Source organism: Carassius auratus, unplaced genomic scaffold, assembly GCF_003368295.1.
Source record: "Carassius auratus strain Wakin unplaced genomic scaffold, ASM336829v1 scaf_tig00215575, whole genome shotgun sequence".
Taxonomy (NCBI): domain Eukaryota; kingdom Metazoa; phylum Chordata; class Actinopteri; order Cypriniformes; family Cyprinidae; genus Carassius; species Carassius auratus.
In genome coordinates, this window is record NW_020528145.1 from 171376 (window position 1) to 293271 (window position 121896).

At 40.9% G+C, this 121896-nt stretch overlaps 1 protein-coding gene across 1 annotated transcript; it reads left to right on the forward strand.

Moving 5' to 3' along the window:
- Positions 1-50725: 50725 nt before the first annotated feature.
- LOC113095044 (kin of IRRE-like protein 1) lies at positions 50726-121406 on the forward strand. Its single transcript, XM_026260666.1, has 15 exons — positions 50726-50822; positions 107472-107624; positions 108365-108514; positions 110404-110561; positions 112191-112341; positions 112841-112946; positions 113185-113333; positions 113741-113868; positions 115393-115519; positions 115845-115945; positions 117244-117442; positions 119286-119393; positions 119600-119709; positions 120108-120197; positions 120461-121406. Exons 1-15 carry the CDS (start codon positions 50726-50728, stop codon positions 120956-120958), a joined length of 2325 nt encoding a protein of 774 aa, XP_026116451.1. The 3' UTR covers positions 120959-121406.
- Positions 121407-121896: the final 490 nt, after the last annotated feature.

Sequence of the window (121896 nt, forward strand, 5' to 3'; positions counted from 1 at the left end):
CAGTTGTCATGAAGGGCAAAATTAGCTATATAGACCAAAATAATTTTTTTGAACCAGGCTGTAAACGTTTTTTTTTCTGCTGTAAAGTTTTTTTTAAAGGCATTGTAACATAAGGAGTCTATCAATCAATCAGTCACCTTTATTTATATAGTGCTTTAAACAAAATACATTGCGTCAAAGCACTGAACAACATTCATTTGGAAAACAGTGTCTCAATAATGCAAAATGATAGTTAAAGGCAGTTCATCATTGAATTCAGTCTATGGAATTGACTCCCTTTTGCAGCCAGCCTCAAGTGGCCAGTTGATGAATTGCAGTCTTAGTCACTTCCTTGTTGGCTTCACGAGAGTGAGTGGGAGGTTGTCGCTCGTTCGAGTTACAGTCATTGTCAGGGCTGTTCGGGCAGGAGACACTGGTCCGGTGTGGTCCAGCTGTTCTCTTGCACTGCACGGTTTAATCAGGTAACTTATGGCACATTCACACTGCGTGGTACAAGCATAGACTGTATATATACCATATACTCTCTTACACATCACATTTGGTAATGGTATGGTTTAGTCTGAACCTCAACTGATGTGATACAAAAAAAAAGGACCAGGTACTGTTACCAGTGGAAAACCCCCCAAAAGTGAACCGTACCAAGCTGTACTATGCCTTACCATGTAGTGTAAAAGAACCATTATTGCAGTTTCATCACTTGGCCTTTTTGTGTTTTGTTTTCCCATGTGCTACAGTAGAACCAAGGCAATAAAAATACCCACAAATCTAGTGTAAATGAGTACAAAGACACTTTTTATCATTCATATATTTTGGACTGAAATAGCACAGACACTGATAGATGAGACCGGGAGGGAGTTATGTGCATATTCTACCATGGTTAATCTGGAACTCCAAGACGACGGTTCAGCAGATGCCACACTGCGCAAGACCCTCTCCAAATCCTGGTTAGTAGCTCAGCCTGCCCTTTAGTCTGTGGGTGATAACCAAAGGATAAGCTTGTAGTCACACCCAGTTTATGATAGAATTCTGTCCAAAACTTAGACACAAACTGGGGAGGGCTGTCAGAAACCATGTTAACCGGGAGGCCATGAATATGGAAAACGTGGTCTAAGACAACTTTTGCTGTCTGTTTCGCAGACCTCTGTTCACCCCGTGGGAATAGCAGCATTGCTTAACGCCGCATGGACCCTGGATTCCACCACCCAAACGACCGCTGCCACAACCCTTTTGGGAGGCAGAATCGGCACGGGAGTATGGGACTAGACTCAGCCTCAAAGATTCAATTAAATTTTTTAATTCAAGTTATATAGTGCTTTTTATGATACAAAATCATTGCAAAGCAACTTTACAGAAAATTACATTTCTACAATATTTAGTAGTAGCTTATCAATGGTGAATGTCAGTTTATTGTATGTGCATATGACCACATTTTCAGAAACATTTATACAAGACGTAATAAACCAGACAACGAACACTATTAACAGCAATTATTTTATGATGCATTCACACTTGTAGCAATATTTGTTAGTTCTGATTGTTGTTTCAGGGTTAGCATCATCTGAAGTCCTCTTCATCTCTTCTCAGGTGTTCTGGATCTAGACTGGAGCTTGTGTAAATCCTAGCAAAACAGAGAAACAAATAGAGACATAATTAGAGACATAATTAGAGACATTTGATCAGATACAACTTCAGTGACAAATTATAAGATGCATTATTTGAATGATTGGCGAAAAATATTTGTTTTTAATCTAGATTTAAACAGAGAGAGTGTGACTGAACCCTGAACATTATCAGGAAGGGAGTGTGACTGAACCCCGATCATTATCAGGAAGGCTATTCCAGATTTTGGGAGCCAAATGCAAAAAAGCTCTACCTCCTTTAGTGGACTTTGCTATCCTAGGAACTACCATATGTCCAGTGTTTTGTGACCTTAGGGAGTGTGTTATTGGTCATCCAATCTTTTAAATCTGTTAGCTTAGATAATTTAGAAGTTTCATCTGGTCTCGTTGAGATATATAGTTGAGTATCATCAGTATAACAGTGGAAACTAATCCTGTATATTCTAAAATTATTACCAATGGGTAATATGTATATTGAAAATAGCAGAGGACCTAGGACAGACCCTTGTGGCACTCCATATTTTACTGGTGATAAATGAGATGATTCCACATTTAAATAAACAATATTGTAACAATCTGACAGGTAGAATCTAAACCATCTTAGAGCCTGCCCTTGAATACCTGTATAGTTTTGTAATCAATCTACAGTATGTCATGATCTATGGTGTCAAACGCAGCACCAAGATCAAATAAAACAAGCACTGAAATGCAGGCTTGATCTGACACAAGAAGCAAGTTTGAAATTTTAACAAGTGCAGTTTCTGTGCTATGGTGGGGCCTAAAACCTGACTAAAATTAATCATACAGATCTTTCTTTTTTGCAGGAAGGAACACAGTTGAGCAGACACAACTTTTTCTAAAATTTTAGACACAAATGGAAGATTTGAAATGGGCCTATAATCTACCAGTTCACTAGGATCTACTTGTGGTTTCTTAATAAGAGGCTTAATTAACTGCCAACTTGAATGGTTTTGGGATGTGACCTAAAGATTACGACGAGTTCATAATATTGAGAAGTGGTTCTTCGGGTACAGGTAACAACTCTTTCAGTAATTTAGTGGCTACAGGATCTAATAAACATGTTGATGGTTTAGATGCAGTGATAAGTTTATTTAGCTCTTCCTGTTCTATAGTTGTAAAGCACTGCAGTTTGTCTTTGGGTGTGATGGATGAAACTGAAGTATTAGAAACTGTAGAATCTACATTTGTTATTGTATTTGATATTATCTATTTTATCAGTGAAGAAATTAATAAAGTCATTACTATTAAATGTTGATGGAATATGTGTGTAATGAGTCATCACCAGACGGGGAATCCATCTTGCAAGCTTTATTAAACAACTCGTGGTCGTACAGACAGGGGTCAAAACCAGCAAACACAACAGTGGAGATAATCAGAATCGTCGTCAAACACAGGCAATGGATCGGGGTCACAGGCAATATACAGAGTCCAATAAACAGTCCAAGGTAAAGAGGCGGGCAGCAATGGTTCAAGAAACGGTAAACAAACAGAACTGGTAACCGGGAAACCAAACACGGGAAATAACGCTTGGAAATGTCAGCCGGAGCAAAACAAGACTTCGCGTTAAACTGATGTAGTTGTGCAGCTTATATAGCAGTACAAATAAGCTGCACCTGTGTGGTGATCAGAGTCCAAGGCACGGGGTAGATGGGTAGTGTAGTTGTGAATCAGTTTAAGTGAGTGTGTGGGTGCGTGAGTGTCAATATTCAGGAGATGGAGCCCTCTGCTGGACAGTAGAGGGAATCACGGGTTTCGTCTCCGTGACAGAGCCCCCTCCCTGCGAGCGACTCCTGGCGCGAGATGGTAGACGACGTCGGGGTCTACCGCGTGGTCGAGGGGCCGGTCTCTCCGGATGTAAACGATGAAACTCAGTGATGAGGTTGGGGTCTAGTATGTCGTCAGCATTGACCCAGGATTGTTTCTCCGGACCGTAACCCTCCCAGTCGACCAGATACTGCAGGATGCGTCCACGACGTCTGGAGTTAAGAAGTTCTCGCACCTGGTAAGTTTCCTCACTCTCAATCTGGACGGGCTGGGGACTCTGCTCACGGGACCTCCCCTCTTCCTCCTCTCCGGGGGCAGCAGCGGGCTTGAGCAGAGATACATGAAAAGTGGGAGAAATGCGATAGGTGTCAGGTAATGCAAGACGGAATGAAACAGGAGTGATCTGACGTGTAATTTTGAATGGACCCACGTACCTTGTACTCAACTTCTTGCAGGGTAGTCGAAGGCGGAGATCTCGGGTAGAGAGCCACACCCATTGTCCTGGTTGGTATACAGGCCCAGGACACCGACGGTGGTCAGCATGTTCCTTTTGATGGCAGATGGCTCGTTGAAGATCTACATGAGCTTGGTTCCAGGTCTACTCACTGCGTTGCAACCAGTCCGTGACGGCGGGCACGTCGGTGGGTTCCCCGGACCAGGGAAACATGGGAGGCGGATAGCCTAGGATGCATTTAAAGGGGGTGATACCAGTAGCTGGCTTGACCAGGGAGTTCTGTGCGTACTCAGCCCAAAGGAGGTACCGGGCCCAATCTTCTTGGTTGGAACTACAGTATGATCTCAGGAACCGGGTGAGTTCCTGATTGAGTCTTTCGACCTGACCATTAGATTGAGAGTGGTAACCGGAGGTCAGGCTCACGTTTACATAGAGGGCTTGGAAGAAGGCTTTCCAGAGACGAGTTGTGAACTGAGGGCCTCTATCGGAGACAATATCTTCAGGTAGTCCGTAGAGATGGAAGACCCAGTTACAGAGTAGTTCAGCAGTTTTTAGAGCAGTAGGCAGTTTGGGCAGAGGAATAAGGCGGCAGGCTTTGGAGAATCGATCAATCACAGTAAGAACGACAGTGTTACCTTGAGAGACAGGTAGGTCAGTGATAAAGTCTATTGCAATGTGGGACCAAGGTCGTTGTGGGATAGGGAGTGGTTGGAATAATCCGGCTGGCAATTGGCGTGGAGTCTTGTGCGCATTATAGGTTTGGCATTGTTGGATGAAGGTAGTGGTGTCTTGGGGTAATGATTCCCACCAGAACCAGTTCTGAAGCAGATGAATGGTAGCCGTGATACCTGGATGGCCGGATGCGGGCAGACAGTGCGTGTGGTTGAGTATTTGATCGCGTAGAGTGGGTGGTACGTAAACTTTATCAGGAGGGCAAGTTGTTGGAGGTGCATGTTGAGAGTTGTGTTGCTGTATAAGCGTCATGATGTCCCATTGTACGGGTGCAATGATTACCTTGAAAGGGAGTATTGATTCAGGTTCGGATGAGATCTGTTCATCTTCGTGAATACGGGATAGCGCATCTGCCTTTGCGTTGTTGGAGCCCGGACGGTAGGTAATTGAAAAGTCGAATCGGGAGAAAAACAATGACCATCTTGCCTGTCGTGGATTGAGGCGCTTGGCTGAGCGCAAATACTCAAGGTTTTTATGATCTGTTAGTACAGTGAAAGGAAAGTTGGCCCCCTCCAACCAGTGTCTCCACTCCTCGAAGGCCGCCTTCATGGCGAGGAGTTCACGGTCCCCTACGTCGTAGTTGCGTTCAGCAGCATTGAGTTTGCAGGAGTAAAAGGCACATGGGTGGAGTTTAGCGGTAGAACTCTGGCGTTGAGAGAGAATAGCCCCGATACCAGTGTTGGAGGCATCCACTTCGGCGAGAAACGGAAGAGATGGGTCAGGATGGTGGAGTATGGGTGCAGTCACAAACCGTCTCTTTAGTTCTTGGAATGCTTGGAGAGCAGCCTCTGACCAGTGTAGCCGATGGGTTCCCTTTTTGACCATTGACGTGAGGGGACTGACCACAGAGCTGAAGTTTCTGATGAAACGGCGGTAGACATTAGCAAACCCCAGAAAGCGTTGGAGTTCCTTTAGTGTTTTGGGTTCGGGCCATTTGAGAACGGCGTTGACTTTGCTCTCATCCATGGCGACCCCCTCTGGACTGATGACGTACCCCAGGAAGGTGGTAGAGGTGGTATGGAATTCACACTTCTCCGCCTTGGCATAGAGTAGGTGTTCAATGAGTCGCTGCAGCACGGCCCTGACATGTTGGATATGTTCCTCCAGGGTATCTGAATAGATCAAGATATCGTCAATGTACACGATAACAGTCTTGTTTAACATGTCTCTGAAGATGTCATTGACAAATGATTGGAAAACCGAAGGACTATTGACCAGTCCGAACGGCATAACCCAGTATTCGTAGTGCCCAATGGTGGTTGAGAAAGCCGTTTTCCACTCGTCCCCCTCCCTAATGCGGATGAGAGGTCCTCACACCAGGTACCACAAACACAGGATACCAGAAAATGCTGTTTTGACTACCTGCCTTCGCAGCGAGCTACAAAAGACCGGTCCTAACCACCCATCGATCGTCACACCTGCCCTGATGCCAACATTCCTGGGCAGCCTTGTAGAAAAGGAGGTGGGCCGAAAAGGAGTGAGCATGGAAGACCTGATCGACACAGGATCAAACCAATCAATCAATCAATCACCTTTATTTATATAGTGCTTTAAACAAAATACATTGCGCCAAAGCACTGAACAACATTCATTTGGAAAACAGTGTCTCAAACCTGACGGTGATCTCATCTCACCTTTTCAAAAGACTCCAATTTGAAGCTAAGTGACAAGATCGAACTCTTACCCCTCAAACTTGTGAACTGAATGTACAGTCGTACAGCCAGAATGACATCCGGTTTGAACAGGTTGTTTCCATTGACCTGACAATCAGTCTGATGAGTCTAGTACATCCCATTTATGTCTCACCAATGAACACTCATATGTTTCTCATCGGCAAAGACCTGCTAGACCACTTTGACCCTTTACTGAACTTCAAACAGCTAAAAGACTTTGCTCAAGTGCGAGAACCTCTTTCCCTCCAGCCACACAGGTTGCCAGAGCCAGACTGTCAGGTCACAGAGGTCACGGGAACCCCAGCAGCCAGCCGTGGCTCAAGTTCAAATTCGAGCCTCTGCACCTTAGTCAACGAAAAGGGTACGGTGGTACCAGCTTACACCAAAGGGGTTGCTGTTCAGCTCAACCTGCAGTGTGGTCAAACCTTAAACCACACGCAGGGTTTCTTCCAATCCTCACCTGAATGTGTGGAATTCGAACTCACACTTGAAGCCACACCCCTCACTGAAATGTCATCTTGTATAGTCTAAATCCTGTGCAACAACAGCACGGCAACTGACATCAACATTCCCAAGGCCTACCGGCTGGGATGGCTAGTGAGCCATGACTTTAATGACTTTGAACTTGTACTACCTGTCATTGAGCCCATTCCACCTGCACTGATATCCGAAGAGAGTACAAACAACACATTGTTCACTGCACCCTTCAAATTTGTCACCATCACATCTGTCATGTCGGTGAGCTATAACCAGGTGTGCAGAATCGATCTGACAGATGACCAACACCTCGCAGTATACAAAGTCTCCCACCAGAACGTCAGTAAGACTGATGAAGCTGCTACACCCCTCAATACCAAACTGACTGATGACACACCGACGGAGGAGCCTTACACAGGTTTTCAACCTCAAGTGCAGCAAATTCTACGAGATGCTCATGCACTTCAGATCGCCAAAAACAATTTGTTTATAAGCTCAAAGAATCCTGTGCCAAAGACTTTTTAGACTGTGGTCTTACCAACCTACACACGGTGCGCATACCTACGCACCCTGATGCTCCTCCCACTTCTGTCAAACAGTACAAGATTCCCATTGCCTCACACAAACCAGTGCAGTAGATCATCAAATCTATACTGGAGAAAGGTGTCATCCATCCATGCAACAGCACCTATTCAGCCCTCAAAACTAACTGCGAGTGGCGACCCACTAGTGACTACAGGAATCAACAGGTGCCGCTGTCACAATGGCACAAGACCCAGCTGGAACAAGAAATGCCCCGAATCAGAGGAGCCACAATCCTCTCTTCACTTGACGTGGCCTCTGGATTCTGGACCATTCTGGTGCACCCGGAAAACCAACACAAACTGGCATTAACACTTGGCGACCTTCAGTTCACCTTCGACAGGTGTCTGTTCGACTATGCCAACTCACCAGCTGAATTCAACATCTCTTTGAACAAAGCCTAACTATGCTAGACTCAGTTTCGTGAGCCATCTTCCATGCTGTAAACAGAATGGTTTCAAAACTGCAAACAAAAAGCCAGTCAAACACCAACACCAGTTCCACTAACGTGATAACATCACAAAAACACACAATGTGACCGTGTACTGGAAGAAGGTAAAAGGACACTGGAAGCTACCAAGTCTAGACAAGGACTTAAAAGATCAAACTGACACCCTTGCCAAAACTGGCGCACTAAACAACATTCTGTGTTCACTCCCAACCCACCCACCAACATTCAAGGGTGAAGTGATTACACACAGCATAAGAACTTTCCTAGCTAAACTGCCTACCTCAGAATCGCTTGCATTGGCTCCGTTGTCTACACAGACCAACATAGCGGATATGCGGGCTTCTGAAACCTCCATAATGACTTTGCTTTACCACCTCTCAGACCCCTCCATCCATCCTGGCAACCAGTCTACAGTCACTGACAACCAACGCCCCAGACCACTGCATGATACAAAAAACATGCTGCGTGCACAGAACAACATTGTGGGTCATGCACGTCTGACATCACAATGCCAGGGCTTGTAATGCCACAGAGCAAAAGGGGGATAATGCCAATATATTTCCATGACGCAGCATGTGCTGCACCACGCAGCACCAGAGCCACTGACAAAACACTGAAGCAAGCGTCATGCCAGCAGCAAGATGTGGCAAAACAGGGGCCAGGGCGAGCTAAATCCAGTCGCCGCCCACGAAGCAAAGAGACTGCCCTGTCCAACCAAAGACAGCCCTCGCTTGTTTCTTTTTCCCCTTTCTCTCTCTCTCTCCCTATTATCTGTACTAGGATACTGCTGTGGTTTGCCGTGCTGTGCTGTCAGCCAAAGAGAGGACAACTGCCACCGAGGGAACCACTGAGACTCCTGATCACCGACGACAGGGCACACTGCCCCAGCACTGTAACCGAATACAGCTGTACAGGGATCAGATGGAGAGAGGATTCCCTCACTCACACTGAGGCCGATGTCAAACACATGTTAAGCCAACATGAGAAAGTGACTGTTACACAAATGGAGTTAAGTGGACACCACCACCGCTCCAAACAGTTCCCGGGAGCTTTTCTCAGAGCCGCTGCTGCCATCAGAATGTTTAACATTGGTATGTCCAGTGTCAATGCAGCGAACCAGACTGTAAACTCCATGAAACCACTGTTTACTGTTTTCCAGAATTACTTTACCCAGACTCAGCTGTTTACAGTGTTAACAACAGACATGCTGTAGGAGGTTAGCTCCTCCCATGACAGCCTAACCACGGATAAAACCCCACCATACGTGATACCCTTAAGCCTTGTGCTAACTGTGCTGGCTTACACCATCACCACGCCAGTTGACCTGCTACAAATAAACCTGGCCAACTCTCTGGATAGTGCCATCCTACTGCACGTCAACCCCAAACAGAGAGAAGTGAATGTGCTCCTGAACCAACCCATCAGCGAGTCAAGCCAAGTCTACAGACTTAAAGACATTGTCAGTGTCAGGTTGTGGAAAAGCAACACCCACACCAAGACACACATTCCAGATGTGGTGGCCTACCACGACAGCGACACACAGCTGTACCTGGCACCAAACCTGCACATGTGTACTTTGACCAAAGACATTCATTATCTCTGCCTTAACAAACCCTTCCTCAGACACAACGCTGAAGGAATCTGCGGGTTGCAACCCCTGGTCAGCGACACATGCTGCCCTGCCGAAGACAAGCCTCGTACACAAGTCACAGAAACGCAAGCAGAGATTGTAGGTGACAGATGGCTCGTCAACACTACTGTGCACACAGCTACACTGACCTATGACCAGCATGACACTGCCACCCATGTCAACCTGCTTGACCCAGTACTTAAAGGTGCCACCCAACACATTGACATTACTCCCGTCGACACAGCCCTCCAAGCACTGTCTCGACAGCACTGCACGGCGCATCTCCACTGCCATTGGTCCTGCCCTGACCCTTGGCATGACCTTCATCCTATACAGGAGACTCAACAAGATGCAAACCTCTACAGCCAAACTCACGACAACCGTGGCTGGAGGTCTCCGATGGAATCATGATCCACCTGCTACATGACCATCATGATTCACCTGTCATCTCCCCATCCTGATGATTGCCGTCCGATGATGTCCACACAGGGACTTCATCCGACGAAAAGGGGGAGATGTAACAGATATGCAGATCATCGATTCATGGGTTGAATTCAGGCATATAAAATGAAACCTTTCTAAACTAAATGCCTGGCCTGGCGCCAGCCTGGCTGGATTTAAATTATTTACGACAAGAAATTCCAGAGTCACGTGGGCAGCCTCAAAGGAGACACGAAACCCCCACATTCCACAACACACACACACACACATAAGCACACACACACAAACAAACCTTTCTTAACATTCGTAACCTTCGTCATTTTATTAATAAGATGTTTTTTGAATATGTTTGTGTACTGCATAAAATGGTTAATCCTTGTTATGCGAGAATTATAATTTTGCTGACTTGTAAATTGGAAATGTTTCTCCTCATTTTAAGGTTCTCAGATAGAGTCATGATTCTGTAACCCTACTCCTGACCAGGTCGTAAAACTTTATGACCTAACAAACAGGACAGGAAAGCTAACTTTTAGGAAAGAGAACAGTAAAATCTACTCAAATGTATTCTCAATGTATTAAGTATTGCTTTTTGGTGCATTAGATGTTTCCCCATATAAATTGGAGTATCTGCAGTTTATATTGTGTGTTAATCAAACTTTAAATGTGTGTAATTCTGCATTTGAATGTAACTTCATGTTTTGATCATTTATATATGTTATTTTTGATATCTTTTTAATCGTCATGCTTTGACGGACTCACGTATATGAAGGAAACTAATGAAAAAGATATTAATCTGGAATTATGAACTTGCTAGAATATCAATACTGAAATGCTATAGGCCAGAGTGGGTGTTTACACAGAGACAAAGGAACTTTTTCCCGCTTCAGATCGCGGACGGTCATTGGTTGTTCATGCGAACAGAGGCGTGAACCATTTCAAGCCATAAGAGCTGACCCAGGAAGTTCCTCCCTCTCTTCGCTCTTGCTGTTTTTCTCTGACCCTGCACGTCCTTCTGTGCGGCCTCGGCCCGCGCTCCTATCGCCGTCCCTCTCAGCACGGCGACTGAGAGGACAGCCGTTCTCATGGCTCCTTCGGGAGCTTTCATTTCCGTTGTTTTTGTTTCTTTTCATTACTAAGTTTATTCACCTATTCGCCTCTCCACACGAGGAAGACGAATTCTGAAACAGTGCTTTGTTAAACCTTTCAAATACCGCGCGATTCTGCAGGAACCCCTGAAAGATGAACGAACACTCCTTGCCACAAAGGACCACGCTGCTCCAGCACACGCACGCTGGTTTCAAAAGACCACGCACAAAGCATCACAAGAGACACCTGCAAGTATCATTTTCTATGGAGATTTAAATGCTGTTTAAAGTTTGCCTATGATTTGATTCGTTGTTGTCTTTCAAGGGTTACTGTCTGTGAGTTTGCATAACTGAGCTCATTCTGTGATCACGCTCTCTCTCTCACTTCCCTTCTCTCTCATTCATTCTCTCTCTTTCTCTCTCTCTCTCTCTCTCTCTCTTTCTCTCCCTTATTTGGATTCCGTTATGTCTTGTACAAAGTTTACTTTCTGTATTGTCGTACGCGTATTTACTCTGTGTGATTTGTAGTTTGATGTATTATTAGTTCAATTATTAAAAAACCAATATATATTCATGATTGCCTCTGAACCGCTCACATTACGAGTCAATGAAGTGTCTGATCTTTAGCTACACGCTGTTTACTTTGAGCAACTAAATTCATCATAATGATAGGATAATTTTTTCATGGCCAGGGAATATTTTTCCTTGAATTATAAGTGATATCTTTATTGAAAATTGATAAGTTAATCTTACAGCCGTTTGCTGGACAAACCACTGTTTGATTTGCGGTAATTTACAGTAAGAGATATCACCATAATTGATATGAAGAATGGAATATTGACATATTAACGAGTAAACTAAATTACAGTGCCCTGTAATGAGTTATTGATATATGCAATTGAGCTATTTTTCATCTTCAATAAAATTTAGTGTAACTGTCATATGAGATATATATTAATCATATTCCTGATTAATTATTCAAATTCCCTATATATCATTTGAGTTAATAATTATGTACAACCCAGTGCGGCTACAATCCTTAAACCAGGTACTGGTAGCTTTGGCACTGTGTGCAAGTGCCAAGTCCTGTTGGAAAATGAAATCTGCATCTCCATAAAGTTGATCACCAGTAGGAAGCATGAAATGCTCTAAAACTTCTTGGTATACGGTAGTGTTGACCTTGGACCTCAGAAAACACAGTAGACCAACACCAGCAGATGACATGGCTCCCCAAACCATCACTGACTGTGGAAACTTTACACTGGACTTTAAAGGAACACTCTGACTTTTTGGGACTTTAGCTTATTCACAGTATCCCCCAGAGTTAGATAAGTCCATACATACCTTTTTCATTTCTGTGCGTTCTGTAAGTGTTATTTGAGGCACCCACCACTAGCCTAGCTTAGCACAAAGACTGGATGTAAATGGATACTGTTAGCATAGTAATCCCAATAAGTGACAACATAATGCAAACATTTTCCTATTTACATGTTGTGATCTGTAAAGTCACAGCGTGTACAAATAACAAGGCTATATGAGACAGAGACCATTTTTCATCGTATAAATACTGGGAACTATATTCTCACTAGGCGTAGGAGCACAGCTAACGTTACTTGGGCGGAGTGGCTGCTTGGGCGGAGTGATAAGCGCAGCACACGAGACGCGCTCAGAGTTGGAGTAATAGAGTCAGCAATTACTAGATAGTACATTTATAGTGTACAATCATGGGTGTTTGCTGTATTGTAAAGAGCTGCGACAAGAAACAGTGGAGACCAGGTAATACTATGATGTTTCATAGAATTCCAACCCAAAACGCTGACCTGATGAATCGATGGCTACTTGCTCTGGAAAGAGATCAAAACACACCTATAGCACCATCACGAAGTATTTTGTTTGCTCTGAACATTTTACTGTAGATGACTATTTTGAAAAAATGCAAGTTGCCACACGGACCATGAAACGTGTGCTAAAGGATACAGCCATCCCATCGATAATAAAGACAGGACAAATTGGATCACCTGTTGCTGCGGTAAGTGTTCCGTTATGTTTTGAGATGACTAACATTAGCTATACTGTAACAGTGCCATAGTACCTTAGTAGTGACACTAGTACGTGAATAGGGGCTCCGTGTATCCCCTTTATTGTTATTATTGTGTTGTCATGAACACACTGCTCGTGATCATTATAACAAAATCACTTACTTGGTGGACAGCTGACCATTAGGTTCACTTGGTATATGGGGCGTTTCTTCCAGTTGATCTTGTCACAATGGCGAAAAAAAGCGACAACTGCCGGGTGTATTTAGGGCAGAGAACTCTTCCGTGGTAGTGACGCAAATATTTTGATTGTCATCAAGCCTTGACATTGATGGCAATACCCGGTCCCATTCATTACAACAAAGGCACTCGTTTCTGTCGGAATAGGTTGGCATGTTCCACATTTACAGCACCAGTCTGTGTTCGTTCTGATTCTCCCTTCGACATCTTGTCTTACAGCTTCCAAAGTTTGTAACTCCTCGTCTGTGTATTCTGGCTCAAAACTATATGGTTCTGGATCTTGGTTTGATACACAGTAAAATTCTTCTGAGTCTGACAATTCCTCAAAGTCAGCCATTATCATGAGTCACATCTAGCTAGTCACTTGTTTTGTTTACGGAACCATCAACAGCGCGTCTCGTGTGCTGCGCTAATCACTCCGCCCAAGTAGCCACTCCGCTCAAGTAACATTAGCTGTGCTCCTACGCCTAGTGAGAATATAGTTCCCAGTGTTTATACGATTAAAAATGGCCTCTGTCTCATATAGCCTTGTTATTTGTACAAGATGTGACTATACAGATCACAACATGTAAATAGGAAAATGTTTGCATTATTTTGTCACTTATTGGGATTACTATGCTAACAGTATCCATTTACATCCAGTCTTTGTGCTAAGCTAGGCTAGCGGTGGGTCTGTCAAATAACACTTACAGAACGCACAGAAATGAAAAAGGTATGTATGGACTTCTCTAACTCTGGAGGATACTGTGAATAAGCTAAAGTCCCAAAAAGTCGGAGTGTTCCTTTAAGCAACGTGGATTATGTGTCTCCTTCTCTTCCTCCAGACTCTGGGCCCCTGATTTCCAAAGGAAATGCAAAATTTACTTTCATCAGAGAACATAACTTTGGACCACTCAGCAGCAGTCCAGTCCTTTTTGAAGCGAGACGCTTCTGATGCTGTCTGTTGTTCAAGAGTGACTTGACACAAGGAATGTAACAGCTAAAACCCAAGTCTAGCATACATCTGTGCGTAGTGGTTCTTGAAGCACTGACTCCAGCTGCAGTCCACTCTTTGTGAATCTCCCCCACATTTTTGAATGAGTTTTGTTTCACAATCCTCTCCAGGGTGTGGTAATCCCTATTGCTTGTACACTTTTTTCTACCACATCTTTTCCTTCCCTTTACTTCTCTATTAATGTGCTTGGACACAGAGCTCTGTCAACAGCCATCCTCTTTTGCAATGACCTTTTGTGTCTTGCCCTCCTTGTGCATGGTGTCAATTGTTGTCTTCTGAACAACTGTCAAGTCAGCAGTCTTCCCCATGATTGTGTAGCCTACAGAACTAGACTGAGAGATCATTTAAAGGCCTTTGCAAGTGTTTTGTATTAATTAGCTGATAAAGAGTGTGGCACCAGGTGTCTTCAAAATTGAACCTTTTCACAATATTCTAATTTTCTTAGATACTGAATTTGGGATTTTCCTTAGTTGTCAGTTATAAATATCAAAATTAAAAGAAATAAACATTTGAACTATATCAGTCTGTGTGTAATGAATTACTTTAATATACAAGTTTCCCTTTTTGAATGGAATTAGTGAAAGAAATCAACGCTTTGATGATATTCTAATTATATGACCAGCACCTGTATGTGAGCAAGATGGATTGAAATGTTTGCATTTTTTTGAAAAAAATATTGTAAAAAAATAATAATGCATGGCTAGTAATTTTTTTGTTTGTTTGTTTGTTGTTGTTGTTGTTTGTTTGTTTGTTTTTGTTTGTTTTTTTGGGGAGGGGGGGGGCATTATTTTGAAATAAGGCCATAAAAACCATACAGAATAGTTATGAATAAGACTTTTGAGTAATCAGTCTCGTAGGCTAGAATATTTACTTCAAAATTATGTTAAAATCATATTGCTCACTCATTCATGGAAAACAATATATTGATTGTTGAACATTTAACCCAACCACTGGGTTAAAACAACCCAATTGCTGGGTTTGTTCATATTTCACCCAGCACTGGGTTGTATTTAATCCAGCAATTTACACCTGATAGAAAAAGGGCCCTCCCCAATGGCCCATCAGTGTGACTGTGAGGCAGGTAAAAGAATGTAAAATAATGATTATTTATATTTTATGTACAACACAGTATAATCAATTTAATTATACATAATTAAGGTCAAAGACACCTTACTGAGCACATTGGTCTAAACACAGAGACGTAAACAGACTTTAAGTCATTCCTGAAAGCAAAGTGAAACAAGTAAACCATATCTGATATTTCCACTGCTGTTCCTTTCCATGTATTACACAAATAAATAAATAAATCATCATTACTCAAGGAGCTTATTTTACCATATTTTGTAGAATATCAGTTTAGTTGAACAACTGATATTGGCTGTGGCACAATGCCCTTCCCCATCTCTGTATGCTTTTAGGTGTCTGAAATACTTTTAGGTCATAGGATGAATTGTTTTTAGGTGTCATATTTTATCATATTTTTAGATTTATTTATTTTTTATTAAAAATTTGGGGCACCAGAGAGAGTACAAGTGTACTTACTATCTTAGATCATAGGTCAGTGCAACACTGGTGACTCTAGTGCAGACAGAGTGATTCAGCTGTACTAAAAGGTCCCGTTTTTTGTGCTTTTTTGAAGCTTTGATTGTGTTTACAGTGTGCAATATAACATGTGTTCATGTTTCGCTTGTAAAAAAAACAGTATACCACTGTTTTCACTGTCATAAAAATGGGCTGATGACTTCCTTGTTCTATAAAGTCCCTCCTTCAGAAATATGTGACGAGTTCTGATTGTGCGTTTTTACTGACGAGATGTGCATGAAAATCGCATTCGATTTTTTTGTACAGCCCTAACATCTAGTTAACAAAGCTAAATCAGCATTGCCCTTTGTGTAATAAGTTACAGAAACTGTTAAACGCACCAATTTAAATAATAAAATACACTTACCGGTTGTGGTCCATAAACAACGCTTTCTCCAGACAAAGAGGGAACTGCTCCATCTTTCAGGAATAGTCTTTGTGCGAATCCGGCATTAAACTGATTGAGATTGAGAAAGCTGTCCTCAGCAAAATGTGCTGCACATAGCTTTAAATGTGGATTATAATTTTCGGGAACCGAGTTAAACATAAATTGTAACCATTCATCTCCAAGTACAGCATCCCTGGGAAGCCCAAACAAAGGTGATTGGATCTCTTGTCTCCTGTGTTTCCCTGGGTCTCCAATTGTAACAGAAGGACTCCATCCATGTCGAGATCCAGCGGTGCGGGACTTCATTCCCGCTCCCCAGCCAGTATGGTGGACAGAGTGCGAAATTCTTAAAAATTAACCACCCACGCCAAGAGGGGATTGAGGTGGGTGCTATGGCACAAATGTTCTAAACCCTAGCTGATGGTATGGGATATACTGATGCGGCCCTAAAGGACACTTTCAACACCGGGCTGGATGACCAAGTTCCAAGAAATGAAATGGAGCAGTTGGACGCTTTAATTTCTGGGAGTTTGTGTTCCAGCTACAACATCGGTCTCCGTGGAATACCCCAGCCACACCTGTCGCTCCTGGTGGGATGTCGTCGCTTGTCCAGTGCCTCTGCACAAGATGACAGCCACAGTTGACCCTCCAGAGTCGAGTCAGGTTCCCGTTGACCCTCCAGAGTCGATTTAGGTTCGCGTTGGCCTTCCAGAGTCGAGTCAGATTCCTGTTGACCCTCCAGAGTTGAGTCAGGTTCCCGTTGACCCTCCAGAGTCGAGACAGGTCACCGTTGACACTCCAGAGTCGGGTCAGGTCACCGTCGACACTCCAGAGTCGGGTCAGGTCATCATTGACACTCCAGAGTCGGGTCAAGTCACCGTTGACACTCCGGAGTCAGGGAAAGATACCGTTGACACTCCGGAGTCAGGGCAAGTCACCGTTGACACTCCGGAGTCAGGGAAAGATACCGTTGACACTCCGGAGTCAGGGCAAGTCACCGTTGACACTCCGGAGTCAGGGCAAGTCACCATTGACACTCCGGAGTCAAGTCAAGTCACCGGTGATCTTCATGGGCAAAGTCAAGTCACCATTGATATTCATGGACAAAGTCAAGTCACCATTGATATTCATAGACAAAGGCAAGTCACCTTTGATCTTCATAAACAAATGCAAGTAACCAATGATCTTCATGAGCAGAGTCAAGTCACCAATGATCTTCATGAGCAGAGTCAAGTCATCATTGATCTTCCTGAATCCAGTCTAAACACCACTGAATTACCAGAGTCTCTTCATGCCTCTGTGGAATTACCAGAGCTTCCCCACGTCTCTGCTGAATTACCAGAGCCTCTCCACGTCTCTGCTGAACTACTAGAGCCTCTCCTCATCTCTGCTGAACTACTAGAGCCTCTCCTCGTCTCGACTGAACTACCAGAGCCTCTCCTCGTTTCTGAGAAATTTCCAGAGCCTCGTCACGTCTCAGCCGAACTCTCTGAGCGCTCGACTGATCCTGTCGTGGCCACAGAGGCCACCCTTAACTTGTTCATGTTCTCTGTTTCAGACTTGCCTAACCAGAATTGCTATGGGCTTCTGTGCCACCCTGGTGGGCTTCTGTCTCGACCGCATGGCTCCAATTCCACCTTGCTCCTCTCTGGATTCCTACCCTGTCGGTTCGGCCCTGGGACACTGAACGTCATGTCCTTCCTGTACTAGTGTTTTGTTGTTGTTTCGTTTTTTTTTTACACTTCTTCTCTCTGTTTCCATCTTTGGACCTGGCCCTCTGTCCCTCCCCCTGATCCTCCGCCGGTCCACCTCCCTCCTGGGATCCTTGTTTTTGTTTTCTCTCTGTTTCCCTCTATGGACCTGGTCCTCTGTCCCTCCCCCTGATCCTCCGCCGGTCCACCTCCCTCCTGGGCTCCTTGTTATTGTTTTTTTTTGCACTTATTTTCTCTGTTTCCCCATTTTACCTGGTCCTCCATCCCTCCCCCTGGTCCCCTGCCGCTCCACCTCCCTTCTGGTCTCTGTGTTCCTTGGTTTCTTCTTGTGTTCAGGTGGAGCATCCGTTACCCAGTTTCCTCGCCTTCCGAGTTCCTCATCTTCCGAGTTCCTGTTCCCGTTCCTGTTCCTTCCCTGTTTGGTTATTGTTGGTTGGATTTATGGTTTTGACCCCTGCTTGTTGATTTCTGATTTGGATTACCCATTAAAACCCACACTGCGATTGGATCTCTTGTCTCCTGTGTTTTCCTGGGTCTCCGATCGTAACACACGCCCCCCTGTTTATGTATTCATGTGGGCGGAGGTAAGTAAAAAAAAAATGTTTTAGTGACATCATTACTGCAGGAACTAGAGGGATGTAGTCCAAACAGTTTGTTCGTTGTAGGCGAATTATGTTAAATAAAATATCTCGCTTGGCATTGAACTTTGAGCTTTAGAATTTTACAGATATTATTTATACTCTAACAACGAAGATCACGAAGAACGGGACCTTTAAGCAGTTTGTGTTCTGCAATTGCACTTGTCTGACACCGATCTCTGTGAGTTGTAGTTGCAGGATAAGAGGTCTCTGTCTCCCCCTCTGACCCGGTGTGCTTCCTGTCAGTATAGACCTTCCGTTGTCATATGACATGCCTCTGATACTTACATGCACACAGACACAAAAATCATATAAACTTGGACACAAGGCTTAAGGCCACTTGTATATCATAATATCCCCAACCACCCCCTACCCCATTCTTCTGTTGCCAGCCCCAGCATTTTGTCTCCATACATCATGGCAAAATTAACCAAGCCCTTGTCTCCCCACCCTCCCTTCTGTGGCTCAGGGCCACAGCAAGTCAGTGGAGCCTCCCTCACTGTTTTAATCAGCTTGTTAGTTTTGGTTGGTCACCACAACACACAGATGCCTGATCAACAAATATCATGGGCATAGGTTTGGTCTCAGCTTTGGTGGGTACTATCACACACCACCCGCTCGCTGCTAGTGCAAGCACAAAAGTAGTCCCGGCCCGCGCGTGTAGCCTGTCAGATACCCCGCCGCCAATCAAATTACGGCGTTTCTTGTACTTTCGTCATCCTGGCCGTTAGAATCGATCCAAATAGCAGTGCAAAGATCCAAATAGCAGTTCAAAGGAGCTTGCTAAATATTGGTGGGGACAAATTTGTCAATCTCAAAATATTGATAGGGACTAGTACCTAGCGTCCCCCCCTAAACCTACGCCCATGTAGAGAAGAGAGATTGGTTGAATGAGAGCAGGTGGAATTACGTCTTGCCTGCCGCTAGGGGGCACTTTGGTTTGATGCTGTGGTGGAGAATTCCCGTGACGTCACGTGTGACGGAGAGTAGAGTTGCTGGAAGTGCTGGGGGCTCAAAGTTTGTCATGACAGAAGTTTAATTGAACTAAATATAGTTGAAATAACTGTTTGTTATCTGCACGATTGAACTGGATACCTGGATTTAAGAGCGTGTTGAAGGCGACCCGTGGTTCAGTTGACCTCAGCTCTGGATTCTAGAAGACGTGCAATGAGAGCGCTGAGGAAGCATGAGAGAGTGGCCGCGACGGGAGCGGGAATTCAGTTCCGCGGATGGAGAGCAAGGAGGTTGGGCTCAGAATCCACCTGAGATGAGTCTCTGAGTGGGCGCTCGAGGCCCAGAATGTGGACAATCGAACGTGAACGCTCTGAAAGAGACTGTGATCAGAATGATGAGAGGTGATTGTCGAGTGTCGTCAGTGACAATGAATCAAACAGCGCGCCGTTCGGACAGTACACCTGTCCTTCGAGAGAACGAGACTAGCAGAGCGGTATGAGGTGGCCCGGTATATATGGAGGTTTGGAAGTCAGGTGATTGTTTGAGGCGTGGCCCTGCTCCCGTACTTTAGTTAACCTCACTTAACTCCATATATTTTGTGATGCAATTACATAAATTGCCTGTTTTTGCTAATCCGTTTGTATTAGAATAACAAATGCATGACAAAGGAACTGTTTTTAATAACAGTTAAATCAACTATTAATGTCATTTGAATTTTAGACCTATGATTTATGAGACATAGACTGGAAATGCATTGTATGACAAAAAAATTACATAGTAAATTTAGCATTTTCTTTTTCTAAGTGTTCATGATGTGGAAGATTTTTATTGGTCAATATGTAAATTAATCAGGCATAATCAATGTGAATCTAGCCATTTATGTATCAAGTTATTCTACTGTTATAATCATGCATTTGACTGTATGTAGAGGCCTGCGTGAGAATGGAATGTGCAGAGAGTGCCGGGGTATAGTATATGGTGCAGCTGCACACTCTATTTGGACATATGACAAAATATATGATCAGACCTCCTTGGTGCAGACTTTACCAAAATATAGCATGTAGTAAAGTTGGACACCCTGTTTTGACATAAGACAAAATATAGGATAAGGCCTCCTCGTTTCACTTAAAATAAATTCTACATCCTAAAAGCAAGCTGGAGACAGCCATAAAAGGTAAAAGAGTTGATAAACAGAACCTTATGTATGAAATGTATTGAACATGGGCACGCCTTCAGAAGCACTGTATAAAATAGAGAACCGACACAGACTCGACAGACTGTTCTGCAGAACTCTCTTGGTTTTATTTTCTCTTGAAAATAAAATGTTTCTTATGGAAACAAAACCCTGAGATAGTGTGATTCTTCAGATCCATGGAAGACGAAAATACACTACATTTGGCACCCCAGATGGGACTGGAAAGGAGCAGAGTGGACGACTGCTTTTGAGCTGACTGATGAGCAACACACACACACACAGTGTTGGCCACCATAGAATAAGGTAAGCATTTTTGCTTATATAATTAGTGTGTGTTGTTGACTGGTCAGTTCTGAGTGTTAAGGTCACTTAAAATCTGCTCTTCCAAATTTAGAAACTAATTAAATAAAAATGAGGGGTTTTGTTTCCAAAAGAAAAACTGCATACACATATTTGGTTTACTGAAAGGTCTTTTGGAAAAGGCCTGATTTTAATCTGGATAGCGTAGGCAGAAATACATTGCATGCAATGGTCTGTGTTCATTGTGGGCTGGGCCTATAAGGGACAGCAATACAAGTGAGCCAGGTGTACTGTAGTATGGAAAGCGTGGAAAAGGCCTTTGGATACCGCTCTGTATATATAAGATACAGAGGTCTGAATGGAAAGGTGGAAAAGTCCTTTGGATACCGCTCTGTATATATAAGATACAGAGGTCTGAACGGAAAGGCAGGTCACTCAAGAGGAGTGTGGAGTACTCTGTATTTAATTACGTTTTAATGTAAGTGTCTGTGTGACTGGCTCTGTTTGTGTGAGAAAATAGATTCAATATCTAGTGGAGCAAGAGGTGCTCTTCCCTCCTGGACCATCACTTGAGTGTGATTAGGTTACAGAGACGGTCGTGGCTGGTGTTGAGAAAGGATAAGTGTAGGAGCCCTAAAAACAATAAAGTTAACTGTATGAAGGTTGTTTTAGAGAAAAATAAATAAAAATGTTCCAAGAAATGGACTAATATAGAGATGGCAGATATGGTGGAATATAGAAATAATAATAAATTAATTAAAATAAGATATGCATTTATTATTTAATAAGTTGTCTTTAATAGATGAATTTAAAAGATGCACGTGCTTAAAACTTAATATCTAATATGTGAAGACATCTAAAATTTGTATCTTGTTATCCCTGGGACACAGTATGAAAGTTAATCCATCACAGAGTTTCAGAGTTTTGGCTTGAGTTATAAAAAATAAATAAATAAGAATAACTTGTGTAGTGCATTGCGGAATGAGAGCAAGATTGGGTAACCAAGTTAATAGGAATTTTGATTCAAAAGCCATAGGCATTTTACAACAGGAAGGGAACTAGTTGCTTAAATATTTAAATTAAATTATTTTATTTACAATAATAGTAATTATTTCATGTTGGTTAGGAAACATTAATTCACCAATGCCAGATTATTCTGAATCATGTATGTAAATTTAGAAGAAAAATTATGATTGAAATCTTTATTTTACCATATAAATGTCATTTTGTTATAAAAGGGTTTATTTTGTTTTATTGCAGTATACTTAGATAATAAAGATAGCTGATTTCTGCATTTTGCAAAGAAGAAAAAATGCTTGCTATTTTCCTGCAATGAAGAACTTGCTTTACTAACATAGAATAAGAGAACTGCTGTTTTCAACCAGATCATTTTGTTTTTATTAAGGGACCACTGAAAGAGGAGGTTGAAAAGTGAAAATTAGAAAAAGAGCTGACTGCTCAGAAACACTTTGGTCAGAAGCTACATAGATACATTTTATTAATGCAGTCTCTGAGTGTTCAAATTTCAGATGACTTCTGGAACAGTGCCTTGACAAAGGAAAGCAATGAACTGGAGTCTGTAAAGTGGCAAAGCAGCAGACACAGCAGCGGAGAGAAGAAGAGGGGGGGCTGATGGATGTTCACCTCCCCTCCTGAAAAAGAAGAACACACTTCAGCAAGGAGAAAGACTGAATTAAAGCAGGAAAAGGTGAATCTTTCACTTGAGACTTTTCCTGAGGGTGAAAAGAACATTATGAAATGCAAAACTCTGACAGAATGCAAACAAAAGCCAGACTGAGAAGAAGCAGAGAAACAATGGAGACCGTACGCCACAATATCAGGTCTTTGAGTGCCATCACAGACTGACGACCCAGTACAACAGCCCAGGTGGATGATCTAACCAAAAGGACTTCCATCCCTTCAGTGCACAGGTCCTGCAGATTCAATGAACACATAGAGACTGCTTCAAATGTTATTTTATTTCATTATCTTATTTACTATGTTTCAATCTTGATTATTCACTGGTCTCACAGCACTTCTTTAAATTATGTGTTTTAACTAACTTTCTCAATCTGCTTTCCAATAGGTACCAGTCCAGCCTTATGTCTTAAAAGAAAAAACTTAAAAATAATAATTTTGACAGACAGAAGTGAGTACTTGACTCACCAATCAGATAAACACGGAGTTGGATTTGGCATAGTAAGGCTGTTTCATTGAACAACTAGGGGAAAATGCACAACTGAATACTTGACAACAATGCTGAGCTCTTTGGAAAAAAACAAAAAAACAAAAACAAAAAGGGTATCTAAATGCACAATAGGAAAAATATATATTGTTGAAAAAATAGAAATATTGGTCACTCCATTTTGTCATTTTCTAAGGTAAAACTGAATAAAATAATAATGAATAAAAAATTATTCCAAAGATCCAAAATCATGAAATCAAATATGTTGTAATCCCTGGGGATAACAAGATGGAAATGTTGATGGTCATGGATCCCAGATTATGCAGAGATCTCCAATCCGGTTCTCAGAGTTGCTCATGAGCAATAACAAAAAAGTATTTGACTAAACTATAAATTAGACAAACAAGAGACATTTGAGAAATTATAATTGGCTCTCTCAAATGCCCAATGCCTAGGCCTAATATTCTAAACAAATTAATCTATTAGATTTTGGAAAAAGAAATGGAAAAAAATAAATAAAAAATAATTTTTTGGCCAAAAAGGGTGTGTGAAAGTGTGTGAAAAAGTATGAATGATGGTGTTGTATGGCATGAAAGGAAGTGTCTGACGAGACACTGAGGCAATTCAATTAATTTGCCAAAACAGCTGTATACAAATATGAATGTGGGCCCACAGGGCAAACTTATGCCCAGTAAAATAATGACCATTGATGAATTTGGTTAAGTTTCCTGGTCAATACCTAGGTCTTTGTTGTGGCAGAAAGAAAAACAGTGCCACACATGCGCAGCGTATAACATGGGAAGGCAGAGCAAAGCAAGCTTGCTCTGTCTACCCAACATTTAACTTTCTTTTCAGCATATCATGATGGAGCTGATTGTGTCAAAAGGATGAAATATTATCTTTCTGACTGTTAAAATAAAGTGGGTTGAGTGTTTTCCAGGTCAAAAGGCCTATGCTACTGAGCAAGATAGGCTTAGATAAATTATCCAGTAATATAGTGGAATTCAGTTTACAAAACAAAGAGATAACTAAATAAGCAAATTGTTCAGAATAAAATTTAAATTAATTAAAAAATAGTAAGGATGCCGAAAATGGGGTAAAACCAAATTCTTTGTTATATTATAAAAAATGGGTATTCACCCTTTTCTTATTGTAAAGACAGGACTGGAATTGTGAAAACTCAAAAAGGGGCCAAGACAGCCCTCAACCCACATTACATTTCCACAGGTCACACCAAGAAGGACGACTAGCAAGATGAACAAATTAACATGCTTGATAACACTAACAAAAAAAAAAAAAAAAAAAACTCTGAAGTTTTCCATTTACAGGTGACAGCAGTTCTAGTAAAGCCAAGGAATGCTTTGCTCCATCAAAGAGAACCAGTGAGGGTGCAGTTATGATCTCAATAGAGCCTTGCATTAATCAGCAAAACGGTTACAGAGTGACACCTGAGTTCACATCTCTAACCTTAAAATATGCCAACCAGCTTCAACAACTCCACACAGCATGAAGTGAGGGATGAAGGGCGTGCTAGTAACGACCCACCCTTGCCAACGAGGGAAAGACCATTGCAACGACTCGCAAAGAGTCTCCCTGGTGAAGATGGAATGAGAGAGTGATGGGACTGCTACTGAGATCAAAACACTTGGGAGCAGATGTGAACCAACAAATGAAAGAAAAAGTAGAAAGATAATGTCAAGTAATGGCAGATGAAGAATTTGAAGGTTATGAGAAGGGAAATAGGGATGTAGGAAGATTTGAAGGGAAATAGAGCAATTGAATGCAACAAATAGAATGAAAGGAGCAAAATAGAAAAGCTTGAGATTTGTTAACTGAAGAAGGAAAAGTATGTGTTATGTTTGGGGGACAATGCTGTATTTATATACCAAATAATTCTGCTCCAGAAGGACTATTTAGTGAAGTAATGATCAAATTGAAAAGGCTAAGAATGGTAGAAAGTTAGGAGTATGGGGAGCATAATAAATAACCAAATTGGGAATGTTTTTAGGAATTGCATTACTGACAGGAGGATTACTATTTTACTGTGTACTTCCTATATTGAGGCCACTCGTCAAAGCCACAGCTAAGCAAATTAAATTCAAAGATATCAAGATGATGGGAAATTGATTTTTGAGAGTAACCAAAAAGGCCTCTACAGTGCACAAAACATATCAGAATCAGAATCAGAAATATTAACAATATTAACAAATATTTTCAACTATGCTATTTTTTGTGATGTTACATTCTTTATGTTGTGATGTTTATTCCTCTTGGATTCTACATGTGTGCTGAAGTGCTGAACATTCTTTTATCTTTAATGAGGGGTTAGGGAGACTGGATCTTTTACTCACTCCTTGTCAAATTAGGAGAGAGATGTTTGGTCCAGTAATCCCTCAGAGTGGAATTTCATAATCTAGTCACTGGTGATAATACAATGTGACTTATTTAGTCAATAGGTAGTGTAACTAATATGACTGGATTATGGAGTAGCACTCTGGATAAAAATGATCAAATGTGAGACTTACTAAGTCTCAAAGGGGAGAATGTGGAAGATTTTTATTGGTCAATATGTAAATTAATCAGGCATAATCAATGTGAATCTAGCCATTTATGTATCAAGTTATTCTACTGTTATAATCATGCATTTGACTGTATGTAGAGGCCTGCGTGAGAATGGAATGTGCAGAGAGTGCAGGGGTATAGTAAATGGTGCAGCTGCACACTCTATTTGGACATATGACAAAATATATGATCAGACCTCCTTGGTGCAGACATTACCAAAATACAGCATATAGTAAAGTTGGACACCCTGTTTTGACATAAGACAAAATATAGGATAAGGCCTCCTCGTTTCACTTAAAATAAATTCTACATCCTAAAAGCAAGCTGGAGACAGCCATAAAAGGTAAAAGAGTTGATAAACAGAACCTTATGTATGAAATATATTGAACATGGGCACGCCTTCAGAAGCACTGTATAAAATAGAGAACCGACACAGACTCGAACAGACTGTTCTGCAGAACTCTCTCGGTTTTATTTTCTCTTGAAAATAAAATCTTTCTTATGCAAACAAAACCCTGAGATAGTGTGATTCCTCAGATCCATGGAAGACGAAAATACACTACAATGAGCAGATGTCTGAGATGTTTATGTTCATAACCCCACTAATACATGCGACACAATAAGTTAGATTAAGTTATATTGAGTTGTTTTTTAGTGAAAAACATACCTGATATCCAAAGATCTATCTTGTATTTTCAGGGTCGTGCTATTTATTGCTTTATGCACATTTTGTAGGACAGTTGCTGTGACGGCAGTAGGTTATTTTGTTTAGTTGATTCTTGTTTTGTTTTGTTTTTAATCTTTTTTATTATTATTATTATTTTTATTTTTATTTTTATAAAATAGCAATAAAATGATTCTTTAATTACAGATGCGGAATAATAAAAAAATATTGTCCTATTTAAAGCTTAAAAAAGTCACCTACAGGATTAAATTTGCGCTTCTGACTGACCTATGCCATGCAAATTGTATTCTTTATTAGAAGTGTCATATTCGTATAATTGTTTGTGACGTAATTTGCTTCAGGATATTCCGATTAAAAGTCAGAAGCGCAGAGGAAATGATGGAGAGTGGTCATCACGGTAAGCCTTGTCGTGTGGGTTTTGCTCTCCTTATGTTCTCCCTCTTGGCTGAAAGGCCGTTTCCCTAGAGAGGGGGCAGGTGTTACTCCAGATGAGCCAAAACGACCAAATTACTGGCCGTCTGGCACCTCCCGTGGGAAACAAGGAGAGAGAGAGAGAGAGAGAGAGAGAGAGGTGTGTGTGTGTGTGTGTGCAGTGATGGCCAAAATTATTAGAACACTTTTATTTTCACTAGCTAAAAATGGTTTTAAGTAAGTTATTTTTGTTTTGCTGTAGTGTGTCAGTAGAAAATATGAATTTACATTTCCAAACATTCATTTTGCCATTAATTGTAATAATCCAGTGAGATTTTTGTTTGCTCAAGAAGTCTGACAGCAGCCAGTGCTCCACACAGAAATATGATCTCACCAGTTTAAAACAGCTTTTGCCCTATGTGTACTTCCACATAGTTTTTCTTTTGCAGGAAGGTCAACATCTTGTAGATGTTGCCACAGTTCTTCTGGATTTAGTCTGCCTCAGTTTGTTCTGTTTCTGTTATTCCAGACAGACTGGATGATGGTGAGATCAGATCTCAGAATCTCAGAAATTTCTGCTGGAAAAATACAAGTGTTCTAATAATTTTGGCCACCACTGTACAAAATGTAAAAAATATTAGATTTACATAACACTTAATACCATATACTGTACTTAATATTATATGTACTTAAAAGTAAAAACAAGCAAGGGTGAAAAAACATAACATTTAAGCAATTACACTGTAAAAAGTGACCTGCAAGTGTTACCTTTAAAGAGCTATTTCTACCAGATTTGCATTAAAAACTTTTTTTTTTTTTTTGAATAAATTAATGGATTTAGCTGTTTGACTTCAGTAAAACCAGATAATATATAAAAATTTTTTAGCTTGCCATTTTTTTATTCAGTGTTACACAGAGGTTCACTTACTTTAACATTAATATGAGTTCCCCTAGCCTGTATATGGTCCCCAAGTTTCTAGAAATTTGAATCGGTGTAAATTGAGATTTTTCTATCTTTCTCTGCCTTTGAGAAAATGGAAGCTCAAATGGGTTGATCTTTAATCTCCTCGTTGTGACGTTGTAACGAGAATTGTTACCTCCCCTTTCTCTGCTTTGCCCGCCCAAATATTTACAAATAATTCAGTCGCAATGTCAGCACAGGCGTTTCAAACAGACTTTTATGATATGGATTCGACAGCACCGCCACAAACAGTGAGTAACAGTGTTCATTAATGCCTGATCTGTGATCAGTGATTTCTGATGTGTAGCTAATCATTCAAGTTCACACAGACTTTCTTTCTAAATCATTTAATACTGTTTATGCATCAGTAAATCAAGCCAATGACTAAACGATCAACTTCACGTTGTTTCTCTTAGTAGCATGAAACAAATCTGTTATTTAATTTGTGATTTAACTACAGAGAGCGATCAAAGAACGCACGCTTTTTTTACAGAGCTGTTACACATCGCGAGTATATCTGCACACTTGCCCAAACTGCCTTTACAATGAATGACGCTGTTATGCTGCACTCTTACTGCTCTTACTGCATCCAAGCGACAAACAGATTCTCATCACTGCAGCCTTTCATGTGATGGGAAAAGCCAGAGGGCTAATGTCAGGATATAAAATGCTTTTTATTTCTAAATTTTAAGTGTAAAAATCATACTAACAATATAAATGCACCTAAGGACACATTAAAAAGCATTTAAAGAAAAGGAAATAATCCATGTCATAGGACCTTTAATAAAATACCTAATTTAAACAATGCAGAAATTTTGATATTTTCAAAGAGTTCACAAACTTATTCTTGACACTATATATAAACAAAGTAACTGATTTCTTACATCCAGAAGGAATCAGCAAGCTAATAGTTGCCTACAGTATATCTCTAGCAATCGTCTCGGGTTACTTGACTGTAACCCTGTTCCCTGAAAAAGCGGGAACGAGATGCTGCGCTCAATAGCGCTAATGAGAACATTCTTTGTTCGACCGGTTGTGAAGAATGTGTGTCAAACACGCCAATAATTGGCTTTAAATAACCTCGGCAGGTGACGTCACTGATAATGTGCACCTGCAGGTTGTAAATAGACGTGAAACGGAAACATCCTCAGGTTACCCCTTTGTCTGAAGAGAGGTCCGGACACGTCGACAGTGCGGCATTGAGGCGCAGCATCTCGTTCCCGCTTTTTCAGGGAACAGGGTTACAGTCAAGTAACCTGAGACGTTCCCTTTCAAAAGCTACACTCGATGCTGCGCTCAATAGCGCTAATGGGAACGAGAATACCAACGCCGCTGCACTGTAAGTGTCTGGACCCCCAAGGTTGTGTAGTGTGTGCGCACAAACATCGAAGAGGTCTCAGACATGACCCATGTGGATGTGGACTCAAGGGCATGTGAGCCCGGAGTACCATCGACATCCAAACTATAGAATCTGACAAATGTGTGCGGAAAGGACCAACCTGCCGCATCACACACTTGCTGCAAGGGCGCCCCTCTTGCTCAAGCCATTGAAGATGCAACCCAACCGGTGAAATGGGCACTAACTCCTAGAGGCGAAGTGTGACCACGCACCTCGTAGGCTAGGGCAATATCAACCCTCAACCAATGTGAAACTGTTTGCCTGGTGGCAGCCGCACCCTTGACTGCCGCTCCCATGGCATATGAAAAGCTGCTCTGACTTACGCCACTGGCTAGTGCGGTGGAAGTAAATCTGAAGAGCACATACTGGACACAGTAAGTGAAGTCTCTTCTGCTCCGGTGTTGTAGGTGGCGGAGGACTAGGACAATAGCAACCCTCACCCAATGTAAAACTGTTTGCCTGGAGGCAGCCACCCCCCCTTCCCCCTGAAGCGGGCGACTGGAGGGTGCTTTCCCACATAAATCCCATCAATCAGACCGTGGCAAGCCAAAATAGCGGCCACATAGGTTCTGAGAGTACTAGGGCCTGTGCCTCAGGACAGTTTCTCTTGCAGAAACTCCAGTACTGAAACCATTTGGCAGTGAGCTGGATCTGCATGCTGTGTCATGCACGAGCCCTCAAAAACACTCCATATAAGGGCATAAGTTCTTCTAGTGGAGGGAGTCCTAGCACTTAGAATAGTCTCTATTACTGTGGCTGGAAGGCCAGCATCTCTAGTTGGTCCCCCTCAGGGGCCAGACGTGAAGGTTCCAGGGCTCAGGCTGGGGATGAAGTACTGTCCCCTGTGCTTGAGAGAAGATCTCTCCTGACTGGAATCGCCCATGGCGAGCCATCAAGCAGGGATATTAGATCTGAGAACCAAACTCTGGTTGGCCAACGGGGCGCTATCAGTAAGAGGCGAGACCCCTGTCGGCGGACCTTGGCCAGGACTCCTGGGAGCAGAGGAATTTGGAGGAAAGGCGTAAAGACGCAGTCTGGGCCACGCATGGGCCATAGCGTCCAGACTCAGGGGAGCTGGATGAGTCAGAGATGTAGAGGGGACATTGTGTGAGGTCAACTTCAGCTACTTGAAATCTTTCTCAGATTTGACTACTTAGGGGTGGAGTTTCCATTTCCCATGTTTCACAGCTTGTCTGGACAGCAAGTCTGCTCCCACATTCATATGCCCAGGAATGTAAGTCACCCTGAGGGACAGGAACTTTTTCTGTGCCCAAAGCAGAAACTGGAGCGCTAACTCGTTCGAGCGGCACGACTGCAGTCCGCCCTGGCGATTTATGTAAGAGACCACAAATGTGTTGTCCACCCGCACTAGGACATGGTTGCCTCTCAGCTGCTGGAGGAAGTATTTCAGGGCCAGAAATACAGTCTTCATTCCGAGGCAATTGATGTGCCAATTCGAGAAGATGACCTCTCCAGATCCCTTGGGCTGGACAGCCAACTAAGGCCGCTCCCCATCCCATGAGGGAAGCGTTTGTCATTAGCATCTTGCGATGACAACACGGACCTAGAGTGGGACCCAAAGTCAGAAACCGGGGTCTGAACCACATAGATAGGGTACGAAGCCCCTGGCGCGTAACCCTTAATTGCCACTGGGGATTGGCCCTTGGATGAAATCCCCTGGCTCTGAGCCACAACTGAAACGGTCTCATGTGCAGGAGGCCCAAAGGTATCACCGTGGATGCAGCTGCCATGAGACCTAAAAACCTTCTTAAAGTGATAAACAGTGACTTTCTGGCCTAGCTTGATGTTCTTTAGGGTGTTTAGAATGGATTTGATGCATGCAGGAGACAGTTGTGCCTGCGTTATGATCGAATCCCATACCACACCCAAATACGTTGTCCTCTGAGCCGGAGAGAGAACGCTTTTCTTGGCGTTGAGTCTCAACCACAGAGATTCGAGATGAGCTAGGACGACATGCTGATGTCGAAGAGGCTCTTGAGACTGGGTCAAATTCAGCCAGTCGTTTATATACATTTTAAATGTGGATGCCCTGGAGTCGTAGAGGAGCCAGAGCTGCATCCATGAATTTCGTATAAGTGCGGGATAACAAAGCTAGGCCGAATGGAAGAACCTGACACCGGTAAGCTTCGCCCCCGAAAGCGAACCTCAGGAACCTCCTGAGTTGTGGCAATATTTCGAAATTAAAATACACGTCCATAGGTCTATGATTGGACGCAGCCCCCCGTCTTTCTTGGGAATCAAGAAATACAGACTGTAGTAGCCTGACTCTCTGAATGGCAGGGGAACACATTCTATGGCCCCCTTGACCAGCAGAGTCTGTGATTCCTGTGTCAACAGATATGCACATGCCAGTTTCACAGAGGTGGAGACCACGCTGTTGAAACGCAGAAGACGATGTGCAAACTGAATCCTGTAGCCCTTACTACAGTTCTTTCGACTCATGGGGAGATATTTGGCAGTAGCCTCCACGCTGCCAGCTTCTCCAAAAAGGGCACTAATTGTGACACTTTGTTTTTTTTTGGGGGGGGGGTGGGGGTTAAGACGTCTGGTGTCCTGAAACATGGCAGAAAGCAACAGAGCATGTAACATTTCACTGGTGGCCACTGCCCCCCGAAACACCGGTGGTGGCGGAGGTTGTTCAGTGATCCCCTAAGGGTGCCAGGGAAGAGCCTTATACTTCTGATGGAATTTTCCAGGGCCCTCCGTGAGGGGACACACCCTTTGTCCTGGGCACAGCTTAAGGCCCTTGCTTTGGTCGTGATGACTGTACTTCAGGCCAGCTCCATCCGCGGCTGCCAAGTGTTACAAGCTGCTCCCCAGTCTTATGAGGGGGTGCACAACTCGCCACACTCTCCGTTTGAACCTCCTACCCCAGAGGAGCTGGATCGGGTCGGGACTGTTTATTTATTTATTTATTTTTTAATCAGCCTGATACGCCTGCAGAACCTATGGTGTGCAGGGCAGTACTAGTCTGACCCACAGCATGAAATGCGTTCCATCCAAGTGCAGATGCTGCTGCAGTACGTGGCTTGGCATGAAACAATTGCTGTCTTTTCATATATATATATATATATATATATATATATATATATATATATATATATATATATATATATATATATATATATATATTATTATTCATCATCATAATCATCATCATTTATTTATATTTTTATTTAAATGACGTTGCTCCAATAGGGGAGAGATAGCAGCTAGCGTCTCTCTGACCTATGAAATCATAATGTACAAAATTTAATTTTAAGGCTTTAATCTGGTCACTGCATGAGTCACCACCTAGTAACTCCTCATGTGCTTATAATCGCGAGAGGAGCGCTAGGAGAGAGCACTCTCAATGTCCATTTCAACAGAAGCTAGAGATACAGCAGCCTCTGCCCAATCCGAAGAAGTGCCTGGGCACGCTTCGGAGGTGGGGCGCGAGAACCGTTCGATCTTCCAGATCGGAGCGCGATCTTAATGAGCGGGAAGCAGCTCGTTCCTCATGAGAGCAAAGAGCATAACGCGGATAGGAAGTGAATCGCGTTGCTTACAACTGCCACTCTAGAACGCGAAAGCAGCCTTTTTTTCTTTTTTTTTTAAACAATAAACATGCGATTTCTCTTCAGAGATCGGCCATGGAGAGCGAGGCACACATCTCATATATAATCAGCAAGAAAAGTTAGAACTTCCTATCTCCTTCTTTTTCTTTTTATAGCTCTCAACATACTTCCTTTTAAACTAATACTTTCATCAGCGTTACACACACACACGCACGCACACACACACACACACACACACACACACACACACACACACACACACACACACACACACACACACACACACACACACACACACACACACACACACACACACACACACACACACACACACACACACACACACACACACACACACACACACACACACACACACACACACACACACACACACACACACACACACACACACACAAAAAATGCGGTCTCTGAAGACAAAGAAACCTGAGGATGTTTCCGTTTCACGTCTATTTATAACCTGCAGGTGCACATTATCAGTGACGTCACCTGCCGAGGTTATTTAAAGCCAATTATTGGCGTGTTTGACACACATGCTTCACAACCGGTCGAACAAAGAATGTTCTCATTAGCGCTATTGAGCGCAGCATCGAGTGTAGCTTTTGAAAGGGAACTACTGTGCATGTTTGATTATCACTCATTCAAAACCTCAGTTGTCTCTGACCACAGTGATTTTACCATTATATGTTCACAGTCAGTGGTTTTAAAAGAACCACTTTCCTTGATCAAATATTTTTATTTAATATATGCTTGATTAGAATTTCTCTTCACTTACCAAAAGAACATTTTATACTTAAACAACCGCACACAAATTCAAACACTGGCTCAGTGATTGAATGATAATGGATAATACAACTCTGTAATCTCTTGAGACAGAATGGATTTGAAAGAGCTTCTCTTGTAATCCAGTGCTTAACATGCTTTTCTAGATGATAATCAACTTTGTGCCTATTATAGGATTTGTCAGTAGCCTACAAGTTGTAGTGCATTATAACATAAATACTGTTTCGTATACAAACAAAACTCCAGGTTCAGTATAATCATGTAAAGAGTAGTATTTTTTTTTCTTTTATCATTGTCTTGCGATTTCCTGTTCCCTGTACTGTTCCTTGGAATCTGCTGGAATGTTACTGTGGGGATTGCTGATGAGGAACCCTGCAATCCTCCAGTGCCCACAACACCAGAGCTTTTCCACGTCCAGAGCTTTTCCACGTCCTGATCTTCATGTCATGATTTATTCATGCTACGACCGGCAGGCACATTAGAGCCTGTTCACGTCATGCCTGCCAAATACAAGACTGCTCACGTCATGCCTTCCAAGCCAAAGCCTTTTCACATCATGGCATCCATGCCTGAGTAATTAGCCAAGATGACCACCATGCCAGGACTTAGTCATATCATGGCCGATGCTGCTTCAAGGTCCATGCCATGATCCAGGTCCTGTTCCTCTTCACAGACCTGGCCCTCCATCCCTCTATCCCTCCCCCTGTTCCACCTTCACTCCACTGTTTTGGTTTGTTCTGTTTATGTCTATTAATACAAATTAACTTGGGTACTCAAAATGATCATCTTCAGTGGACTCATCATTACAACAGCATATTTGTTGTTGATTTCAGAAGCAAATAATGTAAAGTGTCATCGTACATCATTTTCTGTCAAAATTATTGTTAAAGCTGCGCTAGGTAACTTTTGACACTCTAGCGGTTAATAAACAGAACTGCTTGCGTCTTGTGGAAGAACATCGTAGCCGGAACTTTTTCTCTCTGTTTATGTCTATGAAGAAACACAAAGGTACTGGGTTACTCCACCGCGGTACCCCCGAAGCAATCTAAAATAGTCCGAATATAAACACTTATTATAGGTGCACCCTAGTGATTCAGGACAAGCTAAAAACACGGTTTGGAAAATGGATTCATGGTGTACTCGCTTATTATATAAATTTTTCTACACAAACAAAGTTATGGACCGCAGCTCTGATTGGTTGTTTTCTTACCGGGAGCGGTCAGTAACTGCAAATGGCAATAGGACCACTGTGAGAAGCCAGAGGAGCTTGATTTTTTCACAGATTATCTGTCTCATATTCTCCTGTCAGGACATAATGACAGGCTGCCAGCTGAAGTACTGTTTTGAGTGAGTAACTTACAATGAATGCAGCCAGCATGTGTGTTTGTGTATACGAAAAAGCCATATTGCCTCTCTGTTCACCATGGATTATGTAATGGCAAAGACCTACAAGTGACCATGTGTCAGGAAATGTTCAGACAGCCCAGAATCCTACTCACTATTGTCCTGTTTGTGGGTTCTACCGACATCATCATTCAGGTACACCTTTCTAGAATCCAAAATTGGACAATATAGGTAGGAGCACATTCCAAATGGAGCTTTTGGATTTTCTGAGTAGAGAAACACAAGAAAATGCAGCCATATGTCCACAGCACTTACACAGCATTTAAAAGGCAGAAGGGAATGGTTGCATCTTTACTCTCCTTCCATTACAATTGTGCTCATCTTCAATGCCTAGAGCCAATCCTTTTGCACCTTCAATCTACCCCTTTCACTCATTCCCTGGAATACCATCAAAGGTGTGTGTTGTAGAGTGAGTGTTGCCCTAGCAGTGAGGTAAAAATGCAGATCCATGTGTTGAAATGTGGCCCCTGGGATGGGCCACATTATGCTTGCCCACTTCACCAGCAGGGACCCAGGCTGGAGCAGATTCATGGCCCTTTGTCTCCAAACAGATGGAAATACACCAGAACAGAGAGAATGGGCGAAAAGGAGTGAAAAGTAGAAAGGGGATACAGAATAAAGAAGTCAATCTGTTCTCATTGCCTCACATATTGAGACACGCTCACAATACATCAGTGTCGTATAGGCTCCGTCTTATTCAAGCTCGTGCTCAGGCCAACTGTACACAGTAGTCAATTTCCTTTATTTAAGTACCTCACAAGCTTTATTGCTATTTCACTAAATCTGAATGAATTGACCATTTTAAAAGTATGCTTACTGTGTATGTCTGTTAGTACTGTTTGTAGTTTTTTGTAGAGGTTTATTGTAATTAAAAAAAAAAAAAAAAAAATCAGCACAGAGCAATATATTAAATTAAGAGATTTAAAGTCTAACACATTTTCACTAAACAGTATACAACTTGTTAACACAAGCCATCTATCCATCAGACTGCAAACTAAATGATTTCAGGGGCCCAAAGGGGTGTGCTGAATAGCGACCATCTGCACCATCTGACTTCTTAAAACTGGAAAGACACATATGTTTTAGACCCCATGCATGTCCTTTCAGACAAACAAAGAGATGTTGTTTACATCCAATGTTATTCAAACGTTATTCTTACAGTATATTTATATATTTGTCACTTCAAGGATCTAAGGAAATAAATTATCAAGACATAGATCTTACTGAAATTTCATCGCCCTCTGTCGGTTATTTTTAGTTATTTGCATATTCAAGCTATATGCTCTGAAATTAGACGTGCACTACATTACTTTGTCCACTAGATGGTGATCTTTGCTTATGAAAACGAGAGACGTTTCTTCATATAATGTGATAGGTGTGTATTGACCAATAATTCTAAAAGGTTTACAAACAAATACACTGATGCTTGAACGTTGTTTTCAGAAGAAAAATAAAATAATAATAATTAAATTAACATGAATAGCTGACACTGCTGTAACTCTGCTTCAATTAAGTTACCATTCATAGAGTTCTTTACATTCATAATTTGCCATTCAATAGCTTCAAGAAGTTTGCCAGAGACTTGGCAATAGCTGTAAAATGCAACTGGTCTGGCCATGTTTGTGTAGACCGAGCCGGAAAAAAGGTCTAAGTCAAAGACCATGAATGTAGCATGATCCCATGACCTTCTTAAATCTTTAGTGTTATGCATTAAATTAGTAAAAAATGGCACTGAGTAAAAGAATCTGAATGTTACCGTCAGCTGACTTACATCATAATATAAATGTGACTACAAGCTTTTAGTGTTATCATTAAAATAATTATTTGTTGTATTTGTCATATGTTGATTTATGTCTACAGTGAAATCAAATCAAGTCACCCTTATTTCTAAAGCAATTTATAACCTACAGATTGTTTCAAAGCAGCTTCACAGAAATAAACAGGAAATAGCAGAAGCAATAATGAAAACTCCTCTTTATATGGAGACAGTTCGGCTATATAACAGCTCTAAAGTGGCATTCTTGTCTTAGGTTATTGCAGATTATAACATTGTGCAGTTAATCTATCAGATAAAGGTAGTTCTACAATAGGCAGCAATGTTATTATTCAGTTTGAGTCAGTTCAATTTTGATTCAGTTCAATATCAGTGTTGATGTTGCAATATGTGTTTTACCTATAAAGCAGCTGTACTACATTGAAGGTATTTATTTATTTTTACTTTTTTTCTCTTAGTTTTGTCTCTTTGCTACCTTTATTTTATTTTACATCTAGAATCATCAGGAATCATGTATGCTGATGTAGGCTATATCATTTTTGTACATTGTTTTTGTTCGTTTTATAACTAATTCTATTCTATTCTATTCTATTCTATTCTATTCTATTCTATTCTATTATTCCCAGTTACCTACAGTAGGCGTTATTAATATAGTCGGCCACTGTTGCTCCCCTAGCGCGTGATGTTGGTACTGCACTTTTGTCTCACTTCTGTAGGAAGCACTGCCCCAAGGAAATCCCATTGTAGCGATCTGATTCTACTGGTCACTGTATCTAGGACGTATCCACGGATTATATATAAACCAATTCGTTGTTCCATGCTCTCCATCTGAGTACAACGATTCGGTAAAGGTGAGTTGTTATATAGACGGACTTCGATAAAGCATTCTCTGCCTTTGTGAGCTTATTGCTTGCAATAGTACTGCTGTCACAACCTTACATTGTTTCAGTGTCTTCCCTTCAACTATCAAGTCTTTTCCGTATTGTTTTATTTATAGTCACCCTGTGGGTATATACAGCATTCATTTTGACAGTTGTCTCATTATGTTGGCCACAAGCTAGACAGCTGATACCCACCTACGCTGTATAGTGATTTTTACTGGACTGAAAATTACTAAAAATTACTTCATTTGTAGCAAGCTATATATTGTAATTTAAGGTTAATGGAGTAAGGCAAGACGCTTGAGGCCTTAAACAGACCGGGGTTTTTCCTGAAAGCGTGCGCCAAGTTGCGGGAGTCTACAGGTACAATTGGAAGTTGGCAAACAAATAACTTAGTTAAGGGGTTTTCGACAATAAATAAAACAAAGTCTTCACTTGACCATTGCAAACAGTACTTCAATAAAAAGCCAATGTTCAAACTGAACTTGCAGTTTGGGGGAAAATTAGATCAATTGATGGTTAGGAATCCTGTAAATGCTCAGGTACAACACGTCAGAACACTTTCTCATGAATCCATCTTCCCTAAGATAAATTTGAGCGAACTTTTAATTAAGTAATTATTATTATTTTTTGTAATATCTTTTGTGTCATTTTTCATAAACTTGATGCCTGTATGGTTTATCTGCAGAATAATCATTCTGTAATCTTTGTCAGCCCTTTATCTCTGACTATCCAAAACATTCTAGTAGTCATTTCCTGAAGATTAATTCTTTGTAGCTTGTCATACAGAAAAATGCTGAGTGATGATGTGTCTTTTTTTGTTATAAAACATGCACAACCTGCTACCAAAGAGAAAGCCATTTAGCAACATGGAGATTCCCACCATCCTATGAACTATTCAACATATAGATTGCATCTGTGATTGAACCTCTGATGGCTGGAAAATTCACGATTAATATCTGTACAGTTTACACAGGATTGCAGAGGACCATGAAAGTGTCTGTTACATAACTGTTATACAGCTACAATTTCAAAGCAGTTTAATAAGACAGCAATGAAATGGCTCGTTTGAACTGTAGGTTGGCCTCCCTCTCATAGTTGTTGAAATTAAGGTGTGGTTGATGTCATGCTGTACATTGTTATTCAGCCTCAAAAAAATAAATAAAAAAATCCACAGATTTGAGTCTGAGCCCTCTAAGGTCTTGTGATATAAAAGAGAGATATGTTGGTTTTACTGTTTAATCAAATACAATAGATGTTTTTTTTTTCTGTTTGTTTATTTATTTATTTTTTTTGGAAAGGTCGGTTACTTCCTATTGATATTTCCACCTGTGTGTGTTCTAGACAGGCTGTCAGTAAGTGCAGTTAGATTGTAGCTTCACAAAGAGGCAGCAAGGGACTGTCTTTGAGTGAGTCTTTACAGGTCATATATATTACACCTTTCTGGAGTTTTATTTAAGGTTTTGATGTCTTTAAGAATACATTTGTGGTATAAGTACCAAAAACCATCTCAGTATATTTTTACAGCTCCTCTCTGAGGAGCTCTGCTAAGAACAGGACGATTTTGGCCTAATTACTATTCATGAGCCCTTCTTCTGATTGGCCTTTTGTTTTCTGAGTGACTCACGGCCAGGCCAACCACAGATAATTAGGGTCATGTATGCTGTAGCTTGCTGTGGCTTGGTGATACTCACAAGTAAGGTAAATAGAAACACCAGTAATGATGGTCCCTGTTGAGGTAAATGTTGTCCAGCCTAACATGTTTGAGCCGAACTCAGACCCCGAATCGGCGATGACCGGAGACAACAAACCACCTCCTCATATGTGCTAACAACAGGATGTTTCAGAATGGTAATGTTGATTAATGTTTATTTATGTTATTTTTTTTTATTCTGAATGCAGTAAGCTACCTTACTACTGCGTATTTAAGTTTATTTAAGGGTTGCGGATTTGAGGTTAGACCCAACAATGTGGGAACTGCAGCATCTTTGATGAGTAGCTTCTTTGAAAAAGTGGCATTGAAACGATGACAAAATAATGTGCAGGACAGATGGTTATGTTCTAACTAAATTGCTGTGGTATTTCAGAATAAATGAACAACTTAACAGCATTTTCTCAACATGTTTTGGTGTTGTTGTTGCTCTACAATGGCATGGATGCGATGTTGTCTCGGGGTTTGGCAAAATGAGGGTGGGACCGTGGCCAGTGCTCGGGGTGGTGATAGATGTAGGTAGTTCTGATGTCACATTTTTACGGAAGTCACAACGGCTCATGAAAAGGCACAGCTACTTTATACAGGCTGCAGAAAGCCAGGAAATTTAAGTTTTGAAAATATGGGACCTTTAATGACTGTTGTCATTGCCTTGTTTCTTGCTTTATCACCTTATTGTTATACACTGTAGAGACAACCAGGGAAAGTTTGCCATTGTGAGAGGGTCTAATGAGGGAATGTGTCAACTGTGACAGGTGTAATGTAATGTATGAGTAGTAAGGCATAGGAGGAGATCATTTAAGCTCATGATATGGATTCTATTAGATAGAACGAAAAAGCTCAGGTAATTCTGTCAGCTGTAGTTCTGAGGGTCTGTGTCTGGCATTAGTAAGTGTTTTGGTGATTTGGGGTAAATGTTCATTGTGAAGCTCAGAGTTTATTTTTGCTTCCAATTCACACCATCACTCTCAGCCCTAGCATAACCAGACAGATTACGACTACTCTACCATTAGTTCTTTGACCAGAATCCATGGTGGCAAGCTTCCTGCAACACTGCTTAAAAGAAAGCATTGTGAAATTTTCCCAACAAACACATTTGGGTTTATTTTCCCAGTTTTCTTCTCCTCATGAAAGCTGTTATATTCTCAGAGGAGCCTGCCTGATTCCCATCAAATAAGAAAAAGTGAGTTTAATATTTTTTTTTTTTTTAGTAGTGTCTTTTAAAGGAGGACACAGTTATCAAATAATTGAAATCCAGCTTCTAGCATGTTTAAATGCTGCTGCAGGATCCTCTGAAATTTTACATTTATATTTATGCATGTGGCAGACACTTTTATCCATATCAACTAAAGTGACCTGGCATTGCTTCTGCCGGTAAACATTGTTTGAGCTACAAGAAGGCGAGTGTGGGAGGGCATTCACACAGACAGCACAAACCAAGTGACCTTGTAACATTCATTTTAAGTTAGAGTTACTGAATTCCTACAATAAGAGCAACAGTCAGCAATCATTGACAATTCAAAATAGTTAAGCTGAGCTCTGTAAATAACATGATCCAGATGCTGGTTCTTAGTACTGCAATGGAGCAAATGCTTCTCTTTTGGTTCATGTATCTACACCCAACAAACCCACAAATTCGCTCTCACACCTATGTGTTTAGACAAGGCTCAGCTTGTCACTCTATGTTCAAAACATGTTATTGTGCACTTTAGTTTTCATCAACCCAGCTTTAGAGATTGTATTGAAAAAAAAACACGTCTGTCTGAAGAAGTGTCTCCAATAGACTTACGACCATAATTAAAAACACACACCATGCATAGATTACAGAAATACATTTTTGTTACTTTAGGCCACAGAACTGTATTGGTGATTTTTTTTCTTCTAACAAACAATAGTGAAATAATATATAGCTTATACACTGTATCATTTTTAGCAAATTCTCAGAACTTTGATGCCATTATTGATATTAAGTTTTGATAATAACTTTTCCAGTTATCTGCAATGATATACTGGCTGATATATCTAGCATGTCTATCTGATTGACAGGTGTGTTGGCAGATGGTTGTCAAGGATGCAAACAAGATATGTTGTGCAGTCTAGAAAGCTATATTGGTTGTTAAAGGGTGTAATGTAATATGTTATATAAATCCAGGTGTCCCCGGGATTTTTGTCTCTAATGTTTCAGCTCAAAATACTCAACCGATTATTTGTCATTATACTGTAAATGCATCTCTTGTGTAGAAACAAAAGCATGCCGTTTTCATGTATCCCTTTAAATGCAAATGAGCTGCTGGTCCCTGCCCCCCTTTTCAGAAGAGGACCATGCCAATACAACTTGTGCTTTGGATATTGCAAAATAACCAATATGACTGACCTATATGAATCAGAGTCAAAGAGACTCTGGAAGAAGTAACTACCGTGAGAATGAACTATGACAAATCTTTCAGCCATTTTGGAACAATGGATAAGCAATACACACACACAAAAATACTGTATTATTGACAGTCAGTATGCCTTATAACGAGACATGATGACATTTTTGTCTTATATTTTCAATAAACATACACCGTTCATAAAAAGACAGTCATCAAACTGTACTGTGCATATTAAAACTGAGACCATGAATTATACAGACAATTGGCATTTTCAGGTTAAAAATAAGAATGACGTCAGTTCTAATCTATGTTAATACAATAATAAACAATGGTAACTTTAGCTGCATTAGCTGTGAAACTTGCTAACAAACAAATTTGGGCAGGTGATTTGAAAACATTCACAAAATATAAAGTGCAATGTATTCTGGATGTGAAGATGGGTCCTCCACAGCTCACTCAGGGGACGATATATGCTGATAGTGAAAATGCAGACGACTCATTTTGAGACACAATTTATGATTTACGAGGAGTGTAACGAAAGTAATAGGTGGATTTTTACCATGGTAGTGTAGTTGTACACACTTTGCTGAAACAAATTTATGTTCAAACACCATGTAAATGTGAATTTTGCATAATGGGTCCCCTTTAATGGAAGTTCTGGCAAGAGTACAGAACTGTAAGTAACAACTTCAGTGATTATAATGGAAGCATTTTTTCTCTTCACATAAAATTCTAGCATTTCTTTAAAAAGAAAACCTTCTGCAAATAAAGGGCTGAGCATTTCATGTTTTGGTAAAGCCATAATGATGGTGGTGATATTTTGTGTTAAAGTACATCATCCTGTGCAGATACATTGACTAGATTGCATTATACAACTCTGCTGTTTGGGACTTACCTCCCAGAATGTTTTAGATGTCTCACTATTCAACACACGAAGAAACTGATGAGCTGATTTAGTGAAACATCAAAAACATCCTGACAGAAGGGTTCCCGGGACTTGAGTTAAGAAACACTTGTTTAGATAGCATCTTGATTGAGTAGCTTTATGTAGTTTGATTTGATAAATCAGATCAAAAAACATTTTTGAAGCCTGTTTACGCCTGTATTTAATGTGGTCCAGTTTTAAGCAGATCACAGAGACGCACCCATTTAGACACCAGAAACAGGAAATCAGATAGGAATCTGGGAAATAAAAAGAGATCCCTTGACAGGAAACAAGAGTTGCAACTGTATTCTGCTGCTCTTAAGGGAAGGCTCTTTTGACTTTTTTTAGTCCCACAACTAAAAATCGAACTCTTTGTCTTTTCAGAATGAACTTTGCCGGTGTAGAGACCCCAGGCACACGTCCAGGATTGAGAGCTGACACATTACTTTCGTTGTTCTTTTGCTGACCTTCAGATAAGACTTCGCAAAAACCTCTGCCTGCCCTCCATCCTGTCAACATCCAAAAAGCCCTCAGCTATTTGCTGAGGCAAAACAGCATTGCCATGGATACAGAGTCCAACTACTCTGGCTACTCGTACTACTCCGGCCGGTCGAGGGGATCTCACAGACATGGGTAAGAGATTTCATCAGGGTCTCTTTCTCTTTCTGCTTACTTTTTGCCTGTCAGTTGTTGAGTGGCAAATTTTAAAGAGGCTACTGTGTGATATGCAGCAGGTCACTGGATACTGTCTCCGATCTGTCTGCCTGTCTCATCTTATGAGATCATTGTCTCTCTTTTCTGTTTGCCCTCACTTTCATCTTCCCTTACCCTTCTTATTTATCAGATGGACTGACATCTGGTTACTTAGGGTCACTCAAGGTTTTCTATACCCTATTAGGGATGCTCATTTTGACCGTTTAACCGTTAACTGAAAGTAAAAACTTTGACAGATTAATACTATCAGTTAAACGGTTTAAAACCTTTTTTTTAAGGTTCTTGTTTTTTTAGTTTGCTGCATGGTTTAAAAATAAAATAGCCTACTATATAGCTTATATTATAGCTGCACGTGTGTGATTCAGCATGAAGCAGACCGACACACAGAGCGCCTGGACCGAACTGATTCTGTGCTAATGTTATGAGCGCGGGTAAACCGAAGGCTTGAATCAAGGGCAATCATCGCAAATGACACCATTACGTCGAGCGCAAAAGAACCGGTGAACCGTTTTCTTCAACCGGTTTATTGAATCGAACTGTCCGAAAGAACTACTGGTGATCCGAAAACCGATGCAACCGGTTCTTGACTCGTGAACGAGTCAGTCTATTGTTTGTTATCTGGCTCGGCTCAGTGTTCATCTTCAAGTTCTCTCTTCACAACAGTTCAGTCAGTGTACTGTTTGAGTACATGCATTACTCCGGGATATTGGTTTGTTTGAACTCAGAGGGAGTGTCAGCCACATTAAAAAAGTTAACAGCTTAAGTCATTTGTGGATTAATGCGTATTAGAGATGCAAACCGTTTAAAACGATTCAGTTTGATTTGATGAATTGAATGATTCGTTTGCAAACCGGATATCCAGACTGCTTTGTTTTGAACTCTCTCTCACAACAGACATGGAAGAGAAGACAATGCTGAATAAAGTCGTAGTTTTTGCTATTTTTGGACCAAAATGTATTTTCGATGCTTCACAAAAATTCTAACCGACCCTCTAATGTCACATGGACTACTTTGATGATGTTTTTCTTACCATTCTGGACATGGACAGTATATATGAGGTTATTGCACTCAAAGCATGGTGTGCTGATAACAATCTCTCTCTAAACGTCAAGAAGATCAAGGAGATGATTGTGGACTACAGGAAGTCACAGAGAGAAGGTCACGTTCCCATTCACATCAACGGAGAGATAGTAGAGACAGTTAAGAGCTACAAGTTCCTTGGCATTAACATCTCTGAGGATCTTCCCTGGAGCCTACACTCAGAGGCCATAGCGAGAAAAGCCCGTCAGCGTCTCTACCTCCTGCGGAGACTGAAGAGGTTTGGCATCTCCTCTAACATCATGTCAAACTTCTACCGCTGCACTATAGAGAGCATTCTGACCAGCTGCATCACTGTATGGTACGGCAACTGCTCTTCCTTGGACCGCAAAGCTCTTCAGCGAGTGGTGAGAACAGCAGAGCTCATCATTGGACACAAACTCCCAGCCTTACAGGACATCTATCAGACTCGCTGCTTGAGAAAGGCTCGCAGCATCATCAAGGACCGCACTCACCCTGCTCATCACCTGTTTGCCACACTACCATCTGGCAGACGTTTCCGATCCATCCGTTCACGGATAACCAGACTTAAGAACAGCTTCTATCTTCAAGCCATAAGACTACTTAATAATCAGCTGTCCTCCATCTAAAAAAAAAAAAAAAAAAACACTGCTGCTCTTATGTTTTCTTTCATTGTACTTGCACTGCCACTTTTTTTAATATTCCTTCATGTTACTCTGTGACACTCTGTAATGACTTTTGGACATTGCTCTACTCAGGAATGCATCTTAATGTGTGCTGCTCTTAAGTTTATTTATTGCATCTGCACTGCCACTTTAATTTTCCTCCATGTAGCTCTACGTCACTCTACAAAGACATTTTAGACACCGTTCTACCGCAGTAATCACAATATTACCTCAGGACTTCTTATGTACACCAGACTCTAAACACTGACTGATTACCTTTATTGTACCTGTTACTTCCACTTATTTGTATATAATGCTCCGTCCATGTCTTTCTGTCTATGGGCACTGTAGGCACTCAAACTCACGTAGCTATTAAAATATATCCGAATATCAGGCAATGATATCCGATATCCATTCGAATTAGATTTTTCTCAAAAGTGACAGTCCTACGGTACACTGGTTAAGTGCAATTTGTGGTTCGGTGTGCTTAGCTGTAAACAGAGAAGAAGTGCATGCTGCTGCATATCATGAAGTGCACTGTTAATCTATAGGCCATACTAGGTTAGGTGAGAGTAGAAGTGCATTGCATTTAAAATATGAAACTGGTTTTCCAGGTTTTAACTTCGTCATCCTTCCAAGCTTTGATTTAAGGTCACAAGCATCTGGAGAAACCTTTCATCTGGAAAAAAAGCAAACACATACACGCTCAGTTACAAACACTGCACATGTGCAATGCAACACAGTAAGAATTATTGACTGGCTCCGCTTATATTGTTGCATTAAATATTTTCAGATGGAAGGAGGTTTCGACTAAGCAGGATTACATTAAATCATAACCAACCAATTAATCAGCTGTTGAGTAATTATTCTAGATAAATTACCTTGGCTTTTAGATGGGTGGATTTAACTTGTTTATGTCAGGGATATGCAGGATTCAGCTGAGGTAACAAAAGAGTTTATTTAGCCCTCACTGGGCAAACAGGAAAAACAAAAAATTACCACTCCACAGAGCAAAAGAAACCTCTCAGCGGGGACCAGTCCAAGCGTCTTCTGTGACGCAAATCACATCAACCAGAGCGTCATTGGGGACGCAATGTCAAAGTCACACTGAGCTGAGAATCCTTGGGACACAACAATCCAAAATCCCTGAATGAAAGGACAGAGTGCAGAGAGGAGCTGGGGTCAGGTCTCGGAAGATCCCAACAGAAAGGTGATGCAGGGACCGGAGGCAGAACCAGTCTAGGCTGACAGGAACAGTTCCAGAGGGAAAAAACACACTTGGAGCCTAAAACATGACAAGGCAGGACTAGGCAGACTGGACAAGACGATCACACGCGAAGCACTAAACAATCACAATGGTCTGACAAAAGACTGAGCACGAGAGGAACTAAAATAGAGGAGAGCTAATGAGGAAAGAGTGGCTACAGGTGTGACGGAACACAGGGAATTCAGGGTAATGAGAGGGAGGGGGAAGAAACACTGACAGCAGAACACATGAGCTGTCAAAACAAAACCCATGTGTTCTGAGACTAGACACACAGACAACAAGACAAAAATACAGCAACACAGACCTAAGTCATGACAGTACCCCCCCCCCCCCCCTCCAGCAGCGCCACCAGGCGCAACCAGGAGGGGCTCACCTCGTCGCCGGCAGAAGTCCTCAGAGTCTGGTCCAGAATATCCCGAGCCGGAATCCAACTCCACAGGCTTAACCCTGGACACAAGAAAGACAGGGTGAACCCGACCAAGCATGGGAGGAAGCTTGAGCTGCACTGCCACCGGACTCAGGACCTTGGTGATGCGACATGGCCCAATAAACCTGGGTGCCAGCTTACGAGAAGGCACCCGGAGAGGCAGGTCCTTGGTGGAAAGCCATACCTTCTGACCGCAAACGTACTGGGTAGCCGGAGTCCGGTGACGGTCAGCCTCCATTTTGATCCGTCTGGAAGCCCGGGCCAAGGCCTCCTCAGTCCTCCTCCAGGTGCGCCGACACCTACGGACAAAGGCCAAGGCAGACGGGACCGCAGCTTCGGGTTCCTGTGCAGGGAAAAGGGGTGGTTGATAGCCAACAGAACATTGAAAAGGAGACATACGTGTAGACGCCACCGGGAGGAAATTGTGGGCACATTCAACCCACGACAACTGCTGACTCCAGGAGTTCGGATTCTGTGATGCTAGGCAGCGGAGAGCACGCTCGAGATCCTGGTTGGCTCGCTCGGCCTGCCCATTGGTCTGGGGGTGGAAACCTGAAGACAGACTCGTAGAGGCCCCGATCTGTCTACAGAACTCTCTCCAAAACCGGGAGACGAATTGTGGTCGTCTGTCGGAGACCACATCAACCGAAAGACCATGGATCCGGAAGACGTGGTCCACAACCACCTGAGCGGTCTCCTTGGCGGAGGGGAGTTTGGGTAAGGGGATAAAATGGCCCGCCTTGTAGAAGCGGTCCACCACCGTCAGAATAACGGTGTTACCTCTCGACGGGGGAAGGCCAGTGACGAAATCAAGGGCCAGATGGCACCATGGACGAGAGGGAATGGGTAGAGGCTGTAACAGACAAACAGGAGACTGGTTAGAATTCTTATTCTGAGCACAAACTAAGCAAGCCAACACAAACCCCTGGATGACAGGAAACTCTGGACTCATGACCCCACCGAAGGACCTCAGGACGCAGCGCAGCCGGTACAAACAACCGACCCCCCGGACACTCCCTTGGGACCTCCCCCTCCCGCACGGCCTCCCTTACCCGTCGCTCGACATCCCAAGAAAGGGACCCCACCATCACCTCTCTGGAGAGAATAGTACTGGGGCTCACCTCCTCACCGGGATTCTCGAACAAACGAGAAAGGGCATCAGGTTTAACATTCTTTGATCCTGGCCGATACGAGAGGGAGAAATTAAACCACCCAAAAAAAAGTGCCCAGTGGGCCTGGCGAGCATTCAACCTCTTGGCCGAACGGATATACTCCAAATTCTTGTGATCCGTCCAGACCAAGAAGGGCAACGCTGCGCCCTCCAACCAGTGGCGCCACTCCCCCAAGGCCAGCCTGACTGCAAGCAGCTCCCTGTTACCTATGTCATAGTTTCATTCGGCCAGGCTCAGACGGTGAGAAAAGAAGGCGCAAGGATGCACCTTCCCATCCTTGGGGGACCGCTGGGACAGGACCGCGCCTACCCCGATATCAGAAGCATCCACCTCAACAATGAATTGCCGTTCCGGATCTGGGAGACAAAGAACAGGAGCAGAGATGAAACGTGACTTGAAAGCACCAAAGGCCTCCTGAGCTTGTACATTCCATATGAACGATACCTTAGGAGAGGTGAGTGCAGTTAAGGGTGCAGCAACCAGGCTAAAGTTCCTGATGAATCGCCTATAGAAGTTGGCGAACCCCAAGAACCGCTGCAACGCCTTCCCTGAGTCAGGGGTTGGCCACTCGGCCACGGCCCTTACCTTAGCGGGATCGGCCTTGATCCCCTCCATCGAGATAATATGCCCCAGGAACGAAACCGACTTGGCATGGAACACGCACTTCTCCGCCTTGACGTACAGCTGGTTCTCCAGCAGCCGTTGTAGAACCTGACGGACATGTTGAGTGTGGACCTGCAATGAGGGAGAGAAGATAAGAATATCATCAAGGTACACAAAGACAAATCTGTTCACCATGTCTCTCAACACATCGTTCACCAGGGCCTGGAAGACAGCTGGGGCATTAGTAAGCCCAAAGGGTAGGACCCGGTATTCAAAGTGTCCCGTCGGGGTGTTAAATGCTGTCTTCCACTCATCCCCCTCACGTATACGGATCAAGTGGTAGGCATTATGGAGGTCTAGCTTGGTAAAGACCTTGGCTCCCTGTAACAACTCAAAGGCTGACGACATCAAAGGCAGAGGATACCTGTTTCTTACAGTGATGTCATTGAGGCCACGGTAGTCAATGCAGGGTCGCAGGGAGCCATCCTTCTTCTTAACAAAGAAGAACCCAGCCCCAGCAGGTGAGGAAGAGGGCCGGATGAGGCCGGCATTTAAGGAGTCCTGAATATACTTAATAATAAGATCACCCTCCTCAACCTGAAAAAGAGGAGACAGAGCCAGGAGACAAAGCAGAACCAAGACAATACGCAAGACATGACTGACTCCAAGAGAACACAGAATTGCCTGACCAATCCACATGAGGGTTGTGCTGCACCAGCCATGGGTGCCCAAGGACAACAGGAGCACCCAGGGAATCTAGGAGGTAAAATTCAATTACCTCACGGTGATTGCCGGACACAGTTAAACTTGCAGGGGTAGTGGAATGGGTGATGGAAGAGATGAGGAAACCATTTAGGGAGTGAACAGAAATAGGAGAAGGAAGAGGAATGGTAGGAATACCCCACTGTGCCGCAACAGAGGCATCCAGGAAATTGCCTTCGGCACCAGAGTCAACAAGTGCAGAACAGGAATGAAAGGAGTCCTTGTGATGAATTGAGACCTTCAACAGGGTACGAGAGATGGGGGAGTCGACATGAGGAGTAGCACCCACCAGGATCCCCCAGACTACTGATGGTGCTCTGGCTTTTAACGGGCACTGGATAGCTCGATGGCCCGGCTTCCCGCAGTACAGAATCAGACGATCCTGCTTCTCTTTGGGGGTAAGGCGAAGACGCCCCACTTGCATAGGCTCAGGGTCTGCTGACTGTGACAAGGAGGTGAAAGCACTACTAGGGGCGCCCTCCACCAGCATCCAGGAGGACTGAGCAGCACGCCGCTGATGTCTACACTGAAGGTCCCCCTCCACACGGAGGGCCAGATCCACGAGGGTGTCAAGACTCTGAGGTATCTCGTGAGTAGCAATCTTATCCCAGATGCCATCATCCAAACCTTCCCGAAACCTTGCACGCAAAGCTGCCTCATTCCATTCACAGGAGGCTGCCAGAGTTCTGAACTGGATGGAGTAATCGGTGACTGATCGCCTGCCCTGGCTCAACCGCGCTAACTGGGCAGCTGCCTCATCGCCCTGAGCAGAGCGGTCAAACAGTTTGATCATCTCTGCTCTGAAGTCTTGGAAAGTGGCACAGAATGGAGCACGGGCGTCCCACACAGCTGTTGCCCAGTCCCGGGCCTTTCCTTTCAAGAGGGTGATTACGAATGCAACTTGGGACTCTTCAGTAACATAGCGCCGAGGCTGGAGGGTGAAGACCAGAGAGCATTGGGACAGAAAGGCACGGCAGGAGTTAGGGTCCCCATCATATGGCGGTGGACTATTGGCATGGGGTTCAGGCTCAGCACGAGTAGTAACTGATCTGCTGGCCAAGGCTTCAAGCTGGAGCTTCTGAATCTGGAGATTGAGGTCCGCTACTTTGGCTGTGAGGCACTCAACCTCCCTAGAGGTGGTGGTCAACTGGCTGGAATGCTGACCCAGAAGAATGCCTTGTTGGCTGACTGCGACTCTTACTTGGTCTGCACCTGCTGAATCCATCGTGGTCAGACCGTTCTGTCAGGGATACGCAGGATTCAGTTTATTTAGCCCTCACTGGGCAAACAGGAAAAACAAAAAATTACCACTCCACAGAGCAAAAGAAACCTCTCAGCGGGGACCAGTCCAAGCGTCTTCTGTGACGCAACATCAAATCACATCAACCAGAGCGTCATTGGGGACGGAACGTCAAAGTCACACTGAGCTGAGAATCCATGGGACACAACATCGAAGGCTCACCAAAATCCCTGAATGAAAGGACAGAGTGCAGAGAGGAGCTGGGGTCAGGTCTCGGAAGATCCCAACAGAAAGGTCATGCAGGGACCGGAGGCAGAACCAGTCTAGGCTGACAGGAACAGTTCCAGAGGGAAAAAACACAAATAAAAAAAACACACTTGGAGCCTAAAACATGACAAGGCAGGACAAGACAATCACACGCGAAACACTAAACAATCACAATGGTCTGACAAAAGACTGAGCACGAGAGGAACTAAAATAGAGGAGAGCTAATGAGGAAAGAGTGGCTACAGGTGTGACGGAACACAGGGAATTAAGGTTAATGAGACTAAGGGGGAAGAAACACTGACAGCAGAACACATGAGCAGTCAAAACAAAACCCATGTGTTCTGAGACTAGACACAGACAACAAGACAAAAATACAGCAACACAGACCTAAGTCATGACAGTTTATTTGCTTGTTGGGCAGTTTTCCAGAAATCAGACCTCATAGCATGTTGCAACTGATTTGATACATATATATATATATATATATATATATATATATATATATATATATATATATATATATATATATATATATATATATATATATATATATTTGTGTGTGTAATTTTTTTTTAAAGGATTACATTCCTTGAGATCTAGATCTTACATTAAGCCTCACTCATGTAGAAAATTGAGCTGTTTGATTCAGCTAATTATAATTATATGGTACATCACACTGACAATGATTTAGGCAACTGAATTAAATTCAATTCAGTTCTCATCCGCAGTACACAGTACAGTATCGTTTCCCATGTTAATTTGGATAAGGACCGGTTTCCGAAGGCTTTCAAAGGCAGACTGCATTTTTGAGTGTATTTCCACGGCTTTCCTGTAATATGTGTGATTATCTTTTGTCAACAGTAGCCGTGCTATCAACTGGTAAGCCAGTATTTGCAAACAATTAGATGATAACTGTTTGTCACCTTTAGTTTAGCTTCTTGTTCCCATGAGAGCAGGTAATGTGCAGGACACATAGAAGCAGATGAGAATGGGAGGCGTTTAACCTCCTGTGCTTGTTTTGACAGGATTGAGCCTGTTTTCAGTGAGAGCATTGTTGTTTAGAATTAACCTCTACAGTATTTTGCACTGACTTGGATAAAACAGCTGTTGTATTTCTTAATCTGTTGTAGTGTTGTCAAAAGACCTGGTACTTCGGTACCTATTTGGTAATAAAAATATTAAAATAATTATATATAAGATAAATATATTTTTTTAGTACCGGTGGTACAGAGTACCCGGTCAACCCGGTTCTTGATTTGCTATGCGAAAGGTGCGCAGATGCGCTCTCTTCATAAAAGCACTGAGACATGACGACATCAAAAGGAGGAAACACACCAAACTAACAAAACACTTTAAAGACAGACGCCTAGAGAAGAGTTCATGTAGGTGATGCTGGGTACGCAGTAGTCTAATGAGAAAACGAGGCAAAACACTTACAAACTGCTGTCCTTATCTGTTGCTGACTGTTTCTTGTTCTTCTTCCTGTTTTTTATAATTGTTGTTCTCAGTTCTCTCTTGGAAAAGAGATCTTATTCTCTTTGAAATTGCTTTATTAAATAAACTTTAAATAATTGTTATAAGATCTTACACCACTCTTTAAGAACGTGATCATCTCACTTTCTGACTGGATATTGTTTAATTTCATGTGATAATCTCAGAGCGTGCGCGCATTTGTCTTTGGGGTTCCCCCCACACATCAGGATTTCTGATCGTAAATATTCAACATGTTGAATATTTACGATTCGCGATTGCGGCAATCCGACCTTTGTCCGATCAGGTTCGGAAACTCTTAAAATACCTCACACCAAGGGAAAATCTGACAAAATAATCTGTAGGACCATCAAGATAATCTGGGCATAGCTAGGATTGTCGGAAGGGGGGAAATCGTAACATTCAGAATGTATATTTCAACCAACTTTTGCGGCTTAACATTTACAGATACTGGTCCATGTGGAGATTTGATTTGAATAATTTATGCTAACTTTGACAAATTCCGTGACTCTCCATATTAAAATATAAGTTACATTTTTATGACTGGATTTTGAGATTCCGGCCACGTTTTCAGCTTCCCGGAAATCATAGTGCTGTATGCATCAAGAACCGGGTTGACTGGGCACTTGGTACCACCGGTACTTAAAACCCCTTTGCGTGCAAACATCGCTGACGGCCCCAGTTTATTATTGTTTCACTTTCACAGCACATTAAACATCACTGTCTTACTTCATCTGGACAAACTGTGCCTCAATGGAAAGTTTAAAGACTCAAGCTTCGATATTTGACCAATATTTTGATAAAACATTGTTGCAGTGACAGATATTTAGTGATTTATGTCAGGAGTGCAAAATAATAAATCCATATTATGCCACATTTTGAATAGAAATTCACAACTCACTCATATTCAGTCACGTCAAGAGCGGTTTATTTGTGTTCACATAGACTCACTGAACAGCGTCAATAAGGATTTACAGACCAAAGATGCATATCTGCGGAGATATATGGATATATTTACTGATGTTTACTTCATATTTCTTCAGACAGAATCGTCATTTCTATTCATTTTCCACGGATTTACGCGATCAGATGATGAACAGCCTCTCCCTGCGATCTGTGTGTGCGTGCAGTAGTCACAGCTCGTGCGGTGTGTGACTCAGACTCTGATTGGGTCTTTCAAACGTCAATCTTAAAGTTTCATATCTGGACACCGCCCCATCGTGTCACATGCTTCCTGCACACTTCCTGGTAGTTATCTGGCCAAAACAACACTGAAACACCTCTGTACACACAAAATATCCGAATAATAAACCCGCGATTACGATAGTAAAGCTTGGTATGAGAATTTCTTGAGATCTGGGGCGTTTTTATAAAAAAAATCGAAAATGTACATCGGAAATGCTAACTTGTGCAGCGATGAAAAAGGCTACAAATAACATATTTTTACAACAGTAAACGACCAAATTCCACCCCTGATCGCTAAAGGAAGTTATTATAAACACTCGATCGGGGTTTAAAGTGAGTTTTGAGTAAAAGTGTACTAATAATTTCATAAATTGTCAGATGTAGCTTGATGCTAACGTTAGCACCAATGCTACTAATAGCAGGTGCTTTTCTTCTTCATAATGCATTTTTGTCTCAATAATTCACGTAAGGTCGTAAGAAAATGTTTTGTTGTATTTTTATAGTAAGACTTTTGATAAATAAGGGCTAAATGCAAAGAGAGACTGAAGTGAGATCGCTGCTTTGTTGCTTTGTAAAGCCTGAAAAACCACAATCAAGGCTAATAAAGGTGGAATAAAAACAAAAGAATAATGATAAAAGAATAATGCGGATAATGTGTCATACTTGGCGGACGTGTGAAAGAACCGTTTGGTGAGAACAATACAATCATGATTCGGGCAGTTTTCAACAGTGAAACATATTCAAAGAGCACAGCAGTGTTTACATGTGAGATCTTACAGAGATGACAAGGGCCATAAATCAATCTGATTAGCCTTCTCTAAAAACACACATGACATGGCCTTAGAAAATATTTCATAAAATTCACAGTTTTACAGATTCGATTATGAAATTTTTTATGAAGTCTTGGAAGACTTGTGGCCTTAGCTACACTGTGTTTTCAAACTCATTTCCTACATCAACATTTTTTTAAATACATTTAAAACATATGTTTTTAATATTTTTATTTTTGTTTTTATGTTTGAGCTTATATATCTCTATTATCATAACAGTCTGAGTGATTCTGATTCCTGAACAGTAAACTTTAAAGTGTCAGCTTTGTGAACAAAGGTTGATTATGTATCTAGTCAGAAAGAATCATGAGCAGAAACCTTTTTATTTTGGGTATGTAATTTCGGTCTCCATGCCAAAAAAGGGGGGTTACTAGTAAGGGGTTAAAGAAACCTGGTACCGTGATATTTACATTTTTTTAGTACCGACTTTGTACCGAAGTACTGGGTCTTTTGACAACACTAACCGCCACAAAAAAAGGCTTTGATTTCATTTAATAAACAAGAGGCACTGCACGTGTCAAAGTCGAAACCCAGTCTGGGTGTTTCACTGTATTTCTAAAGAAAACCGGATGTCTTCAGAAACACTGATACAGTACATTCGGCCAGATATGTCTGCTGTAGGATACTTTCCAAGACGGGCATTTTGACATCATTTTTGTATGAATTTGTCCATTCAAACACAATACTTCAGAGAGAGCTTAATATTTGCGCTGAGAGCTGAGATGCGGGTTTGCATGCTTCGGATGAGCGCATTCACAAATCTTCTCATTGAGAGCTTGAGCTTCCGTCCTCTGGTTCTTAAATGTTTAAACTGGCAAAGCTTAAATGAGTTTAGTTTAAACACAGATATCAACGTGTTCCAGGTCTCATCTGTGTGTGGGCTATCAGCACCCGGGTGATGAATGACTGCTCGTATTCCAGCATATGGCATTCGCATTGAGTGAATGGTTTGTCCAGGGTTTTTTTTCATTGCTGTTGTTGTAATGTACTGGGAAGCCAGAATAAGTATCCATCAACAGAAACATATATTAGCCAAACATTTGTTTTCTTTTTACATGTTATTCATAAGAAAAAGATGCGTATGTCAGATTACAGATGCGTTGTCAGATTTAAGCTGAGCGTGTGCCGGACCGTGTGTGGAGAACCGTACGTTTAGATTTTTTTCCACAAACCATCCCACCCCTAATTTAAAGGGATCGTATGATGCAATTAAAATTTTTCCTTTCTCTTTAGAGTGTTACAAGCTCTCTGTGACTAAAGTCTCAAATCCAAAGAGATATTCTTTATCAATCGAGGTTGTGACTACATTAAAAGGTTAGTTCGCCCAAAAATGAAAATTATGTCATTAATAACTCACCCTTATGCTGTTCCAAACATGTAAGACCTCCTTTTATCTTCTGAACACAGTTTAAGATATTTTAGATTTAGTCCGAGAGCTCTCAGTCCCTCCATTGAAGCTGTGTGTACGGTATACTGTCCATGTCCAGACATCATCAAAGTAGTCCATGTGACATCAGAGGGTCAGCTAGAATTTTTTGAAGCATCGAAAATACATTTTGGTCCAAAAATAGCAAAAACGACGACTTTATTCAGCATTGCCTTCTCTTCCGTGTCTGTGTGAGAGAGAGTTCAAATCAAAGCAGTCTGGATATCCGGTTCGCGAACGAATCATTCAGTTCACCAAATCGAACTGAATCGTTTTAAACGGTTCGCATCTCTAATACGCATTAATCCACAAATGACTTAAGCTGTTAACTTTTTTAATGTGGCTGACACTCCCTCTAAGTTCAAACAAACCAATATCCCGGAGTAATGCATGCACTCAAACAGTACACTGACTGAACTGATGTGAAGAGAGAACTGAAGATGAACACCGAGCCGAGCCAGATAATGAACAAAACACTGACTCGTTCACGAGTCAAGAATCGTTTCTGTCAGACGCGTCTGATTCGTGAACCGAGAAAGCTGATGATACTGCGCATGTGTGATTCAGCGTGAAGCAGACCGACACACAGAGCATCTGAACTAAACTGATTCTTTTGGTTAAAGATTCTGAACTGATTCTGTGCTAGTCTTATGAGCGCGGGTAAACCGAAGGCTTGAATCAAGGGCAATCATTGCAAATGACGCCATTACGTCGAGCTCAAAAGAACCGGTGAACCGTTTTCTTCAACCGGTTTATTGAATCGAACTGTCCGAAAGAACCTCTGGTGATCCGAACACCGATGCAAGCGGTTCTTCACTCATGAACGAGTCAGTCTATTGTTTGTTATCTGGCTCGGCTCGGTGTTCATCTTCACAGCAGTTCAGTCAATGTACTGTTTGAGTGCATGCATTACTCCGGGATATTGGTTTGTTTTAACTCAGAGGGAGTGTCAGTCACATTAAAAAAAGTTAACATCTTAAGTCATTTGTGGATTAATTCGTATTGGAGATGTGAACCGTTTAAAACGATTCAGTTCGATTTGGTGAACTGAATGATTTGTTCGCGAACCGGAAATCCAGCTGCTTTGATTTGAAATCTCTCTCACAACAGACACGGAAGAGAAGACAATGCTAAATAAAGTCGTCGTTTTTGCTATTTTTGGACAAAAATGTATTTTCAATGCTTCAAAAAATTCCAACGGACCCTCTGATGTCACATGGACTACTTTGATGATGTTTTTCTTACCTTTCTGGACATGGACAGTATACCGTACACACAGCTTCAATGGAGGGACTGAGAGCTCTCGGACTAAATCTAAAATATCTTAAACTGTGTTCCGAAGATAAAAGGAGGTCTTACATGTTTGGAACAGCATAAGGGTGAGTTATTAATGACATAATTTCAGGGCTCCAGACTGCGACCAATTGGTCGCATTTTGCGACCAAATTTTGAGAGTGTGCGACTGAATTTTACATCCAGTTGCACATGTGCGACCAGTAGATTTGCACACGCACGCACGCAAACACACACACACACTTGCACACATACTAATGAGACGCGAGCACATTGAACACATTGAGTGATGCCTGTCTGTGAAGCGGCAAATGCGTGTGAGAAGAATAGGGAATGGCCACTGTAAGTGGCTAAAATGTGTGGAGGGGGAGGGGCCTAGAGATAATTCAGCGCGCGTAAACATCTGTGGGAAGGAAACAGAGACAAATATCTTCACAACCTGATATGTGAGTGCGTCTGAGCTATGAGCAAGCGAACTATTGATTCGTTCTTCCGACCTGCGGCTAGTGTACCAGTGCCAGAGTCTACAGTGTCACCGTCAGATGATGATTCAGAGTCAGAGGTTGGTGTGACGAAAAAAGTCTGCACCCGCAAATGCTAAGGGCGCCACTCATCCATAGGGGTGCCAGAATGAGTGAACTAGTGAATTTTTTTTATTTACATATTTTTTTTTTATAATAGGCTACTATTTAAAAAACATTAATTCGAAATACTTCCAAATAAAGCAAAAAAACAAAAAAAAAACAAAAAAAAAATCTGGCTCTTCAATCTTCCCCCGCCCATCGAGTGCTTGAAGTGCGTCAGAAACAGAGCGCGCGCACGATCAGTTGTTGGTAATTTGTTGTGTAGCGTGCCCGACGCCACATCCAATGTAGACAGCACTGCTTTTGTTAACAAAAAGCTCGTAGAAACGGGCCTGGCAGCTCACGCCAGTTCTAGACACGGTGAAAGTTTCCTGATTGTGACGGAAGGCCGAATTTACATGACACATTATAAATGAGCATAGTCTGCGATAGATACAGTGCCAAAAAGAAGAGAAGAGGATAAAGACAGAGGTAAAGAGATGTAGTGAAAGAACAATTTATTGCATAGGAGTAAGATACTATAATTTCATGGCAGTTATTTTTACCTTAAACTTAATGTTAGCAGTTGATCTGAGTCCCCAGACTGTGATTTTGTACAATCATGTCATTTTTAAGACATATTTTTTATTATCACTTTTTTATTAATGTTTTACTCTACATTTGTGCAGTTTTGGGGGGATACAGTACAGGCCAAAAGTTTGGAAACATTACTATTTTTAATGTTTTTGAAAGAAGTTTCTTCTGCTCATCAAGCCTGCATTTATTTGATCAAAAATGCAGAAAAAATGTAATATTGTGATATATTATTACAATTTAAAATAATTTGTTTTCAATTTATTATACTTTAAATTATAATTTATATCTGTGATGCAAAGCTGAATTTTCAGCATCATTACTCCATTCTTCAGTGTCACATGTGACATCCAATCTATCACATGATCCTCTAGAAATCATTCTAATATGATGATTTATTATGAGTGTTGGAAACAGTTCTGCTGTAATGTGTGTGTGTGTGTGTGTGTGTGTGTGTGTGTGTGTGTATATATATATATATATATATATATGCTAAAGCATGAACACAATGACAGGGTGAAATGGGCTGTGATGCATGGGGCGCCAGGTAAAATCTTGCCTAGGGCAGCAAATTGGTTAGGGCCGGCCCTGGTCCACACTCACCATTTTCGAGAAGACTGGCTGTAAGAATTCAGATGGCTGAGGTACTACAAGCATTAGAACTACCTTTCACCAAATACAAAAGCCAGCTCGACCTTCAAAGGAAGAATGGCTTAAAACTTAACGAAACATACAACAACGATACAGCATGCACACAAACTTTTTTACTAAGCACATTTTTTATTCTGAGTGTATGGAATTTTGTTTACTATTTGTACTGTCATGACAGCGATGGTGCTGTCAGTTTATCTTGTTGTTGCATCTTCAAAAGTGCAGAATAAAATGTGACACTGAATTTGAAACAGCACATTGTAATTTCTGCATCTATTATTAAAGTATTTATTAGTAATACAGTGGAAATTAGTAGATTTGGTTAGCATGTTGATTTACGGTGTGCGCCCCTAAATTTTCTGGTTGTGCCCCTAAAATTTTCAGTTGGGGGCCACTGTGCTCCTAGTGAAAAAAGTTAGTCTGGAGCCCTGAATTTTCATTTTTGGGCGAACTAACCCTTTAAGCTACAACTGAAAATTTTCCAAGCATGCTTTGAAAAGTTAAAAAAAATTAAATAAATTTTTCATGTTCTTTTTGTAACAGGTTATGAAGAAAATTAATGTTTTACATCAGTTGGTGTATAAGAACAATTATAAACATGGAAGCTACATAAAAGGGAAGCAGGATATGTACTTTTTTAGGGTAGGTTTAACATTTTTTAAACATTATCTGGAAAATACATTTTACACTAAATGCCAAGTAGTGTTTCAAGACCAGGCAATGAGCTATAACTGAAATGAAAACACTTTTTGTATCTATGACATGAAGCTTACATCAACCCACGAATGCATCTGTGAAGGCTTTGGGGAATTTTTTAAATTTTCCTATAAAAGTACAGTTTCTAAAAAAAAATTTAATTGCAAACTAAAGTAAAAAAAAGTTTAAATTAAGTGGCATCTAAAACAAAAACACACTGATATTGTACAGTATTGTACAGTATTAGTGGAGTCAGCTGTCTTTACTGTCTGTCGCTTGTGTAGTGCAAACACATACAAGCTTCATCACTGTGTCTGACACACCACTCTGTTCCCCTTTCGACTTGAAATGATGGTAAAATTAAGGACATTATTAACTGCTTTTACATTTATTCTGAAAGATGAAGTTCGTGATTATGGAAAGGGGTGTTACATTACCGACGAGGGCTCCCGATGTTCGGCCAATTTCAGTGCACTGTGTTAGTTGACCAATCAGAGCAGACTTTGCTTGTCAGAAGGAAGGTCTTTGTTGAAAATTATGCGTTTGAGAGAGGCGGGGCATTAGAGGACCTACAATAATGTACAGAAGTTGAAAAATTATGTGTTTTTTGAACATTAAAGCATGTCAACATATTCTGTTACATCAAATACACAAAATAATGATCTTTAAAAAAGCATCATATGACCTTTCATTTATTTTTGTTTTAATGGTCTTAGGATTTTTGAAGGCTTGATTGCATTTGGACTGATTTATAAACTGCTACTGTAAACAACAGACCAATTCAAGAATTTTTCATTTGAATTGAATAGCAACTTAATTACAAACGTTTGGGTTATAAACCAAGTGATTTGGGTTAAAAAGTAATGAACTAACAGGGAACTACACTGCGACCAAAATGGTTGCATATGCAACCTTTTGAAATGCCTTGCGACCCTAATTTTTATGGGGTCGCTAATGTATCACTGATTATTTTTGTACATACTTATGTGTTATGCTATGATTTAATATGAGAATTTATTAAAACAGAAATGTGTATTTTAAGAATACGTTTTATAACATGCTCCGAGCATTCAACACATCAAGTTGACATGCCAGTTTAAACATTCAAAAGAGTTTAAAGCATTCAAACACAAGAGGCGGTAAAGCTGAACTGAGTAGCTGTTTACTCGCGCGCTGTGTTTGGTGCGCAAGAGAGAGCCGCATCTCACGGACAGCAACACTGAACCGAGCTCTCCTTCAGGACGTTTGTGTCCTCCTGCACCAGAACGAACAAATACAAATCGCAGTTTTGTAGAACAGAAAAGAGTGAAAAACGAAAGAGCTCAATTCAGCACCGTGGTGTTCTAGTGTTAAGGGCGCACGCAGAGACGTGCTTCAAAGTCTTCTTGCTTTTGTACCGACAACAGATACATACAAGATATGTCAAAATACCCTTCTTGGAAAGTGTGTTCTAAAAAGACTGGTATTTCTTAAGTGAAAGTAAAGAGTTGAGAAAGAAATCGGATGTGTATCATTGGATGCTTTCGTTGTATCTTAAAGTGACCGCGTAAATTACTAGCTCTGCTGTCAGTGTCTTTAATGTATGAAAATGAAAGTAAATCACTCACTGCTCTTGACTGAATTACTTTGTAGTTTTAACAAGAATCTATCCACAGTTAATCCAAAAATCAACCTAATGCAACCTTTTCACACCAAAGACTGAACAAAATTAAGCTTTGCTTGCTTGGTAACTGTTAAACAAACATTGGTAGTTAAATATTGTAAATATTGTCATACTGACAGTTGTCTGAAGTTTTGGTTGATTCCATTACATATCTTTCTATTAAAGTCATCTGACATTATCAAGAGGAATTTGTTCTGATGCAGTTTAACTCTGAGTTCTTGTCATATTTTATTACCCATATCTAAACTATAGCAAATAAACTGTGATAATTTGAGAAATGTTGAAGGTGTCTGAATAAATTTTGGTTTGACTGTGTATTTTATTTTACAGTGAAAACTATGCAGTGCTATTTTAAATTAACAAAAACAAACTTAAAAAACATAACCATTTTGCAAATAGCACAAATAAATAAATAGAATGAACATACAGTACAAATTAAACAATTTCAAACAGGGCCCACTGTACAGCCTGCACCAGGGCCCCTCTAACCCCAGCTACGGCCCTGGGTTAAGGTACCAAGACGGATTGCTCCGTGTGTACAGTGCACTGTGTGTACTGCATGTGGTTTATTTTTATAGTGGCTTACTATAAATAATTTGTGCGACCAAATCATGTTTTGCGCCAGTAACTGAAAAAGTTAGTAGCCCAAGTTCCACCAGTGGAAAAGGTTAGTGTAGTTCCCTGACTAAATTTGATTTAATTGTTTAATAATAGACTTTTCATTTTATTGTTGTTGAAATTATGATTAATTAACCTTTGCCATGTAAACCTTTCTCTTGAATTAACTTTTGAATTGGAATTTAGTATTTTAATTTCTGGGTTATTTTTTAAATAGATTTTTATTTTATTTTTAACTTCTTAACAATCTTTGCACTGATTAAACTGTATTTTGCTATAAAATGAAAAACTGTTTTCTTGAATGATTTCTTGCTGTTGCTTAATTTATTGCTCCAAACTTAATAGGTTTCCACTCCATTAAATTATATTTCTTACTTGAACTGAGTTAGTTGGTCCCTAGACATGAAAAATCAGAGAGGTGCTCGTCCGCTGTAGTGCCACGAATTACGTAATGGTCAAATCAAATATGGCCGTCCTCGGATGATGATGAAAATCCAACTTCTTTGTTTCTGAATGTATATACACATGTAATACCTATATTTAGACTTATTATGGTATGTGGAATTAATTTCTGATATTGTTATCTGACTTTTTATCTTAACCTGTTAACTGTCACTCACGTTTTTGAAGATAGACATGAATGTGCATGATACAAACATAAATTTGTATAATTCATGACTGAAAACATTTTGTAACATGATTTTGATGTGCCATTTACATGGTAATGCAATGTCTGATTTTAAAATGGGTTTTGAAGGATGAATTTTGAGATTTTATGTTTTCAAGTGATATATAACTTCTGATGATTTCTAAAATGTGATAGAGAAAAAGGCAAAGAGGAATTATTTTTTTTAAACAAAGGTCAAAGCTCTTTTTGTAATGTAGATTTCTGAGGGTGCACTCTTGTCATAAATTCATCTATTACTTTTCCTACATAATTTATAACAAAAAATATTGGTAAAATATATATTTGGGAGTCTTAGACCTTTCCAACGAGATATAGTTTGTCAAGATTAGATTAGATTTGATTGTAATATAGTATAGACAACGTAAACTCTGCGCACGCGGAACAGCTGCGGGATCTCGGTCTGCTACGGAGGCCTACACTATCACCGACCCCCACTACTGCATCTTGCTCACAGTGGAGGCACCACAAGCGGTGTGAATGGAAGCAGAAGAGGGGTAAGCACGGGCTAGGCTAACGGCTAACCCATAAAAGCCATCTATCCCTTCCATAGTACTGGCTAACGTACGCTCGATGGACAATAAACTGGACTACATTCGATTGCTACGTTCAACTCAGAGGACTGTAAGAGACTGTTGTGTTTTTGTGTTCACTGAAACATGGCTCAGCAACAGCATTTGAGACCGTGCTATTCAGCTCGACCAGCTGACGTGTTATCGAGCAGACAGAGCTCTCTTCGCGGGAGGAAAAACCTGCGGCGGCGGGCTTTGTGTTTACATCAATGACGTGTGGTGCCGTGATGCTGTTGTGATCTGCAAACACTGCTGACCCCTGGTGGAGCTTATGATTATTAAGTGCCGACCCTTCTATCTGCCCTTCTATCTATAGCAGGGAATATACTGCTATACTGCTCATTTCGGTTAACATTCCCCCGATCAACAGCAACAGGAATGACCCACTTAATGAACTGTACCAGCACATCAGTGAGCAGCAGACAGCACACCCCGATGCTTTTCTCATCATAGCTGGGGATTTCAATCATGCTGACTTAAACAACGTGTTTCCAAAAATACACCAACACATTAACTTTCCAACACGAGGTAATAACATTTTGGACTTTGTTTACACCACACAGAGAGGAGCTTACAAAGCCCTCCCCCACCTTGGAGCCTCATACCACATCACTGTCATGCTAATGCCTGCATACAGACCGCTCATTAAAGTCACCAAACCAGTTCACAAACAGATTAAAGTGTGGGCAGAAGGATCATTAGAGGTTCTTCAAGACTGCTTCAACACAACTGACTGGGACATGTTTAAGCAGGCTGCCAGATGCAATAACACCACTGAACTCCAGGAGTACTCAGAGACTGTCACTGCCTACATCAACAAGTGTATTGATGATGTAACAGTCACAAAAACCATCACTGTCCGGGCCAATCAGAAGCCGTGGATGACAGGGGAGGTCTACAGACTCCTGAAGATTCGGAATGCTGCCTTCAGAGCTGGAGATGAGGTGGGCCTGAAAACAGCCAGGGCTAACCTGTCCCGCGGCATCAGAGAGGCTAAGAGACAGCACTCCAGGAGGATAGCCCATCAATTCAGCGACAGCAGAGACACTAGGAACCTGTGACATGGGATACAGACCATTAAGGACTACAAGCCCCCACCACGGACCTGTGACAGCAACATCTCTCTGCTGAACGAGCTGAACACCTTCTTCGCTTGCTTTGAGCAACAAAACAGCACCACTGCACAGGAGACTCCACCTCCTCCCGGCGACCAGGTGATAAGGCTGAACCCAGACAGCGTGAGGAGATCCTTCAGCAGGATCAATGCACATGAAGCTCCAGGTCCTGACAACATCCCTGGTCGTGTACTGAGAGACTGTGCAGCAGAACTCACTGATGTCTTCACAGACATTTTCAACATCTCACTGAGTCAGGCTGTTGTTCCCACATGTTTCAAAACTACCACCATCATTCCAGTTCCGAAGAAGCCATCTCCATCCTGCTTCAATGACTACCGTCCTGTTGCACTTACTCCCATCCTCATGAAGTGCTTTGAACGGCTAGTCATGCACCACATCAAGTCTGCCCTCCCCCCCCTCGCTGGACCCCTTCCAGTTTGCATATCGGTCCAACCGGTCGACCGATGATGCCATCTCGACTGCCGTCCACTCAGCACTCACACATCTGGACAAAAAGGATTCATATGTCAGAATGCTGTTCATAGACTTCAGTTCAGCATTCAACACAATTATCCCTCAACAGCTCATTTACAAACTGGTCCAGCTGGGGCTCAACACTTCGCTGTGCAACTGTCTGTTGGACTCGGCAGCAACTGTGGAGACTGTGGAGAGAGTGAGCAGCACCAAGTGGGTGTGCACATCACAGAGGACCTCTCCTGGACTGAAAACACAGAAGCACTGGCCACGAAATCACAACAGCGTCTCTACTTCTTCCGCAAACTGAGGAGAGCCAGAGAGCCACCCCTCTATCAAGTACACCTTCTACAGAGGCACCATCGAGAGCATCCTGTCGAGCTGCATCACTGTGTCGTATTGCGCCTTCAATGCGTCCTGCCGAAAGACTCTGCAACGCATAGTGAGAGCAGCTGAGAAGATCCTTGGTGTCTCTCTCCCCTCCCTCCAGCACATTTACGGAACCCGTCACCCTTGCAAAGCCCTCTGCATCGTAGGTGATCCCACCCACCCGTCACACAGCTTATTCAGCCTGCTGCCATCAGGGAGGAGATTGCGGAGTCTCCAGGCAAGGACCAGCAGACTTAAGGACAGCTTCATCCACCAGGCTGTCAGGAAGCTGAACTCCCTCTCAAACTTGCCCCCCCCCCCTTCTGCCCCAGGCACCACTGAACTATGAACCCCCCAAAGATCCCACATCCCCAAGTCCCCCCCCACTAATATACGATGACATACACCAGTCACTTTGTGCAGCATTGATCTGCTCACTACCTCATTCAGCATGGAACTGACGTCATTCCACTACCTCATCAATCAGTTAAATAAAATAACTGCTCTTGAGCCCTTTGTCACTTTAATCAGACTAAATAAGCTTTTTGTTTGCACTAAAAATCTCATCTGCACTGTTGTTCACTTCATTGATTTGCACTCTATCTGCCATGTGCCTTATTTAACTTTATTTTTAATTTTATTATATGTGTTTTATACATTCCTTTATTGTATAGTTGTATCTACATTTTATGTTTGATCTAGATTTTTAGGCTCTACTGTTAATGTTATCTGTATATACCGGGGGTCTGAGAGTAATGCAATTTCGATTCTTTGTATGTATGTACTTTACATGTGGAAGAATTGACAATAAAGCAGACTTGACTTGACTTGACTTGACTTGACTTGAAGTCTACCACAACATGAGTGGCATAAGTAGACTCAGGACTCCATTGGTTGAGATCAAGTCGAGGCTCAATCTCACTGACAAGTTTTGACTTGTAGACATGAGCTTTGATTTGAACTTCTGCTCCTTCAAAATGATTGTCGGTGTCTTTGCTTGTTCGCTGAACTGAGGTAGTTTTCTCTTTGATACAGTTGTGCTAATTTTCTTGGTCTTCTCAACTAACCTCTCCTGCCTGTACAAGCAGTAGACATGCTTCCCATTGTGACAGTTGAGCAAGCGAAGAGTGACACCTCCGTCAACAGCCTGCTTGGTGAGCAGATTGTGTAGTGGAACAGGCACATTGACTGTCACAGAATATGGATTCTGCCGCTCTAGCACAACGTCCAGCAGCTTTGAAACATTTTTGTTGAATGTAAAGTGGCTAGTGGTGCTCAGTGCATGTTGGAGATGGCATTCTGTCTGTTTCAAAGTGTGGTTGTTGGTAAGAAAGTTCATGGTATCAGTGATCATCCCAATCTCATGGATCAAGAGCTCAAACTCTGCTACAGTATTTGCAGTGTGTGGCTTCTACTACATAGTGACCTCCAAGACCCTTTGACACTCACTGAATGGTCTGCTCAACTTTCATGTCGCCTGCCACAGCACAGAACAAACCAGGGCCTATTGAGAAGTGCCAGTAGAGCTCAGTTTTTTTTTACTACCAAGCTCTAGCACCTTGATTTGTTCAAGATACCCATGATGAAGGTAGTTTATGCAGTCATATTCTGCAAAGATTGGCATAGAATCCTCTATAGCAGTGTTAATTTTGGCACAAAATTTTAATTTAGTTTTAGTCTTAGTCTTTTGACTATAATTCTTTTTAGTTTTAGTCAAGTTTTAGTCATCTGATTTGTTTTAATTTTAGTCTTATTTTAGTCGACTAAAATTGCTTGGTATTTTAGTCGACTAAAATTGCTTGGTATTTTAGTCGACTAAAATAAGACTAAAATCAATAACAGATTTACTAGACAATTTTTTACAGCTGGTATAGGAAACAAACTTAACCAAAATATATAAAACACAAATTCAACTTTATTTCAACACAACTGTGTCTTTATTTAGATTCAAAAGCTTTTATGCAGCAACAAACACGGTCATGATAATGTAAACAATAACTAGCTGCCAATTGACCATCAATAAAAGAAAAATAAAGTTAGGTCCAGGACCTTAAAGCTTACAGCTGAGCTGAACAATAAGTGCATACATTTAAAGTAAATATTTAATAAGTTGGCAGCTAGGTGGATAAAAAAAGTAACAAGATTTTATAAGGTATTCATTTGTCTAGCAATATTGTATGTTTTAAATACTACAATATTGCTAGATTTGTATGTATAATGATAGGATGTGAACAGTCACGTTTTACATGACTAATATAGAAACATTTGTGATATTGTCAACAAGTAGAACATTATAAAATATACTAAACATTAGTATTAATCAAATGTATGTATCATAATATTACGTATTAGTATTGTGCTCTCATCTAACTTGAAGAAGGGGCTATTTTACAGTACTTTTCAGTTCGTAATATTTAATGCTACAACATCTACGCACTGCACTATTCCAATTTTGCTTAGCTCAATAAACAAAAGAACATCGTTGTAAAATTACATTTGAGAAAATGTCCGGGTGGCTCGTCTGTAAATGTCTTTTCAAATTGGTTGTGTTCTTGCCACGAATGAGCGCTCCGCGTGCTTTACACTTTGTTTTGTTTTGTTCGTCATCAAACATGAAGTGAGCTGTGGACATTTTGTCGCTCTTTTAGACAGTAGGGACTTTAAGCAACAGCTGCAAATGGAACGGCTACAGCGACCGGAAGTTTGCCGTCACACCGCTGTAGCCAAGAAGGTAAAAGTCACTAAGCAACGGTAAAACAGAACAGCGCAACGCAGCATTAATTCATTTATTGAGATCCAAAAAAATATGTAATTTAAAAAAGCAAGAGAAGGATTGCTTTTGGCGTTAAATGACAATCTTTTGTCAGAAGAGGAGTTTTTAATATTGTATGATGTAAATAAGTCTAAAAACATAACATTTATTTACCTAACCTCTCACGTTGTAGCGACTCCGGCAAATCAGCTGTTCTCCCATAGTAGACCGTTAAATTAGAACGTCACAAAGTAGCAGTTAAATTCGCGCAGGCGCAATACAACGCCAGAATGGCGTTGCCGTCCACCAGAGGCTGTTGCTTAAAGTCCCTATCACCTCTTCGAATGCCGTCTTCCCGGGAGCTCATAAAAACTGAAAACCTTCGCTTCACGTCTCAATAAGTCAGGCTCTGATTGGTTCTCTTCTCTCATGCAGTCTGTTCTGTTTTGCCGGTTCTTTTGTTCATTCCTCGCATCTCTCCCGTCTGCTGATTTGATTTTCGTCACAGTCTATTTTCGTCTCGTCCTTTATTCGTTGACGATAATGTCAATCAATTTAGTCATAGTTTTAGTCTCCATCAGTGCCTTCTATTTTAGTTTTCGTTTCGTTTTCGTCGGCAAAAATATATTCGTGACGAAAATAATGACAAAAATATTTAGTCAACGAAATTAACACTGCTCTATAGTAGCCACGTGTAGGTTCCAGTTTCCTTCTCTTTCAGAGACTTAAGCATTTTAGTCTCAAGTAGTGGGATCAGAGGCCACATCCAACAAGGATTTTTTTCTGGCTCATACGGCATGCCACTTGCTTGCAACAACCAAGGACGCAAAAGCAAGACTAGAACATGGATGGAAGGAGCACTTTGGCACACTCCTGCCATCAAAATGTCTGAAGACCTTACCACCAAGTCTGCTCACATGGAAAAATTGAAAAATTATCCTGTAAAAACCCATCCCACTAACATGCATGCACACATACAGTACACTTTGAGAGAAATCAGACTATATGGTGCACTTTTAGTTAATTTGGTATGATGTAATTTGTATCACTTTTATTGCTAAATAGTTTTATTTGCACCCAATTGTTTTATTTTATATAATTTTACTAAAAACCAATGATAATTAATGTTAAAAAACAATATTAGCAATTAATTTTAAATGTCACATTTAGTAGAATTAGACTTATTGCATCTGCTTTTTATTCCTAATAATGGCCAAGTTATGGCCAAGATCTTAAGAATATTAAAATTACCATGACCATGACATTTTAAGGTAAAAGTCAGCCAATATGGCCATAACAATATCAGAAATTAATTCCACATACCATAATAAGTCTAAATAGAGGTATTACATGTGTATATACATTCAGAAACAAATAAGTTGGATTTTCATCATCATCCAAGGATGGCCATATTTGATTTGACCATTACGTAATTCGTGGCACTATGGTGGACGAGCACCTCTGTGATTTTTCATGTCTAGGGACCAAATAACCCCAACACTAAATTACGAAGGGGTCTACAGGCCAGGTCCAGAACTATATAGTCAGTGAAAGCCCCGCCCATTTTTGATGCTCTCTGTCCTATTGACTTGTTCTGTGTCTCGTCGTAGTTGTGTGGGCGGAGTCAGCGTGGTTGATAACAGTCCTTTCCCCCTCATTGGAAAAGCATTTTCACAAATTTTTCATTTTCACAAATACATGCCATAAAATAAATATATAACATTAACATTTTATAGAAAATATGAAAAAAAAACATGGTTAACCTGTTAGCCAGCACCCCAACGCCCTCATCCTGAAAGCCCCTAAACTCGCACATGTCAGTGTTTATGAATAGATTAAATGAAATGGGACAAATTTAATCTTGACAAACTATGTATCATTATAAATATCTAAGTCTCAAGCATCGACGACAGATCGCTGTTTTTCAATGGAAATCTTATAAAGACTGTATTTGCTACATTTGTGTAAGCAGTACACAAAAAAAAAACATGAGCAATGAAAACTCTGTACATACCAGATCCGTTGTAATAACGAGTCATGAACACATCCACAGCTGTAAATCCCGGTTTAGTTAGAAAGGTAAGGGTCCACTGAACGACATCTCATGGAGCACGTTTAGTCCAACGAAGCAATAACATTGTAACATGGATCATAATTCCTTTGTTTACGTTTCAGTTCTTCAGTAGTGAAAAAACAGCATGGTTTTGCAGCGTTACAGTGTCACAAACAGAATGAGACAATCCACCGGAAAAAAGAATGAATGAAAGATAGGCAAAAGATAGTATATTTGAATTTTGGTGCTCCCTTGTGAGGGCTTGTGACGCGTTCTGACGCACCTGTCAGCTGATGAAGGCGGAACTTATAGCGATCGCTTTTTTCTTTGTTTCTTTTATTTTTCAACAGTTTTTATATATGTGAGAGTGTGTTTTATGTTGAATTCGAATGTATCTGCATGATTACCATCTGTTTGAGTGCAAATCAGCCCAAATCAGCTCGCTATTACTGTATGATCACGGCTATTAAAGTGAACGGGTCTATATGAATAGAGAGAGTGGATTATTTACTTTTGGGTGCATTTGTGTTATTACCATCTGTATAATCGGCCATCAGCACATCAGCACTTATTTGCATCGTAATTCATAGTAAATGCTGCATTTCTAGCAATCTCAGGATTTTCTGTAACTGGCAAACAAAGTTAAATCTTTTTTTTTTTCTTGTTCTTATTTTTCTTACTCAAATATTCTTATTGTATTTTTCTAGTGCTCAAATAAATCACTTATTGTCACACACCTGGACTCATTTAGTGTGTTTTTGCCCGTGACCCAGTTTCTGTCTTTCCGTGTTTGATTAGTTCCCAGGTGTGTCCATTATCTTCCTCATGTGTTCCATGTCCCTGTTAATTTAATGATTCCATCCACCTGTGTTTCCCCAATTATCTGTTGTACTTAAGCCTTGTCCTTTCAGTTCTGTGTTGTCGGGTCTTCATTACCATTTGCTACTTACGTGTGTCTACCTCTGTGCTCCATGTTGGATATCCCCTGTGTTGGATATATTAAAAACCTTATTCCGTTTATCCTCGACTCCGTATTTCTTCAGGCAGCGTAAAACCGTGACAGAAGACCCGACCTAAAGGAGAAAATAGAAAACTGCGTGTTCTTCCCTCCGTTTTGCTTTTGTTTTTTCACAGTCTTTTCGTTTCTTAGTGTCTATGGATCCCCTCTATCGTCCCGAATTCCTCATCCTCCTGCTGAAGCAGGAAGGACGTTCTCTCGAGGACCATACCAGACAGTTTTCCTATTAGCTAATGCCACCAGCTACCCGGACGGCGCGCTCTGCACCTTCTACAACACCAGCCTGAACTCCAAATGCAGAGCGTTGTCGTCCGAAGATGGTCCTCGAGAGGATTTCGCCGCATACGTGGAGTGGACTCTGGCGAGAAATGGGTCGCCTCTCACCGTCTGCCCCATAGAGGACCTCGCCAGCCCCACTCCCGACCCAGAGACCAGCCAGCCACCATCACGCCGCACGGAGCCAGAGCCCACCGCAGCCGCAGAGCCCGAGCCATCCACTGACAGGGAGCCGGAACTCGAGAGCGCGACTGACCAGGTGTGTGAGCCGGCAACACCGTGCATCGTGGGAGTCCTCGTGGAGATCGAGGGCGTGGAGGAAAGCCCTGCCCACACTCCTGCGACTGAGGGTGAGCTGTATACAGTCTCTGAAGGTCATAAGGAGCAAGCTCTGGATCTGATGGACTGGTCTATGGAGGTAATCCCTAATTTTCCTGTTTCCCCGCTGGTTCCGTCCAGCCCTGATTCCCCTGTATACCCTCTCAGTCTCCCACTCCTACCTCCTCCAGTCATTTCCTCTGCTCCATTTCCGCTGGTTCCGCCCAGCCCTGAGTTTTCTGTTTCTCCGCTGGTTACGCCCAGCCCTGAGTTTTCTGTTTCTCCGCTGGTTACGCCCAGCCCTGAGTTTTCTGTTTCTCCGCTGGTTACGCCCAGCCCTGAGTTTTCTATTTCTCCGCTGGTTCCGCCCAGCCCTGAGTTTCCTGTATCTCCGCTGGCTCCGCCCAGCTCAGAATCTTCTGTTTCTCCGCTGGCTCCGCCCAGCTCAGAATCTTCTGTTTCTCCGCTGGTTCCGCCCAGCTCTGAATCTTCTGTGTCTCCGCTGGTTCCGCCCAGCCCTGAATCTTCTGTTTCTCCGCTGGTTCCGCCCAGCCCTGAATCTTCTGTGTCTCCGCTGGTTCCGCCCAGCCCTGAATCTTCTGTGTCTCCGCTGGTTCCGCCCAGCTCTGAATCTTCTGTGTCTCCGCTGGTTCCGCCCAGCCCTGAATCTTCTGTGTCTCCTGTATTCCCTCCCAGCCTCCCTCTCCCGCCTCCTCCCAAACCTGCTGGTCCCTCTACTCCTCTTTCGCTGGTTCCGTCCAGTCCTGATCCTCCTGTCCTTCCTCCCATCCTTCTCCTCTCTCCTCCTCCTAGACCAGCCAGTTCCTCGTCATCCCTGCTGGTGCCAGCCAGTCCCGCAGCTCACCCTCAGTCCGCGCCATCGGGGCGCGGTGGTTCGCCGCTGGACTGCCAGTCTCCAGCTCCGCCTTGGCGTGTTAAGGCCCTGTCTCCGCCTCCAGCCTCCGAGCCCTGGACTCCTCCTCGGTCCTTCGACCCAGCGGCTCCGCCTTGGCTCTTAGCTCCCTCGTCTCCACCGTGGCCTGTCATCCCACCTGCTCCACCGGGCTCCCTCGTCCCTCCGGCTCCACCTTGGTCAGTCGTCGACCATCCGCCGCCTCGGGACTTCACTCCTCTGGTTCCACCTCGTCACTCCATCCCTCCGGCTCTGTCAGGCTCCTCCTTCCCTCCGGTTCCACCTCCATCCTCGGTCACTCCGGCTCCACAGCGGTCTGCCGAGACCCCGCCTCCACCTTGGTCGCCTGAGCCTTCAGCTCCACCTAGGCCCTCCGGATCCTCGTCGTCACCCTGGCTCTGCGGCTGTGCTGCTCCATCTTGGGCTCCTCACCCACCGGTGCAGTCTCCGCCTGTCGGCCCCCTGGTGTCGTCGACCCTTCCTTCACCATGGCTCCTCCCGCCGTCGACTCCACCTTGGATCTCAGTCCTGGCTGGTCTCTGGTGGACCATCTGGCTCCTCCTGCTCCTGTCTCCTCCCTGGCTCCTTCCTCCGTCTCCTCCCTGGCTCCTCCTTCTGTGGTCCCTGTCTGCTGGCCCCCTCCTGGGAGTCCGTCCTCCACCGGAACCTCCTCCCAAGTTCCCACCCACGCCTCCCCCTGTTGTTTCTACGGTGCGAGGACGCACCTACCGGGAGGGGGGAGTACTGTCACACACCTGGACTCATTTAGTGTGTTTTTGCCCGTGACCCAGTTTCTGTCTTTCCGTGTTTGATTAGTTCCCAGGTGTGTCCATTATCTTCCTCATGTGTTCCATGTCCCTGTTAATTTAATGATTCCATCCACCTGTGTTTCCCCAATTATCTGTTGTACTTAAGCCTTGTCCTTTCAGTTCTGTGTTGTCGGGTCTTCATTACCATTTGCTACTTACGTGTGTCTACCTCTGTGCTCCATGTTGGATATCCCCTGTGTTGGATATATTAAAAACCTTATTCCGTTTATCCTCGACTCCGTATTTCTTCAGGCAGCGTAAAACCGTGACACTTATATGATGTCTAAACTTCTGTCTTTTGTTTTATAATGGAAAAAACTATGCAGTGGTATGTTTAATGACTAAATAGTTTGTAGAAGCCTTCAATACTGTTGGTAAATATTGTTTTTTTTATATATTTGGGGGGTGTAGACATAGTCTCATAAAAATATTTGCAGGAGTCTCATTTTTCATGATATCTTATTCAAATTTGAAATAGAAACTCATGAGACATGTTAATTTCAACCCATTACTTTTCTAGATTGCTCCAGGTATCATTTCATGTATTTTCATATAAAAAAAAATTAAGTGTGGTAAAAAAATTTTTTTAAGTCACTTCAGTGTCTATAACTTTTAATATTTTTCAGCATTATCAAATCTGGTTGATAAAAAGTAAATGGGTCTTCTTTCCAAAGACACCAAAAATTATATGTTTAACACACTGAAGTAGGAAACTGTTACAATTATAAGTTTGGTAGAGCACTTTCAGCTGTGAGTCCCATAATGGGGGGTGCAGGCTAAAAGGTTATTGGTTACTAGTAAAACCATGGTAAAAACTTTTGCTACACTAACCATAGTTTAATGGTATTTGTAGTAAAACTGTGGTTATAGACTATATTTGGTAATAAAAACACCCCCCAAAAAAACCTAGCTAGCCTACTATAGGAATACCATGGCTAATTTTCTTAAGGGATTGTGTATAATAATACAAAATAAATGATATCACAAAATATTTTAATAAAATTTGATTGTGATGTGAAGGAGCGTTACTGTAAGCCGTGCAGAGGGACAGGACTAATGACAGATCACTGCAGGGTAAGTAGTTTAGCCTATCTGTGCTACCCGCTCAGTCCGTCTGTTTATAAGTTATATACATATAGAGATCAGGTTTATTTTACTTATTAGAGGTACAGATTGTCACACAGCAACTTTTCGGCATTGCAACAAGCAAAAATCAATAGAAATCTTCACCAAAAGATCAGGCACCTAATAAGGTCTCTGCGTGTTAATTTTAATGGTTTTTTCCCCCACGGCATAAACGGATATGTTTTTGTGGGCGTTCCCACCAATGCTGAACAAATCAATTAGCATGAGTGAGAAGCTGTTGACTGCCATTACTGTTCTCTTGCTGTAGCTGCTAAAGATACAGAGCCATTAAAAGTGTTGCGTCTTGGGATGCACCAACATAGGAGTCTCCATAGACCACTGAGGACATGGTGGCTGCACTTCATTTTCGAAAGAAATGTCCCAAAAACCCTCCGGAAAAATCCCATAGTTTATGCTAACATTTTACGCAGGACACCAATGCCTCACAAATGAGGTTGTGCAAAGATTGCTTCTGAAAGAGGTATGGATACCAACGCTTTGTGTGCAAACATCCAGACTCCAGACAAAGTAAGCATAACACATCATATTTTGTTTTTCAAAATAGCTTTTTGACTCTTTATAAGGTTAATGTTGCTAAATCTACAATTGTTTTCACTAATGCTGCCTTCATGTGCTACCAGAATGATCATGAATAGGAATGTGGTAGTTAATAATTGGATTTGGAAGCAATGTGTGAGGTCAGTAATACAGTCACCGTGACCCTAACACCAGTATGCCTGCAAGCATGAGCTCTTGAAGCTCTGCACTTTTCTGAGAAGGGAGAAGGAACCTGTGGCAACAGTGTTAAATTATCCCAATTTCGCAGGAAACCTGCGGACTTGGCAACACTGGAAAGGGAGGCAGGAGCACTAGCTCATTTTCATTTAAAGGGGACATATATGGGAGGCCCTTTCAGCATAAAAACGTCCCAGCGTTACTCGTCGTAATTATATTTTTACTAGTAACAATTCAAATAAAGAGCTCTATAATTTAATTTTTACTAGTAACAATTACAATTATAGAGCTCTATAATTCAATTTTTACTAGTAACAATTATGATTGTAGAGCTCTCTAATTGAATTATAGAGCTCTGCAATTGTATTCTTACTAGTAACAACTGAATTAAAGAGCTCTATAATTCAATTTTTACTAGTAACAATTCCAATTAGAGAGCTCTACAATTCATTTATTACTAGTAAGAATACAATTGCAGAGCTCTGTAATTCAGTTGTTACTAGTAATAATCCAATTGCAGAGCTCTGCAATTCCACTAGAGAGCTCTCTAATTCAATTGTTACTAGTAAAAACTGAATTATAGAGCTCTCTAATTGTAATTGTTACTAGTAAAAACTGAATTAGAGAGCTCTTTAATTCAATTCTTACTAGTAACAATTCCAATTACAGAGCTCTATAATTGTATTATTACTAGTAGAAACTCCTATTCATGAGATGCAAAACAGATTGCAGATATCCCGCCTACAACAGTGCATTTCAAAATAAAAGCCCTGTAGCGTGGTTCTAAAGTATCCTGAAATATTTTACAGACTTAGGTAACATTAATCATGTTCACATTAAAGCAAAATTAAGATGATGCCTGAGATGAATATTTACAGTGTTTAGAATTGATATGCAATAATAGAATGATTGTGTTTGTTGTTTAGTAAAATAGAAAACATTAGGCCAAATAGTCTTAAACTTTTTTATAAATTTTGACTCGGGGTTAAATCTAGCCTAAAGTTTTTTTCAAGTTTTTTTTTTTTCTTCTTCTTTTTTTCTCCAGGTTGCAATATTGTTTTATATTTTGCCTTCAAATAAGCTTATGCCTGTTGTGGTTGCATGTGTTTGTTGTTAAGTAAAATGAACAAGAGAACACTGAGGAATTCTGACTCTTTTGTATATATAAAAATATATATTATCGTTAGTCTCATATCATAATTGATAAAAGTTATATTTCAATGTTTTTGGTAAACAAGAAAAAACACATTTTTTTAGAAATCACATTGTTATTTTTTATTGATATTATAACAGTACATTCAACCAGATGTGTGGATAAGTATGCAAAAAGAAAAAGATCCATCATCAATTGCCTAACCAATAAAAGTGACTTAGGCAGAATATGCCATGACTTTCTCTTACATATAAAATGCAAACATAACAAAACTTGTTTTACTCTCCTAAATGTAACCAAGATGTGTAACTTGTGAACCCTAACCAAGTTGTTTCTTATTAATGTCTAACCTTAACCACTGTTTTCCTTTTCTACCCCTAATCAAAGTTCCACTTAGGTGCTGTGCAAACATAACCAAAGTTTTTTTATTCTCCTAAATATAACCAAGATGTGTAATTTGTCCTGACGGCAGTAATGGGATGGGACTGTAGGCAGTACAGAGAGCCATTCTTTCAGGAAGGTCTGGTCAACATCTGATATGGGCACACATGGGCCAGTCTTGTTGATCTCGGGTTTACACGGATCAGTTTTGGATTTTAACCATGATCCGATGGTTCTGGGGGCGATGCAAAGTGTTGAACAGAAAAGATTCTTACACACAGGTAGTTTACGTCTATCTGCCAGTTGCAGGTGGTATAATAGGGACGTTGTTCTCCAAGATGCAACACCACCTTTCTTCTGTTTTATGGGCACATTTTGGACTAGAGTCTGGATATACAGCTTGCGTGTCTCCCAGAAAGGCATGGACCAGAAATTGTTGAAGATATCTGTTCCATGCTCTTCAGTCAGTTTCTCTGACTTTAAGTAGTGATGTGATGTGCAGGGTGGGCCCATGGTCTTTGGTGGTCTCTCCTGTCCCATTGGATTCTTCTAATTCTCCCCCTTAAGACGCTTCTCCTTTATCAGCTCTCTCGTCCACATATCTGGCCTTGGGTGCCTATGACGTTGAACAGCAGAAGTTTCAAGTACATCTCCTGCATCTCCTTCACTGACAGCTCCTTGAGCTGTGTCTGTATCACTACCATTATCTGGGCTGTCATCTTACTCAGGTGTATAGTCCTCATTCAAGACAGTGTCATCGATTTCACTATTTGACGATAAATCAGGATCTGATTCTGCTCTGGAGGCTTTACTGGCTGTTTCCTCTTCTATTTGTTGCCACATGTCTACGCCATTACCTTCTTTCTCAGGTCTGCTCTCATCTAAATCCTCCAACTCCACTACAGTGGTATCAACTTTATTTCCTGACATTAAAATAGAAAATGGAGTGCTGTTGAGTATTTTAACTCAGTAAATCATGTTAAATTCATAGGTCCACTGCAAAAAAAAAAAAAAAAATTCTTACCAAATACTTCTTATGTCTAGTCAAAATGTCTAATTTATATATATATATATATATATATATATATATATATATATATATATATATATATATATATATATATATATATATAAAAAAACTATTTTACATTTTTTATTTTACTATTTTTACTTTTATTTGCATTTAAAATAAAAAGTAAATGCTTGAAAAATTACTTCACTTTATTTTTTCCAGCATCTTTGCATATCTGAACCCATTCCAGCAGTGACTGTATGATTTTGAGATACATCCTTTCACATTGAGGACATTTGAGGGACTCAAACACAACTATTTAAAAAGATTCAAACATTCACTGATGGTCCAGAAGGAAACAAGATGCATTAAGAGCTGGGGAGTGAAAACTTTTGGAATTTGAAGATCAAGGTAAATTGTACTTAATTTGTGTACCGGGAAACATACAAGTATCTTCTGTTGCTTAAGAAGGGCAGAACTAAATGGGAAAACAATTATATTTCAACAAAATAAGAAAATTTGGCCATCTTCATTGTGTTCAAAAGTTTTCACCCCCCAGCTCTTAATGCATCTTGTTTCCTTCTGGAGCATCAGTGAATGTTTGAATCTTTTTTAATAGTTGTGTTTGAGTCCCTCAAATGTCCTCAGTCTGAAAAGATGCATCTCAAAATCATAAAGTCACTGCTGGAAAGGGTTCAAATATGCAAAGATACTGGAAAACTGAAGAATCTGCAGGACCTTAAAGATTTTTCTGAAGAACGCTGCTCAGTTTAACTGTTCAGAACAAACAAGGGACTCATGCACAACCATCACAAAACAGAAAGACAGTCGAGGATCATCAGGTAACAGAACACAGTATATATAACTTTTGAGTGGGGTTATTTTAATAATTTCAGCAATTCTTTTGTCTTGTGGACTAAATGTTACTATCTTTTATGTACAATATCTTACTCAGGACAGTACTAAATAAAAAATAACACGCATTTACTATGATCTCACTTATTTTTTGAAAATTACTCATATTTTCACAGATTCTGCAAGAGGTGCCCAAACTTTCGTTCCCCACTGTAAATGCATAAAAACTATCATATTGTATTATTTGTCTGATGATGTTCAATTATCAATCAATCCATCCATAACCAAGATAATTACTAGACGATTTTAATTATCATTATTATTACTATCATCATTATCATAGATTTTGGCCTTTATCATAGACTTTGGCCTTTTCAGAACTTTTACTATTATGATCATTATTATTATCAATATCATTATTATTATTATCATTACTATTACTATCATCATTATCATAGATTTTGGACTTTTATCATAGACCTTTCAGTGTCCCACATTATCACTAAAGAAAAATGAAATGTTGGGTTTAATTAAAAATATTATGTCAACAGGTTCCACAAAATTTGTTTAACTAATCTCAACAAACAATAATTTAGTTCATTTTACAAAAGATATTAAAGTAAACTAAATTAACAAACCTTAGTAGAATCAACAAACAACAATTCAGTTCATTGTACATGAAAATTGTGATAAATGATGACAAAGACAAATCAATGATTCCGCTTCAGAAACACCGCACCCTTCAATAAAGATTTTGTAAGACCATAACATCAAATCCGTAAATAAGAGTGCGGTCGCTCAATACAAGTCAACACTAAGAGTGCGGTCGATCAATACAAGTCAACATTAACATCTGCTTATTAATTAACATTCATCAAACAGACCACATATACACGTTTGAAATGAAATGTTACATTTCCAACCACATAACCATGTGATTTGTTCTAAATTATATTAGAACAAGTTCATTAACTCAACTGTGATCTGTTATTACTCAGGTACCTATCTAATGGTGCTACACTTCTGCAAGAGGGTGACAGAACAACAATTACCCATAATACACTGCAAAATCCTCAGCCAATGAGATTCAAGTCTGTATTGGTTTTATTAATCTGTTACTTTTATGCAACAGTTATGTTGGCTGAACAAATCATTTTTAAGTAAAGCTGACAATACACACTTTTTTTGTTGAATGAACTAGACTAAATTAAGTTCACATTGTTAAAGTAAATTGGCAAAAGTGAAAGTAAATTTTTTTTGAGTGTAGGAAGCACCAGATTGTTTTTAGACAACTTGCACTAAGAGCACTAATATGTCTATAATTTCTTTTATGAATGTGTTATCTGCATTTTCTCTTTTTATTTTGTTAGGAGACCGTCCTGGGGTTTTAAAATGGATTGTGTTGAATTATGTTGGTACAAATCGCAGATATTGCAGACTGCTCAGCCCTGCCTCTCCACCGTGTACTTCGTCCATGTCAGCTGGGGGCGCCAAAATTTCCCGCCTGCCTGTTTATATACCCCAGTTGAATATGCATAAGGCACGATTAGCATAATGATATGTCGCCGATTACAGAGCTCTGTAATGCAATTGTTACTAGTAAGAATTGCTATTGTAGAGCTCTGTAATTCAATTTGAACTAGTAAGATTGCAATTACAGAGCTCTCTAATTCTAATTGTTACTAGTAAGAACTGAATTATGGAGCTCTGTAACTTAATTCTTACTAGTAACAATTCAATTAGAGAGCTCTGTAATTTAATTATAGAGCTCTATAATCAAATTGTTACTAGTAAAAATTGAATTAGAGAGCTCTATAATTAAATTATTACTAGTAAGAATTGCAATTAGAGAGCTCTGCAATTGAATTCTTACTAGTAATAATTTGATTATAGAGCTCTATAAATGAATTACAGAGCTCTCTAATTGAATTGTTACTAGTAACAATTATGATTAGAGAGCTCTGTAATTCAATTGTTACTAGTAAAAATTATGATTAGAGAGCTCTCTAATTCAATTGTTACTAGTAACAATTCAATTAGAGAGCTCTGTAATTCAATTAGAGAGCTCTGCAATTACACATATCTTTAATGTGTATTTTTACTAGTAATAAATCAATTGAAGAGCTCTGTAATTCAATTGTTACTAGTAAGAATTCAATTAGAGAGCTCTATAATGGTAATTGTTACTAGTAATAATTCAATTAGAGAGCTCTATAATTGTAATTGTTACTAGTAAGAATTCAATTAGAGAGCTCTATAATTGTAATTGTTACTAGTAAGAATTCAATTAGAGAGCTCTATAATCGTAATTGTTACTAGTAACAATTGAATTAGAGAGCTCTATAATTGTAATTGTTACTAGTAACAATTCAATTAGAGAGCTCTATAATCCGAATTGTTACTAGTAACAATTGAATTGCAGAGCTCTATAATTAAAAATGAATGGAAGTCAATGGAGACATATGACTAGTAATAAATGAATTGTAGAGCTCTCTAATTGGAATTGTTACTAGTAACAATTGAATTAGAGAGCTCTATAATCATAATTGTTACTAGTAAAAATTCAATTAGAGAGCTCTATAATTGTAATTGTTACTAGTAAGAATTCAATTAGAGAGCTCTATAATTGTAATTGTTACTAGTAAGAATTCAATTAGAGAGCTCTACAATCATAATTGTTACTAGTAAAAATTGAATTATAGAGCTCTATAATTGTAATTGTTACTAGTAGAAATTAAATTATAGAGCTCTTTAATTGAATTGTTACTAGTAAAAATATAATTACGACGAGTAACGCTGGGACGTTTTTATGCTGAAAGGGCCTCCCATACTATAATCAAATTGTTACTAGTAACAATTGAATTAGAGAGCTCTATAATTCAATTATTACTAGTAAGAATTGCAATTAGAGAGCTCTGCAATTGAATTCTTACTAGTAATAATTTGATTATAGAGCTCTATAAATGAATTACAGAGCTCTCTAATTGAATTGTTACTAGTAACAATTATGATTAGAGAGCTCTGTAATTCAATTGTTACTAGTAACAATTATGATTAGAGAGCTCTCTAATTGAATTGTTACTAGTAACAATTCAATTAGAGAGCTCTGTAATTCAATTATAGAGCTCTGCAATTACACATATCTTTAATGTGTATTTTTACTAGTAATAAATCAATTGAAGAGCTCTGTAATTCAATTGTTACTAGTAAGAATTCAATTAGAGAGCTCTATAATGGTAATTGTTACTAGTAATAATTCAATTAGAGAGCTCTATAATTGTAATTGTTACTAGTAAGAATTCAATTAGAGAGCTCTATAATTGTAATTGTTACTAGTAAGAATTCAATTAGAGAGCTCTATAATCATAATTGTTACTAGTAACAATTGAATTACAGAGCTCTATAATTGTAATTGTTACTAGTAACAATTCAATTAGAGAGCTCTATAATCCGAATTGTTACTAGTAACAATTGAATTGCAGAGCTCTATAATTAAAAATGAATGGAAGTCAATGGAGACATATGACTAGTAATAAATGAATTGTAGAGCTCTCTAATTGGAATTGTTACTAGTAACAATTGAATTAGAGAGCTCTATAATCATAATTGTTACTAGTAAAAATTCAGTTAGAGAGCTCTATAATTGTAATTGTTACTAGTAAGAATTCAATTAGAGAGCTCTATAATTGTAATTGTTACTAGTAAGAATTCAATTAGAGAGCTCTATAATCATAATTGTTACTAGTAACAATTGAATTATAGAGCTCTATAATTGTAATTGTTACTAGTAGAAATTAAATTATAGAGCTCTTTAATTGAATTGTTACTAGTAAAAATATAATTACGACGAGTAACGCTGGGACGTTTTTTTGCTGAAACGGCCTCCCATAGAACTGTGCGCAGGAGGAGGCGTTTATGTGCGCTATAGAGCGTGGTGCTGAAACGCGCTCAGTTGCACCGGCGAGCGGAGCCCCGCTGAACGGGAGAAACGGAGTTTTTCTATCACCCCTGTACGGAGGATCTACTTGTACTTGGATTGATGCAAAACATGCGCATTAAAGCAACCTGATTTGAACAAAATTGTGTTGGGAAATATTACGTGAACGTTCGAAAGAAAGTTCTAAACTTTAAAGAGACCGCAAGCATTGATGCTTAGACTGTGTTCAGATGGCAGTAGAGACTTCCAGCTCCCAGAGCTGAGCTTAACATAATCTGCCGGTTAATTTTTTTTTTTACCTAATTCAAGAGGTGGGCGAGGACCAGTCTGTCCATCCGGAGCTTTCGTGCGCACACTTTTAGTCTGGACTGCAGGACAAGTGTTGAAGACTCCGGAAAGATGTTGACGTTTTACATCGCATTGTGCCTTTTAGGAAACAGGTAAGATGTTTTGTTTGAGTTCGGTAGTCTAACTATTCTAATGACAAAATCGCATGTTTGTGTACTACTTAGCGCTGCGTCAACCTAATCATAACGCGATTAGCTACTGATCGTTCCGCGCGCCCCGTTTTGAAGTTTACGCAGTGGTTTTAGGTGTGTCATAATTGTATTTTGTGACAAACAAGGTACAGGTCCTGTGAAATCTTCCCGCTATATTGGGCGAGTGGCACTGCGCCATATGCAAACAATGCTAATTTGGAAATTAAGCTTGTCCGATATAGGCATGTACTCCAGCGTAATGCAGCTGATGTTGATATGCTGCTCATCTTACCCTTTTAGAGAAGTAAGCTACTGAGGTAGTGCCATGGTACAGTGATGATATCATATGGTACATAATATAATACAATGATACTGAAATGTATGTATTTGTATGTTACTGCAAGGTACTTTATAATGGGGCATGCCCGACAATTTGTTGCATATACTATGCTATAAATTTAGTTACAAATCATTTTTTTGTGTTGATGTAAAGGAAAACTCTGGCACATGGAAAACTTGAATGTTAATAGGCTTTATGTTGTGAATATGTGTTAAGGATGGAATATATGTTTTTTTGGGAACTTTTGTTGTTGTTGTTGTTTGCTGCAATCGCGAGATCATCATTCAGTACACTGGAATAAGTGGCTGCGTTTCATACTGTAAGCATACTGGACTGGAGGCTATACTGTGCATGAGAGACTTGAGGTTGATATCCAGTGCCCCATTTAATGAGATCATCCAGCCAGCAGAATAATAAGAGAAAAGTTGAAGAAAGAATGATCAAGGTGTGACCATGATAATGGCTATAAGTAACACCCTTCTGAGGTTTTGGAAAGGAAGTGTGCTAAAAGCCACAGAGGTCTACTGCATAAGAGATGTGCTGATCACAGTGTCCAAAACAGAAGAAACACCTCTTAATAATTTCACAGCCAACGCCATCAGGAAGGCGCAATCTCCTCTCTCAAACAGAATAATTCAACAGCATTAAATAAATATAAATGGTGCCAGGCAGAGCTAGGTGCGACATTTCTCGATATAGTCTAAGGGAACTGGAAATGCGCGCGATCTGAAAGATTATGCTCGTCGCAGTGTTGATTTATTCATTATTTTGTACTTTATGTAGTAGTGGCCGCGGGCATCTCTCCCTATCCTGATAGCCTATCGCGTGAGTATGAATGAGCTGGATATCGCTTGCTGCACTCATGCGCTGCCTCTTTGTTTCTGACAGAGACTAGCAGCGCTGCAGTGTAGGGTTGGGGACGGGGGAGTTGTTTCTACTCTTTAAAATGACCGAAATCGAATGCTTTTTAAGACTTTACATTTCATTAACGATTCTCGAACGCGCTTTTTCGCCGGTGCGGACAGAACATTGTACTGTAGGCTACTCTGAGTGCTGTCCGAATCCTAAATGAACGACTCTCATGAACAGGTTCTTTTAGCGACTCATAAACAAATTGAGACCAATGTAGACCGATTCTCGACAGAGCGAATCTTATAAACAGGTCCATTTCAGTGAATCACAAGCATACTGTGTGAACAGTATAATATGATTTCCGAACGAACGACTCTTATGAGTCGGTTTCTTTTTTGTGAATGACAAAAATTCAGCATGGTCATTTTTGTTCTATTACAGAACAGATGACTCTTATGAGCCGGTTCTTTGTTGTGAATCAAAATCAGTGCTAGCGGATACTGAATCAATCTCACTAACCTGCTATTGTCATTACTTGTCCAACTCAAAATGAAGCAAGAACTGTTATTTGTTCATACTTGTTCTGCAAATCAGTGTAACTGTAAATCTGTAAATATTTAAAGTTAGAAAATGTCTGTCAGTTATTGAAAATGAATTGAATGACTGTCAAGTCATTAAAATAGGCCTACATGTTTTTTTATTAGGTCTACTATTATTTTTGAGCTGTTAAATTACTTATGTTAAAATTTGGAATGATGTCATTATTTGGCAGTGCAATAAGAATCACACTTCCGTCCAAATTTTTATTTCCTGAAAAGTATTTGTTTACTGTTGTTAAAAGTTCTCATCACTACTGCAGAGTGACACTGCAAAGTGAAATGCACTTAAACTTGTTATTGCACAAAGCCATGCAATTTGAATAATTAGCAAACTGGTACAAGAAAACACGTCTGTCTTTGCACTGACATATGTCAATCTGTTAGGTTTGTTTTCTACCACATTGCATTTAAAAGCTCAGTACTCATACACTCCTAAGTACTCATACACTCCTAAGTAGTTGTCGGGCAGCATATTCTAATTTGCACTGTTTATTTCACACCAAAGGCAGCACTATATTTTGCATATTCTGTGTGCTATGAGAGAGGTTGATACAGCATCCTCGAGCCTGGCCTATTTTTACCGTGTGTCTGTTGTTTCCACGCCTTTTAACAGATATTTTATTCATTGGGTGTATTATTAACACCGGCTTTGATTCAGCTCTAGATAAAGGCTTCAAAATCCCTTGGCGCCCTCAGATCCAAAAGTGTTTCTTCTCCCAATTAACAGCGTAACCGCAAGCGAGGCAAAGCGCTTTCGGTCGGTGCTCCAGTAAACGAATTAAAACAAATGTTTATTGGTGGTTAAGCTGTGCTTTCTGTCTGTCTCTTTGATAAATGAGGCTGCTGTATTGACACGGATGGAGGCGGTAATTAAATTTAAATGTTGAATCCAAATGCCTACCACCGTCACAAACTTAAGAGGGAAAATATAGGCGGAAATGTTAATAAAATGCATGCCTGGTTTGCAAATAGATTTTAAATTTGTAATAATCATAGCATAGAGTATGCGTCAGTTAAGTACAATAACAGAGGCTTATCTGAAGATACATTATAAATTGTCCCGGTATACCAGCTATTTGTTTACTATTGGCTTTCATTTGGACTTTCGAACTCATTTAGGGGGAAAATATGACCCTGGCTGCACTCTAGATGTTTTTCTCATCATTGAGTGGGTGTGTAAGTAAGACAGAAGGAGGAGGGAGAGGGAAGAATAGAACGTAACAGAGCAATCTTTGACAGACTGGTGGCAGCTGCTTTGGGAGGAGCAGACTCCCGGACGGCCTGAACCACTCATCTCACCTGACATCTATACAAGCAGCACGCCACACTCTGAAAAACCACCAGCAGCTCACCAGCTCCCTCTCTGAATAATGGCTCATAGATAGATAGACCAAAGAGAGAAATATAATCCTGGTTCACATAAACACACATGCTTTCTTACACATTCACCCAGACATATACACACCCAAATGTAGGTGCAAACACATATCCCCTTTATCTTTTATCCTCCCGCTTGTTTGTCTTCTCTGTCTGTCTGTCTTTCTCTCTCTCTGTCTCACTCACTCACACACGATTTCAGAATGTCTGACAAGATGAAGTCTCAGAACTAGTAGCAAAGAGCAGTGTTTGAAGCAGGGAACATGACAGAGTCTTGAAGAGACCAGCCCCTAGTGCCAGATATTCATGTGCATGCCCTTACCAAAGCTTCGCTGCTTCTTTCTCGCAACCATAATTTGCTTTCTCGGATTGTCCCTCTGTCTCCCAGTGGAATTCTGTTGCTCTGTGCCATCAGTATTCCAAGTAATCTCCGGCACTGTACTTTTTTCGAAACCTTTGGCATGGGGTTGGCTAGTCCCATAAGGCAGCATTCAAAGGAAGCGTGTTGAGATCATAAGACTTTCGCCTACTCCTTCCTTCCTTCCTCTCTAGTCCTTTTGCTTGAAAAGAGAAAAGAAATACATAACTGACTATCACTTTGTGCATTATAAATTTACCATTTTGTACTCTAACACAGACTTCCATTCACATACTTTCCCACTCTTACACCTAGTATACATCTAGTACATGTATTTTTTGCTGTCTGTGATATCCCACAACCTTTAAAAAAAGGCTATTCATAAATATCCATTTACTATCATTAGGTTCACTCAAATTAGTTTTAGATCTTTAGGCATCATAATAGTTGGTTGGAAGCCTGTCTGAAACCAGCTTCTTTATTTGGTGCCTTCAACTGCTGTCTAAGTAATTGACTGACTGGACAGCAAGGCTGCTGGCTTCGGTTTCACACACATGTAAACACTGCAACAAACAGCTTTGCGAATCTACATTCTTGATGTCTTCACTGGCTCCATTAGAGGAACAGATAGTTTGACCACACACAAGGCCTCCCATTAGTGGTGGAGACTGCTGGGTGCTGAGATTGAGTGGGGTTGTATGCTGGTATTTTTGGCTGTGTGGCTCTCTGGGTTTGTTTTAGGAGCTTTCTCAATTATGCATGATCTAAATATCTTAGGAGACCATATGGATACTGAAAAGGACTGTTTTTATGTATGTACAACATACAAAGTAGCAGTTAGATATATAGTTGCAAATGCAAAATCCCATTGTGAGTCGAAATTCTTTCCACTCTGAGGTAGAAATGGATTTCCATACTTTTCCTTATTTTTCCTTATTGAAAAGGAGTAGAAAAGTTGGAAGCATTTGAGTGTGTGCGTTTGAGTTAGAGAGAGTGTTTGACACACACGATTCACAATAGCGCCGATGCAGCAGAATCTGTCTGGTGCAGGAAGACTGCTGCATTATTTAGGAGATGCTCGTATGGCATAGATATGGATGAGTTTTGGCCTGCTTTGATTCACTTGCACTCTGCATACAAGAGAGAGATGGACTGGCTGCGAGCGGTTGAGTGCTCTGGGCAGGGAGAGGTTGGCGCTCGGTGACAAATTCAACATAAAGGTCAGTTTTGTTTACAGCAGAGAGCAAATCGCAATATTTTCTCCCCTGATAACATTATTGCGTACAAATTTTTACGTGTGTTGTTGGGCCTGATGCTGAGAGTGACATTCAGGCTTTTGAATAGGACTAAGGGGATCAGGATAATGCTAAACCTTCTTTGTACAGTAAAAAAAGGAAACCCTTATATTGTAGGTGAAATTGTTCTCATGCTCCCATTTGCCCATCATAATGCTCAAACTGTGTTCCCGATGACACATACAGCTGTTAGGTTAGGGGGGTCTTGAAACAATGGCTCCCTCTGTTTTCTGCCCGAGACATGCTACACACAGCCGTATTGTCTAATTATCTTTCACAGACATAAGACAGTGACCCTGGGGTCTCACCCACGTTTTTCCGCAGCTTTCCACCCCCCAAACAAATCTGCGCACACAGGCAAATATTGAGGCGAATTAGTGGAATACAGAAAGCAAATGAGAAGGTTTTGGAGGGAAAGGCTGTAATCAGCTTGCATGCAGAAGCACACATGTAAAGAACTTGGCATTGCATTCAGGGGGGCTTTTGTTATCAGCTGTCAGTGTCTCCAGCTTGCATGCCTAATGGCAGAGCCCAGAGGAGAGGTGGCCAGTTGTTCCTCACTCTGGGACAAGGCCATCTCCTCCATCTCCATTGTTTTTTCAGTCCTCTCTTCCTCTCGCCTCGTCTCGTCCACCCACATCCTCACCTCATTTTCCTTGGGCGGAAAGACGAGAGAGTGGACAAAGAGGAATTGTGCTGACTTCTTCCTCTAGAGGAGAAAATGAAAAAGAGGGCAATGATGTCATAGGAGGTCTTCAGTTACATTAAAACGGACAGTTTTTTTTTTTTTTTTTTCAAGGCCGAGAGTGACTCCTAGAGCAGACTCCAGAGTGACTCCACATCCCTTGGGATTCCTGTCAACAATGTTTTTTTAAGGGAGTTTGTTTATTCTAATGATGAGGTACAGTAGGCAATAGGGTCAGATAATCATGGATATTGCATACAGTGGGGAAAAAAGAGGGTGTTTACTGCTGACGTTACTCCCAGATCACAAATTGGTGAAGCTCAGGAGCCTGAGTTAATTTGAAGAAAATCATTAAAACAATGCCTAAGGAAAGAGACACAATTTCAAACACTCATTTCCTATTTTTAGAAGCACTTTGCTTGCATTTTTTTCTTCCAAAATGCAAAAAGTCTCACTCGTTACTGGGGGAAATGTATCACAATTTGGTACGAACAGGACCAAGGAAGTGTTTTGAGACAGAATGAGGTGGGATTTGGTAGATCGCACAACGGCTTCTATTTTACTATCACCTCCAGACTTCCAAGACAAAATTTAATATCTCTTGGTGTGACACAGAAAGCAACATTAAATTGAAATTCATTTTCCATGTTGCTGCAGTATCTTGGCTCATATTATCCTCTTGGGCCAAGATCCTTAAACTCGGTCTTAAAGATGGTCCTGATATGAGAGGATGTTTTCTGCGGTGGAAAAAAATCCAGTTCTGCTATGAAAACTGTTCATTAATTTTATCTGATTATTTATTGAATATTAGATTTTATGTTTGGGGAAAAATTATGAAGAGCAAATCATTGAGGCAGATTCAACAATATGTTCCTTTATATCTGTTCTACAGTTTGTTGTAGTTATGGATTCATGCATTCATTCATTGATGAGTCATAGATGTTCAGATGGACTGACAGCTAGAAGTAATTGATTGTTTCTCTCGCACACACACAGTTGAAGGGTGTGCCAAAGGGGCAGTTGAGATGAGTGTCTCGTGGTTAAAGCTGCATGGCCTTTGTAGGGTGATTAGTCAAAGCCTGACTGCTTAATTAACGATTACTCCATCACAGAAGACATTGTGTGCCTAAGAGAGAAAGAAAAGCTCTCAGGAAAGACACAGTCTGATAGTAAAATTACGTGTGATGCTTTAGGATCAAACTTTGTCCCTCATATTCAATTTAAAGCATTTCATACAATGTAATACAATGTCAAAGTCAATTAAGATTTTGACACAATGTCACATTGTGCAGGCATTTTTTGAGCTCACAAGTTCCGTAAAAAAGATTCTGATACTTTCAGATTTGTGCAATATTATGCACCACAACCAATTACAGAATTTTTGTTTGTTTATCTCTCCTTTTGTAGCGGACAGAACATTATGGAGTATTTAATAGTGATATAGTCTAGTAATCAAAGTGAAATTGTTTTTGACACCCATGCACAAGTAGGACACTGATTTCAGTGCTGCTGTCTAGATTCTGTATCTGCATATGATTTATACCTGCTTCCATTATGAGATAGCATCATGCTAAACAACAGATCTCAGCTAAGCACAGCCCTAGTTGAGCATTTGGCATAAAGACTGTCATGGAGACAGGAAGACCCTCATTATCAGCTATTTGTGAGCTCATTCTCTCACTGTCTGTCTGTCTCTCTCTTTCTCATTCTATGTCGCACATACACTCACATCCCTAAACCAAATAGTTCTTCTTCTCTGGAAACCCCAGTGGAATGTGCGCACAAATATTGTGATTGTGAGCTCAACCGTTAACCATAATACTCCGCACCAGAGAGAAGACCTCACTCAACCTCCCCCACCACATCAGGGTTAAAGGCATCTCTGTTTAGTGCTCAGACAGCTGGGCAAGAAATTTAGAAAAGCATACATGTCTTCCCTTAACTCTCCTTGCGTCTTTCTTTTCCTTGATTGCTGGGATATTACTGCATGGCTTTGAACGCCACAGTGGGAGGTTGAGCCAGAAGCAGGCCAATTTGCTATCAAGTAAGGGGTGTCAGTCAAGACGCATCAAACAAGCTTTCCATCGTCACTCATGTGTCCAAACATGGTAATTTTATTGAGCGATCCAAAGTAATCTGAAACAAGCCAATGCCTTTGGAAAATAGAAGGGGCCATCAAATGATTTGGAAGGTAGAAAGGGTGGTGGTAAAGAAAGCAAGAGAAACATTTAGCCAAGATGCGGAAGGCTTAGGAGTCCATTCAGTTTGACAAAGTGGTGTACCAAGGCAGAAGGAAAGAGAGGAAATCAAACAGATTCATTTCCAGCATCTTAGCTTTAAAGGTAACGGATACTCTTGTACGGGTGTGAAGGAACCCCTTCATCTGTTCTCCCAGTTTAAAAGTAGGAAACAAAGTAACAAAGACATACCAGATGAAAAGTGACTGTCTGACACAGGAGACTGGATAGGGCATTTGGAGACACCTGGGGGCAATGATGAAGCTGTAACAAAGCAGACAAGCTTTGAATGCACAGGTTGGCCGGAGCTGGGTGGATGAAAAGGGCTAGTGTTGATGGGTTGAATTTGATACACAGCCTCTTTCAGACGATGAGGTAATGTCAGGCAGTGCCCCTGGACCTTCCTGATTGATGCATTCTAGCCGCTCTACTGGTGTGGGAGGGCTGTAACGGATTATAGTGCCGAACCCTGCACAGAGATTGACAGAGAAACCTCTAATGGGCTGTGACTATTTTCTGGGTGAGGCATCCAAAGCCTGCAGTTCTCTGTGGAGTTTAGGAGGAGTTCACACACACACACACACACAAATACTGGGACAGGTACACAATACACACCGAAAAAAGCTTCCTCAGCGTTGTTGCGCAGGATATTGGCTGTTTACTTTTGAAATTCTCTCCCTGGTTCTGGCTTGCTGTAAACAGTGGTGTGGTGTGCTTGTCAGTCACAGATAAGGACAGAGATAAATAGAAGAGGGAGGGAGTGAGATCGAAGACAAAGAGAACAAGGAACAAAGAGGGACAAAGGGAAAGAAAAGTTGCTTGCTAAACATTATGTCTCTTGGAGTGAATAATGAGTCTGTATGGACATATGAAGTCTAAAAAAGTGATCCAATGCTTACATTAGCTGAGCTTTTTAGAACTTTACCAAGCTGCCTCACAAAGTGACACTTTCTGTGCAATTGCATGCATAAATATGCATATTATGCAGATTAGAATGAAATGGGCTTTACAATCCCACAACACTTCACTCTACTCGGCTGAAAAGATCTGCTTAGGCTAGCATGAGTTTCTGTGATGGTGATATATATAGCCATGGTGTTCACCAGCAACATGGTGCTGATAGACCAACATGCTTTTTTAAAATATATCATGCTAAGCAGCTTTTCGAGGTATCCATTATTTAGTGTGATCTAGAACATTATTTGTACCCTGTGTTATCCTTTTTAAAGAGAAGAAAAAAATTATTTGCCATCCTTATTTTGTTTTACTTGTATGAATGAAATAGGATAGATACATAAGAAAAGCCATCAAGCAGGATAGGAAGTGTGGACTGGTTCATGTGTGGAGGATAGAATAAGAAAACATGAATAAAAGTCTGACGCTAATGCAAGCTGCTTGGTACTTTACCTCAAGCCACTTGTTTTTGCTTTCTACTCGAGTGTGTATGTTAACCGGGGTGTGACAAAAACAGCCTCACCAGTTTCCTGAGAAAAAGATGCATTTATATTGGCGAACACAGTGGGTCTTCCAGTTCTGGCTTTGTACACAGCAGGCTGCTTAGTTTCAAGCATTCCCAAACAGGGCCACCTCAGAGCAGGTTAGAGAATGAGGAGCGTGTTCCTGCTTGGAACTGCACTTCTCTAGGTTCTTCTCACTTACAGCAGCAGGCCAAGCAAGATACTTTCCTGCCTGAAGATACAGGTTCAGCTTTCTCTACGAGCAGCGTCCCACTGTGAGGAGATTTAGTGATGATTTATGAATCCCCCTAGAAAACAGGGCACAAGTGTGAAAGGTTGTCATATGATACTGACACATCTCGCTTCCAAAATCAATGTTTTATTGAGTTTTGGTGGAGCTGCAGCTTTGAAAAAGCTTGTTTAGATATGAAGGGATTGTGCAGGCAGAGGACTTTTTTGAGGAGTATATTTTTCTGAGTTTTCATTCTACTATAATGGCCAAATAAATAGTGCTTATTGTTTTTTAAAGTATGAAAACAGCAAAATGATGAAGACATCACGGGTCAATAAGTAGTTCAATTTAGAAGCGACATTAATCAGAATAACCTTTTTTCTCTTTCAAGTAATATGGTTCATTAGCCAGTAACTGTCAGATTGTTATGGCTGTATCAATTTTGTTGACATACACCTTTTTGTCTTAAAAGTGTTTGCTTTTCTCTCATGTACGTAAGTTTATTTTTTTATGGATCTGTAGAAGTACATGCTGTACCGTAGATTAGGTCTATATACCATTTCATCATCCAGATCATCAATAAGAACATCTCTATCTGCTCTGAGGTCAATTAATGTTGCTAATTTACAGTCTTTCTTTTAACACAGTTTTACATATTGATTCAGCTCTCTTTAGTACAATACTTACTTAATAGTTCACAGTACAGCAGTAAATGTGTGCTGTTCACTTACACTGATGTTATCAGTTGTTATCATGATCAAATGAGGGGTTTCTTTTAAGCTGACTGAGAAGTATTTATCTAAATTCTGCTGTTTCATGAAAAATGTCAGAAAGAAAGATATTTTGCAATTTCATAATTCCTAAATTATTTCAAATAAGTACATTTTTTACCACTTTATGACCCCATCTTACTGACAATCCAAAAATGTATTCTTATGGTATGCTCTATAAAGTTTATGCAAGTTAGCAGCAGTAACCAAGATGGGCAAAGTTTAATGAAAGGTCAGCGTGATTGTGGAATTTTAACTATTCATTTTATAAATAAAAAAGGTTAGAACAAGTCTTGACACTATTCTGATGAATGTGGACATGTGTAAGCAAAGAAACTGGTGCAGGGGTGTGTCTGATGTCCTCTTTTTTCTCTCAGCTTGTTGAGAGGAGGTGATGGATAGGCTTCTAATGGACCCTCTCAATCACAAGCTACTTAAGCAGGCTGATCAGTAACAGAGAGCAGAAAGGCCAACCAAAACCCCCTTTCAACAGAGCCAAAGGGAGGTTCAGTGATCATCCGTGCTAGTGATTAGTCCTGTAACAGTCCTCATGCTGCAAGCTTTCACTCATTTATCAGGCATCTGAGAAATCTATGGTCCAAACTCACCGTGAAGGAGTCTTGAATTGTCAGGCAGAACCTTGAAAGGCTCTGTTAAAGCTGAGTCTTTTGTCCCAGGATGCGGTAGCTTGGTGCAAAACCTCTTTTGTTTGCTAATGTTATTAATGGTCTCACTTAGATTTAAAAGTAAAGCAGATTCAACTCGGTAGGGGAAAAAAAAGTGTTTTGTTTTTTTCATAAAGATGTTTTTAAAGTTTAAAGATTTACAAGGTGTTTACAAGGTATTTGTACTTTGGGCATGTCAGCGTGAAAGTGTGAAGTGTATTTATTTGACGGTGGAAGCTTCCTGTGAGTCCGAGTTTAAAGTGGTCATTAGCAATGTTCATTACACTCTTAAAAATAAAGGTGCTTCACAATGCCATAGAAGAACCTTTTTTGTCTAAATGGTTCCATAAAGAACCTTTAACATCTGAAGAACTTTTCTGTTTCACCAAAGGTTCTTTGTGGCGAAAGAAGGTTCTTCAGATTATAAGAAAAGAAAGAGATGGTTCTTTGAAGAACCTTTGACTGATTGGTTCTTTGTGAAACCAAAGATGGTTCTTTCATGGCATCGCTTGAAGAACATTTTGAAATACCTTTATTTTGTGTAGAGCCAAGAAACTACAAATATTAGTAGAAGGTGGGGCCTCTCCTCTCAGAAAAAAACCTCTCCAGCTCTTCATTTTCTCTCTCTCTCCTTTTAACAAGTGCCAGCTTCATTGAATAACCATAACACAAGTCATTGTGTGTATTTTCACACCAATTAACAGCTTTTGGTGCTTGCTGAGGTGATGATGGCCTTTCTATGGCCAGGTGCATGTTGTTTGTGTGTATTTGGATTTTTTTTTAGCAGCACTGAGAGAAAGCTCAACCTTTATCTATGTTCATTAGCAGTATAATTAGTAGTTGTAGAACCTTGTTGGTCTGTTAGAGAGGAAGCCAAAAGGTACAGTGAATCTCTCAGCTTTTGTATAGAGTTCTCTCAGTCTTCACAAATCTACCATTGCTTGACTTGATCTCTGTCAAATTAACAGCCTACTTTGTGCCGTTCACAATCTGCCCCTTAAGAGGTAAAAACTCCTCCATTGGCTGAGAGTTGAGTGGTCATTAATATCAGGCTGGTCCTTATTGGCACAAATGGCAATGCTGGAGAAAAATGATTCTGTCCAGCCCGACTTCCATTCTTCCCTTTCTCCCTCACACTATCTTTCTTTTGGCTCTCGAAGCCAAACTAGCATCCCCTCCTCTCTTGCACTCTCAGTCTAGATAATTCAATCTGTCCAATATCGAATAATCACCTCCATTTTTTCGGCCCATTTTAACCTTATCACTGGCGCTGCCTCCTCAGGGGACCGACTCTTGTTTCACCTAGTTAAGAGAGAGAGAGAGAGAAAGGGAGCCCAAGAGCGATAACCTGGGATCGGGGTGAAACGAGGCGGGTGACAAATAGTTCTCTAAGGAGCGGGGAGTAAAGACTGTTTGTTGTTCTCACAATGAGAACGAGTGGGCAAACTGGCTAAGGAGTTTTTTTTATATTTGTCTGAAAAAGAAAAGGTGAATAGTAAGGGTCACAGGAAAAGAAAAAGGGTAAAATGTGAAGCATGAGAAATGTGCTGTGCAGGATTGTGAACACTGCAGACCCTCTGCATTGGCCATTGTTACAAACCTTTGTTTACCTTCTCTAGGAGCATCTCTAGCAGCTTAATCTTGCAAGAAAGTGGGGTCGACAGGTCAAGACCGGACTCTAGTCGCCACCCTGAACGAGAGAGGGTGGGGGGGGGGGACTTTTCCCCCCTCATCTTTCTGTTCATTGTGTCGTGTCTCTCTTTCCTTTTCTTTTCCTCATTTCCCCTGGAACCTAATCCGTAAGCTTGATTGTTCTAAGCTGATTTCAAACTTGCCCCTGGGAGGAGATGGGCTTTTGGAGTTGGTTTTAATTAAGATTTAAAGGAAGCCTTCCTCAAAAAGGAAGATTGAGTGGTTTCTCTTGATGGAGGGATGAGAGTGGACATGAGGAAGTGGAACAGATTGCCCAGCAAAATAAAAATAAAAAAACAGTGAGAAGTTATTCATCAGGAAAGAGAGAGAGAGAGAGAGAGAGAGAGAGAGAGAGATTTCATGAAAATACAATGTTATGTCTGTTGAATTATAATAGGTTATGTGGAGGATGCATTAATTCAAAATTGCAGATCAGATTTTTTCCTCCTATTTCCTTGTCTTTGTCTGTGATACTTCCTTTCCTTTCTCCATTTATTCACTCCTTGAGAACTGCTGGGGTAGAAAAAAAAACTAAATGGTACAGTCCATTTTTCCTCTCCAAAAATCTGAATCTATAGAGATTGATTTGGACTTCCTAAAATCCAAGCCCATATCCTGTACAGACGACATTGGAACACTGCCGAGCTGCAGGCAAGCAATATCCAGATTATCTAGATGCTGTAATGATCGATAGTGGCACCTTATGTACCCTTTTTCGACTGAAATGGTGCTGAGGCTGGAGCCAGGGCTCGGGGAATCTGTGAAACTCTTTAAGATTTTCAGAAATGAATTGAGAATGGATTTAACATTTAACATTAATATAGTTAAATTATTATTTTATAATTTGGATGTAACAATTAGACATAATTGAACTTAATAAAAATCATATTAATCAATGAAAACATGATATTTGTAAATAAAAATATAATAATAATTTATATGTCTATCCACAAAATAAAGTGATTAGAGTACCTGTATAGCCAAATAGTTTTAAATATGTGGTGTTTGGTTTAAGGTTTTTTCTTTCTTTTTGTTTTTTTGTTTTTTTTTTCCTCCTGTGGTGGAGACTAGCAGAATTGTTCCAGGCTGGGGTCCGGTATCAACACTGTGTCGGTTGAACAGGAGTAATGAATTAAGAGCACATACCTCACTTGTTTACCAGCATCTGAAGTAGCCCAGAAACTGAACCATACCTGTTAATAAAGATTTGTTTATATAATCATTAAAACGGTCATGGCGTCTTGTGTTTAAATCATGATTTAGATCTGTTGGTGTCCTGGTCGTGACCGTACAGGGAATTAAGATTCCTACAGAGTGGAAAGTCTGTATGTGTGTGTGTGTGTGTGTTTGTGTGTGTGGCTTTGTTAATCTCTTTCTGCCTTTCTCTGCTCATGCCTATCTTTCGTTCTCTCACACACACTCTTTCTTCTCTTTCTCTCCCTCTGTCTCTCTGGATAATGGGCTTGTACTCAGGTGGCCATGTCCCCTCGATGGACACCCCCACACGTCCTTGTTAGACACTTAATTAAAAGCCTTATCACAGGAAAACACGCCGAGACATTCCAATATGGGCCTGGGCATCAGAGATACTGCTACAACCAGACAGCGTCCATCTATTACTGCTGTCTGCTTAAATGTCCAGCCAAACAGAGTGTGTGTGTGTGTTAAAGCATAAAATAATGAGGACTTTACATGCAAAATAAGAAATTGTGTACGCTGATTTAGGATAGAGAGTGAACGTCTAAGGGAGAGAAACTGTAAGGCCTAGTTTATCTGGTATTAACATCTATGTCTGGAGATTAATTTGAAACAGGTAATTGCTAAATACAGGTGTAAATAGGATCCAGAAACATTTTGAGGTTTGGCTTTGAAAGATCATAACTGACTGATGATCTATCCACATCTATTTTTGTTTATTTCTTTCTTTGAATTTTATATACAAGTTATTACCAGGTGTAAACAGCAATGTGTCGCAGCTGACCACTTGTGATCAGGTTGCCTATAGACCTCAAGGCTAGGAAGAAGTAGGCTTTTTAACCTACCTTCGACCATGCTGATGAAACACAAGTGGGTCTGTTATTATCAAGAGAATATGTAAAAAAAATCCACATCTGTCTTCCCGTGCATTCCTCCCCTCCCACCGCTATCAGCACTCCTCCCATGGTCAGTTAACTTTTAGAGCTGATGACAGGCAGGGGAACAATCCTTAACAAAAGGAAGATACACAACGAAGTGTTTATGTTAATTAAACCAATAGCTGAGTTAGGCACACTAGGTGTTAAAGAAGAGTGGGGAGGTCAAGTGTCCCTCCCACTACATTCTTCAGTAGCACTAGGCAGGGACCAGCAAACAGGGACCATATGTCCCAAACTCTAGTCATTGATCCTCCCAAAATGGAAAGACAAAGGCCTTTTCACTCAGTTGAGACCGGGGAAATCTCCAATTCCACACTGGCAGCATAGCACCAGTCAACAAGAAGATAGTGAAAAGGAAGAGGACAGCAAAAGTGGGAGAAAGAGAGAGCATGAGAGGGACTTGGCATTTTCCATCACATTAACTAGGAACAATCCTTCCAAACAGCCTCAAGGCTCCTTCTCTTTTCTCCTGACTTCTTCTGTAGGTTGCCCGCTTCCAAAGCCCCCAGGAGACTCTCCTCAAAAGCTCTGTGTCCATTCCTCTTACTCAGATGCTCAGCTAATAATGCCACAGCCAAAGCATAACAATCTATATCTCTGGCTATCACAAAGCAAGTTCTCTTATGTTTAGGTTGGGTCTTGTGCACTGGGGGAGTTGAAGGTTTACAGGGGCACGTCATATTTTTTTAAAGGCCACAACAAACCTATCCAATCATAAAATAACTGTCAGGTGACAGATCCTGGTGTGAAGGTGCGCTCCGATGGGGGTTGGGGGGAAAGTATTAGCGAAAAAAAGAAGGGAGAGAGATAAAGAAAGCTTAGCAAAGACACGGAGAGGCCAGAACGGTACTGTAAAGTGCACAGGGTTCCTGGGGGAGAAATTGATCAGGCATGTATTCTGGCGCTGCAGCGATTAATATCAAAAAAGGTCAAACTTGACTGGAAAACGCTACGGTATATCATTGTTACTGGCACAGCACACATTTCATACATCACACCATGCTGTGCTGTGTCGACTCTCCCACCGCTGGTCTTACAGCCATAGCCCACGCCAAGTATTATCAAAGATTGATAGAGTGTCTTAGTTAAGTGGTGAGGGTGTAGGAATTTTGGATGGAGGGGTGAAGTGGGGAAGGAAGAATTGCCACCTCTTTACTTTAGGGTTACAGCTTGTTGTATTACACGATATAGCACCAATCAGTGAAAATGAATGTATGTCAGATTTTTTGCTAAAACTAACACTTGTTTAACTGGATTACACAGTTATGCTCAGATAAAGGTTTTTCAGACATTCTGTGTGTGGCTTCCTTAACTACACTTCATTCACAATCTCTCCCTCATCCTTATCTCCTCATCCCCTCTTTTCTCTTGTTCAGAATGCTTGCTTAATAATTAATTGATAATCAATTGATTGACGAGTTCTCTCATTAATCATTAATTCATTAATCAGGGACAGATTTTTCCAGAGGAAGTGGTTCAATCCGTAAAGACAAAATAAATAATAATAAAAAAATCCTGACTTCACATTTAAGCCTAATTACGCTTCAGGAGTTTCAGGAAATTACTTTTCGTTTCTCCTCTTCATCCTTTCCTCTTTGCTTTTGCACCAAGCAAGCCAAGATGCACAGAGTTTGGAAGTTTCTATTCTCTTTCACCACCCGTTTTTTTTTTTTTTTTTTTTTTTGTGCTCTGGAGGGTTTTAGTCATCAGTCATGTTAAAAGAACACTTTGAGTCCATGCTAATCTGATGAACAAGAAAGTTCGGTTTTTAATTAAACTACCCAGCCCCCTACCACCATAACTTGATAGAGGAAGGAAATGCAAACTGTGGTAACCGAGAAAACCACAGACATTGATTAATCACGGTGGTTTTGAAGGCCATCCATGAGCGGGGTCAGCCTTTTCACCAGCAAAGAGGCGACTCACTGTTTCAGTCGATGCAGCCCTCTCTAGAGAGATGAAGGAACTGTTTGTTTAATTGTATACTGTTACGTGATGGGGACAGAAGTCACCACTAAATAGGTGTCGAAAGTAAGAAAGAAAAACAGGCAGAATGAAGCTAAAGGGAAATTGTAATAGAAAAGAAATTAAATCTCATGTACATCAAACAAACTGGTGGTCTTCAAAAACAACACTCAGCCATGGCCAGTCTCTCTTTTGATTAGAAAGGAAAAAAACATCAAATTAGAGAAAACTTCAATTGGACTGCCAGCACCACATTAACCTCCAAGCGGTAAAAAAAAGCACACGCATTGAACAATCATAACAAGGTATTCACTGAACCCATCTCTCTTTATTTTCCAACACACATACTACCATGTGCACCTAAAGTTCAATATGCCACTAACAACAGAGGTTACAGCTATTTTCCCTTTCTTCTCTGCATTTAGACCAACAAAGTGCATGGCCTTCTTTGCACTAATGAGATGCATACATTTACAGCATCACTTCTTCATTAAAAATAATAATAATGAAGACACTATGAGGAAAAAAACTATTAATTATGAAACGCACTTCCTCCTATCATAGAGAGCCACAGGGGCCTCCACTGGGCTCAATTAGGAAGTGTAGGCCACAAATCCCCAGACTAAATTAATTGACACCCCAGGGCATCGAGCCCAGCATCCCAATAGCTCAGTACAAGTGCTAGATTTTCTTTGTTTTCATTTAATTTGCTTTTTGAAAGTGAGTGCATAAGGGGGCCACGTTCAAATGTGATCTTTTCAATGACTTTGTTTTTTTAATCATCTTGCCATATTTACAGTGTTAATTTTTCTGTGTTGTTTACCCTGACTTCACAGCCAAAGGATTGAAACGAGAGTGCATATAAAAGCATTGTTCATTTATTTATTAATTTGTTTATTTTTCCTCACAGTGAATGAGGTCCATCAGAGGCAGACAGATTGTAGATGTTTCCATAATTGTAGGGACTCGGGGCATACAGCAACCCACACATTTATGCAAAGAGTTCACAATGCTAATGATTTAAAAGCATACTAGATCTTAGATCATACTGTACACTAAGCAATAGAAAGCAAGCAACAGAAAGATAAAGTGTGATTGGTGCATGCTGTAGGAAAGAGAGAATTAGAGAACGGCGGTGCGGAAAGTGAGAGAAGGGAGAGCAGCAGCAATAACAGTCTCCAGAAAATACCAGGAGACCTGCAGGAATGAAATGACAAGACTGGCTCAATCAACATCTTGTCAAGACAGTTGGCTGATGTGTAGAGACAATCTCTTCCTCCCCCTCTAGTTTTTTTTTTTCTACCCAGCCTCTTTGTGTTCCTAGTGGAAAGCTTTACATCTGTGAGTAGAGGAGATCTTAGACTCTGAAGTGAGAGAGCGAGAATGGGAATGCTGGAATAATGACACTTGGAAAAGTTCTGACGCACACCAGAGACGCAGGACAGCAGAGAGGAGTGCGTGACAGACACAGACTCTGCTGCAAGTAGAGGACCTAAGCACCACACACACATACATAGATGCATATTTCAGTACCATTTTAATTTCAGGATTTATCGGTCACCCTTCTAATCTGACCTGGCAGGGTCGACACAATCTGATAATGTGGTAATTGTTACCCTCTGTTGTCAGGCCAAGAATATTTTTTTTCCTTTTACAAATCTTGCTGCCAAAATGCTAGGCTGTTACATGGTTGCTAATGTGTTCTTGGTAGTTGCTAGGGTATTTTGGGTGGTTGTTCTGGATGGCTTCTAGGTCATTAATTATTTTGACTCAGGTCTCTAGATGCCTTATCAATTTCCATGTCTGATCACTTAGCAATAGCACAACACCCTTCAACAAGGCACAAGATTTGAGGTTTGCACGTCACTGAATAAAACCATCTGCAAAAAGAACAAATGTAAATATAAATCATTCATGTCCATCATCGGTTTAATACTTAATGTTAGTGGTTTGTTCAAATCCCTAACCCTAACTATGAGAAACTATAATAGTAATGGTTGTCTAAGCAAACACCGCTAACAAGAGAATAAGACGGTGAGAAAAAACTGCAGGGTTAGATGCTTGATTATAGATTTCCTTCATTCCCTCTCAAAAGCATAGGCATTTTTGAGCCCTCTATCTGTTAGAAGCCTGTTTTTCCCTTCACCACCCCTGTTGGAATCTCTTCCTATTCTATGATTTTCTTACCGCTGTAGAACCCCATCACCCCCATTTCACTCTCTCTGTCGACAGGCTGACTTGAACCCCTGCAAGTTTCATGCTGATAAATAGAGAGGGTACAGGGATGGAGAGGGTGTATGGAATGCAGAGAGAGGAGCAGAAACAGGCATGGAGAAGGCAAATCAACAATTTGTCACACCTTATGTAACTGTGAAAAGGGCCCTGCTCAGCATTGATGCTGGGGATCAGGCCTCGTTGACAGGAGAAAAGAGAGAGGGAAAAGAAAAAGTGGGGGTTTACTAAAGCGATTGGAGGGGCTAGAAGAAGAGAGGGAAGGACAGGGGAAGAAGGTTTGATGGATAGATGAGCTGTATGGTCGTTTTGAAAAGGGTCTCGCACCGTGCCAAGGATGCTTACAATAGACTGCAGACTGAATAAGACGCTAGGAGGATTAAACCCTTGCAAACAGCTCTTAAAAAGCTGTTAGGCTGCAATTTAGACACAAAACAACACTGAAAGTAAGAAAGAAAGGGGGAGAAAGATGCGACTGGAATGCAAGGCAGGAGATAAGGCACAGTAGATGAGACCAGGCACACGGGAAAAGCAAGAAGGAGGGAGAGAAGAAAGAAATTAAACGTGGCAGGTTCTAAAACTGCAGATGCAAATAGAAGTGGCCCTCAGATCAATTTGTGTGGACATTAGGTAGAGGAGATGGACATGTTTACAAGGGAGACTTCTCGGATACAGACTAGAGAATGTTAGAAGGACTTTGGTATAACACATCTTCACATGTGCTTCAGCTATTTCACACACGCACATGCACACAAACACACACTCACCCTCCACAATGAGAATGAAACAATAGAGTCAACCCACACCAAACAAAAGGATAATTCCTAAATGGTGCTCAGCTCTTTCCAGCTAGGGTTTAGTGGCCTTATCTGAAGCAGGCACAATGGATCGCTTTTAGCCAGCCCTGTTCATTTCCAGCAAGTTACTTTTCACACTAGTTTTCTCTTTTTCTCCACTGCACTCCACTACCCTTCTTTTTTCTTGTATTCCTATCTCTCCTCTAGATGAGTCTTGAGCACAATGCTGAAGGTGCTGTTTGAACTTAATAGAAGAGCAGGCTACCAAAAGGGTGAATTGAACAATTCAGTGATTTTGGCTTTTCTATTATTTACAGGACAGGCAATGGTGGAATCAATTTGATCGAGATATAAATTTATCTGCATTCAAATGTGAGTCGCCTGCCTTTGCTGAAACGAGCAAACAATGAAATGATTAACAAAACTGCAAAATGTGTTGAGTTATTGGTCCATGCAAAGCAGTGTCTATCTCTCTCTCTCTCTCTCTCTCTATATATATATATATATATATATATATTTAGCATGATCATGAATCCATGTGAGCTGTGTTACCCTCCTGCAACATCTTCACCGTTCATAATCAGAGTTGTCAGAGCAGACAGTGAAGAGGTTGAAGGAGGACTAAATATGGCTTGACATGGGATAAATATTCTGATTTATCTGCAAATGTGCCAGGGGCGAAACCAAGTGCCACACACACAAACATACACATTTACTAATACCATCAAGACTCCCTGCTGTCTCCAGTGAGGGTATACCAGAGAGGGATCAATGCTAACATCTGTTCGTCCCAGTGAGGCAGAGTGCATGGCTCTCTCCTCAGATGCATCCTGGGCTCTAAAAACAGTCTGGAGAAAGTAGAAGAGAGTGATAGAAAAAAAGCAAAGCTCTTTAATATGTCATGCTCATGTCAGGCCCAGCTGCAGCTGCACTTAACGTGTGACAAAAAAAGAAGACAAAGTCACTGTGTCAAAGTAGCAACTAAATGTGAGCCGCAATCCCCACAGCACGCCTGCCCTATTTACGCCACCACATGAACACACACTCCTCTCTGCTTCCATCCAGTGCCGTGAAATGATATTCCATTTCGAAAAAATCCGGATTAAAGTGTATCAGGCCAAGTGTGTTGTGACCTTGTTACTAGAGGAAGGGGTAACGCATAAACATACAGACACACGCAGATGCCACACACTGTGGAGTAAGTCACAACGTAGGTTTTAGAGATGGCTTTCTCAGTCTTATCCCACGCAACTCTTAATTTGTTATGGTACCTTGTAATGACATTGCATGAGCCATGTTAATATCAAGCCTTTTATCTGACCTGCTTATAAATGTAAGTACAATATTTATTATCCTTTTTAATATTTTGCATTAGTTTACCTTTTGTTAACGTTAAATCGGTTTTTGATCTTTCCTTGAGGGCACTATAAGGAACGGTGTAAAAAAAATCAAAAGGGTCTACCTTAAAAAAATATTCTCTCCCACCATTGCTCTTCTTAGTCTCAACACCTCCTCTTTATCCATCTTTTTCCCTTCCTTTCATCCCTCTCTTCTCTGTCAGGAACGAACTCATTAAGCCGCTAACATGCCGTTAAAGAATTGGCTAATTCAGCAAGGAGGAATTATTCCAATTTGAAATGACTCATTAACCAGACGTGTTATTTTGTGGGGCTTCTCTTGGAGCAAGATTTGGAGAGCGTTGAATCACTCCTATGGTGTGAACTCGTTTTGCTGTATATGTGGATTTGTGTATGTAAATGTCTACATGCTTTGCAAAAGTAATAAAGATGCTTTTGGATTTGCTCATACATCTTGGTGCGTGCATTGATACGGGTGCATAACGTATAAATGGTCCCGAATGCAAGCTGTGAATGTCTTGTGTATGTGAGAGAGGGTTTGAACTCATTGAGGGGTCTAAAGAGGAACTATTGAATGTACAAAAGCCCTTAAACATCGGCTCATCCTGATGAATTATCACAGCTCGTAAACATTTAGATGCTGGGGCAAGATTCTTTAATTGCAATCGATGTTCATCCAGTACCTGATACAAAAATGGAGAATCCCAGAAGCACAACACAATTACAGTATTTATAAAGAGACTCGATATCTCATAAAAGCGGAGCTCCAGGGATGGCAGGACAGTACAAAAAAATAATGATTCTATATCAACAAACAGTTAAAGGTTTGACTTAGAAATAGCGCCACTAATAATATTGTTAAAAAGAGTTTTGTTTTTGACAGGAGAGTCCTATTTAGCTCTTTTGATGTCAACTCCTTCATTGTAAAGAAAAAAAAAGTCATGGAGGGGTTTCGATAAGTCTGTCTCGCCCAAAAAAATGGGTAATTGCTACTTTGATTCTGATCATTTTTAATTTGTCTTCTTTTTTTCACAATAACATACAATACATACGATAGCACGAAAATAATGTCAAATAAAAATGTGCAATATTCAGTTAATGAAGTAGGTAAAAAAATAAACTAGATAACTCTTTGGAAGAGAGACAACAATTCCTATTGGTACAATAACAATTGGTATCTTTCTTTTAGTAAGAGTGGGACACTTGTGGGATGCAGGGTGATTTGAGTGTGGTAGTAATTAGTAGGTGTCAAAATAAGGCATGGTTTGTGTTTTTATTTTATTTCATTTGCATTTTAAATGGCTATTTGTCAGTTGTGTTTTAACATACGAGGTTGCCTGACCAGTAGAAAGTTGGTACTTCCATTTCATTGTAGTGTCAATTTCTACGCTGTATTTCTTCTCCTGTCTGGCTGTGTCCATCCTCAGTAGAAGAAAATAGGATTGTCAGGACAAGTGGGAGAAAAGAGCACAAACTGAAATCTGCACTGGCCTTTGCCTTGGAGGGAAAGAAAGCTTATGTTTCTGAGAGAGAACACTGGTGTGGGGTTAGGGGGATGGATGGTCTTTGCTGCACCCCTTGATGGAGTGGATAATTGAGTCTCGACCAAACTCTGTCAGCCAAGCTCGGAAGCCCCTTTTCAGCTCAAAGAAATGCAGTGAGAATGATGAAGTAAGAGAGAGAGAGTGAGAACAACAGAGAGTGAGAGAGGATGGAGGAGAAAGAAAATCCTGGGTTCCCTCAGGGGGGAGAAGCCTCTATTGAAAAGCTATTAAACTTGCATTTAGCAGGATTGATTGGAAATGAAGAGGCCTATTAAAACCAAGGGACAAGAGAACAATAGTGTGTTTCTGGCCACCGTATGTTGCCCTCCTTTCACCGTCTTGCTGCCCCCTCCACCCCGTCTGTTTAAACACCCCTGGCCCAAAGAGAAAAGTTTCAGAGGGGTTTAGCACCAGCTGAATAGATCCCTCTTTATCCACCACTGGCACACTATTCTCCTATTTAACCACACAGAAATAAAAGGGCAAAGAATGAGGAGGAAAGGCAGGGAAAAAAAATGGGGTGACGGTCCATTTCTTTTTGAAGAACCAGTAACAGGCCCCCCCTTCAACCCCCCCAACACTTTCTCTGAAATCGCATGTGAACGGATTAGTTTCTTTTGGATGGTTGCCATCTTTCTACTTTCAAGAGGGCTCATGATGCACCAGATCCAATCATGAAGCTCTTGCAATGCAGAAACACAGAAATACATAAAAGTGATTGGGATAGTGAGCGAGTTAAGGCTGTTTGTTGCTTAATCTGGGTGCATTTATTTGCGATTTTCCAGTAAAACAGAGATCCTCTATGCAAATTACATAGAAAAGAAAGAGCAGAAAGTGTTTAAAAAGGAGAAAGAGAGCAAAGCCAAAATAGAGGAAAGACAGTGTGGCGGCAGGTGCCTTTCACAATGGATGGCTCTCATGGGATGCTGAAAGCTCCTTTGATTGTTTAACATACATTTTTATGGAAAAATTCCTCTTCCCCCACCCTGGGAAGTGGTAACAGATTCTCTAGCTCAACGGGCCATCGCTTTCAATGTAATTCTATGCAGGTTGCCATATGGGCATGAGAAGAGTTAAATAAGTCATGACCAGCTGATGCCTAAATCCCTTGCCAAGTGCAGAAAACCAAACTGTTGTAAAATGTGCTATGGACTGTAGTTTTTTTCCTGCCAACCGAAAGATGATGCAACACAAGCCTTTTCTGCATCAATCAGTCAGCAAAATACCATTTGCTGGTCTTGGTTAAAAACAAAACAAACAAACCAACCAACTAGTAGAGCATGTGACCAGTCATGAAAATTCACTTAAAAGAGTGTGTTGGGTAGGCAAAGCGATTTTAGATTAGTGTAAAGGGGTAATTTGTTCCTAGAGCCCAGTGCATGGGTATTGCAAGGAAAATTGTGTCCCATTGTGTATCCGGAAGAGTATTACCAGCTGCAGAGAGATGGTGAATGTGAGCTGGAATGGCTCTTGCTGATTCAGCACCAATATACTATCGCACTAATGTGTTCTGTGCTTTCCCATCTCACTCCCTGTACAAAATCACTGACCTGAAAGCTGGACTGGTTAGAGCCAAATGACAGATAGGCTTCAGCATTAGTCTTGCCGCAGTTTACCAACTAGCTACTGGTCCACTTCAGAGCCAGACTAATAAAAAGAAAAGTGGCACTTCTACATTTAAACATTTAAAGAAAATCTCAACAACACTAAAACAGAATAAATGAAATGGTCATGCCTTTTTTCAACCAATTTGTTGAAAGCAGGACATGGTATATTGAAGCCTGTCACTGCATTTCAAGTGTTAGACCTCAAGGATGCTTCAGTTTTTACAGTGTTTGGTGTAAATGTCATCATCAGTGGTGTCCATACAGAAAGTGCACATACAGAACACACATGCACACGCACACACACACATGGGTCTGTATGTCCACAGTATGTGATTCACTAGATCCACTGTGCTTATTACACATATTTGTATCACAATATGAAACAACAACCAACGTATTAATGTTTTGTGTGTTTATGTGTTTTTCCTCCTACAGTGTCTCAAGCAGCCTACTTTTCTAAGCAGCCCCAGGACCAAGTAGTGGTTGCTGGCCAATCAGTAACCTTGCCCTGTGTGATTGTGGGATACCGGGGCATGGTGCAGTGGACCAAAGATGGCTTGGCGCTAGGCGGCGAACGAGACCTACCAGGTAAGAATTATACAAGAGCCAAACACACAAGGAAAATTGTCGGAAAAAATGTCAAGAGTTCAACAGTGCTTGTCATTGAGTCATTTTCAAAAATTAAGTTGAAAGGGGAAAAAACCTAATTAATTTCCAAGGTGCTTCTAAATGCTGCACTGGTTTGTAATTAGCTAGAAACCCGCTTTCCTGTATGTCAGACAAGTTTAGAGCAAGTGGCAAGGCAGAAATGATGATGTTCCCCCAGGAGGAACACAATGCTTATTGAAGTCCATTTACCAAGGCTTAGTCTTTTCTTATCTTCATCATTTCTTTCCAGTTAACAAGAGATTGGCAGGTAAAGGGCAGCATCCCTTCTCTGCAGTGAATATGTTTTTGAGTAATGTCACTGCTTCACTTTTTCGGCTCTGTTCAGTGAAGAAACGGGAAGGCAAACAAACACTGCAGCTAATGCAAACTAGCGTTTAATTTGTCTAATCATCTAAGCTGTCTGCTCGGGCTGAGGTGAAGAATCAATCACCACTCATGTCACGCATGGAAATGATTTCCCCAGCAGCCTTGAACGCAACAACCTGGACAGTTAAGGTAGTTCGTTTTGGCTGGCTGCATGAGAAAGGCATCTCACATGTTGCCGCCGACCAAGTGATAAAAAGATTTTAATGTGCATAGAATAGGGTCTCAAAACGAACCCTATCTGTAATGGCAATATGTATGTGTATATCTCTAACAGTGACTTTTGTGTGGATCAGGTTGGGTACGTTACTCTCTGATGGGAGACCCGCTATCAGGAGAGCACAGCTTGGTGATCGATTCAGCTGAGCTGGGCGATGATGCGATCTACGAGTGTCAAGCCACACAAGCTGGGCTACGATCACACAGAGCCAAACTGACGGTGCTGGGTAAGAACTATGTGTGTGTGATATAAGTGAGTGAGTGTGATTGAAAGTGAGAAGAAACCACTGCAATATAACTCTCCTGCAACTGATTAAAAGCGAAGGGAATAGGGCATTCCTCATTGTCCCCAATTTCATTAGCAGTATTTAAACTAGTGCCTCAAATGTGTAACACTGCAAATTTCTCTGCTCCACATAAAACACTTCGGAGACCCCACCCCCATGCAATCCTAAGTCAAGACTTCATTATTTATTGACAATTTTAAATCATGCCCAAACAGAACTCTTTTTTTTTTTTCAAACCAAGCGAAACAGTCGACAGAAAATATCCAACCCCCACCTCAATGTTTCATTCCCTCTCTCTTTCTCTATAGCCTACTGACACTTAAGACTATGAAGGGCCAAGGAAATGTGATTGCAGCAGTCACAAATGACTTGCGTGAATGGTTAAAAGTCAAAGTCTGCACAGTTAGCACATTCTACAGTGACTCACGGAATTCATCAACCGCAGGGCTGCTTTTACATTAACACAATGTGATTGATCTACATATTCTCCAGCATTTAGCGACAGGGGGCGTGGGTGGGGGGACCGAGGAGGGGTGAATGATCAGTGGGGATTTCAGATCAGTGCTACATTGCTGACATCTGGTGGCACGACTTGGACAGGAGCTGTGTTTTATATTATCTGAAAAAACGTAGATTTCCCCTGCAGAGCAAGGATTTTGAGGGCTAAAAATATAAGACGTTAAAGATTTAGCATTATGAAAGCGAGAAAGGCCAAGTTTGTTACTGCACAATAAAAATAATTTTCCTCTAATTGAACAAAATTGGCACAGCCACACAGACTCATCAAGAAAAAGTAGGGCTACAACAATAGCCTTTGTACACGCTGCCAATGGCTGGCACTATGTTCAAATTCCCAGACTAGAGCATCGTGAATATGCCAGCTCCTGTGTGGAGGGAATGAAGTGTGTGCGTGCATGTATATGTGAGCGTTCATGTGAGTACGTGCACGTAGGTGCATGTGGGGAAATCAATGCAGCCGGATGAGACCAAAGCAATCCAACAGAGTCAAAGAAGTCAACTGCAGGAGTGCAGTCGAGGGAATCCACGTGGAAATTAGAATCACCTTGCACACGGATTCCATTAACGCCTGGGCAAGACCAGCGAAAAGACCTCTTGACAATTCTGATACAAAAACAGAAATTGGTTCGGAGAAAAGGAACAGGACAGTCGGAAGAGAGTGTACCACAGAAAGATTTTTTTTTTTTTTTTGCACGCGTTTCTATGCGTACTGCGAGATGAACACTTTCATCAAATGTGGCAGACACTATTTGCCCAAGGCTTGCACACAGGCATGCAAACAAATGAACAAATCAGTAATTCAGATGAAACAGGCCTGCGGCGGAGTGCCTGTAAATAGACTCATAATGGCAAATCTCAGCCATGTTAAAAGGGCATGAGCACTGTCTTAACCTCTTTTCAGAGAGAGCCAACCTCTCTCAATCTTTTTGTCCATTTACCAGCTTGTTCTGTATAGGTCAAACTGGCAGAATTAAATTATTCCAAAACGCAGTCGGGAAGGGGTTAAGCTATGGCTTTATGTATGAAGTACATGTAATTTATGCTAGGACTAGGTAAATATACTCTCATTTAAATTGTCTCAATACACTGTAGTCTACTGGTCATTAGGACACTTGTTGTTATAATGATTGGACACCTGTAAATATCAGGCTAACTGGGTGGAAATGACATAGACTTTCAAATTTGGAAGACAAGTATGATGAAAGACAAGTATAATTGAAAGCCAAGTATGACAAGTAAAATAATTATGATGTAGCCTTCATTTTTTTTTCCTTGAAGTAAAATCAAAAACTCTTTAATTCAATTTTCAGTGCCACCTTCAGATCCCGTAGTGGAGGGAGGGCCAGTGGTCCGCCTGAAAGCTCATACTGCTCATAATCTGACATGCCGGGCATCTGGGGCCAAACCTGCTGCAGATATTACCTGGTACAGGGATGGAGAGATAATGCATGATGCCATCTACATAAAGGTAAGAATGAGGACACATCAGGCTTTATGGCAGGCATGAGAGTCACTATGGCTGATTACAACTTAGGATCTTTGTCTTGCCACTTACCTGTCCTTCACAAAAGTTCCATCATACAGTGCACACACAAAGTTGCGAAAACTCCGTTGAATTAAAACTCTGTATGTCTCATCCTCATCACCCTACCACAAGATGCCTCCTTATGTGCCTCTGTGTTCTCTCACTTTTACTATTGCTCTAATACTCGAGCATAACTGGAGCATGTCAAAGCTCAGACAGGCATAAGCGTTTGATACAGTTTCCGCTGAGAGAGAAAGAGCCAAGAAGGGAGAGAGGGAGTGAGAGAAGAGAGAGAGAAAGGGAGAGGGTGGGAGCGAAGAGAGGAAATCAGCCACAACAATGCCGAAACACAATGGGAAGTGCGGTGGAGCGTGAACCGGCTGCAACTGCGAAAGTGTCACATTTGTCATGCTCTCTGACTACGCTAAACGACACTAAACGACATCTTTAAGGGGGCAAGAGCCAGCAGTGAATCGAGGGAAGTGGAGGAAAGACAGATGGAACCCGGAAAGTAGATGAGGGAAAAAGGAACACAGGAGAAGATTGTTTAAATGCAAGGTGGAAAATGCAAAGCCATTTTGATTTAAGAAAAAAAAACTAGATGGAAAGCCTCTTGAAGAACAGAGTGAAGCAATGTAAAAAAAAAAGGTAGACTGGCAAGTTGGTGGGAGAGAAAAGATGAGCAATAAGAAAAGGACAGTGAGTGGAAGGCTGATGACAGGCGGCATCGTGATTCGATCTAGCGTAAAATGCTTTCACCGTGTTAGAGGTTGTGCGTGTGACCTGCTCTCCAGGGAACTCTCTTCCCATAACACTTTTGCCCCATAGAGCACTGGGTGCCTTCCACCCCCCACCTCCACAATCGTCTCAAACCTAAATCTGCACCTGATCCTCCATTAAGGCTGTCTTGTAGATTCAGCGGGCAGCAATTCACCTAAACTTTACACCTCTCCCCACTTAGGCGTATTGATTTCTCACACACAATAAATAGATTTCGAGGATGACGTGTGGCAAGAAGAGCTGAAATACAGATCTTTGGGATAACGTGCTAATGGTAGAACAGTCCCGGCAGTGTCTTAAAACACACACTCACCTGCCTCTCTAAACTGATGGCGGCTTTAATTCTCTGCAATGCTCAGCCTATGGAGCTGGCACAGAGTTGAGCTCAAATGGGATTATGGGCATCATGGGAATTCCTTATTAAATTAGGATGTGCATCAGAAAATATAGGACAATTAGATTAGGATTATCATGTCTGTGTGATTTTAACAGTGATAACAAGATGAGAAAAGTAGGTGTGTGTTTTGTATCTGAAGTACATAGACCATTAGGCCGAAATAACATTCCATTAGCCATTCTGTCTGTCAAATGTCTCTTCTTATTTGACTCCAAAGGGTGTCAAAAGTAACAATTATGGATAGTTTTGTTAAGAGCCATCTTTGACATTACTTTCAGAACATTCCATTGAGGCATTCGCATTCTATTTTCGGAGAGCTACATCAATTTGTTCCACCAGCACTGATACTGGCTCGGTTTTTTAACTAGTTTTACACCGTATCACTGTCTTTTCAGACTTTGATGGAGGATGGAAAGAGAGAAACAGCGGTTAGCATGCTACCCATGGTGCCTGAGGACAGTGATTCTGGACGTACCTACACCTGCAGGGTCCTAAACCCAGCCGCCCCTGCAGGTCGCCAAACTTCGGTTACCATCAGTGTTCAGCGTGAGTAGATTTTTTACGTATTTATTTTTCTCTGTGTTGCAGATTTTGCGGTGCTTATTTCATTTATGCAGGCAAAAGGCAATTTTTTTTTATGTATTCCGAATACTTGAAAATGACATGTGCTTTGTATTTTAATATATTACAAATTTGATTTCTTAAAATAAAAAGTATGGCTCATTAGGAAAAAAAAAGAAAAAAAAGGAAAAAGTTATTTTGTCACATTAAATATACAAGAGAGAGCAGTATTTCAGTGTAAGATTAGTGATTCAGTAAATGTGAGACTTGGTTTAAATATATTTTCATATCACTGTACAATTGTCTATTTATATGCAAGGTTTTTGTGGTACAAAAAAAGATGTGTAATTGGACTGGGGAACGGATTTTAAAAAAGGATTGTGACTTACATTTACACACCTGGAGCTTGGCAGTGAAGTCATTGGGAAGGATTTGTAAAGCCTCTATTGCAGCAGTGAATCTAATCCTGCGTGTTTCCTTCCAGATCCTCCGTCTGTGACTCTCTCTGTTCAGCCTCAGACGGTGATGGAGGGAGCAAAAGTGTTGTTCATTTGCTCTGCCTCTGCCAACCCTGAGATTACAGGTTACAGGTAAGCACATCTAATATCACAACAGACTCGATGCATAATCCCAGATTATCCACTCCATCAGATTTAGGTTAGAGAGTAAATCCCAAATTGGATATAAATGACAGATCAAATGCTTTGTACACAGTTGCTTCAGTGTTTGGTGTTAATAATAGTTGTTATTGTAAAGAGTTAAAAATCACAAAGAATGTGACAGTGAATCAAATAAATGAAAGCATTTTCATGTTAATGTTGCAAACAGATGGTCCAAGGGTGGGGTTCCTATCTCGGAGGCTAATGGTGACAGCCTGGAGGTGACCGTAGACCACTCTTACTTCACAGACCCAGTGTCCTGCGAGGTATCCAACTCAGTAGGGAGTACTAATGTCAGCACCTTGGTTGATGTACAATGTAAGTACTTTTCTTTCATCCACCTCCGTAATAACATATCAAATTGGTTAAAGCAAAATTAAAGATGTTCAATCTGTAGTTCTCCCACCATGTTTTATTTATAGTATTTTAGTGTCTGTTAAAAAAAGATAAATCTTCCTTCAGTACAGTCTAACAGCGGTGTTTAGGTATAATACGTTTCTTAAATAATGTAAACATGGGCACTGCATGAAAAATGTTCACATACAAGACGTAAACAATAAACGGTCACATCTTTTCCTTCGAAAATATAGAGCCAATACATACCTCCCACATTCATTCCTTGGAATTACTTTCATTTCCTAATAGAGCATGTGAACATTGTAATGGGCTTCATTGTTGTTTCGTACTTATTCCAGTGAAATGGAATTCACATCCTTTATTTTTAGTTGGTCCCAGGTTGCTGACAGAACCGAAACCCCAGACAGTGGACACAGGGATGGATGCTGCCTTCACGTGCTCATGGACGGGCAACCCTCCTCTCACTCTGGCCTGGACAAAACAAGGCTCCAATGTGGTATGGTGACCTCTTCTCTTCTTCTTAAAAATTGCACATTATCTACAACTGTCATAGCAATCCTATTTGAATTCATTCAATGTGTTTAAGACTAGGGTATGGAAGGATTGGGTTAGAGTGATAAAAAAAAAGAACTTGTGTTTTGACTGACAATCTTTTGTTACCCCAGTCCAGTTTTTATTTGACCCAATACACACATTCCATTAAGTTTATTCACTTAATAAAAGGTTCATTACATTAAACAAGTTCATGTTATATCTCATCTGTGGCAACAGAATCACCCACCTCAAAAAAACCAAAACCCTGTCTGTACAGGAAAGGTAAAAATGATTTTCTGCTCAGAGCTGGATGGTTAATTGATGACTTTTCAGTTTATGGCACATTTACAGGAGTTTGGAAAATGGATAAAGTGATTGCTATGCTAAAATGAAAGTTTAGCTCCAGTAGATGTGTGAAATGCATCAGCCTATTCTGCTGTAAGTGTTTCTCTGCTGCTGCTTAATCAGATTCCATAAAGAGCCTGAGTAAGCAAACAAAAAGCGAGAGAGGAAGGTAAGAGAGACAGAGGGAGGGAGGGAGGGAGAGAGAGAGAGAGAGAGAGAGAGAGAGAGAGAGAGGCTAAGGCAGAAAAGCCAGAAGGTTCTGATGAGACAATCAGTTAATTTTGCCATGATTACATCCCTCCACCCTGCCCTTCCTGAGTATGGGCCGATCTGATCCACAAGTAGAGCGTTTACTTCATTGCCACAAGATATGGATTAATTGGCTAATTCGATGAGAGTTGGCGAATGAAAAATCAAGGCGAGTGCTAAACGGATTAATCACAGTTTGGTGGCGTCGAGAGCGGGAAGGAGGGGAAGGGGAAGAGGGTGCTCTAATGATCAGTGGCTTCTAGCAACTGACCGTGGCGTGTGTACCAGTGCACTAGAGGCGAAGGAGCACAAGTATCTGCTCATACTCCGGAAAATTATGCACTGCCATTGTCGTAGGTTTAATTAGAGCAGTGGGTTGACTCAGAGGACCCAGGCTAGAGCGCTTTAGACAGTAATTAAGATTGCTGCAGACAAATTTACAGACGGAGTCAATTCTTTCCCCTTGGTATTGGTGGCATTGGTCTTTCTCTTGTGTGAGCCACAAGCAACGAAATGGATGACTGGTGCTAATGGCTTGATCTGTCTGAAATAAAGACTCACTGTGTCTATACACAATCGTCCCATCTACATCCTGTGAAATATTGACATATTGCAACGATTTTCATACCACAACTGGCTAGAAAGATAAGACTTTAATAGAAACTGAAAAACATCAATATTACCAACACATATAGACAGGCCCCGTCATACAGACATTTGATAGAAAGTATATAGTTATATTTTGTGTGCGATAATCTGTTGGAATAAATTATTGGCATGTGGTTTGTGCAAAATCTTACATGATGCCTATATCGGTAGTCATTTCTGTGGATATATGTTTTGGTATAGCACCAGATCTGACCAGGCTATTCTTGTTCATTGTATTTAACAGGTGCTCAGCAATAGTAACACCCTTCAGCTGAAGGCAGTTACACAAGAGGATTCTGGGACATACACCTGCAAAGCCATTGTGCCTCGGATTGGTGTGGCAGAGAGAGATGTTACTCTAACAGTCAATGGTAACTAAATGCTGTCTTTTTATCTCATTAGTTTCCTTTTCCCCTCATTCGTTCCCAGTTTTGTTCATGATCAATTATTTTTCAAAGCCACACGAGTTCACGGTTTTTGGTTAGATTACCAGGGTTTGGAACAAAAGCTGTATTTTTTTTTTTCTTTTAGTCTGTGAATTGCTTCTCTAATTGACGAGCTTCTTGATGAACTTATATGTGCATGACCCATGCACTTGGTCTTGAGTGCACAAGGAACATCAGCTCTGTGTCTTCTTTGCTTTCATTAGCACCCTTAGTCAGTACGATTTCTCTTAATTTCTCTCTTTCACTTCAGGCCCTCCCATCATCACGGCTGAGGCCACGCAACAGGCCGTCAAGCATTCCAAGGGCAAGCTGGAGTGTCTAGTGGGCAGCAGCCCTCCTCCTGACAAGATTGTAAGTATACATCCTCCTATTTCTTGAGGTGTGTGGTTACTAGGTATCTGACGCTTAGTGTAGCCTTATTCCTGACAAGCTTGTTTGTGAGCCTTTCCCTTGAGCAGGTGCTTTCGGTGTGTGCACATCACATACTGAAGTTCCCTTCCTCCAACAAGATCTCATGCAAGTCGCCTCTTTCCTTGCTCCTGTCTCTCTCTTTCCATATCTGACACCCACACAAATACACACATGCACAACTATACAGCCCCATTCCCCTATTAGAGAGCATTCGATGAGAGGGCTGATCATGTATTTCACCTTTTCCACCCTCAAGCGTGCAGAGGCGAACTGCAATAATGCCAGGGTCTTCAGAGAAGACCTCAGGCCCCATAGGCTCCTTTCCAATGTAGAGCAATTAGCGCATAACACCACTGACCTCCGATCGACCCCATCGTACGTGGGAAGGTCTTTCAGTGGGTAATTAGGGTCTAAGTTGGAGAGACATTGAGAAGAAGGGTAAAGCATAGAGATGCACATAGACAGATGGAAGTTAAGCAAGGGTAACTGAAAGCAGTGATGCAAAGAATGAATCAGACAAAGAAAAAACCCTCCTGATCCTGGAAACAGTGACAGGTGGGGGCTTGGGGTGTTAATGGTTGTTATTTCTTCACCTGAGGCCAGTCAAGAGAGGACTTCTCGGACATGCTGTTTCACCTCTTTGCCAGAAAGGTGAAGGAAATAAACAATGGCTTGTTCTCTCTCTTTGAGTATCTGATCTGCTGCTAGACAGGAGCTGGTTGTCTTCCCTGAACGTTTTTTTTTTTTTTTTCACAAAGCCGTTTTTCACAAGCCGAGACACAATACTGTTGGTAAACCAGCTCAAAATGACAGCAAAAAAGAGCACAAGAAAAATTCCAATCTCTTGACACTGAGTTTATGGCACTGAATGCCTACTTCTGGAGTGATACATCTTTACATGTATGTTCTTAATTCTGTTATACTAAAAATGCTGCTCAGTTGTTCTGTTGTTTTGGCTGGCTTATTGAATATACAATGAGATTTTAAGTCAACCTGGAATCAAAATCGACCCTATTTACTTACTTAAAACATGTTCCTGGTCACAATTCAGTGGTGCATGTTGTAATAAATATACATTTTGTCTTTGCAATTACTAACTTTCCGTTTGACATTAAGAATCCCTCTTGCCTTTTCATTATCAAATCATCAAAAATGTAATTGTCATTTTATGCTTAAATAAAATTTAAGTATAAAGACTGTTGCTGCATCTTATACCTTGCTGCGTCTTTCCTCCTCAGGTATGGACATTTGGGGACATGATCTTGTCATCTGGCTCGTCTGGTCGTTTTTCCGTGCAGACAGTACACAGTGACCGAGGGGTCCTTTCCTCGCTAATCCTCTCAGAGACTCTGGCCCAAGATTTCCAGCTTCGATACAACTGCACTGCGTGGAACCGCTTCGGTTCAGGCATGGCACTGGTCACTCTTGAAGAGGAAGGTGTGTGGTCCTCATGCCAGAATAGCCTGTGTAAAACATCATTTTATTCAAATGCAATGCACTACTGGTCAAAAGTTTAAAAACATCTAATTCCTTATTTTTACTATGTTCCAACATTTAGACTGGTGGTAGTGATTAAATTATGAAATTACATTAAATGAAGTATGGATATTACATGTAGGTAGTGATCAAACATGTTAAATACAAAAAAAAAAAATATTTTACATTTTAGGCTCTTCGGAGTAGAAAGCCCTAGATTTAATCTCTGACCTGAGATGCTTTTAAACAGTATTCAATCTAAATCAATTTTGAGTTTACATGTATGCTTCCCCTCCCACAACAAAATAAAAAATTATACATATATTTGTTATTAAGAAATGCATTTGTATTATATGTCATGCATTTAACCTTAAACCTTAAGATCAAAAACTTCTCAAGATTGTGAGAAACAAATTCAGTCAGTTACTTTTGACTGGTAGTGTTTGGGTAAATGTTGTTGGAAAAGTTTGGGTCTGGAGAATCCAAAATTGGAGGGGTGAGAAGCAGGCAACTGAGAGTAAAGTAAAAAAAAAAAAAAAAGGCAGGGATTTTATATTTGCGGATGGGCCTAACACTTTTGGCACCATCTCTTTAATTATTGAAGGAAAGTTGATTTTCCAGTTGATTGAACAGTTCATCCACCGCCTTTTATCTAAGATTAGACATGACCAGCCGTAATCCAGTTTGAGTCAGCTCTATCTGCAGGAATCGAGTCTCAAAACACTCTGCAACCCTGTGCTTGTCTTAATTATACACCACCAAATCAATATCATTTAATCAGGAGATGGTTCACTTAATGAATACATTCGTTCCATAACAAAGATATAGATTTTGAGCCTGAATGAATTAAATCAAGACCTAATGTACGGCATGGGTATGTAACGCTTCACTGACCATTTTATTTTGCATGCACAGTGCACTGTATGCACATCTTAAATCTGCTTAAATAAGACTAAGAGTGTGGTAGATGATTTCAGCCTTTGTACTGGGAGACACCAAAAATAAGGTCTTCGCCAGCAATTTGCATCAAGCCAGCAAAGCCAAGTCTCTTGAGAGGCAGACAGTGCTATCTTCTGGAATCTCTAATTAGATTACTGTTGGCTGCCTCACTGCATGTCAGGCCTGGTTACCCCTCTTCCACCAGAGATTAGAGACAATAGCCTGTTCCTGTGATGCCACTGTGGATCACACTAGATGAATTTCTATATGTTACATTTGAGTTTGGATGCGGCTTGGAAAAGAACTTCTTTGTAGAACGCGTTTAACAAACAGAGAGCTTTTCTTCAATTAGAGATTCAAAATACCTTTGAAAATTAAAAAAATCTCACAAAGAAAATGTCAAGAACATGTCTGGATCATAATTTAGCCCCAAACTTTAAAGAAAGAAGAAGAAGAAGAAGAAGAAAAAAAGCTATATATTTTGCACAAGGAAAATTAACCCTGTTTAAGGTCATTAAAATATATTTTTATGAAAATTACACAATTACCCAGTTCATTTGTAAAAGTTAATTGAAAATATGTGGTAGCATTTGTTGTACAAAATTTAATCTACAAATGTGCTTTGCAACTGTGCAAAAAAAAAAAATATATATAATTTTTTTTAAATTATATTTAAATAAGATTATGGCAGGTCAAAAAGTGTAAAGGACAAACAAAGCATTATGGACGGTGTAATAGAAAAACATAAAATCCACTGAATGAAATGAAAGACTAAATTTGGATCATCTGCATGCCCTGCAACTGAAAAGGTAGATGTAATAACAGATGTAATTCAGCTCAGTCACAGTCCCTGTTTTCCTTGCAGAGGCCCTCCCCTTGCTAATCATCATTGGAGCATCGGTGGCCGGAGGCTGTGTCTTCATCGTTTGTGTCATTACCCTGGTTTCCATCTGCTACCGCCACACTGCTAAAGGTGAGGTCAAAGGTCAGATGTTATCTGAGAGTTCTTAATCTCTCCTCAAAAACATGATACATTAGAAATCAAACAAACTAACTAGACAGAGGTTAATTATGGGGCCACCTCTTTGCCTGGAGCAGTGTTGACCTTTTCACCTCTCTGGAAATCTTCCCACCGTTCACCTCATTAATCTCTATACACTGCGCTATTTCCTCACCCAGGCAAAAAGGGCACACGCCTGTCTAAGAGCGACATCCGCGTACAAATCGTGCACAGTGACCACAACGCAGCAAGAGGAAATGACGATGAAGAGGACGTGAAGGAGCCTATGGTAAGTCACTCTCAAACCAAAAAAGAAATACTTAGAATGGCTTAATAGATAGAAATTTATTTTATACCATTTTTTTCCCTTATTTGTTTTTCGTACTATGCTGCAACTCATACAATTTTAAATATATTCCCTTACTTCTGAGGGAAATGTGATACTCAATAAGAAAACAAATTGTTAGGCTATATTTTATGCATCAGGACCAAAAATACCTAGGACTTAGGGACATTAGCCAAAAAGTAAAGTCATTTATTTATTTTAAGACTGTAAAAAACGCATATATTGATTATTTGTTCAAAAGAAGACCAGGAGTTAGGGACAATATTAATTATGATTGCATGACATTTAACATCCCATAGACACCAAGCAGATTGTAAGCCAAATCTCTGTACTCTTCTCAGGCTCCCAACAGCAGTGAGTCTCCAGGAACGTCTCGCACAGAGCACAGCGACCTGCTGGAAGAGGAGGAGGATGAGAGATCAGATATCAAGGTATTTCATTTCACAAAGCATGACTCGGACGGTTAATCCGATAAAAGCAAAAGGTTGTTTTCAAAGGTTTGAGGAAACTACTATACTTAATAACACAATCTTACTGAGATCATATCACATTACACCACAAGCTTGGATCATGTTCAAGAAAACCTACAATTCTTGATCAATTTCTAACTTGTATCTAGCACCTTACTAAAATAATTTGCATGTATTTCATTCAGTACGATTATTCTGACAAGGTTTTCTTTTGTTCTTCCTAGGACCCCACCAATGGGTACTACAATGTGCGGGCTCACGAGGACCGCCACGTTACAAGAACCGGCTTCTCCGAATATGTCCCTAATGCACGTCCAGTCTACACTCCTTCTCAGCTTCCCTCGCCGAGCCCCTTATACGGCCAGCACTCCACTCAGCCTCGGATTTATGACTTCTCCCAGCGTTATGCCACAACCCCTGCCACACGCACAACCTATGAGCAACAGCAATCACAACAGCCGCAGCAACAACAGCAAACTCCCACCATCTACCCTCAGGAGCCAGTCTATGCGGGCTCCGCCTACCTGCCCGCCACCTATGGCCGTGCCTTCACAAGCTACATCAAACCTGCATCCTACGAGAAGGTTGACGGATATGAGCATTCAGACCAGGCCAGCAAGGTGTCCAGCTCTTCTCGATTCTCATACGCATCCTCGCAGGTGTCGTCGCCACAGTCTGATTATGGACGGCCCTCTCAGCAACGCATGCAGACTCATGTGTGATGGCTCCCTCGAAGGTGTCTAGCACGATCATCATCATGGTCAACAAGGACTTTCTTCTGAATGGGTTCAGGAGGGATTAAGCCAACTTTAAACTGAGATTCAAGAGGTGGAAAAGCTTTATTGCTGTATTGAAGTAAATGTTGGATCAATGGGAAACTTCTTTCGAAAGAACTACAATGTGCCACTCAAGCTTGGAAGTCACCATCAAGCTACTAATTCTCTTTGACCAAACATTGAACTTTTAGGGGAAATCAACACCGTCCATTAATCCATCTCTATGGCACTGTATTTCCATTAAAAATGGTTCTGGCACTGACCCTTCTGGATCTTGGAGAAGGAAGGCAGCGCTTTGGAAAGGGAGGTGTCCTCATGAACTAACCTTTGCAAATGGGGACATGCTTATGACACTATGCTGAAACAATCATAATTACATAAACATAAAAAAAAAAAAAGTGTTTGTTGGCATGCTGATGGAATTCTAAGCACATTTGTGTATCAATGACAACAGGTCTTGCTTACACAAAGTGGCTCAAAGTTCAATCCACAAAGCAGGAGAGCAGAAGAAAGCACCTTAAGATATTTCTTCAGAAGCTCTCTCTGCAGTCTGCACTGCTCGCAAGAGAGTATTTATGTAAAGCCTCAATGGACCAATGTGGGAAACTGGAATGCTCTGGTAAAAAAAGAATATATGGACAAAATCCATAAAATAAATTTCTGTCTGTTTGATAGAAACAAGATTGGCCAATCCCCCCAAAGAAGCAAATTTAGAGGTGCAGTCTCTTTAAGCTATAGACTACCCTCAAGGACTTTTTGCAGAGTTCTGAGTATAGCCCATTTCGGGACCACGGTTTCTTAAGTCGAGCCATATACGGCAAACCTAAATTACAGCACAGCCTTGCAGCGAGCAGTAGTAATATTGTAACGTTCCTTATGTGACC

Coding starts and splice junctions, on each gene's coding strand:
- LOC113095044 (XM_026260666.1), top strand. CDS start 50,726: ATGGGACACAACATCGAAGGCTCACCAAAATCCCTGAATGAAAGGACA. Junction 107,625..108,364: donor CGGCGAACGAGACCTACCAG/GTAAGAATTATA, acceptor TGTGTGGATCAG/GTTGGGTACGTTACTCTCTG. Junction 113,869..115,392: donor CAAAACAAGGCTCCAATGTG/GTATGGTGACCT, acceptor TGTATTTAACAG/GTGCTCAGCAATAGTAACAC.